Genomic DNA, 144,179 nt, shown 5'->3' with positions numbered 1-144,179 from the left:
AAGAAGATCCCAGGTGGGGAAGGACCGAAAAACCAAAAAGTGTCACACCTGCGAGAACCCATTAGCCACCCACCATGAGAATGCCCTTGGGTGATCTAAACCCGGTGGGAAAAGAGGGTTGTTAACAATTGGGAGCAAAGGCAGAAAGGGTGACATCACACCACTGGAGTAACGTACTGAGTCAATGAACAAAATGCGATATCTCCTGCGCTCCAGGACCCAGACCGGTGGTGAGTAGATGGAATAAACTCCAAAAAAGGAAGGAACCACCGAAATAGACAAGGTCGTGCAGCTCCACACCAAGGCTGGGGAGGCCCAAACGAAACTGTGAGGAAGAACAACAAAAAGAAGCGCACCAACCTTGCGCATTACCTCAGTAACCAAAATGTATTGAATAAAAGAATGGTACTCACAAACAGCGAATAAAAACAGGCATGTAAGTCCTCAAAGGGACTTTAATGGCAAGATGCAAATGCGAATCCCATCATGGAGGAAGCCACTCAGTACAGCTGACGCGTTTCGAAGGACAAGCCTTCGAGGAAGAAGGCTTGTCCTTCGAAACGCATCAGCTGTACTGAGTGGCTTCCTCCATGATGGGATTCGCATTTGCATCTTGCCTTTAAAGTCCCTTTGAGGACTTACATGCCTGTTTTTATTCGCTGTTTGTGAGTACCATTCTTTTATTCAATAAATTTTGGTTACTGAGGTAATGCGCAAGGTTGGTGCGCTTCTTTTTGTTGTTCTTCCTCACAGTAACGTACTGAGTCCCAGACTTGTAAGCCATGGCATAGGGCGCAGGGCAGGAGGAAGCCATAGAAGCACCGACAGCGCGACAGGGGCACAAATAGGTAGTTCCAGCAAGACCCAGAGAGGGACGTCAGAGGAAGCGTGCAACATAGACAGCGGGGCAATCTGGCTCACCTGATAATACTTAGTTACATTAGGCACCCCAAGGCCACCCTGGAGTCTATGAGCAAAGAGCGTATTTCTAGATACTCTGGGGTGCTTATTGGCCCAGATGAAACGCATAAACTTCGTCTGAAGCAACCGAAGAAAATGAGGGGGAACCCGCACTGGGAGAGTGCGAAAATAATATACCAATTTCAGCAGGACGGTCATTTTCACCGAATGAACCCGCCCTATCCAAGACAGGTGTGGAAATTGCCAGGAATGCATAAGAGAAGATAGAGAGCTAAGCAATGGGTAATAATTTGCAGCAAAGAGGGAGTCATAGGTGGGGGTCAAGTGGATGCCCAAGTATTCAAGAGAGGAGGAAGCCCATTTGTAAGGGAAGTGGGATTGTAGGCGTGAAACCAAATCTGAAGCCAAAGTAATATTGAGAGCGACAGTCTTATCCAAGTTAATACGGAGACCCGAAATCAAAGAGAAGCGCTCAAGAACCCGTTGCAAATTAGGAAGCGTCATCAGAGGCTTAGTAAGAGTCAAGAGGGCATCGTCCGCAAAAAGGTTCAGCTTAAACTCCTGTCCCGCATATGAAACCCCCGATATATTGCAATCGGTCCGGAGCGCTAAAGCCAGCGGCTCAAGCGCCAGGACAAAGAGCGCCGGGGACAGGGGGCAGCCCTGTCTCGTCCCTCGCCCAATAGGAAAGGGATCTGAGAAATACCCACCATATTTAACAGAGGCCGAAGGAGAAGAATACAAGGCTTGAATCCAGGAAAGGATAGAATCCCCAAAACCCCAACGAGACAGCACAAACCGCAGATATTCCCAGGATAGAGAATCAAAAGCTTTATATATGTCTAAGGACAGTAAGAATCCTGGGATTTTCCGCTGTTGCAGAAAATGTATAAGATGGACCACCTTACGAACGTTATCACCCGCCTGCCTCCCAGGGACAAACCCCACTTGGTCCCTGTGGACCAGGCTACGCAAATATTTATTGATGCGAGAACTAAGGATCTTGCCCAATATCTTCAGGTCTCCATTAAGAAGAGAAATGGGCCGGAAGGCTTGCGGTTCCTGCACATCATCGGTCGTCTTAGGAATCATGAAGATATGCGCTCTAAGCGCATCCGGAGAGGGCAAGGAGCCCTGTCGTACCTCATTGAAATAGTCAGCCAAGAAGGGCTCCAACAGGACCGAGAATTTCTTATAATAGAGACCGGGGAAGCCGTCAGGACCTGGGGCCGCGGTGGACCGTAAAGATTTGATAGCTTGGAGCACTTCCGGTACGGTAACACAGGCGTTGAGGGCCACCTGTGCTGCCTTGGATAATCCAGGAAGGTGGAGATCTTGAAAAAATGCCTCTGCCTGAGCCACAGGGAAAGTATCTGGTTTAGTGTAGAGGCGCGAAAGAAAGTCAGAGAATCGGGAAACAATCTGCTGGGGATTAGAAGCACATCCACCTGTGGGAAGTCGCAGTCGGATCGGTTTATGGGGTTTCCCCACAGAATTGAGTTTCCTGGCCAGCATCGGGCCCGGCTTATTAGCACAGGAATAAAATTTGTGTTTGGTCCAACGCAGGGCTCGTTCCGCCTCCGAAGAGGCAAGTAGGTCTAATTCTGTCGCCAGAGTGTCCCGAGTGCGTTTATGGGCTGCGGATGGAGATGACTTCCAACGCACATCTGCAGCGGCCAGGAGAGAATGAAGCTCCAAAAGTCGGCGCTCCCGCTCCCGGACCGCCTCCAGCTGTACACAATGACCTCGCACCGTGGCCTTATGCGCCTCCCATAGGGGCACTGCCGAAGAGACCGATCCCAAGTTTTCCGTGAAGTATGTTCGTAAAAAAAATTCTATTTGTTGGCAGGTAGCCTGAGTGGTCAATAAAGAATCGTTGATGCGCCGATGAAAAGGGCGCCGTTCTGACCCAGAGAGGGCAAGGAGAAGTACCAAGGGATCGTGATCCGACCAAGGCGAGGAGGGAATAGTTGCTGAACCTGCATAAATATATGATCAATTCTACAAAAACTATCATGAGGACTGGAATAGAATGTAAAGTCGCGTTCAGTTGGGTGAAGCTCCCTCCAGACGTCCACCAGCCCCGCTGTCCGCAGGAGAGAGCGCATACGTTCCACCAGCACCAAGTCATGAGAAGGGGCCGCCCCCCCGTGCACACGCCTATCCAATGTGGAATCCAAAGTAACATTTGAATCCCCCAAAACAAGAAGGAGACCCTTGGAGTGTCGGGAAACAATGGTGCAAAGATGCGAAAAGAATTTATCCTGAAAACGATTAGGCGCGTAGTAAGAGACAAAAGTAACCTGGTCCCAGAGGGTGCCTTGCAGAAGCAGATACCTGCCCGTGGGGTCTGCTATATTCCGAGCGCAGACAAAGGGGAGATTGCGTTTAAAAGCTATCAGGACACCCCGACGCTTCTCAGGAGCCGAGGCCGTGTAAAAGGTGTGATAGTGAGGTGAAAGATAACGCGGGGCGGAGGACTGAGAAAACCTGGTCTCTTGTAAACATACCACGTCAATTTGTTGCGATTTGAGGTGATTAAAAACTTTAGACCGCTTCTGAGGCGAATTGAAGCCTGGGACATTCTGCGAATGAATTTTCAAATGGGGCGAGGCCTTGGCGACATCCGCACAACACGCTCAGCAGAACAAAAGATAAAGCAGCTAGCAATTTCCGCTCCCAATGGCGATCGGACCGTGGCGTCCTGGAACCCTGCAGAAAAAAAGCACAAAAAAAACCAAAGAAGAAAAAAAAACAAAGAAAGAAAAAAGGAAAAGGACACAAAAAGAATATACAATAGTGCAATCGTGTCACGCCAATGGTGACGTGCATCCTACAAAAGGAAGGATACCAGTTAGGGGTGGCTCTACCACCGGATACATGGCTGCAAATGGAAACATCAGAAACATAAGCCCCCAGGGGGCAAAAGGGCAATAAACATAATAGAACGGGGTACCAAAGCAATAAAACTAAAGGTCCCAGGAGCGAGGCCACCGTGATGACCTCCCCATAGAAACCCGAAGAACCTTGGGGCCAACCCCCTCCCACTCAGCTGGGCCTACCAGATCAACCTCCCACCCCGAAGCCCGAGGGAACCCTCACTCCATGCTACCAACAAAAACCGGAATACCATCACCCAGGCCCAAAATAGGCTGCGGCAGCAGAAAGTCATAATTCTTGAGTCCATGAGGAGACCCCCTCAACCAGAGAAGGAACCCAAGGGGGCAAACTGGATCAGTCCCAACCCGTAATGCTGACAAACTGGGGGAGCCCTAAGGGCCAAACTCACGGTCCCGTCAGAGAAGTCCATCGGTGAGATGATACATGGGAAGTCCAAGACACATCTTCAGCCCAGAGAAGAACAGGAAGGACTTGATCGCGAAGAGGTCTGGGAGAGGGCCCTCTTCCTATTGGATGACCGCTCCTAGATGCAGCCTGGAGGAAGCGGCCTCACCGGGGATCCTGATGAATGAGCCAGGCTCCGATCCGCAGCCTCAGGCAAAAGAAGGTGTAAAGATTCCAGGAGAGAATGGGCCTCCTCCGGCGTAGCCACAGAGTGACTGCGGCCCTGGTAGGTGAAGGTGAGGCGAAACGGGAAGCCCCAGGTGTATTTGATACTGTGTTTCACCAGGACCGAAGTGAAGGGCTTCAACTGGCGGCGCTTCTGAAGAGTGGTCTGAGAGAGGTCCGCAAAGAGCTGGTAGCGATGCCCCTGGAAGCTGAGGTCAGGGTTGTTTCTGGCCGCCAAGAGGATAGTTTCCTTAGTGCGGTAATACGTAAACTTGATGATAATGTCCCTCGGGAGCCCATCCAGTCGTCTGGGGCCCAACGCACGATGTATGCGGTCAAATTCAAGCCGGTCAATGGGAACAGCGGGTGTCAGCTCCTGAAACAGAGCAGTAGCAGTGGAAGTAAGATCCGCGACCGTTTCCGGGATACCCCTTAACCGCAGATTGCCACGGCGGGAACGATTTTCGAAATCCTCAAGCCGTAGCAGTGTGTCCGCCAATTCTTTCTTGAGGTCGCACAAATCCATCTTATCTTCGAGGTCATTCGTCCGGTTGCCCACCTCCCGAATCTCTCGCGAAAGACGGTCGGCCAGCTTGGAGGTAGCGGAGGACAACTCGGACTGCAGCATACATTTGAAGCGGCGCAGGAGCTCAGCATCCCGCAGAGATGGCATAGGAGAGTGCAGGGATGGCTCTGATGCCAGGTCCTCCACACTGCCAGGATCCGACCCACCCATGGATGGTGACGGTGGGGGACCCGAAATCGTGGCTGGGGCTCCATCTGAGGTCCCCGGCGGGAGCCGCGAACCCGCGGCTGGGGTCCTGGAAGTCTCCAGCGGCCGGCCCAAAATCGAGGCCGCGGCTTCAGCCGCGATCTCCGGCGGGTAGGCCACAAACTGCGGTGCAGCCCGCCGGGAGCTGGAGGCACGGGCGGCCGGCGTTTTTTTGCCCATCAGGGCACCGGAGAGACAGGGGGCCAGAAAGGAAACAGGGGGACCCCCCTGAGGAGCGAAAAGCGTCCGATGTGTCCGGCGGCCGAGGAGTTAATTTAGGAAGCAGCCATCCTGGTTGCTGCTCACGAGCGCCCCCGTGACAGTCTTTTAAAAGATCACGGTAGCAATGGTGACTTTGGTGGTAGATATAGGTGTAGATTGCACTAACCAGATAGCGCTTATTAATGCGCATAAGATTGATGATACATGGGTCATCTATAGTTGAACATCTAGGATTCGGATCATCCAATGGGCAGCACCAGGAATTGCAGCGTATCAGCCATGTTTCCAGACACTTGAGATGCGGTCAAAATCCACTAGAGGGAGCCAACGATCAGGGTGTCTTCAGAGGTCTTTAGCCCAGCGTCAAGGTGTATGTAGTGCAAACAAAATCCACCAGAGGGAGCCAGCAGTTAAGATGTCATCCAAACGGTCTCCTTTTAAAGGCAGGACTTTCACATGCCTTTTGGCATCTAGCCAACTGAAGAGTCCATGTGGTAGGGTCACTGAGAGCAACTTCCTGACATGTTCTGAGCTATAGCACGATCTCAAAGGAAGCTGGCTGCTCTCAGTGACGGCTCTTATATACTGTGGGCGGCACATGTGCATTAGATAGCCGTGACGTCAGCGCCGTCAGTTCGCACATGCACAGATCGCTCGCACGGCAGCCATTTTCTCGAAGTCCACTGTTTACATAGACTTCTATTGGAGACATTGCAGATCATAGAGAGAACATAAGAAACTACCTCTCTATTAAATGTCCATAGGATTCCTTTTCTTATAGAGCAAATTAATGGTAAATTAGCAAGATTCACCTGAGGAAAAGACCAGGAACTATATATGACTGATCTCATGATTCTTTATGTTATTGAACCATGTTTATAGAAGGTTGGTAATATTAATCCATATGGATAGAGTTGTGCAATATGGCAGTAGAACTACAAGTGCCACTGAAGGGAAATGTATGTCTTTTAGGTCTGTCATTTTGTTTTCCCCACTCCATTTTATATTTTGTACTAACATGTTGGTTAATTGTTTTGTATTATACCCAGAATGAGTTAATGAAAATATGCTGTGTTAGGTTAGCCTTGGTAGAGGAGATAGTATCCAATTATTTCTTTATACTAACAGCACCTGTTTCTGTTATGATATAATTAAAAGTCAAATACTTCTGTCCCATGGGAAAATAATTGTTGGATACTTGTAACTGATTTCAAGGCCTGAGAAAGTCATGTTCACAGCCTTGACAAGTATCTAGCGAGATTCTATTGTATGTAGTAGATAAGTGTTTTAAAACAATGTAGAAACTTTCTTTATTGTTGGGAAAATGAAACCCCGCTTCTCATCACTTTTCAGAATTGACGTCAATGTTGTATTTTTGTATTCAGCCAATCAATTACTGACAACTCAGCTTTTTGATACTCTGTGCCCCCACCTTTCTTTTTTCTGTTATATTAATTTTCTTCCTGCTAATAAACTTGAGAGATTAATTTCACCTATCACTGTGTGTATGTCTTTCTCTTCTGAGGTGAAGTCAATCTTCCCGACGCGTCGGTACCTGAAACAGGACTAAAAAGACTAAATAGCCAGGGGCTAGTGACAACCTTTCAATTGGAGGTCCCACCGAGATCGGGAGGTCAACCCGTTTGCGGTCACCCGGTAAGATAAACAAAATCTATCTGTCTGTCCGGCTGTCCGTGGGCTCTGACTTAACTCTCGATCTCTGAACTGTGACAGGAGTATTCCGGGAATACTTCATTGAGTCTCCGGGAGACTCAGATAAGGAAAGGTGATTTATGTAGACGGGGTCTACATTTGAAATACCTAGACAGGGTCTAGGTTAATTACAGAGTCTTAACTAGTCTGTTGAGGGTAACCAACTTTCTTTTCTTTGCTTCTACTATCTAATGCATATAGTATAAGATAATTTGTTTATGCAAATAAGTGAACCCGGTTGGTAAGTGAACGGGTCAAAGTTATTGAAATAGAGTCAGTATTTAAGTTCTTATTGTCTATCTTTTGTTGAGAGTGATAAGTGTTTATGTGTTACTAGACCCGCTCCGTACTGTCAGCTCCGTACTGTCAGAATATATCTTTCCTTCTCCAAAGAGGACGTGAATTTTTTATTGCAGCACAGCAGCAAATCCAACCCACAGCTCCATCCACCGTCCCAGTCCAGGACGCGGTGGAAGACCAATCTGAACCCCCACCCAAGGAATTCCTGATTCCACACAGAATGAGGAAACCTTTTTTGCTGAAGGATTAAAAGAGATATCAGGGTCCCTATTAGTAGACTTGGCAAATAAAACAGGAATAGGTAAAATTTTCAGTCCTGGAAGGGCAGGTAGAACCAGACACAGACCAAGCAATATCCATTTCTCACTGTAGGAGACACGTTATTAATTAAATGTTTGGAAACAGAGGACATTGACTCTGTTACAAAACATTGTTCTGTTGGTGTTTGACATTCCGTCTTTTTTACAGCCATACCGTCTGATGCTGAATGTTTTTCAGTAGTTGATTTAGCAAATGCATTTTTTAGCATCCTTGTTGATGCAGAGACACATCCCATTTTTGTTTTCTGTTTAATGCCTTAAGGTTTTTTGTAGATTTTTCTGTAGTCTACTCAACTGTTCTCCAGGCCACTCTGAGGGGGTGGACACCGGACTATGGGTCAGTCCTGCTGCAGTACACGGATGTTATCTGTCTCTGCAGTCTCACTAAGGGGGCCGGCCTGAGGGATGGGGAGAGTTTGTTGAAATGTTGAAAAAACAACAATGGTATAAAACAAGTGTTGAATATCTGGGTTTTGTGTTTACAAAAGGAGGAAAGGAAAGTCAGTCCAAAGAGAGCTGTGGCTCTCCTGAAACTTGCCCGCCCACAAAAAAAGAAAGACATGTTCTCCTTTCTTGGAGCCATTGGTTACTGCCGCCAGTGGACACCTGACTGTTCCTATTATGATAAGTCACAACCCAGAGAAAATGTCAGAAATTGTTAAGTGGTCAGATGACATGGTTGATGCATATGTGTATTTGAAAAATGCAATGGTAACTGCCCCAAGCCTTAGCCTTCCTGATTATGTAAAAATGTTTCATGGGTATGCAAGGGACAATTGTAAGACCATGGCTGGTGTACTCGCCCAAGAGCACGGAGGCAGACTTCGCCCTGTAGTTTTTTTTTTTTTCTCAAAAATGGTGCCAGTTCAGGTCCAAGGCATGCCTGCGTGTCTCTAAGTGTTGGCATTTTACGTTATGGCTGTGGAGATGTCTATGTTATTCACCTTAGGACACCCTATGATATTGCACACTACACATAATGTAGCTATTTTACTAAGAAATATACACATTCAGTACATGTTCTCCCAATGATTCAGCGGATATGAGGTTATCTTGATGAGCAACCCCATGTTGCATATCAAGTATAACAATTCAGGTCTAGCAATGATCCTAAACGCACTGTTGGGTCTCAAATTGTCAAACGATCTGAAACCCGAGGCTCATGACTGCCAAAAATCCATTGAGGCTAATATTTCACCCAGACTAGATTTATCAAAGATTCCAATCCCAAATGCTGATGTTGTTTTCATAGATGGCTCCTGCACTAGGCCAAATGACAAATCCCTTTTCAATCAGCCCAGGCTGCTGAATTGATTGTTTTCACTAGAGTATGTGAACTGTACAAAGATCAGTCTGTCACTATTTACACGGATTCTAATATGCCTATGGAACAGTATATGACCATGGTGTATTATGGTCTCTCAGAGGCTACATAGGAGCTTATGGGAAAAGGATTGCCCATTCCCAACTAGTAGCCAATTTGTTCAAGGCTCTCACACTTCCCAAGGAACTTGCTGTCATACACTGCAGAGCACATACCAAAGGGGACGATGATATAACAAAAGGTAATGCTCTAGCAGATTATGAAGCAAAAAAGGTAGCTCAATAACAATTTGTTTTACTGCAGATGCCCACTTTATGTCCCAGATGATTCCCAATTGATCACAACTTTGTAGCAGTTTCCACAAAGGAGCTCAAAGACTGGTGCTACCCTATTTTACAGAAGAATCCAAAGATTGGATTAATCTGCAAAGAGGGGAAACCATGCATCCCACAGTGTAGCGCCCCGATATACATTGCACAATACCATAGGATAGGACATATAGGATGGAAAGGCAACCCTAAAACAACTCCAAAAAGATTTTTATATCACAGAAGTGGTGGAGTTAGTACAAGATTATGTGAAAATATGCATCACATGTATCAGGAACAACCCAAATAAAGCCATGCATCAACACCTGCCTTACCCCACAACACCTTTTACACATTTTCAAATTGACTTTACACACATACCCCAACCAAAGGGAGGACAACAACCAGCTTGTGTGGTCACAGATGTGTTTTCCCAATGGCCAGAAATGTACCCCACAAAAAGAGAACGATATTATCCGCAAGTTTCCGTTTTTTTTACAGGAAAATACCCACCCGTTCCAGGCCAGAGATCGTATTGTGGTGAAACAGCTGACGAGAAACAAGAAACAGCAGAATTTCGTCTATGGACCAGAAACTATGGTCGTAGCAGTAACTAGAACAGCAGTCCTCACTGAACATAGTTCCATCTGGATCCATGCTTCCAGAGCGAAGCTGGTCGAGAAAGGCCCAGGACCAGACCCAAGGAAAACAGGAAAGGAGGTACTAACGAGGGCAGAAAGCCCTGACCTTGAACAGGACAATCAAGGAAAAGGGGTATTAACGGGGGTAGAAAACCCTGACCCTGAAGAAGATGAACTGCTTCCCCAATTTTAGGCCATGGTTCTGCCACTTTCTCCTGATTATACTGATTTTGTTGGCACCTAGCCATGGTGAAGTGGTGATAATACAGGACTCAGGCCACACCATATTGTGGTATAATTCATCAAATACTGAGGTTGCCACCTTTATTATTGATTACTGCCAAATTGTACAATGTCCCCATAACTCCCACTTACTCTGGTTGTATAATATGTATCATACTGCACATGCTGTTAGCCATGTATATATAGATGCCATAAGGGTACCAATAGGGGTTCCAGACGAATTGAAGGCCAAAAGACCAAGCAGCAACTGGATTTGAGTCTATATTTTTCATTGTTACCGTAAACAAGAACATTGATGGATAAATTATATTTATTACAATCAACAAAGATTTGTTAATTATACTAGGGATGCCCTAAAGGGAACTACTGAACAATTAGAAGCCACTTCACAGATGACATTCCAGAACAGGATAGCCCTAGATATGAATCTAGCTGAGAAGAGTGGTACATGCAAAATATATAGACATGGTAGACATTTGTTGCATTTACATTCTAGACAACACAGGCCCAAATGGCAAAGTCACATTAGTCATAAAGAAACTTGAAGACTTGTCTATAGAGTTTAAGAAGAACTCCGGCTTAGGCAACCTTTGGGATCAGTATTTTGGATGGTTCACTAGCTGGAAACAGACACTAGAGCAGCTTGCTATTGTTATCCTGATTATAATGATTACCATAGGTTTTGTGGTTTGCTACATCTTCCCGTGTATTAAGAAGCTTATGAACAAAGGAATAGGTATGAGTATGTATGCAGAAGAGATCTAAGAACAAACTGCCCCACTGAACCCAAAAACTTAAAGAGTACCACAGTTATCTAGCCAAATATAGAAAGAAGCAGAAAAAGAACTATGTTGTATAAGGGAGAATAAAAATCATATATGTAAATAATGATTTTAAGAGGGGATTGAAGGGAAATGTATGTGTTTTAGGTCTGTCATTTTGTTTTCCCCACTCCATTTTATATTTTGTACTAACATGTTGGTTAATTGTTTTGTATTATACCCAGAATGAGTTAATGAAAATATGCTGTGTTAGGTTAGCCTTGGTAGAGGAGATAGTATCCAATTATTTCTTTATACTAACAGCACCTGTTTCTGTTATGATATAATTAAAAGTCAAATACTTCTGTCCCATGGGAAAATAATTGTTGGATACTTGTAAATGATTTCAAGACCTGAGAAAGTCATGTTCATAGCCTTGACAAGTATCTAGCGAGATTCTATTGTATGTAGTAGATAAGTGTTTTAAAACAATGTAGAAACTTTCTTTATTGTTGGGAAAATGAAACCCCGCTTCTCATCACTTTTCAGAATTGACGTCAATGTTGTATTTTTGTATTCAGCCAATCAATTACTGACAACTCAGCTTCCCGCAGTATGTAAGAGCTGTCACTGAGAGCGGCCAGCTTCCTTTGAGAACGTACTATAGCTCAGAACATGTCAGGAAGTTGCTCTCAGTGACCCTACCACATTGCTGGCTCCCTCTGGTGGATTTCGTTTGCACTACATACACCTTGATGCTGGGCTAAAGACCTCTGATGACACCCTGATCGTTGGCTCCCTAGATGACCCATGTATCATCAATCTTATGCGCATTAATAAACGCTATCTGGTTAGTGCAATCTACACCTATATCTACCACCAAAGTCACCATTGCTACCCTGATCTTTTAAAAGACTCTCACATTCATACCACATATCTGCACTGTTTCGGAATGTTGTTTAATCAATTAATTTCTTCCGATATTTAGAGACGCTATATACATCCGTACATTATTACAATACTCCTTCAGCGTCACCTACAATGGTGCCACCTCCCCCTCCCTCCCCCGCTCTGTTGGGGTCCCCCAAGGCTCTGTCCTTAGACCCCTTCTCTTCTCCATCTACACCTCCTCCTTGGGCACACTCATACACTCCCACGGCTTTAATTACCACCTCTATGCTGACGACACCCAAATTTACCTCTCCACCCCTCTCCTCACCCCCACTATCTCCGCCCGCATCACTCACCTCCTAAACGACATCTCAGACTGGATGTCGCTCCATTTCCTCAAGCTTAACCTCTCCAAAACCGAACTCCTCATCTTTCCCCCCCATCCTATCCATCACCACCACCAACACCACTATCATTCCCGCCCCGCAAGCCAAAGTCCTTGGCGTCATTCTTGACTCGAACCTCTCCTTCCTACCTCATGTCAAATCACTTACAAACACCTGCAGGCTCCACCTCCGCAACATTGCCAAGATACGTACCTTCCTCACCCCAGACACCACCAAACTTCTAGTACACTCCCTCATCATCTCACGCCTTGACTACTGCAACTCTCTTCTCACCGGCCTACCCAAGTGCAGGCTCTCCCCGCTCCAGACCATCCTGAACTCAGCGGCTAGACTCATCCACCTCACCACCCGCTCCACCTCTGCCACCCCCCTCTACCTCTCCCTCCACTGGCTCCCGATCGCCCAACGCATCAAATTCAAACTTCTAACCCTGACCTATAAAGCTGTTCACAACACTGCCCCTGACTACCTCTCCAACCTGATCCCCAAGTACCGCCCTACCCATACCCTCCTCTCCTCACAGGACCTCCTCCTATCCTGCTCCCTGGTCTCCTCCTCCCATGCACGACTGCAAGACTTCTCCAGGTCCTCCCCTATCCTCTGGAACTCACTGCCCCAATCCATCCGACTGTCGCCTTTCCTCCCCACATTCAAGCGTTCCCTCAAAACCCATCTCTTCAGGGAAGCCTACCCCACCCTCACCTAACGGCCATTCTCCCTCATTCCTCCCGCCACTTCATTCCCCTCAGCCACTTCCTATTGTACCATTACCCCCTCCCTCCTAGATTGTAAGCTCGAAAGAGTAGGGCCCTGTTACCCCTCGTACGCTGTCTGTTTTTGTTGTACTGTGCCATGTATTGTCCCCCCTATTGTACAGCGCTGAGCAAACCCTTTGGCGCTATATAAAGTCGATGTAATAATAATAATAATAATTATACGGTTATTTGACATATACAGTCAGGTCCATAAATATTGGGACATCGACACAATTCTAACATTTTTGGCTCTATACACCACCACAATGGATTTGAAATAAAACGAACAAGATGTGCTTTAACTGCAGACTGTCAGCTTTAATTTCAGGGTATTTACCTCCAAATCAGGTGAACGGTGTAGGAATTACAACAGTTTGCATATGTGCCTCCTACTTGTTAAGGAACCAAAAGTAATGGGACAAAATAATAATCATAAATCAAACTTTCACTTTTTAATACTTGGTTGCAAATCCATTGCAGTCAATTACAGCCTGAAGTCTGGAACGCATAGACATCACCAGACGCTGGGTTTCATCCCTGGTGATGCTCCGCCAGGCCTCTACTGCAACTGTCTTCAGTTCCTGCTTGTTCTTGGGGCATTTTCCCTTCAGTTTTGTCTTCAGCAAGTAAAATGCACGCTCAATCGGATTCAGGTCAGGTGATTGACTTGGCCATTGCATACCATTCCACTTCTTTCCCTTAAAAAACTCTTTGGTTGCTTTTGCAGTATGCTTTGGGTCATTGTCCATCTGCACTGTGAAGCGGCGTCCAATGAGTTCTGAAGCATTTGGCTGAATATGAGCAGATAATATTGCCCGAAACACATCAGAATTCATCCTGCTGCTTTTGTCAGCAGTCACATCATCAATAAATACAAGAGAACCAGCTCCATTGGCAGCCATACATACCCACGCCATGACATTACCACCACCATGCTTCACTGATGAGGTGGTATGCTTAGGATCATGAGCAGTTCCTTTCCTTCTCCATACTCTTCTCTTCCCATCACTCTGGTACAAGTTGATCTTGGTCTCATCTGTCCATAGGATGTTGTTCCAGAACTGTGAAGGCTTTTTAGATGTCGTTTGGCAATCTCTAATCTGGCCTTCCTGTTTTTGAGGCTCACCAATGGTTTATATCTTGTGGTGAACCCTCTGTATTCACTCTGGTTAAGTCTTCTCTTGATTGTTGACTTTGGCACACATACACCTACCTCCTGGAGAGTGTTCTTGATCTGGCCAACTGTTGTGAAGGGTGTTTTCTTCACCAGGGAAAGAATTCTTCAGTCATCCACCACAGTTGTTTTCCGTGGTCTCCGATTCTTTTGGTGTTTCTGAGCTCACCGGTGTGCTCCTTCTTTTTAAGAATGTTCCAAACAGTTGTTTTGGCCACGCCTAATGTTTTTGCTATCTCTCTGATGGGTTTGTTTTGTTTTTTCATCCTAATGATGGCTTGCTTCACTGATAGTGACAGCTCTTTGGATCTCATCTTGAGAGTTGACAGCAACAGATTCCAAATGCAAATAGCACACTTGAAATGAACTCTGGACCTTTTATCTGCTCATTGTAATTGGGATAATGAGGGAATAACACACACCTGGCCATGGAACAGCTGAGAAGCCAATTGTCCCATTACTTTTGGCCCCCTAACAAGTGGGAGGCACATATGCAAACTGTTGTAATTCCTACACCGTTCACCTGATTTGGATGTAAATACCCTCAAATTAAAGCCGACAGTCTGCAGTTAAAGCACATCTTGTTCGTTTCATTTCAAATCCATTGTGGTGGTGTATAGAGCCAAAAATGTTAGAATTGTGTCGATGTCCCAATATTTATGGACCCGACTGTATTTTATTAGTAATAATTTATAATAATTACTATCCATCTCAGCGCTGCATGTTGTTTTATGTATCCTCATGATTGCTTTGTAAATATGTTTATGATTATATTATTATTATAGGTACTTACTTCTCCCCATACTATCTGTCAGAGGGGGGTGGGGCGGCAGGCGCGGCTGCAGCTATGGGAACAAAAACAGGTGGAACATGTAACATGGTCCCAAAGGTGAACTTATCCTTTAAGTTAAAAAAAAGTAATGGAGATTTGCTGTCTTACGGGGAACATCTCAAGATCTTATTTGTACCTGTGCATTACCCTGAAAAATCTGCCTTAGTCTTGCCAGGATTTAGGGTGTGTTAACAGGCTTTCGCATCAGTATGAGATGCTCTTGAGATCATTCAGAATTCATTGACAAGCAGCATGTGAGCTGCAGCTGGACTTCTTCAAGCAGGTTATAACCCTTACAGACTTGCATGAATGCGTGTTAACATCTCCGACCTTAGAGATTTAGGAATGTCGACTCTTGGCCCATGCCATCCTGAATGCCTATTTCATCTCTGAGAGTCCAATACACTCTCACAAGCCACTTCAGCCTTTGAATCTGGACAGCCATTCAGAACAACAAACTTTCCTTAATTTCTGTGTGCTGTTTTATCTGAAGCAAACCTTGGTCTGTGATGTGAAGATAGTCTGAATGATTGATCTGTGGCAAATCATCCGGGTCCTGTTGAACACTGCAAAGTGGTGTGCACATTTAGGTGTACCACCTGCTGCTATAGCTTTGCTAAGAGTGTCATTAATGTACATTTCAGGTCCAGGTTTTTAGACAACATTTAGACAAACATTTTTTAATGTGAGCAACATGCTCTGTAAGCATTTGGGTGCACACAAAAGTGGAATAGTTACATAGTTAGTCTAGCTTAAAAAAGACAAAAGTCCATCCAGTTCAACCATTAAAAAAAAAAAAGTTATAATCCTATACCCACAGTTGATCCAGAGGAAGGCAAAACAAACCCAGCAAAGCATGATCCAATTTGCTCCTGCAGGGAAAAACATTCCTTCATGATGCCCCCCAGAGGCAATCGGATATTCCCTGGATCAACTTTACATATAAATGTTAGTATCCAGTTCAGGGGGGACAACTCACGGGGCCCCCGGGCAATTGGGGATCATGAAGCCCCTGTGTCCTTGCCCAAACTCAAAAAAGCCTATGAAAAAGGTACCAGGGGCATCTCATGGGGCCCCCTACTGACCCCGGGCCGGAGTTTCCAAATGGTCAGTCCGCCCCTGATCCAGTTATATTCTGTGTATCCAAGAAAGAATCCAGGCCTTTTTTAAAGCAATCCTCTGAGCTGGCCAGAACCAACCCTTGAGGGAGCTTATTCCACATTTTCACAGCTCTTACTGTGAAGAAACCTTTCCATGTTTGGAGATAAAATCTCTTTTCCTCCAGATGTAAAGAGTGCCCCCTTGTCCTCGGTGATGAGCTCCGGGTGAATAACTCTACACCGAGTTCATTATATGAACCACTGATGTATTTATACATGCTGATCATATCCCCCCTTAATCTCCTCTTCTCAAGAGAGAATAAATTTAGTTCTTGAAAAAAGATATCAGAGACTTATGATTTTGTCATGACCATAGAGATAGTGATGAAAGTGCTGGCAGGCAAACACAATACTCAGATATTCCTTTTCGATTTGTGCATGGTTTTGCTTAGTAGGGGTCAGTGCCCTTGAAGCATATGAGATAGGCTGGCCAGCATGCAATACGCAACACCTGAGTCCACTCTTGCTTGCATCACTTGAATAGCTACAGGTTTTGTAACATCATAGTACTTTAGGACAGGTGTATCTGTGACCAAACATTTGATTTCCAGTACAGCATTATCGTGCTTAGGAAGCCAATGCCAAACTGCATCCTTGTACAGAAGCCTTCTCAACGGCTCACAAACTTCTGAGACACACGGTAGGATTTTTGCTAAAGAGGTAACAAACCCATGAAGTGCGGCAGATATTTCACATTAGACGACTGTGGAATATCCAGTATAGCCCTGATTGTCTCTGGGTCAGCCTTCAAACCCTCCAAAGATAGTATGGGGTTTATTTACTAAAGCTGGAGAGTCCAAAATCAGACTCCCTTCTGCATAGAAACCAATCAGCTTCTAACCTCAGCTTGTTCAATGAAGCTTTGGCAATGAAACCTGGAAGCTGATTGGTTTCTATGCAGAAGGGAGTCTGATTTTGGACTCTCCAGCTTTAGTAAATAAACCCCTATATGTCTATGGAAGCAGACTTCTTCGAACTTGACTTGCAGTTTTATCATACCAAATCTTTGTTTCACCTGCCTACAATGATTTATCAATTCCAGCAGTTTGCTATCATGATCTTGCTCTGCTTCTCCATCCACAACCCCACAGCAGACCACAAGTATGTCATCATGAATTGGTTCAATACCATCGAGTCCAGCCAATAGTTCATGTTGTTTACGCTGATAAACCTCTGGTGCAACTGGCAGCTAGAGCCACCTCTTCCTGCCCCAGGAAGTCCAGAAAGTTGTCATGTAGCTACTTGCAGTATCCAACTTACATTGTAAAAATGCATCCCGGGCATCAACAAGTGTGAACAGTTGCTTTGGCAGCTTATACAAAACATCCTTGAGGGTTGGCATAATGTAATGAGATTGCCTCAGTGCCTGATTCCAAAGTTTGGGATCATTGCATATCCAAAGCTTATCAGGCTTCTTCACAATCACCATGTTACTTATCCAATCAGTTGTTCCAGTTGCTGGTGCTAAATGTCCATCAGGCTCATACTGGTCAAGATGTGCCTTGACTGCCTGTTTTAAGGCCACTGTGTATGTTGCACATTGGACTGGAGGAACACCCACGTCAAGGTGGAAATAAACCAATGAACCAGCAAACACAAATGCTCCTGCGCTTGGGGATGGACTCGATGCAGGCTGCAACCACATTAAGAATGTCCTGGAACATGCACACCTTGCTGCCCTGTCAAGGTCCTACCTTTTCCCAGAGGTTATGTTACTGCATGTGCCGGCATCCATCTTGGATTTCTGCAGAGCATGGTGGGAATCTTTTATGCCTTCAGGTCTCTGAGGTCCATCCCCCAGAGGGGTGTGGCTGATTACATATAAGCCTGTGTTCCGCACTTGTGTCTTGTGTCTTTGTGTTGCTATTACTCTGTTCTGACTCTCATGACTCTCCTGTAATCTGACCCGGCTTGTGACTCGACCATTCTTTGTCTTCTCCTTTGATCTGACCCTCCGTTGCTGAACCCGGCTCGTGACCTGTGATTCTCGTCTGCTGTCCTGTACCATTTTTGTCCCGTTGTTGTCGACCCGGCCTGCCCGACTACTCTACTGTCTTTTCCACCAGCTACACGACATTGGCGGCGGCATTGGCGACAACTGGGGTGTCTCGGGCGCCGCGACCTGGTCCCTGGCTGCGTCAAGTCCATCCCCACCATCAGGGGCCCTGGTGAAGGGCAGCCTGGGACTTACAGATATAAAAAGTGCAGCGCTATAAGTACCTCATCCGCATACATGTACTATATGCAAAATATCTCATATCATATCTACTAATATATATATATATAGTGCTGTGATTCCTCTCAATAAAAAGTGAATAAAACACACGGCAATCTTCATGCAAGTGCCCCCAGTTGGATAATAAATCCACAGTGACAGGGGTGCCCCCTCACCTTCCTGCCCAGGCCCCTCAGGACCATTTTATCTAGCTCAGTGGTCCTGAGGGGCCTGGGCAGGAAGGTGAGGGGGCACCCCTGTCACTGTGGATTTATTATCCAACTGGGAGCACTTGCATGAAGATTGCCGTAATGGGGAATGTAGACATCCAACAGGCTGACGCATTTCGAGGACTTGCCTGATTGGCTCTGAGGAAGAGGCAAGTCCTCGAAACGCATCAGCCTATTGGATGTCTACATTCCCCATTACGGACTGTCACTCAGCGCGGTGTTGACCCAGCTGTTCTTTTATGTTGTGCCTTGACTTTATTGTCGTTTGTGAGTACAACACCTATTTTATTTCTTATTAAACATTTTTTATGGTAATGCACTAGGCCTGTGCGCCCTCTCTTTGGATATAAACCACCCTTAGAACATATTCTACAGGCCCAGTAAAACCATCATTCAATTCCTGTAATAGCTGTCGTTTTGTCATGGGCCCTTTGTATTGATTGTCCATGACGTTGAGCTCTGCGGGGATGGAGAAATGAATCAGCCCAGAGGTTGAGCCAGTAACAGTGGCTTTTGGCAGGCTTCCACAATTTCAAACTCTAGCTTGTGAGTCAGTCCTTAAAGCGGAGTTCCACCTGAAAAACAAACTGTAGCTGCTGACTTTTAAAATACAGACACTTACCTGTCTCTCGGTCCAGCGGTGTCCTCACTACCTCTGGTTTCCCCGGCCGTCTTCTCTCCCTGTCGCCGGAATCTTCAGTGTGGGCACCTGGCTGTGACAGCTTGTGACTTCACAGCCCACTGTGCATGCGTGAGAAGTGCTGTGCTTTGTGAATGACCCCGTAGCCTTCTGGGACCTGTCACGTGTCTCAGAAGACTACGGGGAAGGAGGACAACGTCCGCTTCCAATCGCCTAGGCACCTGTCAAATTTGGGTACCCGCTCCCCAAAGGTGCCAATCCTTAACGGGGAGCAGGGGACAAAGGTATTAAGTCGAACTTCCCCTTTTGGGCGGAGCTTCGCTTTAAGAGTCCTAAAGATTTCATAATCTCACCTGAGTATAACTTCAGTTTGTTGTCACTTGGCACTAGACGTGCTTCAGGTGCTAATATCATTTTGTCTCTCAAGCCCATTACATCACATGTTGCTCCAGAATCGAGTTGGCAAGATTGAGGCTTATTATTTAATTTTAAAGTGACAACCTACTTCTTTCCTCTGGATAGCAGCACCGATCAATTCACTGCTGTATATCAAATTTGGGGTTTGTGACTCTCCTCATATTCAGATGTGTCCTCCATGGTGCGTAGTTTTCCTGTTGATGGTTGCTTTTTAATTAACAAGTAAAAGTTAGTAAAATGATTTGCTCTTCCACAAGATCTACAAGATTTCCCATAAACTGGGCACTGCTCTTTAATCCTTTGATACAGTCCCACAATATTTGCAAGCTGTAGGGTTGGCAGCATTTGAGTTGGATGGGTGGCCATGTTGCTGCTGTTTGCTCACGTGGTGTCGCTGCATTGCAATGTTTATGCTGTCGGTCTGTTTGTCCTATTCAAAAACTTTCAGACATCTGTCAGTGAGCTCCGCTGTACGGCATATGTCAATGGCTGTGTTCAAGGGTAAGTTGTGCTCTCCGAGAAGACGCCTGCATGTGGATTCACAAGCTATGCCAATAACAATTTTGTCCCTTATGAGCTTATCTTTTAGAGTACCATATCCACAAGTTGACGCTTTTTCTCTCAAGCATGTAACAAAGTTAGCAAGAGATTTGCCCTCTTCCTGTTTGTAGCATTCAAAGACATATCCTTCATTGACATTTTTATCAGGTTTGAAATAAGCTCCCAGCGCATCTAAAATGGTTGTAATCAGGGGCGGACTGACCATTTGGAAACTCAAGCACTGCCCGAAGGCCCGGGGTCAGTAGGGGGCCCCATGAGATGCCCCTGGTACCTTTTTCATAGGCTTTTTTGAGTTTGGGCAAGGACACAGGGGCCCCATGATCCCCTATTGCCCAGGGGCCCCATGAGTTGTCAGTCCACCCCTGGTTGTAACCTTCTCTTGCTGCTCTGCCATGAGATCAGATTGTGCCTCTACACATGCCTGCATTCACTGCCCATGACTCTTCTCAAAGTTGCTGCCTGCATGTGGGGGGTATCTCATTCAGCCATGTAGCCAGGGAATAATCCTCAATCCTCATCACTGTGGCAGCACCTAGATATTGCAGAGTTTCCCTTTAAACTTTAACATTTCTAACAGTATCTGCTTGCAAAAGCAAGGTTTTCAGCTCACTTTCCCCTCCCTTATTTCCTGTAGAATAATGTGTACCAGTCTGTAGCTGGTATTCTTATCTGTAGCTGAAGATAAATGATCTAGCAAGGCCATATTCTGCAGAGTTTAGAAAGTATTTTGAATGTACAGAAAGTGAAAGAGGAAATATATGCATTGTGACATAATTGTTTATATGTATACTCTGTGAGATGGTTTTCAAGTCACTTAGCTTTGCAGGCATGAGCCTGGCTAGGTCCCAGTTGGGGACAGCTTGTTTTCTTCAAGTTTGTGTCTGGAGTTTTACCTGGTATTTCCAAAGTTTCCAGTACATCACCATGTTTCTTGTATAGAAATGAAAAGAGGCAACAGGAAACAAAGTATAAGCAATGCAATATTACCATAAACAAATAGTCACCGTATTTGTATAACCACTTGCCCTCCTGAGGATTTACCCCTCTTCCTGACCAGGCCATTTTTTGCATTACGGCGCTGCGTTACTTTAACTGACAATTGCGCTGTTATGCAACGCTGCACCCAAAATTAAATTTACATCTTTTTTTCCCACAAATAGAACTTTCTTTTGGTGTTATTTGATCACCTGTGCGTTTTTAATTTTTTGCTCCAGATAAAAAAAAAAAAAGACCAACAATTTTGAGAAACAAAACTATATTTTTGACTTTTTGCTATTAAACATGTCCAGTAAAAAAAAATTAAAACATCAAATTTCGTCATAAATTTAGGCCAAAATGTATTCTGCTACATGTCTTTGCTAAAAAAAATCCCAATATGTATAAATTACTTGGTTTACATGAAAGTTATAGTGTTTACAAATGGCGGTATAGATACTGGAATTTTCTTTTTCAACTAGTAATGGTGGCGATCAACAAAAAAATAAAAATTTTTTGCAAAAAAAATAAAGTAGCACAAAATTAACTTTAATCTAACAAACATCCAATGGCTGCAGTCTGGAGCTCCAATTGACAGGACACATGTGACCTCCACTCCACTTTTTTTTCCTTTTATTTATTTATTTCAGTTACTTATATAGCGCCATCCATTTACGCAGCGCTTTACATATATATTGTACATTCACATCAGTCCCTAACCCTCAAGGGGTGTACAATCTAAGGTCCCTAACTCATTCATACATACACATACTAGGGCCAATTTAGACAGGATACAATTAACCTACCAGCATGTCTTTGGAGTGTGGGAGGAAACCAGAGTACCTGGAGGAAACCCATGCAGGCACAGGGAGAACATGCAAACTCCAGGCAGGTGGTGCTGTGGTTGGGATTCGAACCAACGACCCTAGTACTGCCAGGCAGAAGTGCTAACCATTTAGCCATTGTGCTGCCCTACTTTTATGAACTTTAATGTAACAAACAACCAATAGATACAACTCGGTGAAGTGGAGGTCACATGTTTCCTGTCACATCTGCATTTCCCAAGGGTAATAGTAATGCTGATATATTCAGAAAAAAAATCCCTCTTCAAAACACCACATTCCACAACAAGCATATGCGCTCACCCCTCCACAGACTTCCCCGTTATGAGGGCTGAGAAGCACCTGATATATCAGCATTAGTAAACAAAGGATTTTAATTTTATTTTCCACTAATCACTTTTGGAGGATTATAGAAACAGAAACGTAACGGCAGAAAAAGACCGAGTGGTCCATCGACTCTGCCCTTTTTTCATGCGTGTGTATGTGTGTGTTTTGTGTTTTCTTTTTTGTTGTTTTTTTTGGGGGGGAGGGGAGTTAGGTTTTTTTTTCTTTCTAGAGTATAGATCTATGCTTGTCCCAAGTATATCTGAAGCTATTTACTGCTGAATGGCTCACTACCTCTGCTGGAAGTTTATTCCAAGCATCAACTACTCTTTCAGTAAAATAATACTTTCTGCGATTAGTTTTGAACTTTCCTCCAGTTAGTTTCAGGTCATGTCTCCGTGTTCTTGATTTTGATTCCGTGTTGAAAATCCTGCCCTCCTGCACTTTTTTCACCCCCTTGATGTATTTAAAGGTTTCAGTCATGTCTCCCCTTTCCCTTCTTTCCTTCTGACTGTACATATTAAGTTCCTGAAGTCGCTCTTGATATGTTTTATCCCTCAGACCTTTCACCATTTTTATTACCCGTCTCTGGACTTGTTCTATCTTATCAATATGTTTTTGTAAGTGAGGTCTCCAGAACTGGACACAGTATTCTAAATGAGGTCTAACTAAAGATCTATATAGGGCAGCGGTGGTGAACCTATGGAACACGTGCCACAGCGGGCAGCGCCGAGCAATGGATAACAGTGCACATAGGGGCCAATGTGCATACTCGGAAAGGAGTAGCGGCACCAGGCAATGACGTCACGAGTAGCGACTTATTACCCGCGACTCGTCCAAGTATTTGCATGGCTGGTCAGTGCGCTACCAAGGATATATATATTGGACTGGCTGTGAGTTTTAATACATTTGTTTTTATCAACACGACATTTCAGCTTGTGCTGGCGGTCAGTGGAACCTTGCCCCCTTGTGCTGGTGGTCAGTGGAACCTTGCCCCCTTGTGCTGGTGGTCAGTGGAACCTTGCCTCTTTGTGCTGGAGGTCAGTGGAACTTTGCTCCCTTGTGCTGGTGATCAGTGGAACCTTGCCCCCTTGTGCTGCAGGTCAGTGGAACTTTGCCCCCTTGTGCTGCGGTAAGTGGAACTTTGCCCCCTTGTGTTGGTGATCAGTGGAACCTTGCCCCCTTGTGCTGGAGGTCAGTGGAACTTTGCCCCCTTGTGCTGCAGGTCAGTGGAACTTTGCCCCCTTTTGCTGCGGTCAGTGGAACTTTGCCCCCTTGTGTTGGTGATCAGTGGAACCTTGCCCCCTTGTGCTGGAGGTCAGTGGAACTTTGCCCCCTTATGTTGGTGGTCAGTGGAACCTTTCCTCCTTGTGCTGGAGGTCAGTGGAACTTTGCCCCCTTGTGTTGGTGATCAGTGGAACCTTGCCCCCTTGTGCTGCGGTCAGTGGTACTTTGCCCCCTTGTGCTGGCGGTCAGTGGAACCTTGCCCCCTTGTGCTGGAGGTCAGTGGATCTTTGCCTCCTTGTGTTGGTGGTCAGTGGAACTTTGCCCCCTTGTGCTGGAGGTCAGTGGAACTTTGCCCATTGTGTTGGCGGTCAGTGGAACCTTGCCCCCTTGTGCTGGAGGTCAGTGGATCTTTGCCTCCTTGTGTTGGTGGTCAGTGGAACTTTGCCCCCTTGTGCTGGTGGTCAGTGGAAGCTCTGTTTGTGTTTTTCTTTTAAGACAAAAGATGTTCATGTATGGGTTGTTTTTTCTAAACTAAAACCTCAGTATTCAGGTCTAACTGCAGTGTTGGCACTTAAATAAGTGGGCTTTGGGTTACACTTTGGGAACTCGGTCTCTGAAAGGTTCACCATCACTGATATAGGGGAATTAGGTCCTCCTTCTGGGAAATTGTGTACTGTATATGTTGTGTGTGCAATTTTTTTTCCCACGTACTAATTGAAAAGCTGAAAAGGGAATCGTTTAGGGTAGTCTCACCCATAATGCTGCACAATTTATGTTTAGATGATTTTTCACATGTATACGCTTAAATGCCCTGGGATTTGTAAGTTTTATGATAACGCATGGGGCTATGAGGTTTTTGTTTCCAGGATTAGGTAGACTATAGTTCTCTTTGTATAAAACAAAGGATATAGCTGAAAGGATCTTCAGATATATCATCCACATTATTGATCCCTTTTGGGCTGTGTATATTGACCCGTGTGTTCCGGTCTGAACGTCCAGAAAGGGGCTTATCTATTTGGGTGCCTTGGTGATGTTTTTTTGCCGGACTCTTCTCTTGCAATATATCCCAGTTTATTTGAACATCATTTGGACTTTTTGATCATTTAATATATTATTGATCAGCGCTGCATTTTGTTTTTATTCATTTTGGATTTGCCTCTGTATGCAAGCAGCTTCTATTTTATTATTTTCTATTATTATTTAATGTGTATATATCCAAGCGCAGGTTTTATATCGTTATCTTTGTGTATATATTTCCCTCTCTATATATATGGGTTTCTTTATCTCTTTTCCGTCTCTTTTCCCTCTTTCTCATCCCCCTCTCCCTCCACTACTTATTCCCATTGTACGACTTTGTAATTGCCTTTGTAGATCAGCAGGTATATACACAAGCCTTGCACGGGGTTGAGGTGGGGAGAGGAAGGGGGCATGAGACAGGTGTCGGAAAGCACCACAGACAGGTGTCGGAAAGCATCACAGACAGGTGTCGGAAAGCACCACAGACAGGTGTCGGAAAGCACACTGTCGCTCATGCAATTATTTGCGAAGGAGCCATTCTGGTACTGAGGGGGAGGGGCGTCACAGAGAGCGCAGGAAGAAAGAGAACAGCGCAAGGCATCATGGGACTGAGGAAATCGCACAGAGGAGAATCGTATCCGTACGGGGTCAGGGAGGTACGTTTCATCTAAATGTGACATTTCAAAGACTTGCAACAGGAAGTAGCAGCTTTGCGGAGACCCAAAGATAATGAAAGGAACCGATTATTTTTGAATCTGCACAGTGCTTGTTATTATTATGGGCCCCTTAACGGGAACATAGGAAGCTTATTTAACCCCTCGCCTACAGGGCACTTATACCCCCTTCCTGCCCAGGCCAATATCCAGCTTTCAGCGCTGTCACACTTTGAATGACAATTGCGCGGTCATGCAACACTGTACCCATATGAAATTGTTATCATTTTTTTGAGACAGATAGAGCTTTCTTTTGGTGGTATTTAATCACCTCTGGGATTTTTATTTTTTTTAAACAAACCAAAAAGCACTGAAAATTTTGAAAAAAAAAATTTTTTTTCTTAGTTTTTGTTATACAATTTTGTAAATATGTGATTTTTCTCTTTCAATGATGTGCGCTAATGAGGCTGCAGTGATGGGCACTGATAGGCTGCACTGATGGACACTGATAGGTGGCACTGATGAGGAGGCACTGGTAGGTTGCACTGATGGGCATTGACAGGCATCACTGATGGGCACTGAAAGGCAGCACTGATACATGGCACTGTTAGGCGGCACTGACTGGCACTGTTAGGCGGCACTGACTGGCACTGATAGGCAACACTGACTGGCCTTGATAGGTGGCACTGATTGGCAGCATTGATAGGTGGCACTGACTGGCACTGATGGGTGACATTGAAAGGCAGCTCAGATGGGCACTGATATGTGGCATTGATGTGCACTGGTATGCACTGATATGTGGCATTGATGTGGCAGTAATGGGCACTGGCAGGTGGCACCGATGGACACTGACAGGTGGCACTTCTGGGGCCACACTGATCATCAGGGCACACTGATCATCAGTGCCCTGATGATCAGTGTACATGTCCCCTCCGCGGAAAGCCGATTACCGGTTCTAATCTCCTCGAGCTGTCAGCATGACAGCTCGAGAGGAGAGAAATGCCGATAACCGGCATTTCCGTGTTTACATGTGATCAGCTGTGATTGGACACAGCTGATCACATGACAGAGCCGACATCTTCGGCACTTTCCGTGATCCGCTGTGTCCGAGGGACACAGCGCGCCGGCGATCCCGCGCTGCGCGCTCCCTGAACCGCACATGCGCAGTGAGAATGGTATGACGTCCTATCAGAACGAGAGAACCAGTTTGCACCCGTCATTGTACTATAGGGCGGGCGGAAGGTGGTTAAAGGTGAACTAACCCTTTAACCACTCGCCGTCCAGAGGATTTACCCCCCTTCCTGACCAGGCCATTTTTGGTGATGTTGTAACTTGAACTGACAATTGCGTGGTCACCCAAATGAAATTTATGTCCTTTTTTCCCCCACAAATATAGCTTTTTGTCACTGGTATTTGATCGTCTGTGTTTTTATTTTTTGCCCTATAAACAAAAAAGACAATTTGAAAAAAAAATGTTTTGACTGCTATTAAACATGTCCAGTGAAAAGATAAATAACATCAAATTTAGACAAATTTGGGCGAAAATGTATTCTGCCAAATGACTTTGCTAAAAAAAATCCCAACGTATTAATTAATTGATTTATGTGAAAGTTATAGCGTCTGCAAATGGCGGTATATATACTGGGATTTTTTTAATTTGTAATGGTGGCGATCAGTAACTTATAGCAGGACTGCGGCGGGCATTCTGACACTGGGGGGGAAAACTGACTTGGTGTCACTGACATTGACCAGTGACACCAATACAGTGATCAGTGCTAATAAAAAGCACTGACACTGTACTAATGGCACTGGGCAGGAAGGGGGTAACATATGGGGCGATCAAAGGGTTAACTGTGTGCTGTTTTACATTGTGTCCTGTGTTTGTGCTTTCAACTGTAAGCACACTGCTTTGTATGGCTCTGCTATGCAGAGCCATACAAAGCAGTGTGCAGGAGCTGACGGGAGAGAACTATATTGTTTACATACAGTTCTGTCCCTCCATCTAATGTTCAGCGATTACCGGGTGCCGGCGAGTAACCACCGGCCGGGACCTGGTGATTGACAGCCGAGGCCACAAATAGGGGCATGGGCAGGGCGCGAGCGCCCCCTACCTGGAAATGTAAAGTCATGTATATATACGTGATTTTGCGCACCCCTGCCACCCTATAGCAGTACATCTGCTATAGGACGGCAGGAAAGCGCTTAAAAGTGAACTAACCCTTTAACTCCTTACATGCCACACTACAACACAAGCATGGGTCACCATACATCGGGGGGGGGGCGGGGAAGACTATTTTACAGCGGCTGTAGCATGAAGGAGGGGGTTGGGGCTAGGGTTGCCACCGCATCCCTTTTAACCACTTCAAGTCTGGACACTTTCATTCCCCTTCCTGTCCAGGCCAATTTCAGCTTTCAGCGCTATCACACTTTGAATTGCAATTGCGCGGTCATGCTACACTGTACCCATATTAATTTTTTAGCATTTTTTTGAGATAAAACTTTATTTTGGTGGTATTTATTCACCACTGGGATTTTTTATTGTTTTTGCTATATAAATGAAAAAGTCCAAAAATGTTGAAAAAAGTGTTTTTCTTATAAACTTTTGCAAATAAATAATCTTTCCTCATAAATCTTGGCCAAAATGTATTCAGTTATCTTTTTATTAAAAAAAATAACCCAAATTAGTTTATAACCAAAATTATAATTTTTCAAAAACATTTTTAAAATTTTGATTTTATTTAATATACTGTCACCCTAACAGTATAGTGACACAGTACTACTTGTGGGGGGCGATGAAGATTTTTTTTCTTTTGTTTTTACACTGATTGCTTTTACACCATAAAGGCTGTAAAAGCAATAATTTCTCCATCTCTCTGGTTGCATTCTTGCAGCCATTGAGAAATACTATGAGAGCTGTGATTGGTCACAGCATGTCACATGGTATAAGGCTATTACGAATACCCTTGTACCATGTGATCTCTGTGATCATTCACAGATTTCACACGTAGTAAGCAATGATGTCAGGAAGTGACATCTTGCTTACTACTATTCATGTGATCACTGATTGGCCAACCCACTCCTGCACTGCTCCCGTCCGGCGGTTTATGTACATGGGCCGGATGGGAAGTGGTTAAAGTCGAACACATATTAATTACACAGGTTCTAAGGCTAATTTAAGGCAGGTAAGACACTAGGTGAGTTAAATTTCCATCTTAATCAGCCACAGAACCTGTGTAACTTATGTGTTTGGTTTTAACCACTTGCCCTCCATTCCAGAGGATTTACCCCCCTTCCTGACCAGGTCATTGTTTGTGATATGGCGCGGCGTTACTTTAACTGACAATTGCATGGTCATGTGATGCTGCACCCAAATTAAATTTATGTTTTTTCCCCACAAATGGAACTTTCTTTTGGTGGTATTTGGTCGCCTTATTTTTTGCGCTATATACAAAAAATGGCCAACAATTTTGAAAAAAAAAATATATATTTTGATTTTCTGCTATAAAACATATCCAGTAAAAAAAATAGGCCAAAATGTGTTATGCTACATGTCTGTTAAAAAAAAATCCCAATACATTTAAATTAATCAGTTTACATGAACATTAAAGCATCTACAAATGGCAGTATAGATACTGGAATTTTTTTTTTTTTTTACTAGTGTTGGCGGTGATCAGTGATGCAGAGCAATACAAAGCAGTGTGCTGGTGCTGACAGGGGAGAGATCTATATTGTTTACATACAGACCTCTCCTCTGTCAGTGTTCCTCGGAGATCGGCGTGTGCCATTGGGGAATCGCCGTCCAGGACCTGGTGATTAACAGCTGAAGCTGCCAATGGTGGTGCAGGTTGGGCAGAGTGCACAACATCTACCTGGAAATACAAAATCAGGTATACATTCGTGATTTTGCGAAGCACTGCAGCAGTAGTAGTTCTGCTATAGGGCAGTTGGGAAGCAGTTAAAGGGATGAGGTGGCAACCCTAGTTGGGGGTCTGTCAGTGGGGGAAGGGGGTGTTTTTTGAGGGTGTTGAGGGTCTTTCAGTGGAAGGAGGGGGTCATATTTGGGGGGGATTGGTGGTCTGTCAGTGGGGGGAAGGGGTAGTATTTGGGGGGATTAGTGGTCTGTCTGTAGGGGGGAGGGGCTGGTATTTGAGATGCAAAAATAATTACACCAACGCACATAAAAGCCCCCCCAAAAATGGAGTTCCCCACCCCCACAAATACGTATGAACGTAAACATGCACCGGGTGCGCTTACACTTGAACATGTCAGTTGCAATACACGTGTTCCATATTGCCGCGCACCGGAGTGAGAGTAATTTTTAGCACCAGACCTCCTCCTCAACACTAAATTGATGACCTATAGGAGGCTTTTGAAGCGTCACCAAGAGAAAATCTAGGGTACTGAAGTTTGCCGTCATTTCATGGGGGCACGCAAGTTTAAGGTTTGACGTGTTGCTTGGTGCAACCTTGTCTTTAATGTTTTACCAATCTTCAGTTCTAAACTGATTTTTTTTTTTAAACTTTCCAAAAATATGCAAAAATGGCTCTGGCAGTGAAAGGGTTAAATTTGATTAAAAGAAATGAAAAAAAAAAAAAAAATCTAGAGGTCACAGATTTCCTGTGGAGAGTGGAGCTCCAGTCTTGGGCAATACAGATGTGACAGGAAACATGGGTCTCCACTTCCTCGCGTTGTCTATTGGTTGTTTTGTTACATCGAAGTTCATTTTAAAAAAAAAGTTGGAGTGAAGGTCACATGTTTCCTATCGAGTGGAGCTCCAGTCTGCGGTGATTGGTTGTTTGTTAGATTAAAATTCACTTTTAAAAAATGGTGGAGTGGAGGTCACGTTTCCTGTCGAAAGTGGAGCTCCAGTCTGAAGCCAGACTCCTTTGACTATCTCTGAGACCAGCCACACTCTCCTGCCCATTCACAATGCAGGACAAAGCTTTACAGGCTCTGCCTTGGAGATTATTCAGTCCAGAGAGAGCACCTGAACATCTGCTAGGGGAGGATCGGAAGCAGGGAGAGGGATCTGTCCCCACATTATTCTATTGTGTATTCATGTTAACAGCCAGCTGGCAAACAGCACACCTCACTTGTAAACGCGATGCGACACATCATGAATGTCTGTGTGCAACAGTGCGGGCATCGGCGGCACAGTGTCAAAGTCCCAACACTTCAGTCCCAGTTGTGGTGCCAGCCGAGGTCAATGTGAATGACAGAAACACACTGTGCCCATGAGCATCTCTGATTTCCGGGATTCAACCCGGGACAAGGTTTTGTCGAGAGATTTGTTCAATATTCAGAACCGTTGGCAACTATGCACTGAATTAATTTCATGCAGTAAAAATGGTTGCTTATATCAGTGAAATTTACTGGTATAAGCAGGGCCAAAACTAGGGGGGGGGGGGGGGGGGGCATGTGCTACAGGCGCTGCAATGAAAGGGAGGCCAGGAGGGGGGGTAGACTGCACCTTTACTAGCAGCAGTACTAATAATATTGGTGGTGGATGTGCCGGTAATCAGATCCATGACGGTAATGACCCGATCAGCATGATCCCTGCTGTGTCTCTCCCTGGCATTGGGACCCAGTGATAGCAGCAGGTGACTGGAGGACACACCCAAGTTGGCTGGAGACTGGTTGTGATTGATGGAGTGAGGCCAGCTCTGCCTCTGATGCTGCTGTGTCCAGCCTCTGGGGAAATGCGGGCAGTGTGAGGCACCTATACCAGTGAGAGACTGAGTGGTTCCAGGGACTGGATGAGTGTACAAGCCAAGGGAGGTGGGGGGAGCTAGTGACTGAGACATGGAGAGGGCAGATGAGAGAAAACTGACACACCCCCGCTGTGCACATCACTGACCAATCACATACTGTCCCATCTTCCTCAAGTTAGCTGGTGACTGGTTGTGATTGGCGGACTAAGTTTGGCTCTGCCCCCGTGCCCGGAAATGCAGGTAGGGTGAGGCTGCCTGTACTGGGGAGAGACCGAGCAGGTCTAGGGACCAGAGTAGGGTGGGAGCCAGGGACTAAGACATAAAGGAGGTACGTGAGAGAAAACTGACATCCCCCCTGAATATCCCTGACAAATCACATACTGTCCTCTCATCGCCACTGTCCTATCCCCATCGCTGACCGACACGCCGCTGTCCTATCCCCATCGCTGACCGACACGCCGCTGTCCTATCCCCATCGCTGACTGACACGCCGCTGTCCTATCCCCATCGCTGACTGACGCGCCGCTGTCCTATCCCCATCGCTGACTGACGCGCCGCTGTCCTATCCCCATCGCTGACTGACGCGCCGCTGTCCTATCCCCATCGCTGACTGACGCGCCGCTGTCCTATCCCCATCGCTGACTGACGCGCCACTGTCCTATCCCCATCGCTGACTGACGCGCCACTGTCCTATCCCCATCGCTGACTGACGCGCCACTGTCCTATCCCCATCGCTGACTGACGCGCCACTGTCCTATCCCCATCGCTGACTGACGCGCCACTGTCCTATCCCCATCACTGACGAAGTGACATTTTCTGCTGCCCTCTCCCACTGTGAGCTCACCTGGTTCCCCCCCCCCCCTTCGCAGCACTGCTGGATCGCCTCCTCTCCGCTTACACCATCATCTTTTCCGGATGGAGAGTGGGGGTGGTGCCTGTAAATATGTAATTTAACGGCCCCTTCCTTTCCTAATTGAACACAGTGAGTGATCTGTATTGATCACTCAGTGTGTTCATTACGTAATAATTCTGCATTTCTACGAACCTTCCAGGACTGCAGGCCTACTTCCCACCCTAGTAAGGGAGGGAAGGAAACCCCTAGAAGTAGTAATCGATGAGTGCCTATGTATAATGCTTCCCCTTGTGGACGGGTTTCGGTGGTTACTTTATTACAAACTGGAGGACAAGGGTGAGGGAGGGCACTTATAACAGCTGTAAATTGATTGTGTTTCCTGTAGGGAGGAGCCCCTCATCTCTCAGGTGTGCCGTCCTGGAAGGTTCGTAGAAATGCTGTTACCGGTAAGTCTAATAGTTGTTTTTTTACAGTGCCATTTCTTTTATTATATTTTTCTAAATAATGTTCCCTAACTATTTGGGCCTTGCTAGTTAATTGAAAAGAAACAGAAAAATAAAAAAAGGGCGCTGAACCCCAGTGATCTTTGATCACTTCCATGCTGTTCAGGCAGATCTCTACCTACTGAGGTTGCCTACCCCTGGTATAGATGCAGCCAGCAGCTGTGGGGTTTGGCTCCCACTGGGCTCCAGAAGGGGTGGGTTTAACTGTGATGTAACCCAACTCCAAAAATATATAATTAGAGCCCCACAAACCCCCCAAATTTCTATTCATAATAAATGAAATCTATAGAATGAGGCTGTTGTGATCATTTGAAATATAGTATATACGCTCTATTAATAGTATTGATAAAGTGTATATGTTATATTTCAATGGTCACAGCAGCCTCATTCTTTAGATTCTATGTACTATGAATAGTGTTGGGGGAACTTTTTTGCAGTTGGGTTATATATTAGTCTTTATCAGGAGCTCCACCGGTTGGTGCTGTCTTGGAAATTCGCTTTTAACGAATTTTTCCTTACCGTGAGTACTCGCAGTTGGATGCGCAGAAATCCCCCATAAAGCTGTGCGAATCTCGCTTACCACGACTGCAGCTTAGCCCCACAATTCCTGCGCCTCCAACTGGGTTAGCTTCTGTTGAGATATGGGGAATTGGAGCTCCGTTACCCAGGAATGATCAGGCGACACTCTCAGGTTGCTGTTCGAATTCACAAAAAGGGGCGGATCCAACTCCAGCCTCCGATTTTTATTTACAAGCAGACACATGCCCCCCACATGAATAAGGTCAAACCCCTCCCACAGCACAATGCAATGGGGAGTGCCTATACACAGGATGTACATTCCGATTGGAGCGTAGCCTTTCCTATTATCTATCACTGGTCCTCCCCCATGAGCCCTCTGAGGTCAGCAGAATTCCTGTCTTAGCTCCTAGTGGTATGTAAATTCTCTGTACAAGCATTCCCTAGAAACATCAGTCTGTATCTGGATGGGCCCGATACGATCTTTATTAAAACACATCCATCCAGATACAGTTTCAGGTTGGTAATGGTTTGTAAGATATACATGAGCCTACACGCGGAGTTCGCACTGCTTGGCGCCTTGCGGTACGGAGTCCATGTGGTACTATGCTGCTGATATGTGGATACAGGCCCGCGGCCTACCGCCGGCGGCATTCGCATTGAATGCCGTGGTGGTATACACGCCGGTCTATAAGCGCAGATTTGCCATCTCATCCATTACCGAGCTGAGTACTGTAATACATACATTGTACATGCGCATTGCCCAATTGCAGCCTTCAGAGCTTTAATTAAGCCACACGAGAGACATATGAATAACACTAATATATGACACATTTAAAGTTCAACCTGTAAATACAAAATTTCCATGACAGTGTCGATGTGGGCGGGGGGGCTTGCAGTTTGTTGCCCTGGGCAATGAATGACCTTGTCCCGGTAAGGGAAGGGGGGGGCTCCAAACTTTCCCCTTTCTGAAAGAATGTCTAGCTCCACCCCCATAAGCAATCATAATGTAAAGGAAAAAAAATCCTGATCACTTCCCCAGAGCAGTACATTGTTATTATGGTAAGACTGGTCACAGTCAGGGGCGGACTGACCATTTGGAAACTCGGGCACTGCCCGAGGGCCCGGGGTCAGTAGGGGGCCCCATGAGATGCCCCTCGTACCTTTTTCATAAGCTTTTTTGATCCATGATCCCCTATTGCCCAGGGGCCCCATGAGTTGTCAGTCCGCCCCTGGTCACAGTGCTCTGGTTACAGTGAAAAGAGAAAAATGGAATAACAATTGAAAAAAATTTTTTTTTTTTTTACATAGTGTCACCAAGTTTTTGGAAAATGACAAAAACATTTTTGGGGGTATATTAGCAGCTAGGATTGCTTTTACATGAAAGCAGACTGCCGGATGATAAAAATGATACCAGGATGATGACTGATCTTGGTTTAACCACTCAAAGTCCAGTGATGTACCTATGTCACTGGTCCTTGTTGGTCATATATGTTCCTTTTTTTTTTTTTTTTTTTTTTTTTCATGCAGCCTGTGAGCTGAATGAAAAAAGAGAAGAAATCTCTGCCAGATGAAGTATGTATTATGCCCACCTTTAGAATATACTGCCTTGCATCCACCCACTTCTAATGTTGGGCGTACATTAAAGTTACAAAAATTCTTGTATGACAGAAAGAAAATGCGGAAGTGATGTAATGTGTTTGTATTATATTTTCAGCCGAAACAAAAATTGTACGAGCTGGTATAGTACGAGAATTTTTCTTGCTTATCCCTTCAAATAATTGGACGAAAGCTGTGTACTAATGATCAGATTATCATGCAATCGCTTTGAAAGCGGTATTTTTCGTACAATTTTCTGATCATGTGTACTAGGCTTAAGCCCTAACTTATTAACATTTGTTGTGCTGCTCAGTAACATAGTCCAGTGCTCGGCAATAATTCACCTGAAATATAAATAACACTTTGACCTTTTAATGAGGTTTATTTTAACGTTTGATTTATTTTGAAGGGTTCTAACTTTTCCCTGATCCTGTGAAGAGCTGTACGTGGACTTGCATGTAACCTGTAAATCTGGTCCTCACAGATCAACGATTTTACTTACTGAGAACTACTGAAGAAGAAATGACCAGTCAGGTAAATTCATTTTTTTTCAATAATTATATTTTGAGTATCATGGTGGTGTACAAAGCAAGACGGGGAAATATCTGTTTTTGCTGATGTAAACCAATTAGATTGCAGCTGTTTTTAGAAAATGAAAGGAATATTCTAACTGAGTTTTACTGGCAGCACAGACACCTTTTTCATTTTTCCATTTTTTTATAAATTGGACTAAAGCTGGCAGTACACCTTGGGTTTCTTTCATTTAGCCCCTCAAGGCTGAAGGAGAAAAGTCACTTGATTCCCCCATCCACGCTAAATAGACTCTGCAATGCCGGCTGTTGTAATCTAACAACCGACACCCACAGGTGCCTGAATACCCAATCAGTGGCTGCATCTGATTGCATGCAGATGCTGTTCGGCCAATAAATTTCCACCCAGTTCCACAGACAGGGCGATTTGCAAAATCAACTTTTGTCAAGCTAACAAAGTCACCAACATGATTTATTTTGGCTGATTTCAACAAGAATCGCTGCTGTTACAATCCTAAAAACTTTTTCCAACTCCCAAGATCCTACTGTATGCTGACCTGATTGGCCAGTCTATACACATCAGAGGCTGCTCTTTGTCACAGCATTATTTTTATTTATAGAAAAATAGCCGGATACCATGAGAACTCCAAAGTAGCCTTCAGACCTGGGTATACTGGCCGACTCTTTACAGTTCAACATATGATGATGACAACAATGTCCGAGGATCTTTTTACAAATCACGTGTTGGCACAGCTATAAGACCTCATTTACACTTGGATTACTGTCTGAAGTGTGATCCGTTTTCAGATCACATTTCAGACAGCAAAGGACAGCCAGTGAGGAGGTGTTTTACCATCTCTTCACCACCTGGTTTAACCCCCTAATTACCAGACAACCATGTGCATTGTGCGCAGTTGCAGTGTAGCACCTTTCACTTGAATGGGTTGCACTTGGCGAGTGGTAGCGCCCACTTAGTGCGATAGGGGGTATAATTTCTGCCACAAGGTGTGTACACCCCCAGTCGCTGCCTCAGCAACTTATGCAGGGTTCCCCCCCAACCTCGAGTCTACCGTGCCTTGAAAAGGTATTCATATCCCTTGAAATTTTCCACATTTTGTCATGTTACAACCAAAAACGTAAATGTGTTTGATTGGGATTTTATGTGATAGACCAACACAAAGTGGCACATAATTGTGAAGTGAAAGGAAAATGGTAAATGGTTTTCAAGATTTTTTACGAATAAAAATCTGAAAAGTGTGGCGTGCGTTTGTATTCAGCTCCCATTACTCTGATACCCCTAACTAAAATCTAGTGGAACCAATTGCCTTCAGAAGTCACCTGATTAGTAAATAGAGTCCATCTGTGTGTAATTTAATTTCAGTATAAATACAGCTGTTTTGTGAAGCCCTCAGAGGTTTGTTAGAGAACAACAGTGAACAAACAGCATCACAAAGGCCAAGGAACACACCAGACAGGTCAGGTATAAAGTTGTGGAGACTTTTAAAAACTGGTTAGGTTATAAAAAAATATATCCCAAGCTTTAAACATCTCATGGAGTATTGTTCAATTGATCATCCGAAATGGAAAGAGTATGGTACAACTGCAAACCTACCAAGACATGGCCGTCCACCTAAACTGACAGGCCAAGCAAGGAGAGCATTAATCCGAGAAGCAGCCAAGAGGCCCATGGTACCTCTGGAGAAGCTGCAGAGATCCACAGCTCAGGTGGGAGAATCTGTCCACAGGAGAACTATTAGTCGTGCACTCCACAAATCTGGCCTTTATGGAAGGGTGGGAAAAAGAAAGCCATTGTTGAAAGAAAGCCATAAGAAGTCCCATTTGCAGTTTACGAGAAGTCATGTGGGGGACACAGCAAACGTGGAAAAAGGTGCTCTGGTCAGATGAGACCAAAATTGAACTTTTTGGTCTCAAAGCAAAAGGTTATGTGTGGCAGAAAACGAACACTGTACATCACCCTGAACACCCATCCCCACCGTGAAACGTGGTGGCAGCATCATGTTATGGGGATGCTTTTCTTCAGCAGGGACAGGGAAGCTGGTCAGAGTTGATGGGAACATGGATGGAGCCAAATACAGGGCAATGCTAGAAGAAAACCTGTTGGAGTCTGCAAAAGACCTGAGACTGGCGTGGAGGTTCACCTTCCAGCAAGACAACGACCCTAAACATACAGCCAGAGCTACAATGGAATGGTTTAGATCCAAGCCTATTCATGTGTTAGAATGGCCCAGTCCAAGTCCAGACCTTAATCCAACTGAAAATCTGTGGCAAGACTTGAAAATTGCTGATCACAAACGCTGTCCGTCCAATCTGACAGAGCTTGAGCTGTTTTGCAAAGAAGAATATACAAAAATTTCACTCTCTAGATGTGCAAAGCTGATAGAAGCATACCCAAAAAGATTTGCAGCTGTAATTGTCGCAAAAGGTGGTTCTACAAAGTATTGACTCTGTGGGGCTGAATACAAATGCAGGCCATGCTTTTCAGATATTTTTATTTGTAAAAACTTTTGAAAACCATTTATCATTTTCCTTCCACTTCCAAATTATGTGCCAAAATACATTTACATTTTTGGTGGTAACATGACAATATGTGGAAAATTTCAAGGGGTTTGAATACTTTTTCAAGGCACTGTAAGTGAGGCCTGAGCAGCACTTGCAAATGCTTAATTTTTACTGACAGGTCCTCTTTAACAGACTACTTCATCTTTCGTAAATACTTTCGCCAAACTTGTGAAGGCCTCCAGTAGACCCTCTTAATACTTGCCCAAAGGAATGAATAGGGCTGAAGCACACATGCACAGTATAAAGAGGACCTTGCTGGGGAAAACCTCACTGGCTCAGGGTGGAAGGCAACTATTGTCTGTGGTGGCCTGCACTGTGTGGGATGAAGGGGATTGAAGATGAACTTCACTAAAGGGGAAGTTGTCCTTTGAGGAGACTCTCTTTCATCAAGGATGTTCCACAATCATTCCAAGTGATGGAGGTACTTCCACATCCTAAAAGATAAGTCTAAGAAACCCTGCTGAAGTTGGCTGTTTCTTTAGGACTATAAAAAGCCTGTATAGGTTAGATCTGCACTGGATTTTCGAAACCATACTTGAATAATCTGTTTTAACATTCTCTCTAAGGCTGTTTTATATGTTTCTAGGGTCCCATCACATTCCATGATGTGGCTGCCTCCTTTAGTGAGGAGCAGTGGATACGCCTGGATAACTCTCAGAAAGAAGTTTACAGAAGCGTGATGAAAGACATCCATGGGACATTAATGGCACAAGGTGAGTTTGAATCAACTTGGTGCTAAATTCCAGGAAAGTGAATAATGCAGAGTAAAAATACACATATGGGGGTTTCTTTAACTGCCAAGAGATGTGATGTTCTATAGCCGTTCTTGTGATCTGCCCTTATGGACAGCACATCCAGATCTAAGATTTTCAGTGTAGCTAAAGCAAGATCTGTACATAGCCTTAGGCCTCATACACATGACAATGATTTCCAAGTTTTTTAATTTTTGTATCTCAACACAGCTGCATTGTTTCAATGGAGACATTCACACAGGTGTGTCATCATGCACTACGCACAGATTCATAACACAAAATCCAAAAATCTGCATGTGAGGCATGCTTATACAGGTATACCATTGAAAAACAAGACAATTCTTACATATTAAAAAATGAATATATTTACTCAGAATCTTTTTGTGCCTTGCCTAGCAATCAAAATTTTACAGTTGTGTTACAGCCACGTGATTGTAGCTGTACACTGGGTTCACACTAATGCAGTGCGAAATAGTGCATGTAATTCGAACAGGAATAGCACCACATCCATGTGTGAATAACATGCAATGTCTGTGTTGTGCAATTTGAGCCATCCGCACCAAAAGGTGCAGGACCCTTTTTTTTTTTTTTTTTTTTTTTTTTTTTTTTTTTTTTTTGTTACCTGCACCTGAATAGCATTGCATGGGTGTTCTCACCCATGCAATCGCATCGCATTTTGCGATCTGTTTCGGGGTGTCATTAATTTAACATTGACACCCTCACCAGATCGCATGAAAACCATGCAATTGCAATGCGGTGCAGAACACACAAGGATTTGCAGCGTCTTCCGGACCGCATCAGTGTTTACCCGCTCTTAAAGCGGCTTGGTCCTGCTCTGTCTGAATGCTTGGTCATTTTGATCAAGCAAAGCTGTGTCACCTGAAGCTACCTACACTCTCTGGCCCTCCATACATTCCTATTTGATGATCACTGTCCAGTCTAATAGGAATCTGTGGGAGATGGGAGTGGTCGGATATGGTTCGGCATTGCTATAACTTTGCCCTATCAAAACAACGTTGCATTTTGGCAGAACAACTTTTCCTTTCTCTTATTTGGGTTTATTAGAATTTGTATTATCAGACAACTCTTATCTTTCACTTAGGCTAGGTTCATATTACTGCGGTTGTGATTTGATCTGATTTTCAGCGCAATTTATGTAGTGTGACTGCGTTGTAGTGTGGTTGCATTTTTTTTATGCTTTCTTTTTTTTTTTTTTTCCTCGGTTTTTGGTTAATAAGAATATCTTCTGCAACTTGGGGAAAAAAAGAACAAAAATCACATCAAAAACATTTTTTGAAGTCTATGGGACCAAAATGTGCGCTGGAATTGTACTAAAGTGGTACAGCACCCTTTTCCAAAATTGTCATGTTGTGCTGCATTGATGTGAATGGGCACCAATTTAAAAATGTGGTTTCCATTGTCATGTGATTCTGCATGAATCTGAAATCACACTAGTGTGAATACACTTTATGTTTACAATTTTTCTCCAGTTTAATTTCCCGCCATTATTACCTTTCTATTCTGTTAGGTTATAGAATTGTGAATCCAAGCACTGTCTTCAGCATAAAAGGCCGGAATGAATCCTTTGTCCATATGGATAGTCACTCTGTGGAAATGAAAAGTTATGTAATTGGAGGTATGTCATGGTCATATACTGTATACTAGAAAAGATAATATAAATCGGGCTGTAGATGGTGGTTGGGTGCTAGCATATGACCCAGACTTACCACTGATATGTTCATAATCATGGCACAGTCCTGTCCTCTGTGTGTGCCTGAATTCGAGATACCTTTGGCTGTGATCTCAGGCAAAATACCAGATTAGTGGCTTAAAAACGAAATACTTTCAGATGCCATACTGTACCACTAATAGAGCTTTACAAGGGGCAGGATAGGCAACATTGGCACTCCAGCTGTGGTTAAACTACAAATACTCTGGGATTCATGCTTATGGCTGTCAGTCTTGCAGTGCCTTATGGGTTTTGTAGTTTCACGATGACTGGAATGCTGAAGTTGCCTACCCCTACCATAGACTGATACCCCATAGATCAGGAGTGTCAAAGTCCATTTCCTTGCGGGCCATATCAGCATTATGGTTGCCCTCAACCATAGAGCCGGTTGTATCTGTAAGACTAGATGTCCAAAGCACCCCACCCCCCCTTACATCAGATGTCAAGAATCCTGCACCCTCTCTAACATCACCATGCACCCCCTTTGGGGGCAGAGCTGGAAAGAAGAAAGTGCAGGGTCTGGAGGAGGAGTGGAGTCAGTTACCAGAGTCTGCTGAATGCTGAGACCAGAGGAGGCAGAGATGAGAAGGTGCTGCAGCTGCGCTGAGAGGTGCTGGATTTGGCAGAGGAGTTCTATTCTCCTCTCTGCTGATGACTGCTGAGACAAGGAGGGGGCGGAGACAAGGGGGTACCTACAGGAGAGGTGCAAAAGCCACATGAAATGGCCTGGAGGGCCAGATTCGGCCCAAGGTCTTTGTGTTTGACACCTGTGCCATAGATGGTTTGATAGTCATGTGATCCTAATGAACTTGCAGTAATTGAATGGTGCTGGGAACATTAACTATTTCAATGAAACAGTGATGTAACCCATACCAACCATAAGAATTAATATTTATGGGTCTGACTGCTGTAGAGTGAAGTGGTTGCTAATGGTCACAGCACTTTGATATTCAGTTTCATAGTTGGCTCTTATTGAATAATTGCTTGTCTTACTCAAACTTTATTGTGGTATGCATATTTTTTTTTATTCAATAATGCCTATGTTGTTGTGGATTAGGACTGTACACTTTTGATCTTTGTACCTTGAGCAGTGATATGCATTGAATGGCAGCAATCGGAGATCTTCCAGTATTCAATGTACTCAGATTATCGAAAAATCTCATTCAGGGTGCAACCCTTTGCAAAGTGATGCTTTCCTATCTTTATCTTAAGACTAGTATTGCAAAAGTGGCCCCCAGTAAGGTGAGTACTAATATGTATATTGCCAACAGATCGAGATGAATAGATCTATACTGAGCAGCCATGACAGTATGACCACCCACCATACCCCTTGAGGTATGAACTTCATTAGACTTGTGAAGGTATGCTGTGGTATCTGGCACCAAGCCATTAGTAGCAGATCCTTTTAAGTCCTGTAAGTTATGAGGTGGGACCTCCACAAATCGGCCTTGTTTTTCCAGCACATATCACAGATTCTCAATTGGTTTGAGACCTGGTGAATTTGGAGGCCAAGTCAACACCTTGAATTCATTGTTGTGTTCCTCAAACTATTGTTGAATTCAGCAGACCAGGCCACCTACTTCCATTGCTCTGTGTGCTCCGTGCCCACTGTAGGCACTTTTGGCTGTGGACACGGGTCAGCATGGGCACCCTGATTGGTCTGCAACTATACTGCCCCATAGACAACAAACTGATGCACTGTGTGTTCTGACACCTTTCTATCAGAACTAGTATTAACGTTTTCAGCAATATGAGGTATAGTAGCTCTTCTATTGAATTGAACTAAACCGGCCAGCCTTGATCAGGCAAAAGGTTCAACAAGATACTCGCACAAGGGAGTGAGCCTTTTTCCATCTCTGTGATTGTTTTTTAATTTTTCTTACTGACATGTTGGTGTTATATCTTTCACTTGGATGTTATAAGTTGCACTGAGTAAATACAGCCGGTTAATACAAAAACAGTCTGCCTTCATTTCAGGCTGCAAAGCAACAACATGTGGGTGATTCTATACCGTGTGTGTGTGTATGGATAGATACACTTTTTTAATAAACATAATCTATGAATTATTTCTAGATCAGTACATTTATAAATTGCATTCTTCTGAAGAAGTCATTGGGTACAATCTGTAAAAGTCAATGTAGCTGCACCACAACTGCATGCCAAAAGCTGTGTTCTTAAGGAAAGTTGACAAATTAGCAAATCACAAATTCATATTAAAATTCTTTGTATTTTTATCAATTGTAGACTTTCCTGATATTCTAGTGACGATAAAGGAAGAACCCATTGGAGAGACCCCAATAAGTCAAGGGGAACATTGTTTTGTAGACAATTATCCTTCCACATGTAAGTAGAGTTTGTGTAATATACATTTCTGACTGGATTGTTGTATTGATGCAGCAATCTATCATTTTATTTTTGTGTTTTATCAGCAGCTTCTGGTCCCACTTTTTTCTTAAATATCAAGCAGGAGAAAACAATATTTGGACCTGTCAGTTTGAATACTGAAGCAGAATTGACAGGTAAAAAAAATCTCCACTCTTTAACCACTTCCCGACCGGCCGTTGCATATAAACGGCCGGACGGTGGCAGTACAGGGTCGGGTGGCCGTTTATGAACGGCCTCCCCGCACCCTGCTTGTGCGCGCTCCCTGCCCGCTGTGTCCTCCGGACACAGTGAAACACCGATCGTCGGACGGGACCTCTGTACGAGGTCCCGATCATGTGATCACTGATTGGCCAATCAGTGATCACATGCAAAGTAGTAAGCAAGATGTCACTTGTGACATCATTGCTTACTACGTGTGAAATCTGTGAATGATCACAGAGGTCACATGGTACAAAGCTATTCACAACAGCCTTGTACCATGTGACAAGCTGTGACCAATCACAGCTCACTCTGTATTTCTCAATGAGTGCAGGAATGCACACAGAGAGAAAGAGAAATGATTGCTTTTACATCCTATATGGGTGTAAAAGCAATCATTGTAAAAAAAAAAAAAAAAAATCTTCATCACCCTCCACAAGTAGTACAGTGTTACCATGGTGACACTGTACTGCTAGGGTGACAGTATGTAAAAAAAAAAATAATAATAATATAAAAATGTAAAAAAAATGTTTAAAAATTATAATTTTTGGTTATAAACGAATTTGTTTTTGTTTGTTTTTTTACTAAAAAGATAACGAAATACATTTTGGCAAAGATTTATGATGAAATATTATTTATTTGCATAATTTTATAAAAAAAACATTTTTGTTCAAAATTTTTGGACTTTTTCATTTACATAGCAAAAAAAATAAAAATCCCAGCAGTGAATAAATACCACCAAAATAAAGCTTTATCTGTCGCAAAAAAATGGTAAAAAATTAATTTGGGTACAGTGTTGCATGACTGTGCAATTTGTCATTCAAAGTGTGATAGCGCTGAAAGCTGAAAATTGCCCTGGTCAGGAAGGGGGTAAAAGTGTCCGGTCTGGAAGTGGTTAAAGCATATTGCTGTACTTTTCATTTAATTGTTATACTGGACAGTTTAAACAGCTCTTTACAAAAAAGGGAGGCAGTAAATTTAGAATTCAAAGGGGAGGGCTTATAGAGCCCTGCTCATGAGAACCTGCAATTTAAAGGGAGGGGAAACTATTACAAAAGGCGTGAAAGGTTGATGGGGAAAGTAAAAGGTCGGTTTTTAGGTGGAGCGGAATAGGCTTTCCTGAAAAGATGAGATTTAATGGATCTCTTAAATCTCTTGCTTTACTATGACTTTAGTTGGTTTGGGACAAGCCGGCCCAAACAAATTATTTTCTTTACTAGTATATGCAGTCACTGTCAGTGCAGTGGAAACTGTATGTGGCATCGGCTACATACAACATGCAGTACAGGATCTTCCCATGCCTGTAACAAAGTTGAGTTGGGCTATGCACTGCTCAGCTTTCACAGAAAGCCTTGCATCTGCCCACCTCTCCACCTTTGTCAATCAGAGGAAGTCCTGTGTAGATTGATTAAAGTTACAAGGCTTCCCGTGAATGGCAGGGCAGTGCATAGCCCAACTCAATTAAGTTCTGGCAGCAGACAGGAAGTCCTCATACTGCTGCCGGAACACAATGCTGTATACAGCACTGACCGCAACCTCATTTATTAGTAAAGGAGAAAGTTTGTTTGGGTCAGCTTGACCAAAACAAACAATTTGAAGTGATACCAAAGGTGCAGTTAAAGGCAGACAGACTAGGAGAAAGCCAGATAGATTGGGATAAAGATATCCAGAAGATAAGAGGCTCTACAGAAGTCCTGGAGGCAAGCATGGGAGGACGTGATGAGAGGAATAGAGAGCAGAAGGTTTTGTAAAGCGTGACTGCCCAGCGGCGGGGGTCATGGCCGTGGGGTCTGACCTGTGGTGAGGGCTCATGCAGAGCGCGCAGCGGGGACGCCTCTAGAGGCCCGGGCCCCAATCGGACCTCTCATGACCGCCGCGGCCCCAGGGACATCAACGGGAGGCCAAGGAAGAGTCTCTGTAGCAATTGTAATCCAACGGGGTTTGGTGTGAGCCTCTGTAGCAAGTAATCCAACAGGGGGGTTGGTGTGAGGTCAGCACAGGAACAGTTCAAATGAAGCCAGGGGAGAGCATGTACTCACGGATCTCCGGTGTCTAGCAGACAGTCTTCCCCAGCTGTGGGAGGGGGGGTCCTAGGAAGGCTTGGGTCTCTGCATAGCCTGGCCACGAAAGGTCCCAGCTGCAGCTCGGGCTCCTTCTGTCAGCTACACAGCGGTGAATACCTCGGGAGCCCTGACATCAGCTTCTTAAACTGACGTCGGATCCCCTAGTCGCCTAGGCAACCGGGGGGAGGGGGGGCCTGAGCTGGCGTGGCTCCAGCTTGTCTTAGGAATGCCTTTCATCTCTGCATGAGGAGAGAGGGGACCATTCAAAAAGCCGGGAGAGCAGGGACAGAGCAAGGGGGCTGAGAGGGGAAAGTAGCTGCGACACTCCTCCCCCTTCCATTTCACAAGTGCCCGCAAGGGGGACCCAACCGGGTTCCCTTGAAGGCACTTGGGGGTCCTGACTTAGCTACTGTGGATCTTGTTGGCGGGAAAGGCCGTCTGCATTTTGGTGTTTGCTTCCCCGTCTATATCGAAGGGTGAAATTATAAGGCTGGAAGGTGAGGCTCTACCTAAGGAGGCGCCCGTTGTCCCCGGACACCCGGTTCAGCCATGTGAGGGGGTTGTGATCGGTGACGATGGTGAACTCCCGGCCGTACAGGTAGGGCTGTAGTTTCTTTAGGGCCCAGACTATGGCCAGACATTCCTTCTCCACCGTAGCATAGGCAACTTCCCGGTTCAGTAGTTTGCGGCTGAGGAAAGCGACGGGATGTTCCTTCCCAGCCTTGTTGACTTGGCTGAGGACAGCCCCTAGGCTGTAGGTGGAGGCGTCTGTCTGCACAAGGAAGCGTCTGTTGTGGTCAGGGGCGGCCAGGACGGGGTTGCTCGCCAGGGCAGCTTTGAGGTCACGGAAGGCGGATTCATAGGCTGAGGTCCAGGTCACCATCCGTGGACTGTTCTTTTGGGTCAGGTCGGACAGGGGCTGGGCCGTGGAGCTGAAATTAGGCACAAATTTACGGTAATAGCCGGCAGTGCTGAGGAAGGCCATCACTTGCTTCTTGGTCTGGGGGGTGGGCCAGTCATAAATGGCCTGAACCTTGGCTGGTTCAGGTTTCAGTGCCCCCCCCCCCACTCTGTGCCCGAGGTACTGTACCTCAGCCATTCCCAATTGGCACTTGTCTGGTCTCACTGTCAGCCCGGCCCTGCAGATGCGGTCTAGGATGGCCCCCATGTGGGCCAGGTGCTCCTCCCACGTGTCACTAAAGATGGCTATGTCATCTAGGTAGGCGCACGTGAACTCTTGACATCCCTCTAGTAGCTGGTCCATGACCCGTTGAAAGGTGGCGGGGGAGTTTTTCATGCCGAAGGGCATGACAAGGAATTCGTACAGGTCGAACGGGGTAATATAGGTGGAGTGCTCAACGCCCTCTTTTGTGAGGGCGATTTGCCAGTAACCCTTGCTGAGGTCTAGGGTGCTAACGTAGCCGGCCCCGCAGGTCGTCTATGCGGGGCATGGGGTAGGCATCACTGACAGTGTAGTCATTCAACCTCCGGTAGTCCACGCAAAAGCGGGTGGTCCCATCCTTTTTTGGAACCGGCACCACCGGGGAGGCTCAAGGACTGCAGGGAGAGTCGGATGATACCCAATTGGAGCATCTCGGAGAGTTCGGCCCGGATGGCCGACTTCACAGATTCGGCGACCCGGTATGGGGCCTGCTGAATGAGTTTCTGACTGTGGGTCTCCATGTGGTGGAGGGCTAACCTGGTGCGGCCCGGGGTGACTGAGAAGGCGACGGCACGGTCCGCTAGCACAGTCCACATCTGGGCCGTCTGGCGGGGGTTCAGCTTAGCCCCCGTGGGAATCTGATCTAGGGGAGTGGTGACCTTGGTGGCTTGCAGGAGATCAGGCAGGGTTCCCTCATCTTTTCCGCCTGTGGAGGCAGGGCAGACGGCTAGCACGGGTAGAGTCCGGTCGTGGTACTCTTTCAACATGTTGATGTGGACCGTGTGCTGCTGGCGGTCGCGGGCGTCGAGGCTAATGACGTAGCTAGTCTCGTCTAACTTGTGAAGGACCTTGTAGGGTCCTTCCCAGGTGTGCTGGAACTTGTTCTGGGGGTTGGGGACGATCTTGAGCACCTGCTGCCCTTCAGTGAACTCGTGACTGCGTGCCTTGCAGTCGTACCATACCTTCTGGTGTGTCTGGGCCGCCCGAAGGTTGTCATGGGCCATGGTGGCCAGACGGGTCAGCCACTCCCGCAGCTCGAGAACGTAGGAAACGACGGTGGTACCCGTGTCCTCTATCTGCCCTTCCCAATGCTCCCGAACCAGGGATAGGGGACCGTGGACCTTCCGCCCGTACAGGAGTTCGAAGGGGGAGAACCCCGTTGACTCTTGCGGTACCTCCCGATATGCAAACAGCAGGTGAGGGAGGAGCTTCTCCCAGTCCGACTCCACGTCAATGAAGGACCTCAGCATGCTCTTCAGTGTGCCATTGAAGCGCTCGCAGAGGCCATTGGTTTGGGGGTGATAGGGAGTGGTCCGGATCGCCTGTACCCCGCACGTGCGCCAGAGGGATTAGACCACCTCGGACATGAACTGGGTACCCTGGTCGGTCAAGTTCTCACTGGGGAAACCCACCCGGGAGAAAACGGTGACTAGGGCCTCGGTCACTTTAGGGGCGGAGATGCTGGACAAGGGAACAGCCTCGGGGTAGCGGGTAGCGTAATCCACCACCGTGAGAATGTACCGCTTTCCGGACTTACTGGGCCGGGCCAGGGGTCCCAGGATATCTACAGCTACCCGCTGAAAGGGCTTGTCAATGATGGGTAAGGGGCGTAGCGTGGCCTTGGGGTGATCCCCTGGGCGTCCCTTCCTCTGACAGATGTCACAGGTCTGACAGAAGTGGGCTACGTCCTGGGTGATACCTGGCCAGTAGAAGGCTTGGGTCATCCGCAGCCCCGTTCTCCTCTTACCCAGGTGGCCGGCTACTGGAATGTCATGGGCTATCTGGAGTAGCGGGAACCTGGACTATCTAGGCACTATCAGTTGTTTGGAGCTAGCAGAGGGTTGACCCGGGTGGCTTGGGCCTGCCTCGCGGTACAACAGCCCCTGCTCCCACCAAAGCTGGTCTCCACCCCCCTCCTGCGGCGGCCTGGGTCCTAAACTTAGCCAAGGTGGGGTCTGTGGCTACCTCCCGCTTGAAGGTCTCCCGGTCCCAGGTCAGGGGAAGGTCGGGGTCAGGTGGAGGTTCACTCACCAAGTCCATGCTGGGGAAAGGTCCCGTGGTGGCTTAGTCTGTAGGAGGACCTCAACCTGCTTGGCTCCGGGTCACTGCCCCGACGTACTGGCATCGTAGCTCCCCTAGGTCGTTGCCGAGCAGAACATCCGCCGGGAGGCCGCCCATGACGCCGATCTGGTGCTGTTGCTCCATGAACCCATTGTTGAGATGCACGGATGCTCTGGGGATATTATGTCTGGCTCCTCCTGCCAGCTCGATGGCAAATCCAGGGCTGGGTTGGATGGCTTCTGGCCGGATCACTCGGGGATCGGCGATGGTCAAGAAGGCCCCCGTATCCCGAAAACCGGTGGCGGGTTGCCCGTCCACCCACACGGCCTGCAGGTGGCGCTGTTTCTGGGCGGGTTATGTAGCCCCAGGGGGGTGGACACTGTAAACCCCCCACGGGAGTGCTTGTCTTCTGTAAAGCTCATCCATTTGCTGGGAGGCGGGGGCAGTGGTTCTTCTGCGGGATGGAGCTCCAGGTAGTGGACCGGACGGGGAAAGTGACGGCTTCGGGAGGTGGGGCAGTTGGCTTGGAGGTGCCCTGGCTGGTTGCACCCGTATCAGTGGCGGTCCATGGGGGGCCTTGTGAACCGGGCTCTGGGTGGCGGTTCTGCGGAGTTGGCAGTGGTAGGTGGGGGGCCCGTTTTGCCAGAGGTGGTGGGGGGCGGGGTCCTTGGCAGCTAGGGGGCAGGGCCCTTGGCATCTCAGGGGCCCGCCGTTTCCAATGTGGTTTGATGGCCAGGATCTCGTCGGCCAGGGCAGTGGCCTTTGCAAGGGTGGTAGGGGCTTTCTCTCTTACCCATCCGCGCACCTCCGCCGGGCATTGGTTGTAGAATTGCTCCTTCAGAAATGCTTGCATGATTTCTTCTGCAGTGCGGGCCTGTTCCCTCTCTAGCCACCTCCGACAGGACTGCGACATCTTGTGCGCATACATCCGATAAGACGGCTCCACAGGGCAGGTCACGGAAGCGCACCCGGTGCACTTCTGGGGTCACCGCGTAATACTCCAACACAGTCTGTTTGACCTGGGCATAATCCCGGCCATCCACATAATCCAGGGTGCGGTAGGCCGCAGCTGCACCCCCTGCTAGCAGACCCACAAGGTGCCGTATCCAATCTGTGCTTGGCACCTCCATGAGTTGGCACTGCTGCTCAAAGTCCTGAAAGAACCCCTCCACATCCCCAGCGGCTTCATTGAAGGGTTTAAAATCCTCCTTGGGAGGGGGGTAACCCGCGGCCCTGGGTCTGGAAGGGCCGCTTAGTTCGCGGTGACTTCCTTGGCTCTCTCTTTCATGCGCCCTCCGGATAGCCTCTCGCTTGTTCTCTGCCGTGGCGTCTGACCCCAGGAGGGCAATCTCTTCCTCCACCCGAGTAAGCCAGGGGCTCTTGGGCCCTTGGTCATGGCGTGTTGGGGAGGCTGGGGTTGGCCTGCTCTCCTCTCTTGCTGGGGCGTCCTGGGGATCAGCTTCCTCAATGGCTGCGACCAGATCCTCTTTGGCTAGGCCCCTCCAGGTAAGGGACAGCTGCTCGGCCCTCTCCTGCAGACATGCCACAGTCCACTTCCTGTATTCGTTGGGCCGAGCCTGTTCCCCCATGTGCTGGCCTTTGCTGTCTGCCATCTCCTCAGTGTCCTGATCCCACCGTTGCCAACCAGTATGTGACGGAGGGTAGACAGGACAGAACACACAGAGTAGATGGCAAACGCACAAAGCTTTATTGAGGCAAACAGATGACAGTCACTGAATAGGGAAGTTCGCAGGGAGGGGGAATACGCCAGTACAGGGCGACAAGGAGGGACCAACACACTTAAAGTCCAACACCGAGAGCCAAGGAAGAGTCTCTGTAGCAATTGTAATCCAACAGGGGTTTGGTGTGAGTCTCTGTAGCAAGCAATCCAACAGGGGGGTTGGTGTGAGGTCAGCACAGGAAAAGTTCAAGTGAAGCAGGGAGAGAGCATGTACTCACGGATCTCCAGTGTCAGACAGTCTTCCCCAGCTCTGGGGGGGGGGTCCTAGGCAGGCTTGGGTCTCTGCAGAACCTCGCCACGGAAGGTCCCAGCCGCAGCTCTGGCTCCTTCCGTCAGCTACACAGCGGTGAATACCTCGGGTGCCCTGACATCAGCTTCTTAAACTGACGTTGGACCCCCTAGTCGCCTAGGCAACTGGGGGGAGGGGGGCCGGAGCTGGCGTGGCTCCAGCTTGTCTTAGGAATGCCTTTCGTCTCTGCAGGAGGAGAGAGGGGCCCATTCAAAAAGCCGGGAGAGCAGGGACAGAGCAAGGGACCAGCAAACACAAATGCTCCTGCGCTTGGGGATGGACTCGATGCAGGCTACAACCACTTTAAGAATGTCCTGGAACATGCACACCTTGCTGCCCTCAAATGGACTGGGGAAATCCAAATATACTGAATGAGGAAAGACGAAACAGAAGGCGCACAAGCCTTGTGCATTACCATAAAAAATGTTTAATGAAAAATAAAGTATGTGTTGTACTCACAAACGACAATATAGTCAAGGCACATCATAAAAGAACAGCTGGGTCAACACCGCGCTGAGTAACAGTCCGCAATAGGGAGTTTAGACATCCAAAAGGCTGACGCGTTTCGAGGACTTGCCTCTTCCTCAGAGCCAACTGACCAAATGTCTGCTCCCTCTTTTTTATATGCTCACTACTAGTTAAACCAAAGGTCACATGGGCCATCCTGGACACTCCCCTGTGCAGGTGGAGGAGTCACAGGGGCAATTGACATAGTGTAAGTAAACACGAAAGGTCTATAAAAATATACATATATACACACATATGCGTATAAATAAAACCATTGAAACTAGTGACAATCATAAAATCATATGAACCATAAGAAGTGTGCACAGTGAAAAATAAATAAATGGAAAGTTACACATATATATAAAATAAAATAAAAATCCTTCCCTGGTGATGCACTGCACTGCTCGCCTTTAAATAAATGGATGGATGGATGGATGAGCAACGCTACGAAGCTGCCTAGTGCTCTGCTTGCCATAGACAACCATGGGACATGGATTTAATATAGAGAGTAGATCTGAAACCCAGCAGAGACACTTATTAATTCATAGAGATGCAGCCTACAGGGTGTGTGCCTCTCATTCTAGTATAGTCATATGATGAAACGTAGGCATGTCTGGCAATGTAGTGCACCATGGATGGATATGCATATGCGATACTATATACATGGTTTTATTTATACGCATATGTGTGTGTGTGTATGTATGTATATATATATATAAATATATATATATATATTTAATGTGTGTGTGTGTGTGTATATATATATATATATATATATTTTTTTTTTTTTTTATTTATAGACCTTTCGTGTTTACTTATACTATGTCAATTGCCCCTGTGACTCCTCCACCTGCACAGGGGAGTGTCCAGGATGGCCCATGTGACCTTTGGTTTAACTAGTAGTGAGCATATAAAAGAGGGAGCAGACATTTGGTCAGTTGGCTCTGAGGAAGAGGCAAGTCCTCGAAACGCGTCAGATTTTTGGATGTCTAAACTCCCTATTGCGGACTGTTACACAGAGCAAGGGGGCTGAGAGGGGAAAGCAGCTGCGACAGCACCACAGTTCACTTTAGATTGAAAAGTCTTCAGGCAGGGTACCTCAGTTTATCCTTAAAGGTTAAAGGACAGCTCCAATTTAGCTGTTTATTTGACTTAAAGTGGAGCTCCACCCAAAAGGGGAAGTTCCACTTTAAGGACTGCTCCCCCCGCTCTCCATTAAGGATTGGCACCTTTGGGGGGCAGGGGGAGTGGATACCCGAATTTGACAGGTACCCGCGCCCACTACCGGTTCGATCGCTTAGGCGATTGGAAGCGGAAGGTGTCCTCCCTCCCTCTCTCCCTGTAGTCTTTTGGGACACGTGACTCCCAGAAGACTACAGGACCATTCATGAAGCGCAGCGCTACTCGCACATGCGCAGTGGGTACTGGGCTGTGAAGCCGCAAGCTATCACAGCCGGGTGCCCACACTGAAGATGCTGGCCTCCTGGAATACAGGACGGCCGGTGAAACGGGCTGCGGGGGACACACCAAGGGACAGGTAAGTGGCTGTTTTTTACAAGTCAGCAGCTACAGTTTTTGCAGCTGCTGACTTTTATTTTTTGACAGCGTGAGTGGAACTCCGCTTTTAGTTTTCATTTGTGCATATTGTGTATTTTGCAGGCTCACCACACAAATCTAATGCAGCTCTTCTTAAAACAGAAGAGGAGGGATTTTCAATAGATGATTATAACAGTGCTGGAGGAGAAGAGTCTCCCAACAACAGTGCAGGTAAGGTTGTGCTTTCCTCTGCAGAATGTTTCTTCTACTCTAGGCAAGCTATTCTTTTTGCGGATGTGTCTTGGTGTTTTTATTTATATCATAAATACACACACAGTCATGGCCAAAAATACTGGAACCCCTGCATTTCTGTCAGATAATGTACCACTTCGCCCAGAAAGTCGTTGCAATTACAAATGTTTAGGCATTCTCATGTTTATTTCTTTTGTGGCATGCCACAAAAAAGTGGAGAAGCAAAAAGCCAAATCTGACACATTCCACGCAAAACCCCTATAATGGACTGGACAAAATTATTGTAATATTTGATAGCACACCCCTTGGAAAAAATAACTGAAATCAATCACTTCCTGTAACAATGAGTTTCTTACACCTCACTACTGAAATTTTGTACCACTCTTCTTTCACCAACTGCTCCAGGTCTCTCAGATTGAAAGGGTTCCTCTTCCCAACTGCTGTTTTGAGTTCTCTCAAAAATAATGGAAAATAATGGTGGCCACACAAAATATTGACACTTTGGGCCCAATTTGCACATTGTCACTTAGGGGTGTGCTTACTTTTGTTGCCAGCGATTTAGACATTAATGGCTGTGTGTTGAGTTATTGTGGGGGGACAGAAAAAGTACACTGTTATACAAGCTGTACACTCACTACTTTACATTGTAGCAAAGTGTCATTTCTTCAGTGTTGTCACATGAAAAGATAGAATCAAATATTTACAAAAGTGTGTGTGTCTGTCTCCTGACATCCTGCTAGTTTTGCTTACATTGATCGCGTACATGGATTTGCAAATATGTCTAGAGGTATGTTGAAGATGCCCCTTTTCAACCAAATTTTGTTCTTTCTCTGGCCCCATTCATACCTGAGCTCTTTTTTTTTTTTTTGCCCGATTCCCAAAGCAGTCCAATGCTCAAGTTGAAGAATCCTATTTATTTTAATGAGTGCTGTGTCGCTTGTCACCTGTGACCTGTTGAATTAAGTACATTTTTTGGGGAAGAGTGGTGTTATATGGCCCCACAGACTGACACCACTTGAAAAACATGTTTATATGAGTTTTTAGGCACTCCCGTTTTAACAGTTGGTGGGGCCAAAAATGTGCAACTCTGCTCCTGTACCCCAAGTGGCGAACATGCACAAAGTCCCCAAAATTGCCTGCCCACACTCATTTCTCGTGTGAATGGAGACTCGCGTCAAAGAATTTCCTTCATTTTAGAGCTTCCAGGACATCTCCCCTTCCATACTATAATAATGTTTGTGTGTCTGTGGCAGGGGTTCCTGGCATTTTTAAGCAAGAGCCTGATCATGGTGATGAAGGGGAAATCGACAACATGGACCATGAAAATATAAGTAAGTGATGTATCTTGCCTTTCTTCCAAGTGATTACGAAAAGAGTCAAAATTCCTGTTAAGTTTTTATTGCTGTCTTTGTCTGGCGAGATCACTCTGCTCTATTTCCCGTGTCATTGGGAAAATCTATAGTCTTACTGTTGTCATAGGAATAGAAGGAAATCTTAAAGTGGCGAAACCTGCTTCTGCTGTTTAAGTGTTGAGTTTTCACCTTTTTTGACCTGATGTTAAAAATGATGAGTAAAAATGGGAGAAGCTCTCCAATGGAGCACAAGTAGACCAGCTTTCCAAGCCTTACTAAAAGCAAAAATGTAATATATTGCAGCTTACCAATTATAATTAGACGTAGCTGCACTGATTTTTTTTTTTTTAAGCTTTTCCCCCTCTGTTTTCCCCTGGTGATCTAGTCAGTAACACACCTCTTGTATTCGAGTGCCTACATAAGGAGCAACACAGACACTCATTAAACAGCATTCTCAGTCGGGTGAGAGAGGAGTGTTGGATGTATTAACAGATTTAAATTCACTAACCGATTGAAGCCAGACTCCCACTTTATAAGCAGTTACAGCAATGGTTTTGTTCCTTTTTAGGATAAAGGTTTTACATAATTTAAAGCTGACCATTGTAAGGGCCCCTGTCAGTGGAAATGGTTTGTCTTATCCGTCTAACTGCTACATCTATAGGACAGCTTGTTCTGTTGAAAAAAAAAACAGACTTGCTGGCCAGATCTCCAGGTCAAAATAAAGAGAGCCTAGAAAAGAAAATGAATGCAGCCACCACATCTAAGAATTGGTAAGCTGCAATAAAATGTTTGCTTTTGAATTTAATGCTGCTTTAAAGTGTTACTAAACCCACAACAGTAAAATCAGTCTGTATATCCAGTAAAGCATGCTTGTTATACTCACTGTGGAACTTAAGGGGTTAATCCTCTGCATTGTGTAAAAAGGCTGTTTGATCCTGTCTTCTCTGCCCCTTGTTGAAATGACCACTGGATACAGACTGAACCCATAGCCACATGCACATGCTCAGTTTGGTGTGTATTGCTAGAGTTGTTTGTTTTTTTTTTCTTTCTTGGGAGAGTGCGTGTGATCAGCACAGAGCCAATCAGCACTGTCCAGACAGAGATCAGGGGTTCTGCATCCTCCTAGACAGAAAACTCCTCCTACAAGCAGTGCTCTGCTGAAGTTTCAAGAATGCTCTAACTGCTGATGAGAGGATATTTAGCAGTGTATATTTACTAAAATAATTGCATTTCCATGTTCTGTGTACTGTGTAAGACCAGATATAGTGAATGCAGGGTCCGGGGTTTAGTAGCACTTTAACCATTTCTTACCCCTTTAAAAAGAAAAAAAAGTTTGGCTGCAAAGCTGTGAAACCAGCTTGTGTTGCGTACAGCCACGTTGCAAAGGTTTTGAAACAGACCTAAAGGTAATTCTGCCTGAAATTGAACATATAGATTTCAGGGAACATTGCTGTTTTAATGGGCTTGCAGAATATTTTTATGAAAAATAACATCCATGACTGTCATTTTATGAATGTTCATGAAATGCAAAAAAAGTTCTCAAGCTAAAGTAGATCTAAATGTACTTCTATAAGCTTTAACGTGTTATTGTAGTTTCCGTCTGTTTAAATGTTCAGCTTCCACTGGTGATTCTGTCAGGGAGGTCTTTGTTCAGGCACTTGGTAGGTGACAGCTCTCTGCCAGTTGTGCTTCTATGTTGTCACATACACCCCGATGGAGACTACAAATGGCCGTGCTGGCACACATTGTACAAGCACCGTTTTCATTCTCAGGAAGTTGGTCTGGACTAATAATGTGCAGCTGTTGCTGAGAAAATGCATGTTAACAGGAAGTGGCTAAAAAAGGCAGGAGATCAGTAGTGACAAGATGCAAAAAAAAAAAAAAAAAAGGGTTGACCGCAGTATTTTGCAACGTAAATGGCATTTGTTTTTCAGAGCAAAAGAGACACTCTAGGACGGGTCCAAAGCTTTTTTCAGCCATTACGTCATTATAGTAGAAGCAACGTTTGAGCCTCACAGAACCCCCTTCATCAAGCATGTGACCTGATGCTCCTGCAAAGCTCCGAAACACTTCTGCTCAGGGTGGATTTGATTTAAATCAAACTGATTTAAATCACGATTTAAATCACTAGTCAGTAAGGCTTGATTTAAATCCTAGTTTTCTACATAAAGACTAATTCTTGCTGGTATAACTTTAATATGCAAGTAGATGAAGATTTTTAAAATAACAACTTTTCATATTCGTTTTTTTATCCCCAGTTTAATAGGTTAATCATTCATATTTGGACAACTTTCCTGTTGTACTTAGGAAGGAGAAAAATAATCATTACCTTAATAATAACAATTTAAATAGATTTATTCATCTGAAACAATAACATTCCAGCATATGTGATTTGCTTACACAAACATCCATGTTTGTTAACTAATTTGGCTAAACAAAATATATATATTTTAAGAAACTTAGACTGTCAGCCCCTTCCTCCTCACACTTAGTTTTACTTTCTTCTTGTGCAGATCTATTCCACTCCAAACAATAAGAAAAATATTGTTTCTATTCTATTCACTGAACTTCTTGAAACTTAGCAGTGAAGGGGTTGATTCTGTATTCATAGGTTTGTAGAAGTTAGGATGAAGGTCTTTTTCTTAACTCTGTTCATGTTATAACATTTTTGCTGTGAAGAAGAGGCATGTGATCTCCGCTGAGTCAAATTCAGTTTTGAGAACTGCAAAAGTAAACCAAGCATCTGTGATAATATCTTGTAGGCAGAGAAACTGCCCAATAATCTTACAAAAACCTCTGGAAGAGCATGACATTGTGAATGGATTAATGGAATTTATTTACCAAAAAAATTAAACATATACAGCCTTATTCTACGTAATTAAAAAACTAATATTTATTTCATGATGGAATAACCTTTGGATGGTAATATATTTTCCTCAAAAAGCATTTTATTCAAAAAAATCCAATTTAAATAAAAAAAAATCTGATTTAAATCCAAAAAATCCGATTTTGTTTTTTTTATTTTTTTAAAAAAATCATTGATTTTTATCCACCCTGCTTCTGCTATAATGATGTGATGGCTGAGTAGAGCTTTAGACATGTTTTGGAGATCCATGGTGTATTGGTGACATTCTCTCACTCATTTTCGGTTCCAGCCGGTGGTCGCTGCAGCACCCATTTTCACACACAGCCACTTTTCAGGAACATGTACGTTGGTCGTTGTTTATGGTACATAATGCTTTAGTAAGCTAAATGTCTTCCATTTGGGGTTTACACCTGCTTTTGTGTATTTGCAGCTTGATTTATAAGGATCACAATGGCAAAACTTTTCTTGGAGCACTAATGTCTGGAAAATTAAATTGAGATTTGGGTTGTAACTACAGTACCGTTTTATCCCATAGTCCCTGTGATTGTGAAGGAAGAAGAGCCTGACCCAGATAGAAATATCCACAATCAAGAAATTCAACCTGCTCGCCACAGTGCAAGTAATTGTTGCTTTTTAATATATTGATTAAATTATAGGTATGTCACCCTTTTTAGGGTTCGAGCACATGAGCATACAGTTGCAAGAAAAAGTATGTGAACCCCTTGGGATTACGTGGAGTTTTGCATGAATTGGGCATAAAATGTGCTCTGAACGTCATCTAAGTCACAACAATAGAAGAACACAGTCTGCTGAACATAATACTACATAAACATTAGATGTTGCCATGGTTTAATTGCACATAACATGTAAACATTCACAGTGCAGGGAGGAAAAAGTATGTGAACCTTTGGACTTAATAACTGGTTGACCCTCCTTTGGCAGCAATAACCTCAACCTAACGTTTCCTGTAGTTGCAGATCAGACCTGCACAACGATCTGGAGAAATTTTGGACCACTGTTTCAGTGTAGCAATATTCTTGGGATGTCTGGTGTGCATCGCTCTCTTAAGGTCATGCCACAGCATTTCAATCGGGTTGAGGTCAGGACTCTGACTGGGCCACTCCAGAAGGCGTATTCTGTGCTGTTGCAGCCATTGTTTTGTTGAATTACTTGTATGCTTTGGGTCATTGTCCTGTTCCCATCCTCTGCGGAGCTTCAGTTGGCGGACAGATGGTCGTACATTTTCCTGCAAAATGTCTTGATAAACTCTGGAATTCATTTTCCCATCAATGACAACAATCCGTCCAGGCCCTGAGGCAGCAAAGCAGCCCCAAACAATGATGCTCCCTCCGCCATGTTTTACAGTGGGGATGAGGTTTTGATGTTGGTGTGCTGTGCCTTTTTTTCTCCACACATAGTGTTGTGTGTTCTTCCCAAACAACTCAATCTTGGTTTCATCTGTCCACAGTATATTTTGCCAGTAGTGCTGTGGAACATCCAGGTGCTCTTTTGCAAACTTCAAACGTGCTGCAATATTCTTTTTGGACAGCAATGGCTTCCTCCGTGGTGTCCTCCCATGTACTCCATTCTTGTTTAATGTTTTCCTTATTGTAGATGTGTCAACAAAAATGTTAGCATGTGCCAGAGATTTCTGTAGGTCTTTAGCTGACACTCTGGGATTCTTCTTTACCTCATGCAGCATTCTGCGCTGTGCTCTTGCAGTCATTTTCACAGGACGACAACGCCTAGGGAGAATAGCAACAGTGCTAAACTTTCTCCATTTGTAGACAGTCTGTCTTACCGTGGACACATGAACATCAAGGCTTTTGGAGATACTTTTGTAACCCTTTTCAGCTTCATGCAAGTCAACAATTCTTGATCGTAGGTCTTCTGAGAGCTCTTTTCTGCGAGGCATGGTTCACATCAGACAGTGCTTCTTGAAACCAGTAAACCCAAAACAGGTGTGTGTTTTTTAAGGGCAGGACAGCTGTCAGCAACACCTCCAATATCATCACACTGATTGGAGTCAAGGTTGGCTCACTCCTGGCTCCAATTAGCTCTGGGAGAAGGCATTAAGCTAGGGCCTCACATACTTTTTCCTCCCTGCACTGTGAATGTTTACATGTTATGTGCAATTAAACCATGGCAACATCTAATGTTTGTGTAGTATTATGTTCAGCAGACTGTGTTCTTCTATTGTTGTGACTTAGATGACGTTCAGAGCACATTTTATGCCCAATTCATGCAAAACTCCACATAATCCCAAGGGGTTCACATACTTTTTCTTGCAACTGTATTAAAATTCTAGGCAGGACCCTGCATAAAACACATGTAACGGTACATAAAGTGCTTCAGATGAGACATGTAGATGTCTGTAAAACATTCACATCTGTAAAACTCTTCTTCCAGTTTTCTATCCCAGAATGCTATCTTTTCATGTAGTATGAAAACATAAGAATTTTGGCACTTTTTTTTTTTTTTTTCCTTTCTTTCTTTACAAGTAAAATTGGCACTTTATTCTTCCAAGAGCTCCCTGCTTATGACAGAGGTGTGCACTCTGGCTTTATTCTGAGTATCTTGCTTTGGCAGGTTTTAGGGAGCCCATTATGAATCTAATTGATGAAGCTATCTTGCTGGTGGTGTTGAGGAGAAGGAGGAGGTTTAGGGAGATGGAGGAGAAAAGATCCAGGCGTCGCTACTGGGCACATCCTTTGACGTCGCAGCGGCTGACAAATAGTTTATTTGCTACGATATACAGAGACCTTCGCAAATATCCAAAGAAGTTTTTTAACTTCACCCAGATGTCTATCTCCACTTTTGATGCACTGCTTGAGATCCTGCGACCACGACTTACCTGTTCGGATACCAACACATGGAGGAGTGTGTCTGCTGAGGAGCGACTGTTGGTCACACTCAGGTATGTTCTAATCGTAAATGTAACCTATAGTATGTATGTATGTATTCCTCATGTGTTGATAGTGTATAGTGCCACTATACTTGTACAGTATACTGTGTCGTAGAGTATAGGATGTATAGTGTGTTTGTGTGTATGTATATCTGCCATAACATTATGACCACCCACCATAACCTGTCAAGGCATGGATGCCACTAGACCTCTGAAAGTATGCTGTGGTATCTGGCACCAAACCATCAGGAGCAGATCCTTTTAAGTCCTATAAGTTGTGAGGTGGGATCCTCATGTATTGGACTTGTTTTTCCAGCACATCTCACATATTCTCAATTTGGATTGAGATCTGGAGAATTTGGAGGCCAAGTCAACTTGTGTTCTTCAAACCATTCTTTAATTCATCAGATAAGGCCACCTTCTTCCATTGCTCCTTGGTCCATTTCTGATGCTCACATGGCCATTTTTGTAGGCACTTTTGGCTGTGGACACTGATCAGCATGAGCACCATGACCTTGTGTGTTCTGACACCTTTCTGTTGGAACGACCATCAACTCTTTCAGCAACTTGGGATACAATGGCTCTTCTGTGGGATTGAACGACACAAGACAGCCTTCACTCCCCACATGCATTAATGAGCCTTGGCCGCCCTTGACCCTGTTGCCGGTTTTCCTTCTTTTGACATCTTGTAGTAGGTCCTCACTATTGCAGACCAGGAACATCTCACAAGAGCTTCAGTTTTTGAGATGCTCTGACCTAGTCTTCTAACTATTACCATTACAATTTGGCCCAAGTCGCTCAAATTCTTACTCTTGCGCATTTTGTTCTGCTTTCAACATACCAACTTTAGGGACAATGTGCTCACTTGCTGCCTTAAATGTCCCAGTGATCCTCAGATGCCATTATAATGAGATAATCAATGGTATTGATTATACTAACTTTACTTGTCAGTGGTCATAATTGTGTGTGTGTGTGTGTGTGTGTGTGTGTGTGTACATTGAACTTTCTGCCAAGTACAGTGGGGCAAAAAAGTATTTAGTCAGCCACCAATTGTGCAAGTTCTCCCACTTAAACAGATAAGAGAGGCCTGTAATTGGCATCATAGGTAGACCTCAACTATGAGAGACAAAATGAGAAAAAAAATACAGACAATCACATTGGCTGATTTGGAAAGAATTTATTTGCAAATTATGGTGGAAAATAAGTATATGGTCAATATCAAAAGTTCATCTCAATACTTTGTTATATATCCTTTGTTGGCAATGACAGAGGTCAAATGTTTCCTGTTAGTCTTCACAAGGTTGGCACACACTGTTGCTGGTATGTTGGCCCATCCTCCATGCAGATCTCCTCTAAAGCAGTGATGTTTTGTGGCTGTCGCTGGGCAACATGGACTTTCAACTCCCTCCAAAGGTTTTCTATGGGGTTGAGATCTGGAGACTGGCTAGGCCACTCCAGGACCTTGAAATGCTTCTTACAAAGCCACTCCTTCTTTGCCCGGGGCGGCATGTTTGGGATCATGGTCATGTTGGAAGACCCAGCCACGTTTCATCTTCAATGCTCTTGCTGATGGAAGGAGGTTTGCACTCAAAATCTTACGATACATGGCCCCATTCAATCTGTCCTGTACATGGATCAGTCGTCCTGGTCCCTTTGCGGAGAAACAGCCCCAAAGCATGATGTTGCCACCCCCATGCTTCACAGTAGGTATGGTGTTCTTTGGATGCAACTCAGCATTCTCTCTCCTCCAAACACGACGAATTGTGTTTCTACCAAACAGTTCTATTTTGGTTTCATCTGACCATATGACATTCTCCCAATCCTCTTTTGGATCATCCAAATGTTCTCTAGCAAACTTCAGACTGGCCCGGACATGTATTGGCTTAAGCAGGGGGACACGTCTGGCACTGCAGGATCTGAGTCCCTGGCGACGTAGTGTGTTACTGATGGTAGCCTTTGTTATGTTGGTCCCAGCTCTCTGCAGGTCATTCACTAGGTCCCCCCGTGTGGTCCTGGGATTTTTGCTCACCGTTCTTGTGATCATTTTGACCCCACAGGGTGAGATCTTGCGTGGAGCCCCAGATCGAGGGAGATTATCAGTGGTCTTGTATGTCTTCCATTTTCTAATTATTGCTCCCACAGTTGATTTGTTCACACCAAGCTGCTTGCCTATTGCAGATTCAGTCTTCCCAGCCTGATGCAGGTCTACAATTTTGTTACTGGTGTCCTTCGACAGCTCTTTGGTCTTCACCATAGTGGAGTTTGGAGTGTGACTGTTTGAGGTTGTGGACAGGTGTCTTTTATACTGATAACAAGTTCAAACAGGTGCCATTGATACAGGTAATGAGTGCAGGACAGAGGAGCCTCTTAAAGAAGAAGGTACAGGTCTGTGAGAGCCAGAAATCTTGCTTTTTTGTAGGTGACCAAATACTTATTTTCCACCATAATTTGCAAATAAATTATTTCCAAATCAGCCAATGTGATTGTCTGGTTAGTTTTCTCATTTTGTCTCTCATAGTTGAGGTCTACCAATGATGCCAATTACAGACCTCTCATCTTTTTAAGTGGGAGAACTTGCACAATTGGTGGCTGACTAAATACTTTTTTGCCCCACTGTATATAGATATTAGGGAATAACAGCTGAACTGTTCCAGTTGCCTGTAGCAATATATCAGTTCCTAGCTTACCTTCTCAATGCTGCAGAAAATAAAATGAAAGCTAAGTTCTGATTCCTTGTTTTGGGCAACTGGAACAGTTAATACCCAATTTATCTCTATATAATTTCACATATATAGCCATTTACTATACAGGAACAGTTCAGTATATACTAGGGATAGGCAACTTTTGTGGTTTCAGGTTTTCTGTATATTAATTTTCCCCAGAATGTTTTCCCTATTGGACAGCATATAAGATATTACATAATTAAAAAAAAGAACAAAGCAACATTATCAACAGATTAGGTATAGTTGCCCATAGCAACCATTCACCTTCTAGATTTCCTTTTCCAAGTAGCCGTAGAATAAATGAATGATATAGCTAGATATGGGAAATGGGCTCAGAGTAGTAAAAATCTCCACACTCCTTTTGGAATTCCTTTTGAGGTGTGTGTGTGTGTTTGTGTATTATAGCTATTTTTATTGAAAGTCTGGTTTTTGTATTGCATTTGATGTTTCAGATTTCTGGCATCAGGACAGTCGTTTGCGTCGCTCCACCACTATTTTCAACTAGGTGTGAGTACAGTGGCCAAGGTGACCCATGAAACTTGCCTGGCACTGTGGGAGGAGCTGCATCCGGTTGTAATGCCAGAGCCTACAAAGCAGCTGTGGAAAGACGTGGAAGATGAGTTCTGGATGTTGAAGGAGTTTCCCAACTGCATTGGAGCCCTGGGTTGCAGGCATGTTAGGGTGAAGATGCCCCCAAACTTGGGGTCAACGCATTCAAAAAATGTCTCGATTGTCGTCCTGGGTTTGGTGGATGCCTACTATCGTTTTGTTGGCATTGATGTTGAAGCTCATGGAAATTCAAAAGATTCCAGTATATTCAGGGAGTCTGCAATGGGACGTAGGCTGTATGAAGGGGGCTTAAAGATCCCACCTAGGAAGCCTCTGCCTTGTACAATGGAGCCAAGTCTGCCACATGTGATTGTGGCAGATGAGACCTTTGGACTGACGGAGAACCTAATGTGCCCCTACAGTGGGCATGGACTTGCTGATAAAGAGAGGATATTCAACCACCGTCTGAGCCAAGCACATCAGGTGGTGGATTGCGCTTTTGAAATCTGCACCACTAAATGGCGTATACTCCAGTCCGAAATGCAGCTGAATGTGGAGAATGCCATGAATGTGGTACGGGCTAGCTGTCTGCTGCACAATTTTGTCCTGGAAAAGGAGAGAAGATCTTCATACCCTGTTCCCCGAAACACTGCTCAAGGCGTGCACTTTGTGGACTTGAAGCCTACTAGCTATGCCATGAACATTAGAAATGCTTTTGCAAATTTCTTTGTATCCGCAGAAGGGAAAGGTCTCTTTGCAGGATGAATAAATATAATTTGCGTTTCCACACCTATGAAAACACTTCTGTTTAATCCTCCCTTTTAATGCTGTTCCTGCAGTTCTTCAGCACACAGTGGGGACAGGCAGTTATGCCTATCGCTCTTTTGTTCTGAATATCAGCTGTGACACAATCCTTATTACAAACAGCTAGAGAGTTTAAAGAAAATGTAAACAAATCTAATTATGGTGATGATCCCTCCAAAATGTCCACCTAGTAATGACAGTGAAAAATAGGTACTGTCTCCATTGTCATTCAAAATCTGGCCTGATTCTAAAATGTGGCAGGCCACTCTTGCTGCCATGGGGCAGTGTCTCAGTATGCCCTTTTAATCTAAGAAATGGACCCAGAACCCACTGAGAGAAGTGGTTAATCCCTATGTGTAAGTTGTCCTATATGGGACAGGCAGAACACTCTTCTCCATGATCATTTATTAGACATTGGACACCATTCTAGGCCTGGGCTTCTTCCCTTCCATCCCCCAACCCTCCTTCGGGGGGTTCGCAACTCCTTTCTTTCCCCTTGGCAATTACATTATATTGGATTACTTCTGTTACAGGTCATGATTTTTAATGTTATTGTTGTTGACCCTTCATGTTCTGTTTTGCTGAAAAATTTAAATTAAAGATATTTGAACTAAAATACCATGTTCCTCAAAACCATCAAAAACAAAGTTATATTAAACAAAGTATTGCAAAAATAAAACTTTCCATGGAATTAGAAATTCATGAGTTTTGATAGCGGTAATGAGCGTGTTGTGGCATCATAGGGCTGGGTTAAATCAATGGGGAACTGAGAATGTTTCACAGGGGGTTGGGGGAGAACAGATCATGGGACAAAAAATGGGTCTCATGATTGCTGGAGGGGAGGAGGGAAGTAAGGTGGGTAGGGATGCATAGGTGTGGTGGGAAGGGCCATACTGGAACATAGCTCAGGAGTGAAGTACCCTGACTGAGTTGAGATAGGGGGGGTAGTAATGTGTATCTCCAAAGCTGGAAGGTCTTTTAGATGAACTGACTTGCAGGCCTAAAGATTTGTGTATTTATTATCATCCCTGGCTTGCAGTTCAGCATTCTGCTTACTCGTGTGCAGCAAACTGTGCACTGCTTCAGAGACTGACAGCAGTAGCCATCAAGCCACAGTTCAGTGGGGGGAAAAAACATTCATGTCAGTGCAATGAAAAAAATAGCTTGTGGTTCTAGAATTATTGTGACAGCCCAGTAATTTAACCTCCCTGGCGGTAATCCCAAGTGTGGCTCGGGGGTTCATTTTCAGTACCAAAAGCGATAACCCCGAGCTACACTCAGGATTACACTGTAGTGTGTGTAGTGTAACTTACCTTGTCCCTGCGATCCCCCAATGTCCTCCCACTGTGTCCTCCAGCTGATTCCGGGTTCGGTTCCCTGTGAGCACCTCAACGCAGGGGGGTGGAACCGGCGGGAGAGTCAAAAAAGTAAAAACATGACATCCACATAATACATTGTGATCTGTTAGAATTACATTACTGTATCAAACCACCTCACCTCAGTTTTGTCCCTAGCACTTTGTACACTGCCCTGCCTGCGCTTTTACCGTTTCTTCTTCCTGGAAACTTGAGAACGTCCATGGTTTTAGACCAGCTAGAAAACAGCGTTCGTGAAGTAGAATTGCGTGATAGTGGTTCGTGGGGAAATTCGTCATCAGACACTGAAATTTTCATGCAAAACAGTGTACCGCTTTGACATTCAAAAATATTGACATAATCAGACCGCCAGGGATACCTTGATTAGAGAAATACATATGGGCCACTTGCTGTCTCTTTGAGGTAGATGTGCCTTGCAGGCAGCCATAGATACATTCACCCTGGGGTCAGCTTAAGAAAAGCTACTGAGACAGTGCTGTAGCACACAGAGGAGAAAATGTAGTACATTTCCTTGCTGTGTGTACTACTGAACGCTGACCCTTTCCATTAAGTTTTTGGGACTTCCACACATCTATGGGGTGTGGTTTGGTTTTTTTGGGTTTTTTCATTTACATTAAGCCATCAACACATGTACCCCTCAAGGAGCATATGTTTCACAACCATACTATGCTCTTTTAGACTGGAGGCAATTGCCTACCAGCATGTTTTTGCAGTGTGGGAGAAAACCAGAAGGAGATGCATGCAAACTCCATGCAGATGGCATCCAAGAAGGGATTGCCAAGGATCCCTGTGCTACAATACATACATAATTTATTAGTTTATAAACGTCATTATATTTGCTTGTTTGACTCCATAGGCCTGTAAGGAAAAGACGACAGATCCCATGTGTGTGGATGATGCTTTCTAGACTGGCCTGTGGTGGGGCTCCGCTCTAGCCAGACATATTTTCCTCTGTCAGTTCTGTCTGTTGAGCAGCAGCCTTCAGCGTCTGCTCAAACCTTGTTCTAAAATTTAAGAATTTTATGTCAAAGCACCATACAAAACATTTCAGTTCTTATGGCATAGTCCAAGTTTCTGAAATATTATTGCAAGGGTAATTGTGGGAACCCCTACTCCCACCTCCTGTGCACTTACCTTGTACAGCACCCACAATCCGGTATTGCTGCCTTTGGCATGACTCTCCTGTTGCGCACCAATTGTTCCAACACTGAAATAGACCAATCAATTTGGATGATTTGAATCCTGCACCAAGCAGTCCGTACTGTCAGTATAGAGTTCATTGCAGGGAGGAGAGCCACGCTAAGGGATACAACACCAGGTTGTGGGTCCCGAACAAGGTAAATGAGCAGGTGTTGGGAGTAGGGGATCCAGTGTTTCACTGGAGTTTCGACAGAAGTCCATTGCTTAAGCGATGTCGTTCAAAGGGACATGTTTTAAAATTTTCTGTCAATCAGTGTCTGCAGGCAATAAGTTACAGCAGCTGATCAGTGTGATCTTACAGCAGTGGGTGCCACTGTCAGAATATAATGTCCTCTTGGAGGTTCCTCCATCCACTTCATATGTATGGATGAAGGAATCGGTTAGGGTGTTTGTGGTGGTGTTTTTTTTTTTTTTTTTTAATAAACTGTGTGCCAGCTGTACTTCAAGGTACAGTGCAAATTAAATTGGCTCTGTACCATGTGATTTCTGTGGCCAGTCAAAGGCTGTATGTTCCAGCCTCTGCTCCATTTCCTCTTACAGTGGATTGTAGGACAGAGTCGGTGGGTAAAAAAAATAAAAATAAGGCAGTCACCAGAGTAGTGCAATGTGACTATAATACTGTGGCTAGTGATTAGATACAATAACTGGCTGCTCTGATATCACGATTTGACAGTTCAGCCAGCCAGTGGTTCTGATCACTAGCCACACCAGTCACAGTTTCATCAGACCAGTGTAAGCCAGCAACAGTATTCCTAATCACTGCCACACGATTCCCAGTGTATACCAGTAGCAGTGTTGCTGATTCTCTCCACTCCAGACCAGTGCAGCCAGCAACAGTGTTTCTGATCATCACCAGACCACTCAGCGATCGTGTTCCCATTCGCTAGCCAAGCCAGTCCCAATGTCACCAGACCAGTGTAAGCCAGCAACAGTGTTCCCGATTGCCACCACACCAGTGCAGCCATCAGCTGATCACCACCAGACCAGTATAAGCCAGCAACAGTTAGTGTCACCGGAGCCAGTACAGCCATCAACAGAGCCAATACTGCCATCAACACTGTTCCTGACCACCATCACATCAGAACAATGTCACAAGCCAGTGCGGCTAGCAACAGTGTTCCTGATCATCTATTGACCCTGGCCTGCTTATTAAAAATGTCTCTGCCTGCCATCTGAAGTGCCCCATCTGCTTGTCCCACATACTACATTCCTGCAAGACACCAGTCCCAGCTACCTACGGACAACTGCACTCCTGGAACCAGAGTAACTCTTTTGTTCACCCTTTTTCAGCATTCTGCATTTCCTGACCAGTGTACATGGCATTCTTGGTGGTAGCCTTGCACCGGTGGGATAGGTTTGCATGGCCTATAGGTATAGGGTCTGCTACAGATGTATTCCTTGACCATTTGTAGAGATGAGCATTACAGTACACTGTTTTTGATACAGTGTTGGTTGATTTTGTGATACACAAAATGCAATGTTTGGTACATATTCAGTCCAAACATTAAAAACATTTTCATATGTGGTATCCCCATACTCGAGAGGAGTAGTAAAATGTGTTCTGAGGTGAGATTCTAAGTTTGACAATGTGTATTAGTAATATCTTTTTAAATTACAACTTTAAAAAAAATATTTTTACACAAAGTTGTCAATAAGATTTCGAACAAGATATCCTAACAAGCAGCATGTACACACTTGGTATTACACCTCAAAATCCATTATGCTACTCCTCCCATGGATGGGTGGGATACCATATGTTGGACTTTCTTGCATACTAGCCACACAGCGAGGCCCAAAACCCAAGTAGCACCTTCAAGCTTGCAAGGGACATAAATATGCATCTAATTTCATGACTATCTCATTTTTGGAGGCACTAGACAAGGTCAATAGAAACACCCACATAATGACTACATTTTGGAGAGTTAACATCCCAAAGTGTTTTTAAGAGGCATAGCGAGTCTTTTGAAAATGTATTTTTTGCCACAAGTTTTGGAAAAATGCAGAAAGAAAAATTAATTTACACTTTCTTTCTGCATTTTCCAAAAACTTGTGCCAGAAAACTAAAAATCTTTAAAATACCCATCATAATCATTAATAATACCTTTAGGGTGTGCTTTCGAAAATGTTGTAATTTTGTTGGTGTTTCTACTGTCCTGGCAAACCAGGGCCTTCAAAAATGAGATAGGTAGTTGGGAAAAATAGATGCACAATTTACTATATGCCTCTTACAAGCCTGAAGGTGCTCCTTAGATTTTGGAGCCCTCTGTGCAGATAGTCTTACACTTGTAGTATCCCCACTCTCGATAGAAGTAGCAGAGAGTGTTTTGGGGTATAATTGTTAGCTTGCCTATACTGTGTGTTATGGTATCTTATGAAAGAATACATTCACCTTTAGTAACATGTAACACACCCATATTTAGGGTTTGACATGTAACTCGTTACTATGCAGCATCCCCGCTCACACCCCTGACAGCAGCAGGGGGTTCTTCTCCCCATACCTGCTGTTACATTTTAGAAACCTTTTAAAAACAGCTCCACCCACACAGCTGTATCATTCATTCACAATGATCTATGAATAAACTACAAGTGCCATCTTCCACAGTGGCAGATGGCTTGTAGTACACAATGAACTACAAGCTTGCTGATCAGTGGCCACAGTGTTCACTGACGCTTCCTGCAGCTCAACAACTGTCTGCCGTTACCAGAGTGTCTGCAGGAGCCAGATATTACTCTTACTTTCCACTCATTGCAGGTGCAATGCTTTACAGGCTCCAAGGTAAAAATAAATGCACTTTTGTTTTTTACCTGCAATATCCTGTACATTTATCATTATTTTTTTGTTTTGCTAAATATGAATTTTAATTGAAAGCTTTTTGGAAAAAAAATCCATTTTCTTTCTACATTTTCCAAAAGCTTGTGGTAGAAAAATGAAACGTTCAAAAGACTTTCTAAAATGTGGCCATTTTGTGATTGTTTCTACTGTCCTGGCACTCCAGGGCCTCCAAACACACAGTAGGTATTCAATAAAATAGGTGCTTAATTTATGCTCCTTGAAAATGTTCCTTGGAATTTAGGCCCCTCTTTGCATCTAGGCGGTATTTTCTTCATTTTCCAAAATCTTTTGCCAAAAGATGTGATCTTCATAAGACCCGCCGTGCCACTAATTAACCACTTTGCGGGATTTATCCCCCTTCCATTTTTTGCTATACAGTACTGCGTTACTTTAACTGACAATTGCATGTTCATGCAACACTACGTAAATTAAATTTGTAATTTTTGCCCACAAATAGAGCTTTCTTTTGGTGGCAGTATTTTAGACTTTTTGCTATAAAACATACCCCCCCCCCCCCCAAAAAAAAAATGGTGGCGGGGTTCCTGTCCTGGCACTTCAGGGCCTCAAGAAATGTGATAGGAATTCAGGAAATCACATACAAAATGTATGCCCCTTGAAAGCCTGCAGGTGCTTTTTGGAATTTGGGCCCCTCTATGCATATCGGCAAGGAAAAAGTCTCACTTGTGGTATCCTCATAATTGGGAGGGTAAATAATGTGTTTTGGGGTCTGATTGTAAGTATGCCTATGCTGTGTGTGAGATATAATTTGTTAAAATAACTTGTCAGTCAGTCTCACAGTGCTGAAAACTGAAAATGGCCTGGACAGGAAGGGCTTTAACATGCCAATCTTCTAGTGGTAAAATTACGCAGAAATACTGAGAACAGGTACAGAATTTTCTTCTTTGATTTTATGCAGCTAAACACTGCACAAGATTTCTGAGCACAAAGCCGCTGTCTGCCCATAAAATGCAGTATAGCTTGGTTCAGATCCATAAAAACTATACACTGTAAGAAGCTGAATGCAGCATTTTTTATACCCATACGCATGAGCCCTGGGGCAGTGCAAGGCCTTGCCACGGTATGAGTTTAGTAAATTTGTACAGAGATGACACAGGATTCTCAAAGGCTCAGTTTGAGAAGCTCCAGCTTGTGTATGTTAAGTGGGAAAGCTCTGTTTAATGTTTTTTTTTTAACTTGGTTTGAGAATCTGGTATTGGGGCATGGAGTTTGAAGGTTCTGAAGTGTCTTGAGTGGGAAGGAATCTTCAATCCTGTATCTGGACTTTGCAAGACACCTTCAGCCTGTGTGAGTTCACAGGTGTGCAGTGTTGTTATAAACGTGATAAAAGCTCAGGTCAGATGCAGCTGCTGCCATTTGGAGATAGTCTTTGCATGAAGAGAGTGCTGTGCTCCAGCTAGGAGGGGTGACTTACTCTGGAGACGAGACCCCATGCTGGAGGGACTTCTTGCACATAGGATGGAGAAAAGCAAGAAAGTCAGGACACCTATGAAGCATAGCAGAGAGACTGGGAAAGCTGAGATTCCTAGCAAATCCTGGAGAAAGTTGGCATTCCCAAGAGGTGTGTGAGACCCTGGGGTGCTGGACAAACCCTGTCAGGATTGCCCAGACTAGGCCCGTAAAGCATGATTCTGGGACAAGAAGGCTGAGGGATCCTGTGGTCAGGAAGACCATTGCTTATAGTGACGGAGCTGCTGGAATGTAGCCAGGTAGGCTAGCATTTTTGTTTGATGCAGATGATCCTTGTATTGGAAATCTGTTTCTGAACTTTACTTCATCTTTGTTTCAACAAAAGTGGGCTTCTGTGTCCTTAAACCACAAGTTCAGACTAATGTGGACTCCAGTCCATGTCACCAGTCTAGATGTCTCCCCCTCTGAGGAAGTGTTTTGACACGAAACGCGTCAGAGAGGTGCCCCTGACCTGTGTGCATATACCGCAAGGCCATCCTGATTGGTTGACTTATCAGATCCGGATAAGCTTTCTTGGGGCTCATTATTTCTATGTGAGCCCAATTTTGAAGGTTCCTGAGGTTTTGGAGGATATATGGCCCCCCCTTTCCTCTGCTGATGATGATCCGGGTGGAATGCTTAAGAAGACATCTAGACTGGTGACATCTAGTGGTCGACTTGCTGATGACATCTGCCTGGTATCATAAGTCCAGAGTACCAGGAGCAGGTCTTAATTGCTCCATGCGCAATTTATGCGCTATCTGGTTAGTGCATTATTTGTACATTCACAATACCACAAGAGTCACGGTTTTCTTGATTATGGACTGTTGGAACACCTGCACTTAATCACTTTATTATAAAGGACTGAGTTATCTAACATATTTAATATATGTTATTGTACATTATATAATTCATTATTTAATTATTCTTCTTTTCCATCACTTTATTATACATATAGAAGCGCTGCATACTCATTTTATATTTCCAATGTGGCAGACTTGTCAGACCGTTGCATGAAGACTGCTCTTCTCACACACCGCATTGATCTTATCTGCTGACTACTGATCCCAGAGAAGGATTTTATACAAGAACTGGGTTCTAATTAAAGCTCAACTCTAGGCAACCTAAAATATCTCCCTTGTAGTGATGCTACATCTTCCCAGAGGCAACTCTAGGCTTTGTGAGCCCTTGGGCAAAACTCAGACATGATGCCCCACTCACGCCCATAATGGAAAAAATAATTAAATCGATTAAAATTAACTAGGGGATGGGTAATGCAACCATTGGCGGTTCAGGAGTGGGGCTAACAATTTAGGTGTACTGTAACCCATAACTCACCTCTGTGTTAGGCTGGGGGGGGCGGGGGTTTGATGGAGGGTAGAAAAAAGTCAATTACAGATTTGCAGGGTCTCACGGCTGTTACATACCAACCGCAGGCAAAGACATGTGATGCCAACCGCCGCAGGTTCCCGGTCAATCAGAACTGGGGTAATTCGTTAGGCCAGTGTTTCTCAACCTTTCTTTACTTATGAGGAACCCCTAGCAAAAAGTTTAAGATCTCGGAGAACCCCAGAAATATTGTTCACATCTATTGCTCACAGAACATTGGTGTGATCAGCGAGCTGTTGATAACTATTTTTAGAAATAGCATTAAATAAAAAATTTGTATTTAAAAAGAAAATAATTAAAACATACCTCCTAAATGTGAAACTTGTGCTTTCTTTTTCAGCAGATTCTCCATTCTGAGTCCAACTTGGAATAAACTGTGTGTGTGTATGGGGGGGGAGGCAGCAGGGCAGGGTACGGGGGCTCAGGAGGGCACACTACATGAGGGGGAAGCAGGGCGCATTACATGGAAGCAAGGCACATTATGTGGGAGCAGGGCACGTTACATGGAGGCAGGGCACACTATATGGGAACAAGGCACATTGCATGAGAAAGGGCACATTACATGGGACAGGGCACATTACATGGGACAGGGTACAAAGCACATTACATTGGACAGGGCACTTTACATGGGACAGACTGTTGGATACAATGTGGGGGACACAGCTGGGCACACTACTGTACCTGCTTTCTTCTACCCAGCTTCAGAGGCGGCTTTTAACAGTCCTCCAGCGGCACGCCATTCCCCATCGGCCTTTCCTCCTATCCTGTCCATCCCAGATTGTCACATACAAGCACCCAAGATGGACAGGAGGGGAGGAGGGGCTGGCAGGGTATGCCAGCTGATTCCCTTCACCTATGTCCATGCGATCTCCCTGTCAACTGCCTGCGACTGACAGGTACATCGCTCAACCCCAGTTGAGAAACACTGCGCTAGGCAAATTAGGCATCCGCAAGGCCCCTGTGAGCACAAGGCCTTATGCAACCGCTTAATTTGACTAATTAAAGAGCTGCCTCTGCTACAAGGATAACTCCTCATTTCTATGTAGGGGCAGCAAGAAACACTTTTGCTTATTTTATTCTCCACTCCACTATGCTCCATCGATGGATTGTCCCTCCACTTGTTCACATTCAGTGAAGAGTTAATGTCCCTGCATCGGTCTTGATAATATCAGAGGACTTTAGACCACAGGAACATGGGGAGGTTGTGGGGACCAGTCTAGCAGCACAGAGGGGACCGCAGGAACGGAGAATCAGGTAAGTAAACCTGCTTTACCAAATCACCTAGACAGAAACGAGCATTTAAACCTTGCAGTGCTGGTATAGCCTCAGTGCATGGTAGAAATTTTAGGTTTCCTAGAGTTCAGCTAGAAGTGCTCAGCAAAAGTAAGTGAAAGTAAGACGTTTTTTCTACACCATAAGTGTATCCATTTGAATTTAAAGAAACTAAAATTGGACTTCAATAGGAAGTCCAGGAGAAATATTAGCCAATCAATTATGTAGTTCTGTCAATAAACAAGTTCTGTAGATTGTCCTAATTAAAGTAATCTTCTGTTTCAGATGGTGGAAATGGTGGAGGAAAACATACAACAGAAAAGACAGGACTAGTAAGTAGCTTTAGTTCTGCATCTGTTTGTCCATTCTACTAAAAGTGAATGTCTACAGGTTGTCAGTGGCCCATGGATGGATCCCTGTCGTTGTTAGAGGGGTAAAGTTGCAATGCAGTAAGGTCATCAAAGCCAAAATGTAAGTTGCTTTGGATAATTAAAGTATATTAAATGACATGATTTTAACCTCTCCGCGAGTTTCAGGAGGCGGGAGGGGTTTTAGGGTCATGTGAACGCCGTGATTCGCCAACACGGCGGTCACATTTTTGGAAAAGGTCCCGATCGAAAGAGGAGATCGGGACCTTTCCGTGAGTCACAGACATATGTGCTGTGAGCGCGCAGGGCGTGCGCACTCAGCACATATGTATTTTCTAATTGCACGTAAATATGCGGCCGTCAAGGCCCAGATGCCGAGAGGCCGCATATTTGCATACGTCGGCGTCAAGGGGTTAATGTTACTTGAATGTTTCCCACTTTTCCATGGACTGTTTATTTACATATATATATATATAGTGAAGGATATAAGTATTTGATCCCCTGCTGATTTTGAATGTTTGCCCACTCACAAAGAAATGGTCAATCTAAAAATCGAATGTTCGGTGTATTGTAACACTGAGAGACAGAATAGCAACAAAAAATTCAAAAGAAATACATTGCATGTCTAACAAATTATGCACTGATTTGCATGTTCATGAGGGAAATAAATATTTGATCCCCTTCACTAAACATGACTACTTCCTGTAGTTGGCCACCAGGTTTGCACACATCTCAGGAGGGATTTTGGCCCACTCCTCTTGGCAGATCCTCTCCAAGTCCTTAAGGTTTGGTCCCTGACGTTTGGCAACTCAAACTTTCAGCTCCCTCCACAGATTTTCAATCAGATTAAGGTCTGGAGACTAGCTAGACCACTCCAGGACCTTAATGTGCTTCTTCTTGAGCCACTCCTTAGTTGCCTTGGCCATGTAATTTGGGTCATTGTCATGCTGGAACACCCATCCATGACCCATTTTCAATGCCCTGGCTGAATGAAGAAGGTTCTCACCCAAGATTTGATGGTACATCGCCCCGTCCATCGTACCTTTGATGCGGTACAGTTGTCCTGTCCCCTTAGCAGAAAAACGACCCCAAAGCAGAATGTTTCCACCACCATGTTTGACAGTTGGGATGGTGTTCTTGGGGTCATAGGCAGCATTCCTCCTCCTCCAAACACGGCGAGTTGAGTTGATGCCAAAGAGCTCGATTTTGGTCTCATCTGACCACAACACTTCCAACCAGTCCTCCTCTGCATCATTCAGATGCTCAGTGGCAAACGTCAGACGGGCCTGGACATGTGCTTTCTTGAGCAGAGGGACCTTGCGGGCACTGCAGGATTTCAGTCCTTGTCGGCATAGTGTGTTACCAATTGTTTTCTTGGTTACTGTGGTCCCAGCTGCCTGGAGATCATTGACAAGATCCTCTTGTGTAGTTCTGGGATGATTCCTCGCTGTTCTCATGATCATTGACACTCCAATGGTGAGATCTTGCATGGTGCACCAGACCTAGGAAGACTGACAGTTGTTTTGTATTTCTTCCATTTGCGAATGATTGCACCAACTGTTGTCTCCTTGTCACCAAGCTGCTTGGCGATAGTTTGGTAGCCCAGTCCAGCCGTGTGTAGGTCTACAATCTTGTCCCTGACATCCTTGGACAGCTCTTTGGTCTTTGCCATGGTGGAGAGTTTGGAATCTGATTGTTTGATTGCTCCTGTGGGCAGGTGTCTTTTATACAGGTAACAACATGAGATTTTTTTTTCCCTCATGAACATGCAAATCAGTGCATAATTTGTTAGACATGCATTTCTTTTGAATTTTTTGTTGCTATTCTGTCTCTCAGTATTACAATACACCTACCATTCAATTTTTAGACTGATCATTTTTTTGTGAGTGGGCAAACATTCAAAATCAGCAGCGGATCAAACACTTATTTTCTTCACTGTGTTATATCGTGCAAGTCTTCTCAATTTCTATTTCTTTGCTACACTTAGGATCACCAGGCATCCACTTGTAAATGTAGAGTCTTTATTGGCCTCTCAAAACAAGCAAACAAAAACAGCCTTCTTCAGCAAACAGTCCATAATTCTGGTATAATTAAGACCACATAAAGGCTCACTGCCAGTATACTAGTCCCACAATTAGGTTTAGAGTCCCTGTTTGCTTCAGGGACACCGCAAAGGCCAGAAGAGCAACTCAGCAAACAAGTGTCTCAATTGCCAGAAAGTCCACCCTTGTTCACAGCTGTGAACTACTCCGCCTCATTAACAAGTGCTGACTTCTTCCTGCTCCCTTTCAGGCCTCCTTTGCAGTTGGGTTAACCCTTTTGGGACCAAAGTCCCTATAGTTAGGATTTGGAGGCTCTTTTGCACCCATAGTATCTCCAAGCCTCCAAATTCTGGGTCCCAAGCAAGGACTTATTAATCCAAAGTGCACCGTAAATCAGTTCTCTTCTCTCCAAGAGGACTACCCTGAAACCGTTCATCCTGCATGGGTGAGAACCTCTGAATACTCAGAATGTGTTCCCATCACCTTCTTAAAGAAGATGCAACCCAAATAATGGGGACATGTATCTCCATCCAGGACCCATCCCTGGCATCCTGTACAACCTATTTCTGCTTAGATTTTAATCCATCTCAGATGCATTCAGGTTCAAGACTTTTAAAATGTACATCCAGCCAAAACCATTTTTTTGGTTTGTATAGAGTTCGGTTAAAACCCCTGTCAATTCGTTTTGCTATCTGTATCCCCTTAGGGAGATCTTCTCTCACTTCCCTGTCTTAGTGACAACATTGCAAACTATTTTAGGATGGGAGCTATTTAGTAGGGACAGCAAAAAAAAAAAATCTACGTTTTTAGCCTACTCCTTCTTTTGAAGTTGGAAAATGACAGTTCTTTTTGACAGTGGCAAAAAAAGACACTGCATTTTTGACAGTTGGAAAATGGCAGTTATTTTTGACAGTGGTAAAAAAAATAAACTGCATTTTTGACAGTGGCAAAAAATGACTGCATTTTTGACAGTTGGTAAATGACAGTTATTTTCAACAGTTGGAAAATGGCAGTTGGGAAATGACAGTTATTTTTGACAGTTGGGAAATGACAGTTATTTCTGACAGTGGTAAAAAATTAAACTGCATTTTTGACAGTAGCAAAAAAATGACACTGCATTGTTGACAGTTGGAAAATGACCATTATTTTTGACTGTGGAAAAAAAAAATGACACTGCATTTTTGACAGTGGCAAAAAAATGACACTGCATTTTTGACAGTTGGAAAATGGCGGTTGTGCAATGACAGTTGAAAATTACAGTTATTTTTGATAGTTGGAAAATGGCAGTTGGGAAATGACAGTTGAAAATGACAGTTATTTTTGACAGTTGGAAAATGACCGTTATTTTTGACAGTGGTAAAAAAAAATGACACTGCATTTTTGACAGGGGCAAAAAATGACACTGCATTTTTCACAGGGGCAAAAAATGACACTGCATTTTTCACAGGGGCAAAAAATGACACTGCATTTTTGAAAGTTGGGAAATGACAGTTGGAAAATTACCATTATTTTTGACAGTGGTAGGAAAATGACATTGCGTTTTTGACAGTTGGAAAATGACAGTTATTTTCAACAGTTGGAACGCGGCAGTTGGGAAATGACAGTTATTTTTGACAGATGGAAAATGACAGTTCATTTTCACAGTTGGAAAATGGCAGTTGGGAAATTAGTTATTTTTGACAGTTGAAAAATGACTGTTATTTTTGGCAGTGGCGAAAAATGACACTGCATTTTTTACAGTGGCAAAAATGACACTGCATTTTTGACAGTGGCAAAAATGACACTGCATTTTTGACAGTTGGAAAATGGCAGTTGGGAAATGACCGTTTTTTTTGACAGATGGAAAGTGACAGTTAATTTTGACAGTTGGAAAATTTTCAGTTATAATAATGTAATTTTATTACCATCAGGTCCCTATTAGGGATGTTTCCCCTCTTTACCTGTCCTGAAAGGCCATGAGGGTGGGAGGGCTGAAAGCGAAGAGGGACAGGTCAGACTTTGTAATTGACTGCCTAGTGAGTTACAGCCAATGGCAGCGCTGCACTGTATCTGTAGGGAGCAGGAGCACACCAGAGGTTCCTCTGGCTAGTCTGAGCTTGTGTATATGCCCATGTGACAGTCTTCTGGATGCCACTGAAATTGATATTGCATGCCCTCCCTGGCACAGGTACCTTAGGTTGCCTGTCGGTAGTGTACACTGATATAAACGTTTGATGTTTTTGTTGTCTTTCAGCAGTCAGTAGAAGCAAAGAAGAGACGAAGTGGTCTTCAAGTCCATGGGGATATCCTGAGCTTGGAAGAAAGAGAAGCAAGGGTAGGTGTGTTTGGCACACAAAGCAGTAAACCATTTTACAGACTCACAATGTGCGTAGTTTAGTTTTTGCAGAGAGTGGTATTCCACCACAGTTATAAATCGGCTTGTAGAAGCCTTGCCTGCATGCCAGCTGATTTTTTTTATGTTTAAATTAAAATGACACTTTACATAAAAACTAAAAATGTGCAAACAGGCAGGCTCTGTATTTCAGAAGAAACATACTATGTCTCATCTGCAATAAAGGATTCTCACCTGCCTGTTTGTTACATCATCCTGAAACAGCCAATCCAGATGGCCAAAGATTCTGAACTCAGAAGAAGATGACAGCGCCAGCGAGGGAACTCACGGACATTGCATTTCTGGAGGGAAGATGAGTATAGCTCCACTTTAAAGAAGGATTATGGACAAATATGTGCCGCAGCCATGGGTGGACTAACCATTTGAGCACTCGGGCGCTGCCCGAGGGCCCAGGGTCAGTAAGGGGCTCCATGAAATGCCTCTGGCACCTTTTTTGGGCGTGGGCAAGGACACAGGGGCCCCATGATCCCCTATTGCCCGGGGGCCCCATGAGTTGTCAGTCCGCCTTCCTGACCAGGGCAATTTTCAGCTTTCAGTGCACACTTTGACTGACAATTGCGCGGTCATGGAACACTGTACCCAAATGAATTTTTTACCATTTTTTTGAGAGAGATAAAGCTTTATTTTGGTGGTATTTATTCACCACTTGGATTTTTATTTTTTTTGCTATGTAAATGAAAATGTCCACAAATTTTGAAAAAAAGTGTTTTTTTATAACATTTTGCAAATAAATAATATTTCATCATAAATATTGGCCAAAATTCATTCCATTATCTTTTTAGTAAAAAAAAAAATCCAAATTAGTTTATAATCAAAAATTATAATTTTTAAACATTTTTTTTTTACATTTTTATTTTTTTTTTTTATATTTTTTTTTATTTATTTATTTATTTATTTTACATACGGTCACCCTAGCAGTACAGTGTCACCATGGTGACACTGTACTACTTGTGGGGGGTGATGAAGATTTTTTTTTTTTTTTACACTGATTGCTTTTACACCCATATAGGATGTAAAAGCACTCATTTCTCTTTCTCTCTGTCTGCATTCTTGCACTCATTGAGAAGTACTGAGTGAGCTGTGATTTGTCACAGCTTGTCACATGGTACAAGGCTGTTGTGAATAGCCTTGTACCATGTGACCTCTGTGATCATTCACAGATTTCACACGTAGTAAGCAATGATGTCACAAGTGACATCTTGCTTACTACTTTGCATGTGATCACTGATTCGCCAATCAGTGATCACATGATCGGGACCTCATACAGAGGTCCCGTCCGACGATCGGTGTTTCACTGTGTCCGAAGGACACAGCGGGCACCGGATCGCGGTACTGCACGCTCCCAGGGAGCGCGCACAAGCAGGGTGCGGGGAGGCCGTTTAGAAATGGCCACCCGACCCTGCAGTGCCACCGTCCGGCCGTTTATATGCAACGGCCGTTCGGGAAGTGGTTAATAACCCGTTAGAATATTTTTTTTTGCCATCTGTGTCCCATTTCAGAGATTTCCTTTCACTTCCTGTCTCGTAGCCAAACAGGAAATGAGGAAATCCCTGCAAATTAAAAGAATCCCTTGAGGACCCAAAGGTTACTTGAACTAGTGTCCCTATTGGAAGATTTCCCCTCTATTACTATTATTCTAAGGAGAACCCAAAATTTGGGATTTTCTTTACTTTCACTTTCAATGATAATGGTAAACAAGACAAACAGGTTGGATCTCCTTAACGGGGGCACAGACAGCAGTCATTTTTCTCCCTGATTTTTCAAAGGATGATGGGTGAAAGGGTGTCAGTAGGGCAACCCATGGAGCAAGTTTGCTCTGCACATGGCCAGCTTAATCTGGTCCCAAACCAGGTTAATAGGTGATGCACACACCTCATAAAAATAAAAAAAAAATGATTTTAATCCCTGTCCACTCTATCCAAAACTAAAAAAAGTTTTGCCTTTTGTTCTACTTTAAGACTTCAAACTTTAAGATCCTCAATCTGTACTTTAAAATTGCAACTCTAGTTCTTGTTAAAGCATTTTGTTCTATAGAAGGGGGAAAAAGGGGAATACAGATGAAACTGGAAATCTTCCCCTATTGCTTCCTTACAACTAAAACTTTTTGTTTTCCTTCTTGCAGCGGCTCAGAGTTCTGAAGGGCAACATAAATCCATTCCTACAACAGAACACATTTACATTTGACCCTATAAGAACTGCTTCAGGTATAAAAGTAGAAAGTGCAGATGTGACTAGTCAAGATATTGAGAACACGGGCTGGTGTAAATGTGGTCACTGTTGTCAGATGTCCACAGTGGAAGAGTCTGTGTGCTGCCATGAGATTTCTGGGATGAACTACCCCCCGAACGATGACTGTATCACCCTGCACCCTGCCTTCCAGAAATTGTGTCTGGAAAAGGATCACCTGGACTTCCTGTACCGCTTTCTGGGTCGGATGAAGAGAAGAAATGACATTCCATACTATCTTCAGTAAGTATATGTATACAGTTAGATGGTATTTAAGCTTGTTGATTTGAAAAAGTATAATTGCCTGTCCCCCCACTACATACTGAAATCTTACCTACAGGCCACTAAGTCACTAGTGTGTCCTTACAGCTCTGAAGCGACTGGTGACAGCTGTAAGGACACACTAGTGACTTAGTGGCCTGTAGGTAAGATTTCAGTATGTAGTGGGGGGGCAGTTGGCTAATGGAACCACAGCGAGAAGGAGCAGTCGTCTGACACACTCGGAAGTGAGTTTAATTTGAGTCAGCAATGGTGGAACTGGTATTACTAATAGACCAGTCAGCAATAACATTGACAACCCACACAATGTTGAGTAGGTCCCTCTTTTGCCACCAAAATAGCCTTGACCCATCAAGGCATGGACTGTGCATCTATCTGCACCAAGCCATCAGTAGCAGATCCTATAAGCCTTTGCTGGCATGCTTTCTTCCCACAGTGCATTCTGGTGCCATCTCTTCCACAGGTAAGTGAAGTACACGCACCAGACCACTTAATATAAAAGAAAATGTAGGCCACCAGGCCACCTTCTTCTATTGCTCTGTGGTCCACCTCTCACGTGCCCATTATAGGTGCTTTTGGCTGTGAACTTGGGTCAGCATGCGCACCCTGACCGGTCTGTGGCTCTGCAGCCCCATACATAACAAACTACGATGCACTGTGTGTTCTGGCACCTTTCTATCAGAACAAGCATTAACTTTTTCAGCAATTTGCACGACCGTAGCTCTTGTGGCGAATCAGACTACATGGGCCAGTCTCCATTCCCCATGTGCCTTGATGAGCCTTGGCTGCCCATGACTTTTGCCGGTTCACCGTTATTTCTTCCTTGGACCACTTGTTGGTTGTTCCTGACCACTGCAGACTGGGAACATCCCAGAAGAGCTGCAATTTTGGAGATGCTCTGACCTAGTCATCTAGAAATTACAATTTGGTCCTTGTCAAAGTCACCCAAATTCTTACACTTTCCCATTTTTTTCTGCTTTCAACACAACAGCTTCAGGGTCAACATGTTCACTTGCTGCCTAAGATATCCTACTGACTTTTAGATGTCATTGTAATAAGATAACCAATATTATTCACTTTACCAGTTGGTGTACATAATGTTATGGCTCATTGGTGTACTTCTACAGGCTGCCTTTTTTTAAAAAAAAAGTTGAATAAAAAGAAATTACGCTGTTTTACTTTTTTTTTTTTTTTTGCTTAAAGGCTGGTATAGGTGGGTAGATACAACATGATTTAAGGTGCATTTGCTTATATTTGAGATTGGTTTGATACACATTTGATCATTCAGGTTTACTTCACAGGTGTACTTGACATGCTTCAGCTGCCTTTGTGTTCCCATTGAACATAGGGAAAAAAGCATGCCATGAACACAAGCCTGTATACACAGGCTGTAAAGCAGCCCTGTTATTTTCCCATTCAGAGCAACATAACTGGTTGACACAAAATCCAAAAAAAGAGACCACACACTGTGATATTTGTAGATTCCGCCAAACTTTATTGCTTAAGACAAGCAAAGAGGAAATTCCACCTCCTAGCTCCTCTGATATGTTTCCCTACTGGTGCTTATTAATAATAGGGGGGTAAAACTTCTTCACAAGCCACTACCATTCTTTTTTAAAGGCACAAAGTCCATAATATATAACCAAAAACTCTGGTTAGGTCACATCTGGAGTATACCATCCAGTTCTGGTCACCATTCCTCAGGAAGGATGTGCTGGAACTGGAGAGAGAACGGATTAGGGCAACCAAGCTAATCGGGAGCTGAAGGATGTCAATTATGATGAATGACTACAAACACTAAACGTATTCTCCCTGGAGAAGATGCCTAAGAGGGGGTATGATCCCAATATACAAACCTTTGAATGGTTACTCAAACATTGTGAGAACAGTATTTAATCTTAGGTCTTTAAAACAAATAAAAAAAAAGACACACCTCCACACAATGAGTTTGGATGAGATACGTTCAATCTCAAGCTGTATAAAGAGTTTATTACTGTTAGATTAGTAAGGTTGTAGCACTCCCTTCCACAGCTGGTGGTGTCGGCAGGGAACATGGATAAATTCAAAAACTTTCAGAAGGGTTTCTTAGTGAACACAATGTACAGGTATGTGGAAAATAGTAAACACACACACTCCGGTTGAACTGGATGGACTGGTGTCTTTATTCAACCTTACCAACTATGTAACTATATTAAAGGCAAAAAGGAAGGCCAACATCTTGAAAAAATATGGCTCCTGTGTATTATACCAGGGCATGGACACCCATTATGTATACTATATATATAGATTGCCAAATGTAACCAAACAAGTGGAAACCTAAGGAGTAATAGGTTGACTTTAGAGCAGGGAAGGTAATGAACAATACTTTCCTTTTGCTCTCCCCCTTAGCCTTGTTCACTTTTGGGAGCCAGCAACAATCCTGGTATTTGTGAGTATGAAGGCACATGTGACTGCCCACTTCCCCCACAAAACAGCATCCTGAGCCTGAGGGTCCAATTGCCCACGACAAAAGCTTTCCAGTGGACGGAGGTAGTGTCCTATGTAAGTTCCGACCCAATCAGAACCTACATAGCAGTTTCATAGGGGGCTCAATAACATTAGATTGTGCTCAATATACAGAAAAAAAAGCAGAGGGACATTGGGCACACTGAAAACCCCATGAGCAGGTACATTTACACTGAAATGTGCGAAAAGCGTTATTAGTTCATATAGACATATCTTCTTTACTGCAGATAATCCTTTATAGTGTAGGAATGCTGGACCGCGTGGAGATATATTATAATGTGATGGGTGGTTTGCAGCCCTGGAGGCTGCTAATCAGTAACCGTGGAGTCCAGCTGGACCCTCTGAGGCATTTACTAAGGTTTTGGAAGGATGGAAGCACCACACCAGCTTGAGCCTGGTTGACACCGGTGTGACTTCAGGTGCAAAACGCCCCTGAAGTAGCATCTAATTTATTTCCATCTATTGTCTTAATCAGTGTGATTTCAAGTAGAGAGATTTCAACAATAGTTCATGCACTTCGTTTTACCAATTGTATTGCAACTTGCATTGACGTCTGTTAAATGAAGTTGCAAGCCACAATGAAATCGGAGGTACAAATCACACTGATCTGCAGCTTTGGAATCGTGCTACTTCAAGTGAAGTAGTGTGATTTCAAAGTTGCATTCAGCGTGAACCAGGGCTCACAGATTTTATTTTTTAACAGCCAATGTGTTTCAGGGGCTCAACACTCCCTCTTTATCGGGGCTAAAAAAATAGATGATGCAGGCACCTGGATTGGAAAAAGGAATACAGGCGCCTGTATGATCTATATTTTTAGCCATGTTGAAGGGGGAGTGCTGAGCCCCCGAAACATGTTGGCCAGTTTTTAAAATAAAATCTTTCAAAGGATTATACAAGTTGGTGTGGCGCTTCCAGTTTTTTCATACGTTTAACTTGTTGTAGATAATAGCTGACACAGATAAGGATTATGCATTATTTTCAATAATCCTCTCCTAGTTATTTAGGAATTATTATAAATGCAGATTCCTGGTCAATTGCAGAAATTACAGTACCATCTCATGTGGCATGTTGCAAGTCTTTTTGCTTCTGCTTTGTTGGAAATATTTACATGTGACATTTAGTCCCACAAGATCTTGCTTTGGAGCCTATTATATGAGTAAAGGCTTATTGATGGTTTAATCAGAACTCCAGGCTAAAGGATCTGTCCAGCCTGTCTTATTATTCGTACACCTATGTCGTGTGGAACGGCAAAGTAAGTGACACCACAGTGTCCTGGTTTAGCTGTGCTGCTACCGGTGTCACCTCTCCACATTACTTCCAGACTGTACACTTGACAAAGATTCAGCATCATCCCCTTGCATTCTTAGCACCAAAAGCAAGGTTATGCAGGAAGCCTTAAATGGCGTTGTCTTCTTCTTGACTATGAGTACAGTAGAGGTGTTTGTGGATCATAATCCTGCCCAAACAGAATTATAAATCCTATAGCAAGTAAACATTTAATATATATGCACTTTATCTAGGTGTTTGTCTGGTGTCCCAGTTTTAGATGTAAGCCGTGAGATATTAGAGGTAAGAGGGATGGCAAGTTTTGATACATCAAAGATATGGAAAGGTATATCGGGCACACCAAACGTAGCTCCTCTTGCTGTATGTATTAATGTCAGCAAAATGTCTGCATACAAGAATGTCTCCACTCTAAAACCAACCTTCTTTGATGAATTTCACTACTCCTGGCTTGCTCACAAGGATGAGGGAAGTCCTATGGTTGTGGTCAAACCATAAGTGGTGAATCACATCAAGGAAAGTTAGTTTTCAGGTGGGCAACAATAATTAATAAAATTGTCGCTGGAGAGAAAGGAAGAATTGAAAGTCCAAAATTGTAGGGGAGTAGTCCTTACTGTACAGTGTTCCAATGAGGAGTATAGTGGAATCAGCAACATCAGGAGGCAGCACCCTTAGAGTAAAGCTGAACTCTGTGCATGGAAAAGAAAAGGAGAGAGGGGCGCCAAACTAAGTGCAGTATTAAAAGGTTATTTTTGTTAAGAAAGGTAACTGAGGTAGCTCACTAGATAACAATAGAGAAAAGGCATGTATCTCAGGATAGATGTCCTTCAAAGGTCCCGGAGGCTGGTGGAGAGGGCAGAATACCATCTAGGAGCCAAGGCTGTGGGGACCTGGTCTGGTTCCACGCTGGTAGCGTCCAGCATCCAGCAGCTGTGATGGAAACCAGGCTGGGATACAAATGGCGGCCAGGCGGACGTGACGTCACCACGTAAGCGTAATGTCACAAGAGGGGGCAGTAACATGTTTCAAAGCGTCAGCTTCTTCATCAGACCTGAAATACATGCCTTTTCTCTATTGCTATCTAGTGAGTTACCTCAGTTACCTTGCTTAATAAAAAAATAACCTTTTAATACTGCACTTAGTTTGGCGCCCCTCTCTCATTTAGTTTTCAGGTGGAGACATTCTCGTATGCAGACATTTTGCTGACTATTAATAAATACAGCAAGAGGAGCTACGTTTGGTGTGCAACTGATATACTTTTTAATATCTTTGATGGAGAGTGGAGACAGACTACAGCAGCCAGCACCTGGATTGTCCATATATGATAAGGGGAGTGAGTCTTGAACAGAAATATGGATTCAAGTTTGGACATATGAGGGGGGGGGGGGGGTTGGGGGAGAAACCCTAATAAAAATAGGGTGGGGTTACATTTTAAATGCAACCCCAGTGGTGGGGTTACATTTTAAATGATAGCTGTCATAAAAGTGGGGGGTACAGTGAATGATGTATAACGTGTATTTACAGATTTGGGTTTTTTTTCTTTTTTTTATTACAGTTTATTACTCTTAAGCTGATAGAATGCTTTTTTTTGTTTTCCAGCAAGCTACGCTGCATGTCATACAGGGCATTTGTAGTGTGGGCTCATGGCTTCTTGGACAAGCGTGGCTGCAAACCTGTCCCAGCATGTGTGGTGAAAGTTGTACAAGAACTTCTGCCCTACCCGGAGGAGCTAAATGTCGGCTATATAAAGATATACGATTACCCGGCAGCCATAATGGCTTTGGATCATATTTAATACATTTTGTAGTTTTGTGTGTATGTTTTTATATAAAAAAAGTTTTACTTAATAAAAATACTGTTTTGGTAGAAGAAAACATTGTAGAGGACATTTGATTCCTTGAACGTCAAAATATGTTCCCAAATTGCTAAATGTAATTATAGCATGAATAACATGTAGAAAAAGGTACGCATAATAGTTGATAATTGTGCCTTGCAGCTCTGGAGTCTTGAATTTGACTTCAAACTTAGGACACTATTTATAATGGGCCATTTTTCTGCTCTACCTAGAAAACCTTTTGGTGGGTTATTTGGCTTAACCACTTGCCTATAGGGCACTTATACCCCCTTCCTGCCCAGGCCAATTTTCAGCTTTCATCGCTGTCACACTTTGAATGACAATTTCGTGGTCATGCAACACTGTACCCATATGACATTTTTATAATTTTTTTTAGACAGATAGGGCTTTCTTTTGGTGGTATTTAATCACCTCTGGGTTTTTTATTTTTTGATAAGCAAACCAAAAACCACAGAAAATTTTGAAAAAAAAAAACGTTTTTTCTTAGTTTTTGTTTTAAAATTTTGTAAATAAGTGATTTTTTTCCTTCACTGATGTGCGCTAATGAGGCTGCAGTGATGGGCACTGATGGACACTGATAGGTGGCACTGATGGGCATTGACAGGCATCACTGATGGGCACTGAAAGGCAGCACTCATATATGGCACTGTTAGGCGGCACTGACTGGCACTGTTAGGCGGCACTGACTGGCATTGATAGGTGGCACTGATGGGTAACACTGAAAGGCAGCTCAGATGGGCACTGATATGTGGCATTGATGTGCACTGGTAGGCACTGATGGGCACTGGCAGGTGGCATTGATGAGCACTGACAGCTGGCACTGATGGACACTGACAGGCACTGCTGAGGCTACACTGATCATCAGGGCACACTTATCATCAGTGTCCCCTCTGAGAAATGCAGATTACCGCCTCTCCTCTCCTCTCCTCTTGAGCTGTCAGCGTGACAGCTCATGAGGAGAGAAATGCCAGAACAAGAGAACTGCCTTGCACCCATCATTACGTTATATGGTGGACGGGAGGCGGTTGAAGTGGTTGTAAACCTCTGACATGAAATATGAACAAAGCATATCTCTCTTTGTGTTCTTGTCTCAATCCAGAACACTAGGGGTTATTTCTCTCTGCTGCCTTGTTCCTCTGACTTCAGCATGAGTCACTAATGACAAGTTTTCCTGACAACAAGAGAAAAATGGTGACAGGGCAGGGCACAGTCTGTGATTGACAACCTCAGCTCTGGTCCTGTGTGCAGGGGGTGTGTCCCTTTTCTTCAATCAGCTCTTGGAACTATCCACAGTCCCCTCCACCTGCTTTTTAGAGCTGAGAGATCCTGTGTAAATTCTGTACTTTGAATGGATGTAGGGGACAGAGCCTGTAGACAAACAAGTACAACTTATGTAGGAGGATTTGTTTCATCTCTGTATCACCTGAGGTAAGTCACTTCACTGGGTATATGTAAGTGTTTACAATCACGTTAAGACTTGGACAGACCCTGTCATTAGGTGTAAAATAAAGCAGAAATACAATACATCATTTTGTCTAATTTGTTTTAACTTGCATCTTTTTTTTTTTTTTTCATTTACAATCCTTGCAAAAGGACGTTCATACTTCTGGGAGTGCTGGATCCTACTGTATGAAAATGAAGGTGGGGGGATGATTAAATAAATATGGACATGAATAAACAATATCAATAATACTGTATTGACCATAAAAAATATGCAGCGCTCATATGTTAGATAATATCATGATCGCATAGATAGAACAATAGATTAATGATAAGAATGAAGCATTAAGATATTAAAATAATAAACTAGTGACTTCTGTGGTGCATCCAAGGTTGAGAAACCAGTAGAAAGTTTGTGACTCTTGTGGTAAAGAACTGAGAATAGCTTGCGCTAATCAGATGTCTCAGCACATGGAGCATGGAGTAATTAAGACCTACTCCTGGTACTCTGAAAGGGAAGCCACTGAAGAGGATGATGTCATCTTATCTCTCGCCACTAGATGTCATGTTCCCAGGACAGCAGGACGGAGATCCCAGAAGTGTACATCAGCCAATGGAGGGATTAATCCAGCAAATCAGTCAGCAACCCACAGAAAGCCAGGAAGGATCGAGCACCTTCAAAAAGCCCGGGCTCCCTCCATAATAAGAGAGCCACAGGCCAGAAACTTTGATAGTGTAGTAGGTATTTATTTGTGTAGTAATTTCAAATAGTATAAAACACACTTACAAAATTCAAAATGCAGGAACCATGGGGCAGCTATATAATAAGTCCAGACAGTTGGGGGGCACCTCTCTGACGCATTTCGTGTGACACACACGTTTTAAAAGGGGGTGCATTGCAGAGAAATGATCTTATTTAAAGCCCGCGGTGAGCATGCGCAGTACGCACCGATGACGTCATTGCAGCAAAGCCACGCAGTGCGCTATTGTGGTGGCCATTTTCTTGAAGCACAGCACAGATAGACAAATAGATCCAGAGCCCCATGTTAAAGGGCTCAGCAGGAGACATTATGCCTGTGCACAATAAAAACGGCCACAACATAGAGGAATTAATATTTGGCATACGAGCTAGCATTAATTAAAACGATGAGCCAGACACCTTGCTAAATGGAAGTAACTGCACATAATCAAAATAAGAGAATAATGACTATGAAATTAGCATAATGTAGCAACATGTCTAAGTTGTTAAAACGGGGTACATTGCCAATAAATTACGTTCAGGGAGGTATTGCACCATAAGATTAAAAAACGCATGTGAAATCAAATGCTCATCCAGTAAATGAATAAATCACATAGCATTCAGTAAAAAAATTGGTCCCGTATTAATCAATAAATACATAGTAAAGGGATTGATGGAAAACCACACATAAAATATATAAATGCATATTAAAAAAACATACTAAGATATATAACAGACATAATATATATCATTTTACTCCCTCCCCTTTGAAAACGTGTGTCACATGAAACGCGTCAGAGAGGTGCCCCCCAACTGTCTGGACTTATTATATAGCTGCCCCATGGTTCCTGCATTTTGAATTTTGTAAGTGTGTTTTATACTATTTGAAATTACTACACAAATAAATACCTACTACACTATCAAAGTTTCTGGCCTGTGGCTCTCTTATTATGGAGGAAGCCCGGGCTTTTTGAAGGTGCTCGATCCTTCGTGGCTTTCTGTGGGTTGCTGACTGATTTGCTGGATTAATCCCTCCATTGGCTGATGTACACTTCTGGGATCTCCGTCCTGCTGTCCTGGGAACATGACATCTAGTGGCGAGAGATAAGATGACATCATCCTCTTCAGTGGCTTCCCTTTCAGAGTACCAGGAGTAGGTCTTAATTACTCCATGCTCCATGTGCTGAGACATCTGGTTAGTGCAAGCTATTCTCAGTTCTTTACCACAAGAGTCACAAACTTTCTAGTGGTTTCTCAACCTTGGATGCACCACAGAAGTCACTAGTTTATTATTTTAATATCTTAATGCTTCATTCTTATCATTAATCTATTGTTCTATCTATGCGATCATGATATTATCTAACATATGAGCGCTGCATATTTTTTATGGTCAATTTACTATCCGAAGTTCTCGAGGTTTACTTCCTATGCTAGCTGCTTGTTTAATTATTTATTTATTCATTTATTTATTTTTCGTATCAATTATCAGACACCTAGCACTGTTGCACTTTACTCTATTTGAATAATACTGTATTAATCAACACCCACTTCTCACCATTCAATAGGGATAGGTCAGCAACAAACAGACACCACAAACTTCTCTCGAGCGGGAATGACCATTGTCCTTGCTGAACCAGCCAATTTTCGATCCATCTATTGCCAGCTTAAGACTAGCGGTGCTAAACAGAAATTATGATGGTCCAGGGACCAGTGATTACCACTTTAAAAGAATGGAACAGCAAAGGGCACGAAGCTAAGTGTGGAAGTAGGAGCACAGTTTTTGTTAAAAAAAACAATTGGCAACTTACTTTTAGCTGTAAGAACAAAGCATGTCTCCATGATTTAAATCCCTGCTCTCCGTGGGTCCCCAAGGGGGATATGCAGGATGCTGCTGTAGCCACATGCAGGACCATATGCTGCTGCCGCAGGGCTTTGAAACAAGTAACCACACTTATTTGCTCCCTGTCCCACCCACAGTGACATAACCTCCGGTCCTGCATCCCTGAGTGTTCCAGCCTGGTTCTTGATATCTTTCTCATCCCACAATGGCATCTGATCCTGCTGGTGGGCTTAGCAGCATCCTGACCAAATGTATTTTAACCTCTTCCCATCTGCCATATAGCAGAAGTACTGCTACAGGGCGGCACAGGTGCGCAAAATCACCAATATATATGTATATACAAAGGTGCAGCGCTAATATAGTAACAAAAATGATATGTGAAGTAATATCCAATATCTAAATCATAAAGTACAAAGAAAATTACAGTGTTCAAAAATAATGTGTGAATCAATGGTGATCAGCGATGTGAAGTGACATCTGTGACAATCCTCTACCACTATGCACTCACCAGAAGCAAGAAATAAACAGGCTCTGTATGGAAGTCCCTCCAAGTGATGTCTTATCCACTGCAGGAAATGGAAAGATACCCCAATGACCTCCATTTTGAAATGGGCTGGAAGTGGGCATTCCTGGAAACAGACCTCCAGTACAGCGATCAGCAATATATATATATATATATACACACACGTGATTTTGCATTTCTGGGTAGGTGGCGCGCCGCCATTCGTGGCCGCAGATATCAATCACCGGGTCCCGGACAGTAATTACTCACCGGTGCCCAGTGATTGCCGAGGACCTCCGACAGCGGGGAGAACTGTTTGTAGACAAAACAGTTTTCTCCCATGTCAGCTCCTGCACACTGTTTGCAGGGTGCTTACAGTGAAGCACAAACACAGCACACTTAGGAAAACAGCACACAATTAACCCTTTGATCGTCCCAGGCTAACCTCTTCCTGCCCAGTGTCAGTGCTTTTTTTTAGCACTGACCACTGTATTGGTGTCAGTGACACCAAGTCAGTTCCCCCCAGTGTCAGAATGCCCGCCGCAGTCCCACTATAAGTCGCTGATCACCGCCATTACTAGTAAAAATAAATCCCAGTATATATACCGCTAGTTGTAAACGCTATAAATGTCACGTAAACCAATTAATTTACTCTTATTGGGATTTTATTTTAGCAAAGACATGTAGCAGAATACATTTTGGCCTACATTTATGATGAAATTTGATTTTTTTACATTTTTTTACTGGACATGTTTAATAGCAAAAAGTCAATATTGTTTTTTTTTTCTCAAAGTTGTTGGTATTTTTTTTTATAGGGCAAAAAATTAAAAACGCACAGGCGAACAAATACCACCGAAAGAAAGCCATATTTGTGGGGAAAAAAAGGACATACAGTTGCAAGAAAAAGTATGTGAACCCCTTGGGATTACGTGGAGTTTTGCATGAATTGGGCATAAAATGTGCTCTGAACATCATCTAAGTCACAACAATAGAAGAACACAGTCTGCTGAACATAATACTACACAAACATTAGATGTTGCCATGGTTTAATTGCACATAACATGTAAACATTCACAGTGCAGGGAGGAAAAAGTATGTGAGGGCCTAGCTTAATGACTTCTCCAAGAGCTAATTGGAGCCAGGAGTGAGCCAACCTTGACTCCAATCAGTGTGATGATATTGGATGTGTTGCTGACAGCTGTCCTGCCCTTAAAAAACACACACCTGTTTTGGGTTTACTGGTTTCAAGAAGCACTGTCTGATGTGAACCATGCCTCGCAGAAAAGAGCTCTCAGAAGACCTACGACCAAGAATTGTTGACTTGCATGAAGCTGGAAAGGGTTACAAAAGTATCTCCAAAAGCCTTGATGTTCATGTGTCCACAGTAAGACAGACTGTCTACAAATGGAGAAAGTTTAGCAGTGTTGCTACTCTCCCTAGGCTTGGTCGTCCTGTAAAAATGACTGCAAGAGCACAGCGCAGAATGCTGCATGAGGTAAAGAAGAATCCCAGAGTGTCAGCTAAAGACCTACAGAAATCTCTGGCACATGCTAACATTTTTGTTGACACATCTACAATAAGGAAAACATTAAACAAGAATGGAGTACATGGGAGGACACCACGGAGGAAGCCATTGCTGTCCAAAAAGAATATTGCAGCAGGTTTGAAGTTTGCAAAAGAGCACCTGGATGTTCCACAGCACTACTGGCAAAATATACTGTGGACAGATGAAACCAAGATTGAGTTGTTTGGGAAGAACACACAACACTATGTGTGGAGAAAAAAAGGCACAGCACACCAACATCAAAACCTCATCCCCACTGTAAAACATGGCGGAGGGAGCATCATGGTTTGGGGCTGCTTTGCTGCCTCAGGGCCTGGACAGATTGTTGTCATTGATGGGAAAATGAATTCCAGAGTTTATCAAGACATTTTGCAGGAAAACGTACGACCATCTGTCCGCCAACTGAAGCTCCGCAGAGAATGGGTGATGCAACAGGACAATGACCCAAAGCATACAAGTAATTCAACAAAACAATGGCTGCAACAGCGCAGAATACGCCTTCTGGAGTGGCCCAGTCAGAGCAGAGCACATTTTATGCCCAATTCATGCAAAACTCCATGTAATCCCAAGGGGTTCACATACTTTTTCTTGCAACTGTAAATTTCATTTTGGTGCAGCGTTGCATGACTGCACAATTGTCAGTTAACCTCCCTGGCGGTATGATTATTTCCGATTTTTGGTGCTGAAAGCGGTACCATTTTTTTGCATGGAAATATGTAGTTTTTTTATTGTAGGCCTGTAATTTTTAGGAATAACTCACTGAAATCTGTCCGAACAAGAGTCTAGTAAACATCCCGGGTATGATAATATAATCAAACCAAAAACACTGAAATTTGAAATATAGCGCCAAGTTCGCACATCACTGAGCAAAGTCGCAGAATCGTTTTCATTTTTTTGCATGGAAATAAGTATTTTTTTTATTGTAGGCCTGTAATTCTTAGGAATAACTCACTGAAATCTGTCCGAACAAGAGTCTAGTAAACATCCCGGGTATGATAAAACTTGAAACACGAAATCATAAATTATAATTTAATAAATAATCATAAAAAATAATAATATTATAATAAATGTAATTCAATAATATAATCAAACCAAAAACACTGAAATGTGAAATAGAGCGCCAAGTTCTCACATCGCTGAGCAAAGTCACAGAATCGTTTTCAGTGTCTGATGAGGAATTTCCCCCACTAATCATTATCACTCAATTCTGCAAGTGGTTCTGATTTACTATCGCTGTTCTCTAGCTGATCTTTTTGACCAAAAGGGATGCTTTTTGGACGCCATGGACTTTTCTAAGTTTCCAGGCAGAAAGAACATTCAAAATGCAGACGGGGACAGGACAAAGCACTCGGGACAAAATGTATGTGAAATGGGTTGAAACAGCAATGTTTTACTATGTAAAATCGTTTTGAAAAAAATGACTTTTTTTTTAAATTTTCAAATTTCCCGCCGCCGGCGGCGCCCGTACGTCCCGACGTCACAGGGACCGGAACACAGGAGCCGGATGCCGGCATCAGCCGGAGGAGATGGCCGGGGATGCTGCAGGGGACTCATCGCGGGAGCGAAGGACAAGGTAACTGCTGCAGGGACTCCCTATACTGCGCTGCATGGTAAGCCCGAGTGTAGCTCGGGGTTACCGCTTTTGGAATAGAAATTTTACCCCGAGCTACACTCGGGAATACCGCTAGGGAGGTTAAAGTAACGTAGCGCCGTAACACAAAAAAATGGCCTGGTCAGGAAGTAGCGCTGCGCTTTGTGAATGGCATCGTAGTATTCTAGGACCTGTCACGTGTCCCAGAAGACTACAGGGGCAGAGTGGGGGAGGACAACCTCCGCTTCTGATCGCCTGGGCGATAGCAACGGAAGTGGGAGCGGGTACCTGTCAAATTCAGGTACCCCCCTCTGCTCCTCAAAGGTGCCGATCCTTAATGGGGATCGGGGGACAAAGACTTAAAGCAGAACTTCCCCTTTTGGGTAAAACTCCACTTTAAACTTACTGCTGGCAAAAGAATCAGATGAGGCAGAATTTTGTCAATTAAATAGCTACAGTTTGTGGTAGCTGTTTAACCAGCATAATTCTGTCCCATCTGATTCCTTTGCAAGCAGTACATTTAGGATTTCCATTTACACACTTAAAGTAGAACTATAGGCAAAACTTTTTTTTTCATTTTGAATAGAGTAAGGGAGGGTTATTTTTTGCCATCTGTGTCTCATTGGGGAGATTTACCTTCACTTCCGGTCCCATAGCCAAACAGGAAGTGAGACAATCTCTGCAAATTAAGGGTATTCCTTGGGGAACCCCAAGTCACCAGAATTAGTGTCCACATTGAAAAATTTCCGCTCTTTTACTTTTCTGGGGACAACCCAATATTTGGGGTTTTCTCTCCCTTTCGATGATAATGGTAAACAGGACAAATAGAGAGGGTGAATCTCCTGAACGGGGACACAGACAGCAATAAAAACTTAACAGGTGTTCTAATCCACCTCCACTCTATCCAAAACTAAAAAAAAAAAAAAAATGTTGTCTTTAGCTAAACTTTAATAAACACAAATGTACCTGATATATATGTGTAACACCCTCTAGGTTAGCTAGATTTTTTTAGATAGAGGCTGCATAGCAGCCTGGGATGAGTCTGCCTGGGAGTGAGGTAGTGAGTTCACCTCAAGACAGTCTGGTGGGCTGTACAGGTCAGGGCTTCTGGTGACCTCCCACCCTTCCAGAAACATTTGCTGCTTTCTGGAAAGGGGGCAGTAAAGGCCTATGTCTGCATTTTTAGGGGAACTTGGCCAATCCTCTTGCAGCAGGTCAGGCATGGCAACCAAGTACAACCATTAAATGTGGCAGAGCTTGGGGTGCAGTGTGCAGTGTCAGGTGGAAGATGCACTGAGAGGAAGGCTGGAGTGTGGAGCCTGGGAGGGAGCCCCAGGGAGGAGAGCTTACTTACATACAGGATACTGGACAAAAAGGATCTCCATTGTCCCAATGTCTTCCAGGGAGGACAACCTGTCAGCAGGTAAGGAGCCAGCCCAGCAAAAGGAGGCCTGAAGGCAGCCACTAAGCTAACAGGACAGAACAGTGTGACTACTTCTACACCTTCTGGGCCAGATAAAGGGAGAGGGCCGTCAGGTACATGACCCAACTAGGAACCCATCCGGGACTACATAATTGTAAGCTCTTGGAATCCCTTGCCCAGGGATACCCTCAGTGCTGCTGGGTGAAGAGGAGGATTCATCTGGAGTCTGAGGAGGTACACCAAGGAGATTTTGTTGCTATATTATTTGGATTTACATCTTTTTGTACAGTGTACAAAACTTTGTCCTCAAGTTTGCTGTTCCTTGGGCATCCCATATACCCCTAGACCCCATCTAAGTTGTAAACCCCTTAATAAAAATAACTAAAAACCAACTCAAGGACTGTACTACTGACTCTGTGCATGTGGAGATGTGAAGAAAATGTGTGTTGCTTGGCCATGCAAAGCTAAGGGGGACCCAAAACTCAATGGCCCCTAAAGGGGTAGCTGAAGCCTATGGAATAGAGACCCCCGTGAAGAGTGGGTGTTTGTTCACGCCAAAAGATGTTATTATTAATTTAATTTGTGTTTAGGTGATTTCTTTAGAACAAGTTCTATCTGCAGCCATGTATCACACATATAGTGTGTGTTCACCTGTAGTGTGTGTAAAATGTTGTTCAGGGCCAGGGATCACATGGTTCAAAGTCCTCTAGCATTAATGGCAAGACAATAAACCTACTATATTACTCTCTATGATAAAGCGAGTACAGATAAGGACAAAGTATAGCCTAGATACACCCATAAACTGGATACAACAGACAGAATCAGGAAAAAATGCTGTCTATAGGAGGCCTTTGACCTAGCTAATGTTGGTGGCATCCACCTCCATCTCTACCTATTCCTCCTCCCCTTCTTCCTTCACCTTTTGCTCAACTTTTATCTCACCTCTTTCCCCATTGGCATGATTATAGAATGTGGACAGGCTTTGGGGAGCTGTGTTTTTTCTCACCTCGCCAGTGGCCTATCTTCCAGGTTGTCTGCACATTTTGGCTCCTTTTGAAGATGTGACGAAAATGATGAACCACCATAAGACAGAAACAGTGGGTATAGAAAAGGAACACCCCCCCCCCCCCTTTAAAAAAACAAAAAACATTTTGTTGCTAATCAAAATGACTGCAGCTTTTCTATACACATTGTATTAGTAGCTCAATGTTCCTCCAAAGCTTGGCCTAATATTTGTGATTACTAAGAAAAAACAAACATTCACTGCAACACCTCCCATATTTAACAGAAGGCTCATGACCAGGGGCGGACTGACAATTCATGGGGCCCATGGGCAATAGGGGATCATGGGGCCCCTGTGTCCTTGCCCAAACTCAAAAAAGCCTATGAAAAAGGTACCAGGGGCATCTCATGGGGCCCCCTACTGACCCCGGGCCCTCGGGCAGTTTCCAAATGGTCAGTCCACCCCTGCTCCTGGCTGCTTCCAGTCCTACGATGACCTATTTCTACTTGTCATCAATATTTCACTATTTAGGCCTTGCTCACATGGATGTACTTAACGTGGTTGTAAACCCTTACATATACCTAGTGAAGTGGGTGGCTTCAGATGATACACAGAGATGAAACAAATCCTCCTACATAAGTTGTACCTGTATCTGCAGTAGTCTCTTCTCTACATCCGTTGAAAGTGCTGAATTTATAAAGCTTGTCTGAGCTGTCAGAACAAAAAGAGGGCAGAGTGCTGAAGTTACACTCTGCAGAGCTCAGTGAGAAGAGCTCTGAGAGCTGATTGGTCGAAGATTGGGGCAGCCTGGTAGGGGCTCCAGAGCATTACTTTGCCCAGGGGCCCATGATGGTATTAAGATGGCTGTAGTGTGTACCTGTGATGGGTGGGACATCATCTTGCAGTGAGGGAGTTGAAGTCTGCATTATCCCCTCTGGTGGTCCATCTCCTATGGCAATGGGAGCAGACCAGCGCTCAGAGGTGCCCAGCCTATACAAAAGTACGGAAGGGGGTACATTAACAAAGTGCATGCATGGAGCCAGCGCTAGGTGCTCAATGGGGTTCCATTCCATTACTGGGAGAGAGGTAGCAGAGATACACTGGACAGGTAGAGTGGGCATAGGCTCAGCGTGTCCCTCCTGAATGCAACAAGTTACAGTGAAGGTGCACATGGACACAGGGACAAGAGTTAATTGGGGGGCGGTTTATTGCTCAAGTGTACATGGAGTACAACAATCTTTAAATTGGAGGTCCACCTTAAAGCAGAGCGCCACCCATAAGGGGAAGTTCTGCTTTAAAGACTGGTCCCCCGCTCCCAATTAAGGATTGGAACCTTTGGGGAGCAGGTACCCAAATTTGACAGGTGCCCGTTCCCACTACCACTGCGTTCGCCTAGGCGATCGGAAGCGGACGTGGTCTTCCCTCCCCGTAGTCTTGTGGGATGCGTGACAGGTCCCAGAAGACTACAGGACCATTCAGGAAGCGCAGCGCTTCTCGTGCATGCGCAGTGGCTACCCGGCTGTGAAGCCGCAAGCTGTCACAGCCAGGTGCCCACACTGAAGATGCCAGCACCGGGGAGAGAGATGGCTGGTGAAAGGGCTGCAGGGAGGACACCGCGGGATCATGGGACAGGTAAGTGGCTGTTTTTTAAAAGCCAACAGCTACAGTTTTTTTGTAGCTGCTGACTTTTATTTTTTATTAGTGTGAGTGGAACTCCGCTTTAAGGTTTGGTTACCCCTGAAAACAGCCCCCGCCTTGTCCCGGAGCATTGATGAGCACGGCACAACAAAGGTACCCCATATGCAAAGCAGTGACCTTGTTCTAGGTGCCTAGGGTAGCCCACCCCGGGGGTAGTCCTCTTATGTGACCCACAGTTGGTGCCTAACAAGGACAGAAACATGGAGAAAGTACCCCCACCCACCTACCCCTAACATCATATCCAACCCACTGTCAGACGTCATTGTAATGCGATAATCAGTGTTAGTCACGTAGACCTGTCCGTGGTGATAATGTTACGCCGGATGGGTGTATAGGTTTGTTGATTATCGCACTTTGTAGACTTTTGGTCATTCTATGTGGGAACTATTGTCATTTTTCCTGTGTGATTGCAGTTGTTTTTGGACACATGCATTTATTCATGAGGAGATATTATGAAGTGGATTGAGTCACATACACAGCAATGATGTGGGGAAATGTGCACATGGATGTTAACACACAGGGCTTTGTTGTAGGTATTTAGGATGATTGATTGAGTTATCACTGCACTTTCTATATGTGATTTATATATTATTGGTTGGTATTCCCGGACTGCAAGCTAAGCTTTCACACAACTACAACCCAGCTGGATTCTTCTGCTCAGGGCTGATCCCACACTGACAATACAAGGCTTTGTCACTGACTGCTCAGGGTGACAGCTGCAGGGTCACATGACCAGGCTGGCAGAGAGGATCTCTGGGTAATGATCAGGGGAGGAGGTGTCTGGGACTCCTCCATGCAGGAAGTAGCAGCACAGAGATCTGACTCCTGGGCTCAGTCTGTGTAAGTGGCTTGTGATTAGTCTGTCTATGCATTGATCTCTTCTATGTACCAATATATGTGATTGCAGGGATCTGTCCTCTGATCTGCTGTGTGACATTGCTCTGTGCAGGGTCAGGGACCAGCCGATCTCCTCTGCGTAGGGTCAGGGACCAGCAGATCGCCTCTGCGCAGGGTCAGGGACCAGCCGATCGCCTCTGCGCAGGGTCGGGGACCAGCAGATCTCCTCTGCGCAGGGTCAGGGACCAGCAGATCTCCTCTGCGCAAGGTCAGGGACCAGCAGATCTCCTCTGCGCAGGGTCAGGGACCAGCAGATCTCCTCTGCACAGAGTCAGGGACCAGCAGATCTCCTCTGTGCAGGGTCAGGGACCAGTAGATTGTCTATGTGCTGGGTCAGGGACCAGCCGAACTCCTCTGTGCAGGGTCAGAGACCAGCCGATCTCCTCTGTGCAGGGTCAGGGACCAGCCGATCTCCTCTGTGCAGGGTCAGGGACCAGCCGATCTCCTCTGTGCAGGGTCAGGGACCAGCCGATCTCCTCTGTGCAGGGTCAGGGACCAGCAGATCGCCTCTATGCGGAGGTGCTCTGTTGAGACTTTGGACCTGTCCTCCCTGGGCTGTGTTCTTCCTGAAGTCAGGATTGAGCGGAAAGTTTCTTTCCTATGTATTGCATCTGAATGTGTCGCAGTTATTCTAACTTTACACTTTGTGTCTAAACTGCAGCAACTCTGAAAAGCGATCTGCATTTGTATAGCTTTTCAGAGGCACTTGACATGTGGTGAGAAGAAGATATGATGCCTCCTCGCTCCATGTTTTAACCAGGTAAATGCTGCAACCATTTGAGGTCCCTCTCCATTCGCTTGATAATAGGAACAGACTTTTTGCTGCAGGCAGGAAGCAAGGCTTGACAACTGCTGCATGTGATCACCCCTGTCTGGTTTGTGTCAACGTTCTCCTTGACTGCCCATCTAAAACACAGCATACAGCCTGGGATTGCCACCTCATCCCTTTAAACCCAAACACATATTAGGACAGCACAGTGGCTAAATGGTTAGCACATCCACCTGGCAGTACTAGGGTCATCGGTTTGAATCCCAACCACGGTACTACCTGCCTGGAGTTTGCATGTTCTTCCTGTGCCTGCGTGGGTTTCCTCCAGGTACTCCGGTTTCCTCCAACAATCCAAAGACATGCTGGTAGGTTAATTGGATCCTGTCTAAAGTGGCTCTAGTATGTGTATGTATGGATTTAAGTTAGGGACCTTAGATTGTACGCCCCTTGAGGGTTAGGGACTGATGTGAATGTACAATATATATGTAAAGAGCTGCGTAAATTGACGGCGCTATATAAATACCTGTAATAAATAAATAATTATACAGGATCTGGGGCTAATTTAATGCAGATAAGGCACTAGGTGAGTTGAATTACCACCTTTAATCAGCCCCAGAACCTGTGTAAATAATACGTGTTTGGGTTTAAAGGGATGAGGTGACAACCCTAGTACAGCCTGAGGGGGGGGGGGGGTTTGTACACATACCGCAGTCATGATGCTTTTTGCAAATTGGACACCTCCTGCCTACCTCCCAACAGTTGGAGATGACAAGGAGGGACACCTTTTAGTGTGAGGTATATAGGCAGGAGACAGCATGTGGACAATGAAGAATGGATGGGCACAAACTCATTGGTTAACCCTTTCACTGCCAGAGCCGGTTTTTGTAGCCCAAGAAAGATTGCAGCCACAACTGCCAGAAGAATTGTCTGGGATACAAAGAAAACCCACAGGCAAACTTCGGCTGCATTGACACTTGAATGTTTTGTAGCTTGAAGCTCCAAAAACGCTCAAACTTAAAAAAATCAATTGTTCTCTTTGGTGCCTGTTGATTTTTTAAGTTTGAGCTTTTTTGGAGCCTCGAGCTTCAAGCTACAAAATGCTCAAGTGTGAATGCAGCCTTAGGAGGAATACAGGCTGCTCTGGAAAAGCATGGCGTGGTTGTTTCAAGGAGCACAATACAACAATACTTGAACAAAATTGAGCTGCAAGGTCGAGTTGCCAGAAAGAACCCTTTACTGTGCCAATGCCACAAAAAAGCCTGGTAAGGCATGTCAAGGTGTTGTTGGGCATATTGTAACTGGACTTTTTTGTGGCATTGGCGCAAGTAAGGCTTCTTTTTGGCAGCTTGACCATGCAGCTCTTTTTTGTTCAAGTATCGTCATATTGCGCTCCTTAAAACAACCACACCGTCTATTTCTCCTGAGGTTACCTGTGGATTTTTTCTTTGTATTCCAAAGAATTTTTCTGGCAGTTGTGGCTGCAATTTTTCTTGGTCTACCTGACCTTGGCTTCGAATCAAGATATCTTTTTATTTCCATCTTTAGAAAGTTCCATTACCTTGTTACGCAGATTTTTTTTCTGTTCTTTTCTGCTCCCCATGGCTCAGTATCTAGCCTGCTTAGTCCATCCACGTGAGAGCTAATAAACTCATTGACTATTTATACACAGACGCTAATTTCAAAGGTGTGGGAAATAAACCCTCAATTGCCAGTCTAACCCGTGTGTGTCACCTTGTGTGTCTGTACCAAAGCCAAACATTCCAGAGGATGTAAACGTTTGATCAGAGTCATTTGGGGGATTTCTGTTATTATGATTTTAAAAAGAGCCAAACAACTATGTGATCATAAATGGCTTCATATAACACTGTTCAACAAATTTTTTTTTTTTGCCAGTTTTGGAAACAAAAGGATCCATTTCTTAATGAATTTCACATTCTGAGTTCAAATATAACAATGAAATTTGTCAATTGGCTCTAGTTTTTCTGTAAACGGAAAGTTTTCTACTATAGGCGTAATGACTACATAATGCACAATAATTATATAGATAGATGTCTTTCCACAAATATAAAGCAAGTGATATTGACTACATAACAAAGCCTAAATGGCATAATATATTGCATAGGATTACCAAGAAAAATTATAGCCATAAGCTAAGTTGAATCATTTTAATACTTAGGATTCTCACTAGTTTTGTCTTCAGTTTGTGTCGGTTTTGCTTCTCTTGGCTTTTCTCTTGTATTCGAGGAAAGGGCTCTCTCTTACAACTGCACGTGACTACACGCTTCAGGTTCTTCCTCACTTGACTCAACCACGAAGGATTCTGGTGCTTTAGGAATTGGTAGCCCCTCTCCATGAGGAACTGGACGTATTGCCGATGGAATATTTGGATAGTGCACAGATAACTTTTTCTTCTTATTTAGCCCTTTTACAATTGGAGGCACCATCCAAAAGTAACAATTACTAACATGATCTGTTGGCTCTCTCCAAATCATTGGCACAGCGAAAGGCATAGATGCCTTTTTTCCATTCAACCATTGCTCCAGTGCCGTCCCACAAGAATTGCAGCATATATGTGGTGCTCAGCTCTTGTCCTGGTCTCCTATCTTGCAGCCAAAATACAAGTTGTAGGCTTTCTTAATCATTCCTGTTATCCTCTTTTTTTGTGAGATAAAAGTTATTTCACCGCAGATATAGCAGAAATTATCTGCTTTATTCACACAAGTTCGAGGCATTACTGAGTAGCCTATATAAGCATAAAACGAAATGTAAAGACGCTGTCGAACTAAAATCAGCTACAGATACTGCAGCTTTTATGCAGTGAAGTGATGCAATTAAAGGCTAATATTGCATCATCTCAGTATACATGCAATTTTCTATTGGTCACCAGTATCAATTGCGCAATATGCAGCTGAAGTTGCATCATAATTTTGAATGGCTTACGTCATTAGATGGGTGAATATATCATGGAAACTAGAGCCAATCAACATTTTTTAGGGTCATTTTCGTTTTCAGCACCCCAAAATTATGTAAGATTAGCTAATTTTATGCCCAAAACTTTTTACCTGTTGAATCATCATCCTTAAATAAAAGACATTTTTTTTGGAATGATCAGTCATATTTTCAATATGAATGCCAAAATCATGATTTCTGCCAGGGTATGCAAACTTTTGAGCATGAGTGTATATATTCTGGAAGTGTCTGGTGCAGACATCACATCAGGTGTGCAGTGTGGAACAGCAGAAAGGTGAGCGGGGTCCGGACTGGAGTGGAGCAACTAGGACAGGACAGAGAAAGATTAGAAGCTCTGTTGGGTGTTTATTGCCATTAGGGATGAGCTCAGGCTTGTTCAGACAGGAGTCTGAACCTGTCTGATCTTTCTTGCCCGTATGCTGTGAAACCCTACAGCCATTCATAGCTGGTGGGGGCATTTCGCACCACACAGTCACATGTGTTCAACCTACTGCATATGATTGGGGGATCAGGAAGGAATTTTTTTCCCTGCAGGAGCAAATTAGATCATGCTTTGCTGGTTTTTTGTCTTCCTCTGGATCTACTGTAGGTATAGGATTATAACTTTATTTTTTTTTTTTTATGGTTGAACTGGGTGGACTTTTGTCTTTTTTCAGCCAGACTAACTATGTAACTATGGATTTTTCCTTTTCTTTTTATTTTTGAGGTTTTCATGGAATATTTAGGATCAATTTCCTTCTAACTGAATCGAAGTGAAAATTTGGGACTTGGATATTGGACACATTTGGAATTTTTGTTTTATTTTATTTTATGTTATTTTATGTGACTTTGGGGACACAATTGGGAGTGAATTTAAATTGGACACAAATTTTAAGTTTAACTGTATTTACTTTGTATAAATTAATTATATTTGTAGAATTTTAATTTTGGGTTTTATGTGGGATTTATATGGTTTATCACAAAAAGGATATGTTAGATTGTATACTTTCTAGGGAGAAAGTGTGACTTTTTGGTGGGAGTGGAAGGGAAGGAGTCTATTGATTGATTAACTATGTAACTATTGGTGGTTGGCTTTGACAGCTTCCTGGCAGAATAGCTCAGACATGTCTGAACCCACCTGAGTTCATCCTTAATGGCAATAAATGCCTGATAGAGCTTCTAACCCTTCTCTGTCCTAGAGTCTCCTTTATATTTGTAATATTTACAATAATCCATTATATTATGCTATATTATCATTTATGTATTGCAGTGCACTTTGAAGAAGTTTCAATGGACTCCGGATGTTGCTGCGTACATGCGGCGGGTGCTGTCCTCGGAACTTTAGTGACTTTTGTACTGCTGTGGCTGGGATATCGCCTGGGAGTTATCTACCAGCTCTTCCACAAGGTGAGGCACATGGGCACAGGGGGCAATACAGCATAAATAAGCACCTTGATTATCCGGCTGGAACTGCGTGCAGCCAGCCTATGACACTCTGTGGGGATGCAATAGCCATTCATCATAATGTGACAGGCAAGCAGTGGTAGGTGAGCGGCCCTGGATGCAGACCGTGAGCTGTCAGTGTCACTCATCCACCCCTGAATGACTGTCACATGAGGATCCCTATAGAGTAGTATAGGCTACCTGCACACCGCTCTATCTGCATAAACAAGGCACTGATTGAAGCTGTACGTTCCACAGTGCTTTACAAAGTGTTTCCATGGACAAAAATACAATCTTCTATATTAACCAGTTAAAGCGGAGTGCCACCTGAAAAAAAAAATAAATAAAAGTCAGCAGCTACAAAAACTGTAGCTGCTGACTTTTAAAATACAGCCACTTACCTGTCCCTCGGTCCCACGGTGTCCTCACCACCGCTGGTTTCACCGGCCGTCTTCTCTCCCTGGCGCCAGCATTTTCAGTGTGGGCACCCAGCTTGCGGTTTCACAGCCGGGTGCCCAATGCGCATGCATGAGAAGCTCTGCACTTTGTGAATGGCCCTGTAGTCTTCTAGGACCTGTCACATGTAAGGCTGTTTTCACACTGGTGTGCTGAGTTCTGGCTGCAGCACAGGTGCATGCGCATGTGTGGTTTCCTGCATGTCGCATCAAAACACGCGACCTAATAGAAGTCAGTAGGATCACGACTAAAAATGTGTAAAATGCATGGAAGCCATGCATACGCCTGCGATGATGCCAAAGTAGTAGAAATTAGTGCTCATGCGCTTGTGGATGTGCAATGTAATGCAATTTAGTACAAACCCAACATTAGAACTATTGCAGCAGTCCGGAAAATGTGCAATACTACCACAATATAAAAAATAATAGATGCAGTTAGGTCCATATATATTTGGACACAGGCACAATTTTAGTTTTTTTTTTAGGTATTTACCAAAACATATTCAAACTATAGTTCTATAATGGATATGGGCTGAAAGTGCGCACTCTCAGGTTTAATTTGAGGGTATGTACATCCACATTGGAGGAAGGGATTAGGAATTACAGCTCTTAAGAGTAGCCATCCCCCCTTTTTCAAGGGACCAAAAGTAATTGGACAGTTGAATCAAAAGCTGTTTCCTGGCCAGGTGTGGGCTACTCCTTCGTTATTTCTTCATCAGTTAAGCAGGTAATTGATGAAGAAATAACGAAGGAGTCCATTATGGACTATTATTAATTATGGCTGGAATAATGTTTTGGTAAATACCTGTAAAAACTAAAATTGTGCCTGTGCCCAAATATATATGGACCTAACTGTATATATTTGGACCGCGCATCAAAATGATACATATCATATGTGCTTGTATTTTATGTATTTCCCAAAATTCTAAACATCTATGAATCAAACATCACACCATCACGGTAGTTCACAACTTAATTCGCTATTAACCACTTCCCGACCGGCCATTGCATATAAACGGCCGGACGGTGGCAGTGCAGGCTCGGGTGGCCGTTTATAAACGGCCTCCCCGCACCCTGCTTGTGCGCGCTCCCTCAGAGCGCGCAGCACCGCGATCCGGTTCCCCCTGTGTCCTCCGGACACAGTGAAACACCGATCGTCGGATGGGACCTCTGTACGAGGTCCCGATCATGTGATCACTGATTGGCCAATCAGTGATCACATGCAAAGTAGTAAGCAAAATGTCACTTGTGACATCATTGCTTACTACGTGTGAAATCTGTGAATGATCACAGAGGTCACATGGTACAAGGCTATTAACAACAGCCTTGTACCATGTGACAAGCTGTGACCAATCACAGCTCACTCAGTACTTCTCAATGAGTGCAAGAATGCACACAGAGAGAAAGAGAAATTATTGCGTTTACATCCTATATGGGTGTAAAAGCAATCAGTGTAAAAAAAAAAAAAAAAAAAAAAATCTTCATCACCCCCCACAAGTAGTACAGTGTCACCATGACACTGTACTGCTAGGGTTACAGTATGTAAAAATAAAAAATAATAATCTAAAAAAATAAAATAAAAATGTAAAAAAAAATGCTTAAAAATTATCATTTTTGATTATAAACTAATTTGGATTTGTTTTTTTTTATTAAAAAGATAACAGAATAAATTTTGGCAAAGATTTATGATGAAATATTTATTTGCAAAATTTTATTTAAAAAAACACTTTTTTTCAAAATTTTTGGACTTTTTCATTTACATAGCAAAAAAAAAATAAAAATCCCAGCAGTGAATAAATACCAGCAAAAAAAAAGCATTATCTGTCTCAAAAAAATGGTAAAAAATTCATTTGGGTACAGTGTTGCATGACCGCGCAATTGTCATTCTAAGTGTGATAGCGCTGAAAGCTGAAAATTGCCCTGGACAGTTAGGGGATGAAAGTGTCCGGTCTGGAAGTGGTTAACTAAAGTCCCAAATGGTGAAATAAGTGCAGTGCTGGTGTTCCAACTTGATTATGGTGCTTCACGTTTTCAGCTAATTTAAAGTGCTCCACAGTGCTCATAGGTGCCCCACATGGACTAAAACTCACCCTCAGCAGATGGCCATCTACAGCATTTCTAGAGTGGTCTACAGCGCTGGTGGGGCATTTCCCAGTGAGGTTGAATATCTCCAGATCACCGCAATTATAAATAGGTCGGGGCCTTCTGGCTGTCCACAACCACACACTTCATGGACTAGAGCGGCAGACTTGTGAATGAACCTGATGGTACCAGAATGCAGTCCACCAGTGTGAACCTGGCCGCTCTGGGGAACATTTGGAGTCCCTGAACCTGGAAAGCCCTTTAATGAAATATACTGAACCTTACACACAGTAGTTCAAAGCAAAGAGGAAGTGAAAGGTTTTAGAGAACAAGTAGAGATCATGTGAAAGGACAGACGACTGGTGACCCAAATCGGTATATTGAGGTCAAGCTTGTAATGATGAATAATAAAGCTGACTTCCAGCCTTCAGCCTTGCACAGTTGTACCGGCTCCTCTCCTGTATTGGAATGGCTTACTCTGATTTCAATGCACGCTGTGACCTTCTCACAATGCATTGGAAGCTGCAACAAGTCAAATAGAGCCTGCCTTATTTCCTGGATGGAGGACTTCCAGCATCATCTAGCCCTACCTCCGCAGCTTGTCCCTAGCCCCTTTTCATTTATTGGGTTTTTTTTATATGTAAATGCTATTGAGTTTACAAATGTTATAACAAGAAAACGGAGGAGCACTGGCACCAGTTACAGTAAACAGACACAATACCACATCTACAGGCGTAGAAACATCCTAGATGAGGTTTGCTCTATTAACAGCCTGTTTGCATGTGGCGACCAAAGCAGTACAAATATATAGTGATGTATATGGAACAGACTTAACAATAAACCATAGGAACTCCCCTACGAGAGAAACAGTATAGACCAGGGGTGTCAAACTGGCGGCCCTCCAGTTGTTGCCAAACTACAAGTCCCATGAGGCATTGCAAGACTGACAGTTACAAGCATAACTCCCAAAGGCAGCGGCATGATGGGACTTGTATTTTGGGAACAGCTGGAGGGCCGCCAGTTTAACACCCCTGGTATAGACCATAACTGAAAAAAAAAATCAGTATAATATAATAGCAAATGAAAAACAAAGGAGGAAGCAAATCTACAAGTCTGCAAATCCTAGGAGGCAGGCACACAGATGTATCAGAGCTACCCGGCCAGGCAAGTACAATGACTAAGGTAGGTGCTCGTTATGTAGAAAGCTATTCAGGCATCTGGTATCTCATTAGGGTAATACATCCAACCAATCCACACTTCTTTAAATTTGTCCTGTTGGTTTTTAATGGTATGTATGCACCAATCGTTCTCATTTATTGGATTTTCGTACTTGCAATCATGTTGGCTCAGCATCACAATGGGTGCTATCTAGGGTAGTCTGCATGCAGTTGAAGCCTGCCTTGGAATGCTCATTCCTCCAAACTGACATTCACCAATCCAGGCCGCTTGAATCAGGACTGGAGGCTCTTGAGAGGAGTACAGAGGCAGGATGCTGCAATATTTTCTGGAAGTCATGTACAGCAGCCTGTCGGCTCATCCCACTAGTTATAAACTGCCCTCACTGCATAGAGGAGAACATAGACCCAGTGGTGACATCACTGTGTCTAAAAAAAAGTTATGTAATGAAAATAGATTTTATTTAAAAATGTCGTTAGTATGGTAATAAGGTGGAAAAGGAGTAACTAGGAAAGGCAAATATAATGCAGCTTTAAATCTGTCCTAAAATAAATATGTAGGCTCTTGATCTCTTTTTCTGAACATGCAAGTTGCCTGGCTGGAACACAGGAATTAAAGTGGGGTCACCCCAGCTAACAGACCCCAGGTCAGGTGACAAAGGGTACATGTGGACAATTTATGCTTACGGATTCTCTCTCCCCCCCTCCCCCCCTCCCTCCCTCCCTCCCTCTCTCTCTTTCTCTCTTTCTTTCTTTTTTCCAAATTTGGTCTTTTCAAGCCTGCAACCTCATTTTGGGGTCTTCAGATATCTGAAAAATCTAATAAAATATTACTTTCTAAAAAAATGTAAAGCCTGATCTTCTGCCTGTAGTACAAATGATTGGACCAGAACCAACATATTACATTGCTTGTCTTCTTTGCTGCCCTTTGCAGGTAGAAACTCAGAGTCCTCGCCATGGAGGAGAGTTGGTTGCTGAAGTCTTACAATCCCATGGAGTGCGATACGTTTTCACGCTAGTTGGTGGCCATATCTCACCCATCCTGGTGGCCTGTGAAAAGCTGGGAATAAAAGTGGTGGACACACGGCATGAAGCCACCGCTGTCTTTGCTGCCGATGCAGTGGCTAGACTCTCAGGTAACTTACTCTCCATTATATTAAGCCCAACTCAAGCCAAAACATTTTCCTTATATTTAGAGAAGAGTTAGCTGCTCTTTATTGCCATTTGTGTCCCTACTGGGGAGATTTCTCCTTGCTTTCAGGAAAAACGGGAAACAAGGGAAAATCCCTCCCATAGAGTCACAAAGTTAAAACACATATTTAGCAGAGTAGCGTGGGATTAGAACCGGAAATAATGCTTTTATTGCTGTCCATACCTTCCTTTCTTAGTGACAACTGAACAACCATTTCTTGCATAGTTTCACAAAGACAGGAAGTGAAGGAAAATATGCTCAATGGCTTCACAGAATTTTAACACTTCCTTATGGGCAGGACTACTGTGTAGCCTCTGATTGGCTATCACAGTGATCAGTCATTGTGCAGCCCGGCCCCCTTGTATTTTTCTTTCTCTCTATGAATGGAGGAAGAGATACATTGTACCTCTCTAACTCCTGGCATGGAGGGGAAAAAAAGTTTGTAAAAAAAAAAAAAAGATAAATAAATATTACAAAATAAAATAAAAAATAAAGAAAAATACCTAGATCAAGGTTTGATCTAGTTCAGTGCCAGGGTTAGTGTTTGGGTCAAGGTCAGGGTCAAAAGTCAAGGGCAAAGGTCAGGGTCAAAGGTCAGGATTTAAAAAAAATTGGTGTCAGTGTGTTTTAGGTAAAAAAACAAAATGAAAAAAACAAAATGCACACTATTGTTTCTGGGCTGTACTACAGGTACAAACAACAAATAACATACACATATATAGTATCACTGCAATCGTCAAGAGCTGGAGAATTTATTTTGGGTTGTTCTTTGGTGGTAGGTTATTGTAGTAACAAGAAACACACAGCTAAATAAAAAAACAATTTTTTTTTTTTACTATTTTGGGCCAGTTTTTCTTTGATAATAAAAACAATTAGGAACTATCCATTATCATTTACCACCAAATGAAAGCCCAGTTTCTCCTGAAAAAATCAAGGTATAATTCACCTGGATGTACAAAGTAGTTGTGATGATATGTACGGTTTTACTAACACATGTCAATGTTGCAGAATTGTGCTTAGGCATTTAGGTTTGTTTTACCCTTAGGCGTGAAGGGGTTAAAGGGCACTAGTAATGCCAGCCACACACCGGTATTGACTCCTTGATTTGCCCTTAACCACTTGCCTACCAGGCACTTATACCCCCTTCCTTACCAGGCCAATTTTCAGCTTTCAGCGCTGCCGCACTTTGATTGACAATTGCGCGGTCATGCAACATTGTACCCATATGAGATTTTGATCATTTTTTTCTCACAAATAGAGCTTTCTTTTGGTGGTATTTAATCGCCACTGGGCGCTTTACTTTTTGCGCTATAAATTAAAAAAAGTGCAAAAAATTTGAAAAAAAAAAAAAGTTTATTTGTTTCTTTTATAAAATTTTTCAAACAGGTATTTTTTCTCCTTCACTGATTTGCGTTGATGAGGCGGCACTGATGGGCACTGATGGGCACTGATAGGCAGCACTAAAGGGCACTGATAGGCAGTACTAATGAGGTGGCACGGATAGGCGGCACTGATAGACAGCACTAATTAGGGGTCACGGATAGGCGGCACTGATATGCAGCACTGATAGGTGACACTGATGATGGATACTGATAGACGGCACTGACTGGCATCACTTCTGGGCACTGACTGGCGGCACTGACTGGCACAACCCCTGGGCACTGACTGGTGGCACTGACTGGCAGCACTGCTGGGCTGCACTGGTGGGTGGCACTGGTGGGCAGCACTGGTGGGTGGGCACAGGTGGGTGGCACTGGTGGGCACAGGTGGGTGGCACTGGTGGGCACAGGTGGGTGGGCACAGGTGGGTGGCACTGCTGGGCACATGTAGGTGGCACTTCTGGGCACAGGTAGGTGGCACTGCAGAGTGGCACAGGTGGGTGCACTGCTGGGCACAGGTGGGGGCACTGCTGGGCACAGGTGGGGGCACTGCTGGGAATGGGTGGGCGGGGCTAGTGGGCGCACTGCTGGGCGGAACTTGCGGGTGTCACTGCTGGGCACCGATCATCAGGGCACTGATCATCAGTGCCCTGATGATCGGTGCCGATCCCCGCTCTGACAACTGCCGGTTCTCGGCAGTACTTTCCTCACGATCTGACAGCGTGAGGAAAGTGCAGCCGAGAACCGGCACTTGCATTTCCCTGTGATCAGCGTGTCATTGGACACCGCTGATCACGTGGTAAAAGGCCGGTGGGATCGGCCTTTCACCACATCACGTGATCAGCTGTGTCCGTAGGACACAGCGATCACGGAGATCGCCGGGTGCGCGCCCCCTGGGGCGCGCAGGAGAGCGCGTTCTGGGAGGACGTCATATGACGTCCACTCAGAACTGGCCGGCCGCAGTGAAGCCGTCATTCGGCTATGCGCGGTCGGCAAGAAGTTAATATTCCACAAACTGTATGTCCACATACAAAGAGCCCATCTACCCCCTCAAACAATGCATTTTGATTAAAATTTTAGGGGGAAATATGTTAATGGTCGGTGCCTGGGTGAGACATGCCATTTGTGGAATAATAAAGGCATATGAAGGCGCCGATATCAGTGTGCGGCTCGTGATTACTAGTGCTGTAGTTCGTGAGCACAGATGGGCTCGTGTGCCGTCATGTGGAGTGTCTGTAGTGGATATGAGGCACAGGTTTGGATTGGTACTGCTCATCTTGGGTGTATTGACAGTAATTTAAAGGGACCATGCATGACAACATCTAGGAATTTTCTTGTATATGCAATGAATAGAAAACAGCACAACAATGCGGTTAGTATCCCAAAGTAGGCATTTGGATAGTGAGGCAGTTTTACAATTCCATAACAAGGAAGTGCCATTATGTAGAACTTACAGGGGACAATACGCTTGAGGATAGATCCTTTAATCAGGTACCCAACTGCAGTGGCCTTCCAGATGAGGTGCTGTGGTTGTGGAAAAGGGTGCAAGGATGTAACAATACTGGTGGCAGGCTGGGTAAAAAGGTCCTCCACCAAACCAGGTAGTTTCCATTACCTATGCTGAATTCTCCTTAGCCAGCACATGTCTGTACCTGTCTTATACTTGCCACAATGTGGGCCTATATGTGGCCTCTCTGGGTCCAAAACTGCTTCTCAAGTCTGGGGGGAGCTCTGTGTTCAATCAGACTAAAGCTCACCCAAGTTGGCTGCTAGGAGCCCAGTGCAGGGGATAAATCACTCCTCGGCAAGGTTCCCGTAGCTGTTCAGTGTCCTCTACACACTTCCTGTGTTATCTCAAACAGCCCTCCAATTCTGGATTTCACAGCCACCCATGGTAATGAATGTCTGTCCACTGGTATACTGTGTATTTACGTGAACTTGCACAAAGGCATCATTTTCTGAACACGCACAAGCTGGGTTTGGGGATTTATACCCTTGCAAGTTTATGCAAGTACAGTGTGCATGAGGTGTAAAAGGGAAATGCTTGATCCCGATTTTAGATGAGCACCAAGGATAACGATGGGTTGAAGTTTTTACCAGCTGTCTATGACTCTCTATTAATTCTTGGCACCACCAATCACTTTTTCTATCCGATTTTATTTTGTGTAGTGCTAGGGCCAAGCTTTGGATTTTTCAAGTAGACTTTTCCTGATCTCCTACCCCGCCGTTTCAGTCCTTGTTGGGAACCATTAGTATAGGATACCTACGAGTAACAGCGCTATCTTCCTTCCTTCAAAGTGTAATGCAAAACCTAACAATATATCAAAACATATAAAGACCACTCAATAGTATCCATGCTTAGTGCCAGGTCCAAATAATAACATACAATAGTGCTTCAAGAAAGGGTGCTCCAAAGTGTTTCTCCTTCAAGAAAGACAGACCACATGGATTATACTCCACACTCACCATATGGTTTTGACCCCTTGTGTTAGCAAGTGAGTCAAAACGGCATGTATACACAGATCCAAGATATCACAGCTTCAGTATTCCGCATAAATCTTCCTCCAGTTCTTTCAATAAAGACAAGGTCTCCCCTGTGTGCAGTTCAAAATGTATCCTCCATGTACAGGCAGAGTGGAAGAGGAGAAATCTCAAATAGTGAAAATAACATTTTATTATTTAACCACTTGCCTACCGGGCACTTATACCCCCTTATTTACCAGGCCAATTTTCAGCTTTCAGCGCTGCCGCACTTTGATTGACAATTGCGCGGTCATGCAACATTGTACCCATATGAAATTTTGATCATTTTTTTCTCACAAATAGAGCTTTCTTTTGGTGGTATTTAATCGCCACTGGGCACTTTACTTTTTGCGCTATAAATAAAAAAAGTGCAAAAAATTTGAAAAAAAAAAAGTTTCTTTGTTTCTATTATAAAATTTTTCAAACAGGTATTTTTTCTCCTTCACTGATGTGCGTTGATGAGGCAGCACTGATGGGCACTGATAGGCGGCACTGATAGGCAGCACTAAAGGGCACTGATAGGCAGTACTAATGAGGTGGCACGGATAGGCGGCACTGATAGACAGCACTAATGAGGTGTCACGGATAGGCGGCACTAATATGCAGCACTGATAGGCGGCACTGATAGGTGACACTGATGATGGGTACTGATAGACGGCACTGACTGGCATCACTGCTGGGCACTGACTGGCGGCACTGACTGGCACAACCCCTGGGCACTGACTGGTGGCACTGACTGGCAGCACTGCTGGGCTGCACTGGTGGGTGGCCCTGGTGGGCAGCACTGGTGGGTGGGCACAAGTGGGTGGCACTGGTGGGCACAGGTGGGTGGGCACAGGTGGATGGCACTGCTGGGCACAGGTGGGTGGCACTTCTGGGCACAGGTGTGTGACACTGCAGAGTGGCACAGGTGGGTGCACTGCTGGGCACAGGTGGGCGGAGCTAGTGGGCGCACTGCTGGGCACAGGTGGGCGGAACTTGCGGGTGGCACTGCTGGGCACCGATCATCAGGGCACTGATCATCAGTGCCCTGATGATCGGTGCCGATCCCCGCTCTGACAACTGCCGGTTCTCGGCAGTACTTTCCTCACGATCTGACAGCGTGAGGAAAGTGCAGCCGAGAACCGGCACTTGCATTTCCCTCTGATCAGCGTGTCATTGGACACCGCTGATCACGTGGTAAAAGGCCGCTGTGATTGGCCTTTTACCACATCACGTGATCAGCTGTGTCTGTAGGACACAGCGCTCACGGAGATCGCCGGGTGCGCGCCCCCTGGGGCGCGCAGGAGAGCGCGTTCTGGGAGGACGTCATATGACGTCCACTCAGAACTGGCCGGCCGCAGTGCAGCCGTCATTCGGCTATCTGCGGTCAGCAGGTAGTTAAAAATGACGTGTATTGCACTTATATTAGTAAAAGCATGCACTATCCTTGTAAAATCAGAAACGCTCCCTCATTAAAGATGGCCGCCATGCATTTCCAATTCCAGATGTGATGTCAGCTGGTAGTATTGACCTATGCATTTCGACATCAAAAATCGACGTCCTGAGGACTCACTTGCAAACTCAAGGGGTCAAAACCATCTGGTGAGTGTGGTGTAAAATCCACGTGGTCTGTCTTCTTTCTTGGAGGAAAAACATTTTGGAGCACTGTTCTTTGAAGCACTATTGTGTGTTATTTGGAACTGTCAGCACGGACACTATTGAGTGGGCTTTCTTTATACGTTTTGATATATTATATTGTACAGTTTTGCATTACACCTTGAAGAAAGGAAGGTAGCACTGTTTCCCGTAGGTATATGGGGTTCCCACACTGGATTATCAGAAGGGCTATCGCACAACATAACAGCAGCAACCATATTTATTTTTTCATTTTTTTTAGGGTTTTTTTTCTCCTATTTATCAAAGCGTAAGTATTTTTGTATGGTATACATTAGCATAGGATGCCTATGAAATGTTTCTTCCAAAGTGTCAGTGGATTTCAGCATTTTGTGATTTCCTTTTATAACAGTTTTTTGTGATGCAGGTACTGTCGGTGTGGCTGCAGTGACAGCTGGTCCAGGGTTAACCAATACCGTAACCGCCATTAAAAATGCTCAGATGGCCGAATCCCCGTTATTGCTAATTGGTGGAGCAGCTGCCACACTATTGCAAGTAAGTAAATACAACAATTTTGCTCTGTGATATTGGGGCAGTGCATTATATTTGAACATAGTCTAACTAGACCGGGTGTCGGCAACCTGCGGCTCCGGAGCCGCATGCGGCTCTTTTTCACCTTTCCTGCGGCTCCGGAGCACACTGCCCACCAGGTGACAGGCAATAGGGTCGGCAAGCCGCGGCTCTTTTAATGCAGATCTTCTGTGTGCCGGGCGCCCGCTGGCAAACATTGGCTGTCAGGATGTAGGCGGGGCAGCCCGGATGTAGGCGGGGCAGCGTGACGAACTCCTCTCCTCTCACAGTCCGCCCTGAAGACCAGAACGGCGCGGGAACCCAGCGTGAGGAACGCGCGGAGCAAAGGTAAGTGAATTCACACAATATGGGGAATGAATTACTATGGGGGATGAATTACTATAGGGGGGATGAATTACTATAGGGGGGATGAATTACTATGGGGGATGAATTACTACGGGGGATGAATTACTATGGGGGATGAATTACTATAGGGGGGATGAATTACTATGGGGGATGAATTACTATATGAGGGATGAATTACTATATGGGGGATGAATTACTATGGGGGATGAATTACTATATGGGGGATGAATTACTATATGGGGGATGTATTTTCAGTTTTAAAAATGTTTCTCTCAAAATAAATTTCAATCGTGGTTTTGGCGAGATTTGGCTCAGTCGAAAAAAAAGGTTGCCCACCACTGACCTAAGGCTATGATTGTGATTATGACGATACACTGTGGCCCTGATTAACCCTTTGCTTACTGGGCCCTTAAACCCCCTTCATGACCAGAGCGTTTTTTGCAATATATGCAGTGTCGGATTTGTTTTAAATGTTGCAATGGTTATGCGGCTCCCAGTCTTTTTTTCCCTCTCGGAAACGGGTCCAAGTGGCTCTTTATGTCTTAAAGGTTGCAGACCCCTGAACTAGACTGTAAGAGATAGACATGCATAGTGCTGCTCAAAGTGGCCACTAGGTGGAAACAGCATGGGTGAGGTCTTTGAGTGTCAAATCTTTGCATGTTTGGCACCTGGGAGGCACAGGAGCCGTGTCCAGCCCCCAGCCCCACTGACAGGATCCCGTCATATATTTATAAAATATGCAGTGGCTGGATGCTGCACCAAGCAGTACTGGCATTTACAGCCACCATCTATTTCTACCCATCATAGATATGGACAGCCTTCTGGAAGTGGGGCTGGATGCTGCACCTATGCCTTCTGGGTTCCCAAAACACTGAGGGGCCAAACTACCTATATGCATGTAGCCTAATTTAAAAAAGACCTTCAGATTTACTCACCCATACTGTTTCTTTCCAGAGGCGACTGTGAGCAGCACTGCGCATAACTATCTGACCAACCCAAACTCAAATAGTTGGGTTCCTCTTCATAATCACCACTGTGCACCCAAATGTGACAAAAAAAACCTGATTCTCAGAATATTAGACCCCAAGATACAAGAGGTCTAACATCGCTTGCAAGAGACAGATCCAAAAGATCAATGGTCATCAGCCTCCAATCATACCACCTGTCAACTAGATGGAAAACTGAATGGAAGTGTGCTTGCACTTGACTCAGTGGGTGGATGGGAATCAGCCTTCCACTCTGCAGTGTGCCAGTCGAATGAATGGATGTAAGCCTCCAATTCCACAGCCTACCACCCAGATGGATAGATGAATGGGTGTATGTCTCAACTCCCACAGCCTGCCACTTAGTGCCGCACGCCACAGCAAAAAGGTCAGGGCAATCCAATGCTCAACCATAGAGAAAGTAGCATATAAAAGAGGAAGGAAGAATGCTCATTGTTTAGCAGTAAAAATGTATTTAATAGAATTAGGCATCTACCCACATTTACACATAATCAAAACAGCATCAGAACAACCACATCGAGCACCCCGGCAGGCATGATGACGTCACCGCTATAACTCCTCTGTAACTCTCTCTTCGGGGAGCCCCCCTCCTAGTATTCATTGGTCAGCGTTGGCTGATCATAAGAAGTGGGATTTGCAGTGCCTTTAGGTGGACCTGAGTGTGCTTGCCAAGCATCCTCTGCCCCAGGAGGTCAGGGAAGGGTCCTTCTTCTTTGGGAGAGGACCAGAGACACATCGCAAAGTGTACTTTTTTGTGTGTACTTAAATGTACCTTTTTTCACTTTTGGTGTTTAGTTTTTGCGTACCACACCGTGGGCTTGTTAAGGTAAATTTTGTTTGTCTAGCAAAACTGGTGAAGAGGGTTCTCACTGATAGGGTCTTGCACAGCCATTACACTGATAGGGTCTTGCACAGCCATTACACTGATAGGGTCTTGCACAGCCATTACACTGATAGGGTCTTGCACAGCCATTACACTGATAGGGTCTTGCACAGCCATTAAACTGATAGGGTCTTGCACAGCCATTACACTGATAGGGTCTTGCACAGCCATTACACTGATAGGGTCTTGCACAGCCATTACACTGATAGCGTCTTGCACAGCCATTACACTGATAGGGTCTTGCACAGCCATTACACTGATAGGGTCTTGCACAGCCATTACACTGATAGGGTCTTGCACAGCCATTACACTGATAGGGTCTTGCACAGCCATTACACTGATAGGGTCTTGCACAGCCATTACACTGATAGCGTCTTGCACAGCCATTACACTGATAGGGTCTTGCACAGCCATTACACTGATAGGGTCTTGCACAGCCATTAAAACCTGTTAGCTGTCTTTAACATAGTCTCATAATTAGCCCTGGTGTTGCAGTAAAAAAAACGTCATGCTATGTCTGTCTCAAGATGTGTGAAATTTCTCACCAAAATTGACCTTCTCAGTTCAGTAAACCAAAAAACATTGCTGGAGATGTCATATTCCATATAAGAAGCTGTCTGTACTTGGACCTCAAGCTCTGTGCAAAATTTTAGGAGTAGCAGTATTTCAGTTTATAAAAGGAGGAGAAATGTGAATTTTTGGGAAATCCTCTATATACTGTAGATTGATAATTTTACTAAAGTTGCAAAGAAAGACATTTTGTTCGCAGTTGTTGAAAATGTCAGGGTGGTTACAGATTGAATGAAAAGAGAAGTGAAACTTCCTGGTTATGGTGAATAATGCCAAGATCTCCAACGAGGGGGGGGGGGGGGGGGCTTCTCATCACTGGGGTCAGTATAAAGGAAATGGAAGATTTGACCCAGCACCCCCAGATTTAATACATATTATTTATATAATGTATCATTATTTAATACACTTTGTCATGTTGTGTTTTGTTCTTTGTCTACTAGGGAAGAGGAGCTCTGCAGGATATAGATCAGATGTCACTGTTCAAACCTATATGTAAATTCTGTGTTTCTGTCCGCACCATACGAGACACAGTGCCTATACTGCGCAGAGCGCTGGCCGAGGCTCAGTCTGGAACACCAGGTGAGGAATGCTGGTGATGTTACCTTGATGATATCTTGGCACCCGCCTCCGTTATTTTTTTATTTGCTTTGTCTGAGAAAAATAGAGGCTTCCATTGCCGAATGCTCCTTCTGAAAATGCCAGATTTCTGGCTGCCGTGCTCCCCCCGTTAATCCTTATTGCGATCAGCAAACACTGAATTCCTGCAACAAGAATCTGTGGATTTTCTGCAGCTGGAATGACAGGTGTGTGAGAAGAGCTGTGGCTGCTCAGCCCATACAAAACAATGACAGACTCAGGACGGATGCAGCTATCTCATAAAGTGACACAGCGCAAATAATAAAAAATAAAATTTAAATTTATAATCTATAAGTCCAAAAACAAAGTCCCAAATTAAAGTCCAGTGTCCCAAAAAAATGTGACAAAATAAAAATATGAAAACAACTTGATCAATTTTCCAGCGTGCTCACATCAGTGGTAAATCATTTCCCCCATACTCACCAGATAGCGTGGATTCTCAAGCTGATATGGCTTTGAGAATCAAAAACAGGCTTAGAGGTGGAGTGTAGTTTTCTCAGGTTTCAGGGCCCCTTCCTGTTCCAACATGACTGCACACCAGTGCACAAAGCAAGGTCCATAAAGAGCGAGTTTGGGGTGGAGGAACTTGACTGGCCTGCACAGAGTCCTGACCTCAACCTGATAGAACACCTTTGGGATGAATTAGAGCGGAGACTGTGCGCCAGGCCTTCTCATCCGACATCAGTGCCTGACCTCACAAATGCACTTCTGGAAGAATGGTCAAACCTTCCCATAGACACCCTCCTAAACTGCATTTAATTATGTTTTGTCCTTGGGTTTAGATGAGCTTTAATAATCTCTACCTTTGCTATTTCTTCCTATTCTTCTTTTGTAGGCCCTGTGTTTGTGGAATTTCCAATTGACATTTTGTATCCGTACCATTTGATCCAGAAAGAATTAGCACCTAAAGGTGCCCCTAAAGGATTTGTTGGGAAAATCATCAACTGGTAAGTGTATTGTTCATATGTTTAAAGGACAGTGGCTTGGAGTGTGGGTGAGGAGGGGTGTGTACTGTGTCTTCGCTTTACCAGTCCACTGCCTAAATTTCTTTACCTGATTTTTTTCTTGTCCCCTAAGTAGGAGACACTTTAAAAGCCTTTACTACTATGCATATAGGTTTAACTGTGAGATCTGGCGCTAGAATTATTGCTCATACTCCGACAGTGGCAGCAATCACAGTTTACGTACAATACACATGCGAACCTTTGGGCTCCCATTTGTATTTGTGGGTGTGTGCAGGGCAACTGAGGTTATATAGTTACATAGTTAGTCTGGCTGAAAAAAGTCCATCCAGTTCAACCAAAAAGCCAGCCATGGATGGTTTGAACCTTGGCCAGTTCAGCAGGGACCACCCAAAACCCGATCCATCTATCGGCAGGCTGATTGTACCCAAGTCAATTCATCGATCGACTTGGCTACTACCAGCATGTTTGATTTTTAGGATTCGATTTTTGCCAATGGCTATAGCCGCTAGCAATATTCATTGTGTTCTCCCGGCAGGCATGGGTTAGCATGCCTCTCTGTTCGGAGAACACGATAACTCCACGAGAGTTTGATACAGTCAGTGTTGATGGGGGAATCAATCAATTTTTTAAGAAAATCACATCATCTTTGGCTTGCCTAAGACAAAGATTAAAACAAGGAGTGTAGTAACTCTAGGCAGCCAATCGCATTTCATCAGTTAGTAACAATAGGTCTGATTGGTTGATGTAAATTACTGTACTTTGCTCAGCTTCACTTCTCTGTGGATAGCTGTGATTTATAAGCCTACAGATGCTACTATAATTCTCTTATTGTCCTTCATTTTAGGTACTTGCAGAATCACCTGAATAATTTATTTGCGGGAGCCTGGGAACCGCGGGACACCTCACCTCTTCCTGTCTCCATCCCCCATGCCACCCCGGATCAGGTCTCCTGATATTACAATTTTTATCCTATAAATCTTTATCAGAGAGATATGAAAGTCGCCATTGCTGAGCTTTCCTTCTGAAAAATGCTAGTTTAATGGTAATCAAGCTGAGTTAGTGGCTTCGGTACTTTGAGTCATTGACTAACAGAAGTCTCACCAGAGGTTCAAGTCTTGTTACCGTATTTTCCGGCGTATAAGACGACTTTTTACCCCTTGAAAATCTTCTAAAAAGTCGGGGGTCGGCTTATACGGCGGTATACGGCATGCTGACACTTTTTAGGGGGGTGCGGTGCCGCCACCGCCCCCCCCCCCCTTCCAAACGGAAGGGACACTGAATACAGGAGTGGGCAGGGGCTGCTGTTTCCTACCTGGCTCTGGTCCCATGACGATCCGGACCAGGAAGCGAGGCTGCTCCTTCATTCAGTTCGGCCACTGGATGTTCGCGCGGCTGCTCGGCTCCGCCTCCTCACCGGTGATTGGCCGCCAGAACTGTAGCTCAGGAAAGGCACACAGGCAGCCAATCACCGGCGAGGAGGCGGAGCCAAGCGGCCCCACAAAAATCGAGTGAAGGAGCGGCCGGTAAGTGTGCCGTACAGAGGTGCTGCTGCAACCACATATGCTGGCTGCAGCAGCACCATACTGCAACAAGGGTCAGGAAGTGTCATTGGTGTCAGTGGGAGGAATAGTGCCCCATCATTGGTGTCACTGATACCAATGATGGGGCATTATTCCTCCCACTGACACCAATGATGGGGCACTTTTCCTCCCCCCCACTGACAACAACGATGGGGCAATATCCCCCCCCCCCACTGACACCAATGATGGGGTACTATTCCACCCCCCACTGACACCAATGATGGGATACTATTACTCCCACTGACACCAATGATGGGACACTATTCCTCCCACTGACACCAATGTTGGGACACTATTCCTCCCACTGACACCAATGAGGGGACACGATTCCTCCCACTGACACCAATGATGGGGCGCTATTCCTCCCACTGACACCAATGATGGGGTGCTATTCCTCCCACTGACACCAATGATGGGGCACGATTCGTCGCTCTGACACCAATGATGGGGCACTGTTCCTCCCACTAATACCAATGATGGGGCACTATTCCTTCCACTGATACCAATGATGGGGCACTATTCCTCCCACTGACACCAATGATGGGGCACGATTCTTCCCACTGGTGTGCATTGGAAGAGGGGTAGTCTTATACGGCGAGTATAGCCCATACATTTTAACAGGAAAAGTAGGGGGTCGTCTTATACGCCGGAATATACGGTAGATCCCCCAGGAAACCCAGTGCACATCGTACTTGGTACAGCTGAAATCCGTGTAGTGGGTACTTGGCAGTTAGGTCAGATATTGCACCCCTCCGCTGCTGTCCCAAGTTCCTTCATTTGATTTGGTACAGGTTTCCTGTAAAGTATAACTCTACCCAGAGTTCCAAAACCAGCTATTTCTATGCACTTTCTTTCTATATACAGATCCAGCAATGTGTGGAGTTGGTGAGTCGAGCTAAGAAGCCTGTGTTCATCCTGGGCAGTCAGGTGACCCTTCCTCCCACACCCGTGGACAAGCTCAGGTAGGGGAAAAAGATGTCTTGGGTGGCCAACTACACTAATTGGATCCCATCATGAAGTTAGTCTTGTTCTTTCAGACAGGCTCTGGAATCTCTGGGTATTCCATGTTTCCTGGGAGGAATGGCCAGAGGCATGCTGGGAAGGAATAGCCCTATCCATATTCGACAGAATCGCAGGGAAGCACTTAAGGAAGCGGATGTTGTTATACTGGCAGGTAAGATTGATAGACCTATTGATGGGTACCACTGAGCTGATGACCTGTAATGGCTTTTAAAGTGTTGCCAATGAAAAATATTGTGTACCGAGGTTTGTCACCGGTTCACGGGTGCATGCAATTTTAAGGCTTGATATGTTTGTTATCTGTTTACTTGGTGCAACCTCCTCCTATAGATTTTGCCGTAAAATTGGGTAATTATCGTGTTTTTGTGACCAAAAATTAACTTTAGTTTGTTTTTTCTTGCATTTCATAAACCAATGCGCTAATATTGAGTGCCAAAAAAATTGGAACCACCACTACTTTATTCTTTAGGGTGTCTTCTATTAGAAACGATATATTGGTTTGGGCTTTTGCATAATCTTCACGCCTAAAATTGTTTTTTAAACTTGTGCAAAAAAAGGTTTTGGCAGTGAAAGGATTAAGGGGATAAAATGAGGAAATGCGCATGTGTTGAAGAGATGTATTGGATTTTTTCTTTATCTTGATGTGACATACCCTTTAACAATTTCAGGTCTAGAAGATTTTACCTCCTTCATGGACAGGCCATTTTTTGCTATACTGCACTGTGCTACATTAACTGGTAATTGTGCGGTCATGCAACTCTATACCCAACCCAATTTATATAACTTTTTCACACTGTTTTTTTTTATTTTTTGCGATTTAAACAAAAAAAACTAAACTTTGGGGGAAAAAACTCAGTATCTGGTTAATTTCTGCTATAAAACATAACCAATAAAAAAAAATCAAATCTCTTCATAAATTTTGGCCAAAATGTATTCTGCTACATATCTTTTGATAAAAAACAAATTCCCAATAAGTGTACAGTATATTGTTTGGTTTGCATGAATGTTATAGTGTCTACAAACTATGGTGTATATATACTGGAATTTTTTTTTTTACTAATGGCTGTGATCAGCAACTTCTAATGGGACTGTGGGAGTGCAGTGGGCAATCTGACACTAACTGCCACTGACATCACCAGTGACATACTATAATTTTATACATTGTCACTGTACTAATGACACTGGCTGGGAAGGGGTTACCATCTAGGGGGATCAAGGGGTTCAATGTGTGCCTTACTGTGTGTAAAGTGTGGTAACAGTCTCTGTTTCTCCTCCCTGAGAAAAAGACAAATCGCTCCCTCTGTGCAGAGATCTGTGTTTACCAACACAGAGATCTGCGCTGTGATTGTACACAGCCAATCAGCAGGTTCCAGCTGTGAATTATTGGCCGGGACTTGCGAACAGGCACCCGCTGTATACAGTCACAGTGGGTGCCGGCGGGGGTGTGTGAGGAGGAGGCGGTGCACGTGTGCGCCCAAAACCTGGCAGTAGACTTTGCCTACAGTGGCCGCCTGTCCGCAGTACATTGTGGGCAAGCGGACGTAAAGTAGTTAAGTAGATTATGAGAACGGCACTTGAAGTACTGTGACGTTGGTGTAGCATAGTACAATATATTTACAACACACATACCTGGGGGTTGAGTTACAAAAGGTAAATAGACTGAGCACTCTGCAAGGGCATTAGCTCCACAGCTTAGTAAATGAAGTGAAGCTTCACTTTGTAAAGAATAACTAATCACATGCAAGAAAAATAAAAAAAACTGCAGTTTTTGTAGTGGATGATGGAAGTCAGCAGAGCTTCCCCTCATTTACTAAGCTCTGGAGCAAATTCCCTTGCAGAGTGCATCTGCACTTGCAAAGTGCAAAGTCTACTTGCCCTTGGTAGATCCACCCCCTGGCTTCCTGTCTGGTATGCTCATAGAAACATGCTGCCAGATCCTTTATTTGAAACTCTTGTCTAGATCAGGAGCTGACATACAATAGAACAATAGGCTCACATCAAGAGTACCTGTCGAATGTATCATTATCTACACTAGGTAGGGAAGAATACTGTTTGCAAGTTCTTTTATCTCATTCCCAAAATCTTTTTTTATAAAATAACCTTCCTTTAATGTCTTTGTTCTTCTAGGCACTGTGTGTGATTTTCGACTTTCTTATGGCCGGGTCCTGAACAGACGCAGTAAAACTATCGCAGTGAACAGGGACAGGTCTCAGCTTTTGAAGAACTCGGATATGTTTTGGAAGCCAGCTGTTGCTATTCAGGGTAATTTGTATTTATCTCTCAAGCTGTTGATTGTCACAGAGCTATGAAGAACGTGGCATCCTGATAAATGTCACTAACGTACAGAATGGATTTACTTTAGGTCCGTTACTCTTCAGTACACTATTGAGTCTTTGAAAAAGAAGTATGGGATTTTGTATTTTTAAAATGTCTGCTGATTGCTGAGTTCTCACAGCTGCCAAATGGCTGTGTGGATGGGTGGGGGTGTCAGGACAATTCTGATCATTGGAGGAGAGCAGGCTAGAGAACTGACTATGCTATGCTCTCATGCCTAGTGTGGTCAGTTTTTAATAGGAAAGCAGAGGGACTGGCAGGGACACCAGGGATTTTGCACAAAGGAAACAATACAAAGAGAACAGGATACTTTTTCATACAAGTACATGGTACAGCAGGCACATATCAGGAATATGAAATGTTGGGGTAACATTCTTTAACTGCAGCAGAGAAATATTAGGTCTCCTGCCCTACTAGAAAGGGCTCTGTTGTGGGCAGGTTTTTTTAAATCCCAGGACTGCATGGACGGAAATACAAATCTTTTGGCAGGTAAAACAGCTCCCATATATGTATTTCATCTGTGTATTTAGCTGTTTGCCTGGAGTTTAGCTATAAGGCTGACCTATAGTCAGATTATGATTATTAAAAGCAAAGATTAACAAGACTGAAAATTAAAGGCTAATTTCACCTTTAAAGGAAAAATAATAAATGCATATTTTTATTCAGACAAAAATGTGCATTTATTATTTTTCCCCATTAGAAACTGCAAAGCATTGCACCACCATCAGTAGACTAGGGGTGTAATGGCAGGCATCTGCAGACCAGTCCTCTTAACCGTCCGCCCATACCTCTAAATGGGCTTTCTGTTAGAAAGCTGGAGGACTTGTGAATGAAGTATGAGAATGCTGATCAGCTTGCTTGCAGTCCTTTGAAACTACAGGTCTGTCTGCTGCGGTGGCCTATGGGACTTGTAGTTTGTTCATTCACAGATCCTACCTGCTGAAACCTTCAATATTTTGTCCTCACATTGATGTAGCACATCAGTCCACCCATAGCCTGTCATGCTTTCCCTTGGTTACCAATTTAGTATATTTCCTCAGTTGTAATCCTGACCCTCAAATATAGCGACTACATCGTGGTCTTTTTTTATTTCCAGGAGATGCAGGTTCTTTCATTGTCCAACTCTCCGAAGGACTGAAAGGATACACATGTCCCAAGGACTGGCCAGAGGGCCTGAAGTCAGGCGATGAAAACAAGGAGAAAGCCAATCAGTAATGTATCCATATTTGACATTTGCCCATTTTTTATTAAGTTTCCATTGCTCAGAATATCTTGGTGAACCAGCTGTTTTAGTGTTCTGCTACCTTTCTATACATCCTATTTTTCAATGAGCAGGCTGTGACATTTCCTAATTTACACTATATAGCCAAAAGTTTGTGGACACCTGACCATTACGCCTATGTCAGCTTGCTGAACATCCCATTCCAAAAGTGTGGATATTAATATAGAGATGGACCTTATTGACAGATATAAGAGTTTCCACTCTTCTGGGAAGGCTCTGGAGTGTGTATGCAGGAATTTGTTTATTTTCTGGTAAAAGAGCATTTGTGAGGTCAGGTACCAATGTGTTGAATGAAAGCACCTCACTCAACATCAGTGTTTTGATTCATCCATGTTCAGTAGGGTTGATATCAGGGCTCAGTGCAGACACTCTTGTTCCTCAGCACCAAACTCATAAAACCATGTCTTTATGAGACTGGCTTTGTACATAAGGGGACATTCATACTAGAACAGGAAATGGCCTTCCCCAAACTGTTACCACGAGATTGGAAGCAATGTAAAATGTCTTTGTATGCTGCAGTATTAGTAGTGGCCATCTCAGGAAACCCCTAAAATTAATAATTTTGAAGAAGTGTCCATATACTTTTGGACATACAATCTGCATGATGGTCAGGTGGCCACAGACTTTTGGCCATCTAGTGTACATATTTCCCTGGTATGAACATACTAGTTGCCTAGCTGTCTTTGGCTTTGTGAGTCATTGGTCCAGAATAGATAAAAGTTTTGGCCATATAGTGTACATAGGATAGAACAAGAGATTAAGTCGGTCGTTTAACCATCTACATTTTGGTAAGATTTATGAATCAGACGGTTACAATATTTCCAACATAAACAATTGCCTTTTCTCTCCAGGGAAAAATCTGAAGAGAAGACAGAGAGACACCTGAATCCATTGAAAGTTCTACATACGTTAGAGGAAGCGATGGCAGAGGACAGCATCATTGTCGCAGATGGAGGAGATTTTGTAGGGAGCGCGGCCTACATCCTTCGACCGAGAGGACCTTTGCGCTGGCTGGATCCAGGTCACTGCTTGTTATTTCTGAAGTAACTGTACCCAACAATTCAAGATGGCTACAAGACGACCTGCTTTTTTGTACTTTAGAAGCAGGTTCTGCCATTCACGTTTAAAATGCAGATATGAAAGAATAAGCAAATTATTGTAATGGTTGGTTATCGTCAGCATTAAAATACAGTCTTCCTTGTGGCACTAACGTGATTTAGGCTCAGTTCATAAATCTAAAACACCATGATGATGATCGTTGGTTTTATAAAAGTGACAGTAATTTCTAGCTGAGCTCAATGAGATGTGAAAATAAGTCACATGGCTGAAAATAAAGATCCTTATCCTTGTGTAAAGCTGATGAACTGAGCCTTATGTCACACAATCTATATAGAAGAACATATCCAATCCTATCGGCTCCACAAAAGATGGGACTTTTAGGACTCGTTTACACTTGCTTCAAAATGTGGCATTGGAGGCGTGTTTTTAAAGCACTCTGAATGCCAATCAAAGCTCCTGTCACTGAATCAAATGGGAAGCTTACAGTCCTGTTTACACATTGTGTTTGCTTTGCTTCACTTCAAAAATTATACCCCATGTCGCTTTCCTGGTGCTTCAAAACATTTCCAAAGCCTCCATAGAAGGCTATGACAAAGTTCACTTACAGCACCTGCAGCTTTTGGGAGGATTTTATTCAGCTTTTGCTTTGCTTTGTTTTCGAAGTGTTGCAGGTGTAAGATATCCCAGGATGCACTGGGAAACCAACAAGCCACCGAGAAAGACATCATCAGCAGTCGCTACTGGTTCATGTTTATATATTCTGGAAGTGTCTGGTGCAGACGTCACATCTGGTGTGCAGCATGGAGCAGAAGGACAGTGAGGGGGTCTGGACTGGAGCAGAGTGACTAGCAGATGGCACACATGTTGTGCAACATGGGAATGCTATAGCGGGAAGTGAGCATGGACTGGAGAGAGAGGACTGAGCAACGGAGGATCAGCAAAGCTGGGGGTACTACTGAGCAGGGGATCTGCTGAATGAGGGTACTAATAAGCTGGGGATCTGCTGGACAAGGGTACTAATAAGCTGGGGATCTGCTGAACAAGGGTACTAATAAGCTGGGGATCTGCTGAACAAGGGTACTAATAAGCTGGGGATCTGCTAAACAAGGGTACTAATAAGCTGGGGATCTGCTGAACGTGTGTACTAATAAGCTGGGGATCTGCTGGACAAGGGTACTAATAAGCTGGGGATCTGCTGAATGAGGGTACTAATAAGCTGGGGATCTGCTGAACAAGGGTACTAATAAGCTGGGGATCTGCTAGACAAGGGTACTAATAAGCTGGGGATCTGCTGAACGTGTGTACTAATAAGCTGGGGATCTGCTGAATGAGTACCAATAAGCTGGGGATCTGCTGAACGAGGGTACTAATAAGCTGGGAATCCGCTGAACAAGGGTACTAATAAGCTGGGGATCTGCTGAACAAGGGTAATATTAAGCTGGGGATCTGCTGAACGAGGGTACTAATAAGCTGGGGATCTGCTGAATGAATGTACCAATAAGCTAGGAATCTGCTGAATGAGGGTACTAATGAGCTGGGGATCTGCTGAATGAGTGTACCAATAAGCTGGGGATCTGCTGAACGAGGGTACTAATAAGCTGGGGATCTGCTGGATGAGGGTTCTAATAAGCTGGGGATCTGCTGAACAAGGGTACTAATAAGCTGGGGATCTGCTGAACGAGGGTACCAATCAGCTAAGGATTTGCTGAACAGGGGTACTAGTGAGCTGGGAATCTGCTTAGTGGGGTACTACTGAGCTGGGATTCTACTGGGCCCCTTTTGAAACAAATTGAAAATCCACACACACAGGCAGGGCATTTGTCAAGGTTCAATAAATCTTCAAAAAAGCATCACAAAAGTATTACCGAAGTATCAAAAAAGCATGCTGCAGTGATAGGCACGTTAATGTGTGTTATAGTCAAAGCAAGTGTAAATGAGCCTTTTAAGAGCCACCTTCTGTAAACCTGTTGCTTTTTCAGACCTTAAACCCTATTCACAAAGCTAAAATGCCAGGATAATATATCTTATTTAAAAAAAAAAAAAAAAAGTTAATTTTAATCCAATGAGATTTGAAAATTACAGTCACCTGACTGACAATGTTTATCCTGTTTTAGCTTTGTGAATTAGGCCTAATACAATACTGCCTTTAGGTGTCAATTGGCATAGCAGGTCATCAGTTTGTCTCGTTGTTCCACCTGTCCTATTGAAAATTGTGGATTTGGTCTTTTCCAACACACTGTAGTCGACCTTATATTTTACTACGTAGGTGAGCTGATGTTTGTCTAATTTTTTTTGTAGTGAATTTACTTTTTGTTTTCTCACATCTGAAGTCCCATGCATGCATTCAAGCATTACAGCCGTAAAACACAAATTTCTGGCCTAGTTTGCCCTTCCTCAAGTGCCAACAAAATGATGAAGAGTACACTAGGCCACAAGCGTTTGAGTGGCATGACTTTATTGCTGAATATACCATATTTTAACGATCGTACAGTATTCAATTTAATCACCCCCTCCAGTAGCATTCAGTGCAACTTATTAAATTTTTGTGACAAAAACCCTTTAGAATATGTTGCTTTTAGAAATAGTCTATTTAGGGAGCCTTGTTTTATAGGTTAGCAAGGTTTGAAGTTCTAATAAGTCAATAGACAAAGTGTGTGCGTGTGTACATAATACATCCACCCACCCACACCAATCAGCCATAACATTAACATATGATAACATTATGACCACTGACCTGGAAACTGAATAACCTTAAATATCTCCTGACAATGGCACCTGAAAGTCGATGGGATATGTTAGGCGGCAAGTGAACATGTTAGTGTAAGGATTCGAGGGCCAAATTGTAATGGCTAGATGACTGGATCACAACATCCCTAAAACTGCAGCTGTTGTGGGATGTTCCCGGCATGCAGTGGTCAGGACCTACCAGACGTGGTCCAAGGAAGAAAAACTGGTGAACCAGCTACAGAGTCATGGGTAGCCAAGGCTCCAATAGAAGAGTTACTGTAGCTCCAACTGCTGAAAATGTTAATGCTGGTTCCTTTAGAAAGATGTCAGATCACACAGTGAATTGCAGTTTGTTGTGTATGGGTCTGTGTAGCTGCAGACCGGCCAGGGTGTCCATGCCGACCTGTATCCACAGCCAAAAGTGCCTACGATGGGTGTGTGAGCATCAGAACTGGACCACAGAGCCATGAAAGAATGTGTTCCGGTCTGATGGATTCATGAATGGTCAATGAAACACAGCAACCAGTTTGAGGTGTTGGCTTGATCTCCAAATTCTCCAGATCTCAGTCCCATCCTGAATTTGTGGGATGTGCTGGAAAAACAAGTCCAATTCATGGAGGTCCAACTTTGCAACCTATAGGACTAAGAATCTGCTATTGACAGCTTGGTGGCAGATAACACAGCATACCTTCAGAGGTCTAGTGGTGTCTATGCCTCTACCGGTTACAGGATTACAGTGGGTGGACATAATGTCTTACCTGATATATACAGACACACACACATATATACACATATATATACTAGGTGAAGCTGTGTTGTGTTCATTTCAATCAAACAATCATTTCTAGCTAAAAAAAAAATGTTTTTTCTTTTTTTTACTCGCACCTGATTGGGTATTCACAGGTTTCCCTTTATTTACTATATTTAACACTGACAGATGAACAGTTTATATTTCATTATCAAGATCAGTATATGTAAGAATGTAAAAAGATTCTCTTGTGTTACATTGTCTCTTAAATGTGTTGATTGTAGGTGCTTTCGGTACTCTTGGTGTTGGAGGAGGATTTGCTTTGGGAGCAAAACTTTGTCGTCCAGATTCTGAGGTATTGATATGTTATAACCTTTGACATTTATGAACATTTTTTTTTTTTTTCTTTTTTTTTTTTAATTTTTACTAGGGTTGTTGTTAGAGATTATGCTAGCATAGGCGTATGTCAATAAGCATAGACTTTTTATTGACCCCTCCACCTATGGAAACAAATGTACAACTCAGTTATGACACAACATGCCATCCAAGGTAAACTGTTGGATGATTTACGAGTAAATAAACAATTCTAATGTATGTTTCAGCAAATAGTCACCTACATAGACCGAGGAGATGGCTGCATACTACTACCATTGCAGTCTTCAAAACTTCTCTTTGCCTGGCTGCTATGCTAAGTTATTGGTTTTAATACTTTCTAAGTCACTGGCCTGAAATAAGCACACAGCTCAGGAATGGCGAAAAGAAGTCCTTATGATATCTATGATTAATCATACTTCATTTTCAGTTGTCCTTGTTAATTAATAAAGCCTAACTCCATTATTCAATCCCCCTTCTTTAACGGCTTCCATACAGGGCACTTTTACCCCCTTCCTGCCCAGGCCAATTTTCAGGTTTCAGCGCTCTCACACTTTGAATGACAATTGCGCGGTCATACAACATTGTACCCAATCTAAAATTTTATTATTTTCTTCACACAACTAGAGCTTTCTTTTGGTGGTATTTAATCACTGCTGGGGTTTTTATTTTTTGCTAAATTAACAAAATAAGACCAAAAAGTTTGAAAAACTAAAAAAACACGTTTTTCTTTGTTTCTGTTATAAAAGTTTGCAGATAAATAATTTTTCTTCATAAATTTAGGCCAAAATGTATTCTGCTACATGTCTTTGGTGAAAATAACCCAAATTACTATTTATTATTTAATCTGTAGGAAAGTTATAGAGTTCACAAACTATGGGATATATCTGAATATTGATCAATCCTGAAGTACTGACAGCCAATCTAATTTCTTGAGGCCCAAGAATGTCAGAACAGTACAGATATCCCCCAAATGACCCCTTTTTGCAGTAGACAGTCCAACATATTTCATAACAGGCATGGCAAGGGTTTTTACCTGCCGTCATTCGGCCATAGGCCGGGCGGTAACCGGTTAAAGCCCCCCATCAATTTTTTAATGCCCTTTTCCTGCAGTCCTATGACCAGTCTATTGACATTGTGGGTCCATCTTCTTCTCCTCTGGTTGTAGTCAGTTCTTACTCCTAGCCAACATAGCACTTGACTAATGATCTGTGAGCACCGCATGTCTCAGGAGTACAGTGAGCCCAGGCCAGCATGATGTTACCACCTCAGTGGCATGTACATGACAACCTGGGCTCACGGGAAGTGGATCCTATCATGCTGGGTGTCATTCATTCTGGACGACAAACAGCACTGGACCTTGGAAAGGATTTTCTTCAAGGACAGCACCAGTAAAAAAGGTGAGTATTTCAAAGTTGCTTTTTTATTTTAATATAGACTTACCTCGGTTTACGAACGCCTCGGTTAACGTAATTTTTGGTTTACAAATGAAAATCCATTGAAAATAATGTCTCGGTTTACAAATTTTTTCACAATACGAAGCAAGTTTCCCCAGGATGCATTGCACCTGGGAGGTTTATAGCGCCGGCCCCGTGCCTTTAAAGTGCACTTTATAAAGAGTTTTTAACAGATAAAACTTTTTTTCTGACCTCCGGAATGGATTCATTGGTTTTCAATGCATTTACGATTTTTTTTTTAATCATGTCCTTGTACAGTATTTATGCCTTTAAAGTGCACTTTATAAAGAGTTTTGAACAGATAAAGGACTTTTTTTTTTACTTTTTTCTGACCTCTGGAACGGATTAATTGCTTTTCAATGTATTCCTATGGAAAACCGCATTTCGGTTTATGAATTTTTCGCAATACGAAACATCCCGCAGAACGCATTACATTCATAAACCGAGGTACACCTGTACGTGCTGAGTTTTTGGATGGATGGATTTAGGCTTTAAGCCCATGTGCCTTTTGACTGTGATGTCTAATTTGGATAATTGAATGCAGGATAATTTTTTCTTTGTTCTGTTTTAGGTGTGGATTATATTTGGGGATGGCTCTTTGGGTTACAGCATTGTAGAGTTTGATACATACACGCGCCATAAGGTAATCTTTCATTTATCAACCGTTTTTAGCGAATTAATTATTTTAGTGTTCATGCACAAATGTATGGCAGCCAACGTATGAGCATTGTATTGCATCAAATTCTGCCCCTGCTGACATCTTTGTGCTGTGTCATAGGGACTTGAGTATTATCATGAAGCAAAGCTGCAGCTTGCATTCAAGTCCCTGTTCTCACTTTTTGTCATAAATTAGAGAGAAACATTAGTTACTGGTCAGGAGCACATACATAGATGTGGGGTCTTATTGACCCCATATCTCTTCATAGGGTCCTATTGACCTCATATCTCTTCATAGGGTCTTATTGACCTCATATCTCTTCATAGGGTCTTATTGACCCCATATCTCTCAATAGGGTCCTATTGACCTTATATCTCTCCATAAAGACCCGTCACTAAATACTTCTATCAAAGGGGATGCACGCTTTCCTTATGATAGGAATAAAACTGATTAAACATTTTTTTTTTAAAGGGACAGTGTAAAACAAATAAATAAATAAAATTAAATAAATTTTTTTAAAAAAAGTTTAAAGTGTCCCGTCCCCCTGTGCTCGCATGTAGTGGTGAACGCATACGTAGGCCACGCCCACATATATAAACGACGTATAAACCACACACGTGAGGTATCACCACGAACGTCAGAGCAAGAGCAATAATTTTAGCACTAAACCTCCTCTGTAACTTTACACTGCTAACCTGTAGAAAGTTTTAAAGCGTCACCCATGGAGATTTTTAAGTACAGCAGTTTGATGCCATTCCACGAGTGTATGCAATTTTACAGCATGACATGTTGGGTATCTATTTACTCACGTAACATCATCTTTCATATTTACAATTTACATTTACAATTTACTCATAAAAGTGTATTTTTTTTCACAAAAATATATACATTTTTACAAAACCATCCATTTCGGTATCGGTTTTCGGCCAAGTGCATCCTGAATTTTCGGTTTCAGCACCAGAACTTTCATTTCAGTGCACCACTAGTTGTAAGACATTTAGGAGGATATTTAAAAATTAGCGGTGTGTCTATAATGTAAAAAAAAACAACTCTGCACATTTATAAAGTAATGCACTTTACAAATATGCAATGTGGTCTGCTAGCTTTAGGAGTCTGGAGCAGGAAAAGCTCAATAGAAAAAATGATAAAAGATTACAAAAAAAGGTCACATGATCAGTTTTCCCCCAATCACAAAGCTCTCTGGTGCAATAATCAGTTAGTAGGGACACCACTACCTGCACAGCTCATGTTTATGAATGAGCCACAATATGTGGGCTGCAGTGTTTTAAGCCGGCCATACATGGATTGAAATTCAGCTGGTTCAGGGACTGGCCGAATCTTGATCCTTCTATGAGCACCCTAGTTGTACACAAATCAGTCAATCAACTTGTGTACAACCAGCCTGTCAAGTTTTTCCTGAACAATCAGTGCCACTGGCTATTATTGTTTTCTGCTGCAAGGAAATCTGCGGGAGGGGTTCCCTCTTCAACACTGAAGGTGTTGATGGGGGACTCCAGCAATTTTCTTTCCTTTGACCCGTGGTGGAAGGAAAGAAAACTGCATAATGTGTGGCCTGCTTTACTGAGAGTGGACAGCGTTGTTTGCTGTCCGATTATAATTATACCCCTTAGTTTGGAAATAATTGTGTAAACAAGGCCATGTGTGTTGTGGGTTTTGTTTGTTTTTTTTTTTAGATAAATATTTTTGCCTTTTTCAATTCTGTGTTATATCTCAGAGGTAGCTAACACCTACATCCACCTAGCAGCCATTTCCAATCGCCATGCACTCGCTCCGCATGTCATTTCTCAGGGAGGGTTTCCTCATGATAGCAATACTGAGCGATGCCTGTTTAAAACCCAATTCATATTGTTTCTTTCAGTGGGTCTGTGCCCACACTGCAATGTTAATAGTTCATTTTGCCTAGAGGGGAGGAGAAACTTATCTGATCATCCACTCCCCAGCAGGCGGCACTCCCCCACAATCCGGCAGTTGACTGTCGCTTGGCATCCTCATGTACAGAGCAGGGCTATGCACTCTGCTCTGCTCTTGGTGATGTCAGGATCTTGGATTGCTAGAGTGTGGGAGCACTGAAGCTGCAGGGGACTGGTCTACCCTCGCAGTGCGGGCACAGCCCCTCTGCAAGAGATCATTTTTTCTTTGCCTGGAGTTGGACTTTAATGTGTGGTGAAACAGCCATTTGTAGTCTCCATCAGAAGCTCATGTGACAAGGTGACATTGGAGGAGCACAGTTCTAAGGGACAGACACCATCATTCTTTCACAGAGATCTGTAAATGAAAGGATGAACTACAAGTCCAGTCTTCCACTGCGGCAGACAGCTTGTAGTTCTTGATGTGCTCCGAGGGGTGCAGGTGAGCACTCTCGTAGTTCATTAGTTCATTACCCTGCACTTCAGTAATTGTCTGACCATACAAGAGGTACAGGGCAGACCACTGTACTGACTGTCTGCAGGAGCCTGGCATTGCACCCACGATCCACTGATCATGGGTGCAATGCTTTGCAGGCTTCAGTGTATAAAAAATCCTGTGCATTTATTTATTTATTTGCAAAAGGTGAACTTACCCTTTAGCCCTAGTTCACACTGAATGTGATTTCAGTGTTGTGCGATTTGGTCCCATTTAAAGCGCTACTGTAAAGTAGCGCTGATATAGACACAGGTGCGATTTCAAGGCCATTTACCTTTTATAGTCTATGTTAAATCACACTGAAGTGCTACTTGAAATCGCACCTGTTAATACAGTGCCATAGAAATAGATTAGATGTGACTTCAGGTGCGATTTGTAAATCGCATGTTGCACCTGAAGTCGCACGGGTGTGAACCAATGCTTGAAGATTATTTCATGTTTTGGTGATTGGGTTTACATATACTTTGACTTCAGTTGGGAAGTCAAAGAAGTGGCGGAAAAGCAGATAAACAGCAAAACTGTAAAATATAGCTGAGCAAAAAGTTATGAAATCTTTATGATTGACCTCTTTCAGACCCCTGTCCTTGCCCTTGTTGGAAATGATGCTTGTTGGAGTCAAATTTCTAGAGAACAAGTTCCTCTACTGGGAAGCAATGTTGCCTGCGGTCTGGCATACAATGGTGAGTTTTCTCCTGGGTCTACCTTTTGTAGTAGACTTTTCAGCCTGTAGATGTATGCTGGGATATGTTGTACATCTTTGGCTATAGATGAATCTATGTTCCCTGAGCCTCAGTATCAAGATAACATTACCAGGTGTGGGTGATATTTTCATGTAAGTGCCTTACAAAGTATAGTTGGTAGCTTTGGAAACTTTACTACAGCTGCCAACAGATGGCAATCCTGGTTCTATTTGATCGTTCCTGTGTTCAAATACGTTTCTTCTAACAACTACGTGCCTAAGAAGTGGTGTTTGTTTTTGTGGTCTTTACAAACTATTCATTTTGTCGAAGTTCTTTACAGTCGTAGTAAACTCTACTGTTTTATTTTATTTATATGGGCCCCTGCAGGCTTATGCAATAATCTACTAGCATGCACTGAATACAAAGATCATGACAGAGCCCTCCAGGAAAACTCGTCCACAGCTCCCGGCACTTCCATCTTCACCTGATCTTCCTTCTAGGTTCATGCTCTCCAGCCGTGATGACGTCACTCTCGAGCATGCACACAGGAGTTAGGATCACGTTATGGCGCTTTCTGCATTCAGGGCACACTCTGTATACCCAAAACCGAGCTCCTGGTCTTCCCCCCACCCGTGCCCCCCCCCCATCCTCTCCATCACTACTAACAACGCCACCATCTCTCCCACCCCACACGCCAAAGTCCTGGGTGTCACCCTGGACTCCCACCTCTCCTTCCTACCCCACATCCAACTGCTATCTAGATCTTGCAGGCTCCACCTCCGCAACATCTCCAAGATACGCACATTCCTCACCCCAGACACCACCAAACAACTCGTACACTCCCTCATCATCTCACGCCTGGACTATTGCAATTCCCTTCTCACTGGCCTACCCAAACGAACGCTATCCCCACTCCAGTCGATCCTAAACTCAGCGGCCAGACTCATCCACCTCACCAAGCGCTCCACATCTGCCTCCCCCCTCTGCCAATCCCTTCATTGGCTCCCGATTGCCCAACGCATCAAGTTCAAGCTGCTAACCCTGACCCACAAGGCCACTCACAATGCCGCCCCGAACTACATAACTGACCTGATACCCAGATACTACCCTACCCGTGCCCTCCGCTCCTCACAGGACCTCCTGCTCTCTAGCTCCCTGGTCTCCTCCTCCCACGCCCGATTGCAGGACTTCTCTAGGACTTCCCCCATCCTCTGGAACTCCCTACCCCAATCCATCAGAATGTCATCTACCCTCCTCACCTTCAGGCGCACCCTGAAAACCCTCCTCTTCAGGGAAGCCTACCCCAACCTCACCTAACACCCGACCTCACCTAACAACTAACCTCCTTCACTCCACCCACCACTCCATCCCCCACAGCCATCTCCTCCTGTGCCACCTTCCCCTCCCTCCTAGATTGTAAGCTCAAAAGAGCAGGGCCCTCGAACCCCTTGTGTAGTGTATTGCTACTGTCTTGTCTCATGTTCTGTCCCCCTTGCTACTGTACAGCGCTGAGCATACCCTTTGGCGCTATATAAATACTGTATAATAATAATAATACCCTGGATGCAGAGGTACTGCACATGCTCCACTGACATCATTGGCTGCAGCCAATGAGAATATCTTCTAAACGGCACAAGTTTAGAAGATAGTAGGTACAAGTTTATAATGAGAGTTTACTTGCGCTTTAGGTAAATCTCCAGGCAAACAGGAAATGACACACATGAAAGAAATGTTTGTTATGAAAGAATTTATAATTCTGTACAGTCTTGTGATTTGTTCACATTTTCATTTTGTAAAGCACTGCACAAACTGTTGGTGCTATTAAATCCAATATAATAATTGTAGTGCACCCCCTAAGGAGCCGCTGGTGAATTTTGTCCTATTGCCACCTCAGAGCACACACAGCTAGGCACACAGCATTTTCTGGCTCCAAAGAACAGTCTAGCGGTTTCTTTTTATGGGTTTTTATTGGAACCTATGAACTTGGATAGGGACACCCCAATAAACTGTAAACTGAAAGACCTGAGGACTCCTCAACATGTGGCTTTGTGGCACAACAATGATTGTCCCACAGGATCTCTATGCTGATGGTGACCTGTACTCCCTTCCAGAGTTAAAAGCTACACACAGTCACTACTTTTCAAAACTGGAGTCATCTACTCACAGGATCATCAGTTGTTTCCTGCCAATATCCACTAGGCTCTTCCTAGAGAGGGAAATGTAGACTCACACCCCCATAAGACAGCTGAACTCTTTCCTCCAGCTTCATTATGGCTCCCTCCAGTGAGCTTCTCCAGACCTGACGTGATCCCTGGCCTCAGATTTGCAAATAGGCCTCCCCCAGCTAAGCCTAGCTGGGACCTCAGTGTCTTCCTGAAGACTTTCTCTAGAATCCTGCAACAGGGGCAGACCCCCCGCTCAGGGGACGCCTTCAGCAGGACTGGATCCAGAAACATTGCACCCTTCTGCTTGGATCTCAGACTATTTATAGGCTTTCTTACCACCTACTGGGCACATCTCCCTAGGGATTTGTTAGAGGTCCATAAATATTCAGGCACCATGACCTGTTATTCCTCTAGAATTCTCTAGAAGACAAGGAGAAGTAACGGAGCATCAGCCTGTGAAATTCTGTGCAGTCCTAAACAATCAACCCTGGCTGCTCTGAGCAGGGAGCCAAATTGAATTTGCCTAGCAGCCTACACTACACTAGGAGGGTGCTAGACAATAATAATAATAATAGTAATAGTAGTAGTAGTAGTAATGTTCTACTATGCACTGCCCATAAATTAGCAGAACTTGTCAGCCCTTTTTCAGTTGGCCATTGGGCTTCCTTGACTTCTGTGACTGACTCCTGCAGACCTGATTGGCAGCCCAATCTCTATAATATATGAAAAAGCAATTCCCCAAAGGCTATTGGATACTCCCTGATTAATAACTTAGAATATTATTTCTTCTAGCTATGGGTAACTTTTTTTAGATTTTCTTTGGCATTTGGAAACACCTTCAGTCCTTGTAGTATTTTATTGAGTTGACTAGAATTAGATCTAGTCACATGACTACAGTCATGTCATGGCCTCTCATGAAGCGTTTGATTTGTTTTTTGTTTTTTTTTTTTTTCATCAAGTTCACTTTATATATTGGCAACATGCAAGTGTTTCAGTCTCAAGACCTCTAGTTTTGGCACTTTTTCAGTGTTGCTTTTCTTCATTGTAGGACAAAATCAAAAAAGCCCATTAATGTGTTTTTTTTTTTTGTGCAGATTACCATGTGGTGGCAGAAGGGTTTGGTGGAAAGGGTCTCCTGGTCACTCGGCAGGATGAAGACCGAATAGCAGACATCATCAAGGAAGCACAAGAGGCCACTAAGAAAGGGAAATCTACACTCATCAATGTACTGATAGGCAAGACCAATTTCCGGGATGGATCTATCTCTGTGTAGAGGCTTTTTTTTTTGTTAAAGTTGAGGATGGTGAAATGAAAAAAAATTTATTTTTAAACAGCTCAGCTTCTCTAATTTCTGAGTCTGCTCAGTTCATCTTTTTTTAAAGTTGGCAGTCTCAGATTTAGAAAAGTCTTAGGATTGATTAGAAAGACATTAGATTTTTATAAATTAATTTTTCAACGTTAAATGGTTATTTTTATGTTCATTGTAATTTTGGAAATCAGAAAGCCTCTGCTAGTATTTATTGTATCATTTAATTTGAAATGGTTAACATTGAATTAACTACAGTACATGGTGCAAATTAGGGGAGAAAAGGATAGACTGCGTGCTTAAAACTTTCAGTTATGAAAACTTGTGCTTGCAGTCAACAATTTTCCACGCGGCTCCTTAAATGGTGACTGAACAGTCAACAAATTGTCGAGCTGGGTGGTGCCAGCAGGCAATTTCAAGCACTCTTATGGTAGCCTTAAAGAGTAACTCCACTTTTGTTCAGACAAAAAACATTCCCCTCCGGGTGATCAATGTACATTGCAAGGATTTTACCAAACCTTGTTGCAGATTCCTCCTTTTTGATATTCTGAAGAAATAGCTGTTTGTCTGTGTCCATGTGCAAAATGAATGTGAATGCTGCACTTGCAGGGTTCTAATGAGGAAAGAGGCAGGGTTTGCATCCCTTTTTAGATGTGCTTTCCCTTTTGGGATTTGCATTTTTGTTGCAGGGGATGCCGAAAATCAGATTTCTGGGAAAATCAGTGAGCCAATCACACAAGCAGGAATTTACATTTCTGGGGGTGTTCCATACACCATCTGTGTACGTTCTGTACCTCCAGGTAGCCATATAGAATTGCATTTTACAGAAAATGGCAGGAATGCAGATTGAAAAGGAAAGGTTATTTTTAATAACATTCAAATACAATGTGTCGCAATTGTATATGCTATATATTTTTTTGCATTTGCTGCTTTTTCCCTTGAAAGTGGAGTTACCCCTTAAACCTCACAATCTAAAAGGACTACCGATGCTGATAAAACAGGCATTTGTGCCTTATTGAAGAATTTACTGTCCTAAAACCACTCTAGGCAAATGTTAAAAACCCAGATTGATCAATGTGTTGTATGTAATCTCTAATTCATCTTTATTTTAAAATCGTATCATCTCCTTTAGACCAGTGGGAGGAAACTGTGATGGTATTATGTCTCAAGCATTGAGTCAGTATGTGAAGGGTTCATTAGGGTTTAAACACAATTTAACCCTGTGTCAGGTGGTGTGTCACTGACCACACAGAGGAAAAAATGGAAGAGACAAGTATATTGTCTATCTCCTAAAAATAACTAGCACTACAAAATCTGTAAACCAGTGAACAGGCACCATTAGATGCCAGAACATAGATAATAATAGTTTGTAACACTCATCTGGACATGTTCTGTAATCTGCTTCTGTAATCTGTTTAAGATTTTGGCTACTTATCCAAGTAGTTTCCCTGGTTCTGAGAAGTCAGGAACATACCCCAGGTTTTAAACTATATGGCCATATGTTTGTGGACACCTAACCATCACCCCTATAAGAGCTTATTGGGCATACTTTTTTGGAACCATGCTCATAAGTATGGAATTTGCTCCCCTTTTGTGACTTCCACTCTTGTTGGAAGGGTTCAACACAAATTTTGAGTGCATCTGTGGGAATTTGTGCCCATTCAGCTAGAAGAACATTGGTGAGGTTAGGTACTGATGTTGAATGAGAAAATATAAGGCCCTCAATTATGCTCCAAATAGTTCCAAAGGTGTTTGGTAGGGCTGTGCAGACCATTTGGGTTCCTTCACACCAGACTCTTCAAACGATGTCTTTCTGGAACTGGTTTTGTATACAGGGGAACAGTCACGCTGGAAGAGAAAATTGTATTTCCCAAACTGCTGCCGCAAAGTTGGAAGCACACAATTTTACAGCACCCTTAACTGGAGACAGCAAGCTCAATAATTTGGATGGGTGTCCACATCCTTTTGGGGATATAGCAGGTGTGATTGTCTGGTGACCTCAAACTGTTGCATACAGTGTATATGGATGAGTAGCAAAACCTCTTCAACATTACAGGACAAGTCCAGTTGAATGATGAACTAATACTGCTAGCTACACCATGACCTGGGTTAATAAGAACCTTCAAGGACTTGTCAGGACATAATTATTTTCTTCCTGCCCACCCATCTCCTAACTTAACTAGTCAACTAACCAAGTGACTTCTCGAAAGCAATGCGTAACTGTGCACTTCAACCATTTAAACCTTCAAAGAAACAAAAGCATAGATCTATCTTTCATTTCCTTCCTGTTTCATAGGGTGGGTTTACCTCAGGCTTTTCTGTGGGCTTTTTTGTGGCCTTTTTTTTTTCCATCAAAACTGAACTTTGCATTTACCTTCCTACTGCGTATGCTGCAATCCTATAGCTGTAACCAATACCCATCCTAACGCATCCAACAGCTACATACACATGGGCATCTTCTACCTGTTTTTGTTCCTAGTACTAACCGTACTCTAGACTAGTCTTGTCAATTTCCACCTCTTGAAGAAACAATTGGATGAGTCAAGGCAACCTACCACCAACGGTTGTGAATGTTTCACAGTTTTCATAAAAACTGTCAGTTTGCTTTGATCTGGTCACTCCCTTTTGAATTAGTCAAAAAATACCCAGTATGTGACCAGCACTGGAGTTCAAAGGAGAGTGCTGAACCATGCTTTATACAAAGAATTAACACTCATATCCTTTGATTTGTCTTAAGGTAATCTTGTCATAAGAGAAATTTGACCTCTTTCTGAAAATGCTTGTTGCCTGGCTGTTATGGTGACCTTCTGGCTTAAGTACTTCCTAAATCACTGATGCTGAACAAGTACAAAGATCAGAAAAGTTAGAGAAATGTCCATATTTCTTACTTGTGTACATGTTAGGTGTCCGTAAAAGTGTCTAGGCCACTGGACCATTGTCACAGCCAGGCAGCTAGGAAGCTACATCACTGTGCAGTTTTGTATTGCTTATTCTTAAATTTTATTTTTTTTTCATTCAATTTTAATATTTTTATATTCTGCAACAAACACCAGTTGCACTCTACCTGGGAAGAAAAGAATTAAAAGCTCACTGATCGCAAAATGCATTAGGAATCGACCTTATTATAAAAGGAATCCATCTCCAGCTAAATTTCGTTTTTACCTTTCCATTTTTATTCATGTTTAGTGTTAAAGAGCAAACAGATCCGTGGACACATACCGCATCCTTTCAGCCAGTCTGATAGGCTGCAATATGAATCAGCAGACAAAACGAACAACTTCTGTTGAGGTACTAGTGAAATAATTCCTTTCTCAGGGAAACGTGACTTACGAGTGAAATACCAAACATTTTTGAATGTCATTTGTATATAATTTTTAATAATATTAAAGGGAATTCTCTTAACTGTCCTGAATTATTTTTATTAATAATATATATAATTGTTTCAGCTTTCCTATTTATGAAAAATAGAATTTCATTTAAGTTAATTGCAGAAGAGGCCTAAAATGGACTGAATTTGTATTTGTAAATGTGTGATCACAGATTTAAGAAAATTGGATTTGTGTAAACATTGAAGTAGCCATTCAATGTCCAACAGAGAAGGATCATAATTATGGCACTAAAAGGAATAGTGAAACCACTCTTAAGGTCCAGAGTCATTTTATTGAGGGTATTCGGTACACATTTTACTCCGTTTAGCAGCTTGGTCAGATTGTAAATGTGTAAAAGGAGCAGGCAGATTACCCCTGTATTGGATAACTTCAGTAAACCTACTTTGGACTTTTAGAAACTTAGCAGCTTTTTTTTTTTTTAGCGCAATATTTATGAGTGGGTCACAGACCGCTTGGAGCCAGCACCCTTTTGCTGGTGGAGCGGAGGTGGAAGACTTGGAGCGAAGTAGTTGGGATTGTCTAGGGAAAGTTCATAAGTAGCTAAAATCTCTTTGCACAGTGCTCTGTGCAGGCCACACAAGTTCCTTCACACCAAACTCATCAAACCATGGGCCTTCCTTAGACTGATGTCATAACGTCAAAAATTCAGTTGTCTAAAACATATTTGCATGCTTATGTTTGTCAGTAAGACCGCATGGCCACGTGCTTGATTTTATGTATTTGGATTTGGAATGAGATGTCCAAAAAGCTCAGATAGGAGTGATTTTCAGGTGCCCAAGAACTTTTGACCATACAGTGTGCTTAACTTGCTTACACCTAATATGAGAAATATATTTGAGGCTGTGGCTATTTTGAGGAAGGTAGGAGGAATTTTCAAGTTAAAACTCAAATCTATATTTTTTGGTGCTACCTCCTGAAAGTAACATGGTGCAGCTTTAACCTCCCAAAATCTCCTTGGAAACTCAATCTTCTGTTGCAGTGCTTCCTAGACTGATATCTGATGACAAAATATCAATGTTCTTCACTGAAAATATATGTATTGAATGTAATTGAAATCTGAATTTTACAGCTATCTCTGTAATAACTTGTCACGGTAGATAAATTGGAAAGTTACCATTTCTGACATATTTTAAAAGTGCATGTTTCAAGATGGCCATCTTCGTCTTCGTTTCTACTTGGTAAGTCAAATACCTGGAACAACATGCTGCTGATTAACTTTAAAAGATTTTCTGTATAAGCACAGTTTTCTAAAGCTGTGAAATTTCAAAGTGCTCATATGCAATTCAGATCTATTTTAATATTTTTTAACTCAACCTTTTTCTTACTGTAAACTTCTGTAAATCTATGTAAAATATTTAATTAAAAGGATTTCTAATAAATAACTGCATTCAATATTCCTTGTTGCTTGCTTTTTTTCCTAAAAGGTGTATTGTGTTACTTCACTGATGGTCCCAGTCAGTGGCCTATTGGGGGCATATAGTTGTCATCTCCATTTGACATTGTACATATTACTTAGCACAGTACATTAAAGTGGTTGTAAACCTCCTACATGAAATATGAAGACAGCTTATCCCTCTATATTGTGTACTTGTCTCAATTAGGAGCTCTAAGTGTAATTTCTGTCTCATTCCTCTGGTATCAGCATGAATCACCTCTGACAAGTTTTCCTGACACCAAGAGAAAAGAGAGCACAGCCTGTGATTGACAGCCTCAGC

General features: G+C 43.7%; 3 protein-coding genes across 12 annotated transcripts; all 3 read left to right on the top strand.

The window, feature by feature from the left end:
* Positions 1-5,750: 5,750 nt before the first annotated feature.
* On the top strand, positions 5,751-11,586 carry LOC149438257 (uncharacterized). 2 transcript variants are annotated; one of them, XM_089660062.1, is made up of 3 exons: positions 6,137-6,310; positions 6,951-7,081; positions 9,892-11,586. In XM_089660062.1, the coding sequence occupies exons 1-3, from the start codon at positions 6,298-6,300 to the stop codon at positions 10,222-10,224; spliced, it is 477 nt and encodes a 158-aa protein (XP_089516188.1). In that variant the 5' UTR covers positions 6,137-6,297; the 3' UTR covers positions 10,225-11,586. The 2 variants fall into 2 exon arrangements, 1 of the variants encoding a protein (XP_089516188.1); XR_016307934.1 differs by lacking the exon at positions 6,951-7,081 and having other exon boundaries at positions 5,751-6,310.
* A 13,633-nt stretch (positions 11,587-25,219) lies between these two features.
* LOC149438256 (uncharacterized) lies at positions 25,220-86,028 on the top strand. Of its 9 annotated transcripts, none has more exons than XM_089660061.1 (14): positions 25,225-25,358; positions 32,305-32,365; positions 34,947-35,071; positions 38,234-38,360; positions 39,928-40,035; positions 42,373-42,471; positions 42,558-42,647; positions 52,194-52,301; positions 53,576-53,653; positions 57,076-57,159; positions 59,130-59,457; positions 73,344-73,390; positions 77,705-77,782; positions 79,983-80,180. In XM_089660061.1, exons 3-14 carry the CDS (start codon positions 35,060-35,062, stop codon positions 80,042-80,044), a joined length of 1,221 nt encoding a protein of 406 aa, XP_089516187.1. In that variant the 5' UTR covers positions 25,225-25,358; positions 32,305-32,365; positions 34,947-35,059; the 3' UTR covers positions 80,045-80,180. The 9 variants fall into 9 exon arrangements, with proteins under 9 accessions (XP_089516182.1, XP_089516179.1, XP_089516183.1 ...); XM_089660060.1 differs by having other exon boundaries at positions 25,227-25,358; positions 77,702-77,782; XM_089660059.1 differs by lacking the exon at positions 59,130-59,457 and adding an exon at positions 85,754-86,028 and having other exon boundaries at positions 25,245-25,358; positions 79,983-80,329.
* Positions 86,029-98,563: 12,535 nt separating this feature from the next.
* Positions 98,564-143,856, top strand: HACL2 (2-hydroxyacyl-CoA lyase 2). Its single transcript, XM_089660052.1, has 16 exons — positions 98,564-98,649; positions 103,695-103,831; positions 108,514-108,715; positions 114,697-114,824; positions 118,103-118,241; positions 119,134-119,245; positions 120,108-120,207; positions 121,708-121,805; positions 121,881-122,017; positions 123,991-124,125; positions 125,294-125,408; positions 126,331-126,500; positions 130,298-130,368; positions 132,414-132,485; positions 135,499-135,604; positions 138,864-143,856. Exons 2-16 carry the CDS (start codon positions 103,715-103,717, stop codon positions 139,040-139,042), a joined length of 1,881 nt encoding a protein of 626 aa, XP_089516178.1. The 5' UTR covers positions 98,564-98,649; positions 103,695-103,714; the 3' UTR covers positions 139,043-143,856.
* The last annotated feature ends 323 nt before the right edge of the window (positions 143,857-144,179 follow it).

Source organism: Staurois parvus, unplaced genomic scaffold, assembly GCF_062004578.1.
Source record: "Staurois parvus isolate SC_StPar_1 unplaced genomic scaffold, SC_StPar_1.0 ptg001200l, whole genome shotgun sequence".
Taxonomy (NCBI): Eukaryota; Metazoa; Chordata; class Amphibia; order Anura; family Ranidae; genus Staurois; species Staurois parvus.
The sequence above is the reverse complement of the archived record's forward strand: the minus strand, read 5'-3'. Positions and strand labels throughout refer to the sequence as shown.

What these genes read in the sequence shown, in the direction of transcription:
- LOC149438257 (XM_089660062.1), top strand. An exon ending in AACCCGTTTGCGGTCACCCG is followed by an intron (nt 7,082 to 9,891) that starts GTAAGATAAACA and finishes TTTTTTTTACAG; the next exon opens with GAAAATACCCACCCGTTCCA.
- LOC149438256 (XM_089660053.1), top strand. An exon ending in TGGGACATTAATGGCACAAG is followed by an intron (nt 38,361 to 39,927) that starts GTGAGTTTGAAT and finishes CTATTCTGTTAG; the next exon opens with GTTATAGAATTGTGAATCCA. An exon ending in ACCTGCTCGCCACAGTGCAA is followed by an intron (nt 57,160 to 59,129) that starts GTAATTGTTGCT and finishes TTGCTTTGGCAG; the next exon opens with GTTTTAGGGAGCCCATTATG.
- HACL2 (XM_089660052.1), top strand. Translation starts at nt 103,715, where the DNA reads ATGGACTCCGGATGTTGCTGCGTACATGCGGCGGGTGCTGTCCTCGGA. An exon ending in TTTGCGCTGGCTGGATCCAG is followed by an intron (nt 126,501 to 130,297) that starts GTCACTGCTTGT and finishes TGTTGATTGTAG; the next exon opens with GTGCTTTCGGTACTCTTGGT. An exon ending in ATACATACACGCGCCATAAG is followed by an intron (nt 132,486 to 135,498) that starts GTAATCTTTCAT and finishes GACCTCTTTCAG; the next exon opens with ACCCCTGTCCTTGCCCTTGT.